The sequence below is a fragment of the Panthera tigris genome, chromosome B3 (genome assembly GCF_018350195.1).
Source record: "Panthera tigris isolate Pti1 chromosome B3, P.tigris_Pti1_mat1.1, whole genome shotgun sequence".
Lineage (NCBI taxonomy): Eukaryota > Metazoa > Chordata > Mammalia > Carnivora > Felidae > Panthera > Panthera tigris.
Genome location: NC_056665.1, coordinates 62,121,231 through 62,226,680, shown reverse-complemented (window position 1 = coordinate 62,226,680; position 105,450 = coordinate 62,121,231). Strand labels below are relative to the sequence as shown.

The 105,450-nt window shown below is 38.6% G+C and overlaps 2 protein-coding genes and 1 non-coding gene across 5 annotated transcripts; 2 read left to right on the top strand and 1 right to left on the bottom strand.

Annotated features, from left to right (window-relative positions):
* The first annotated feature begins 3,518 nt into the window (after positions 1-3,518).
* On the top strand, positions 3,519-8,624 carry RPUSD2 (RNA pseudouridine synthase domain containing 2). Its single transcript, XM_007081660.2, has 3 exons — positions 3,519-4,154; positions 6,413-6,709; positions 7,666-8,624. The coding sequence occupies exons 1-3, from the start codon at positions 3,528-3,530 to the stop codon at positions 8,398-8,400; spliced, it is 1,659 nt and encodes a 552-aa protein (XP_007081722.2). The 5' UTR covers positions 3,519-3,527; the 3' UTR covers positions 8,401-8,624.
* A 16,994-nt stretch (positions 8,625-25,618) lies between these two features.
* Positions 25,619-25,700, bottom strand: TRNAS-GCU. The gene has a single exon. It is a non-coding gene; the product is annotated as a tRNA-Ser (tRNA).
* Positions 25,701-25,968: 268 nt separating this feature from the next.
* On the top strand, positions 25,969-92,954 carry KNL1 (kinetochore scaffold 1). 3 transcript variants are annotated; one of them, XM_042989141.1, is made up of 26 exons: positions 25,969-26,171; positions 32,613-32,667; positions 33,763-33,802; positions 34,705-34,764; positions 39,534-39,595; positions 50,619-50,668; positions 51,375-51,408; positions 52,735-52,772; positions 56,838-56,890; positions 57,648-62,726; positions 64,587-64,725; positions 65,108-65,175; positions 65,721-65,819; positions 73,803-73,918; positions 75,987-76,077; positions 77,061-77,177; positions 78,941-79,028; positions 82,449-82,526; positions 82,686-82,725; positions 83,495-83,596; positions 84,306-84,406; positions 87,580-87,648; positions 88,310-88,419; positions 89,550-89,668; positions 90,351-90,473; positions 91,244-92,954. In XM_042989141.1, the coding sequence occupies exons 2-26, from the start codon at positions 32,633-32,635 to the stop codon at positions 91,356-91,358; spliced, it is 7,026 nt and encodes a 2,341-aa protein (XP_042845075.1). In that variant the 5' UTR covers positions 25,969-26,171; positions 32,613-32,632; the 3' UTR covers positions 91,359-92,954. The 3 variants fall into 3 exon arrangements, with proteins under 3 accessions (XP_042845075.1, XP_015392848.2, XP_042845074.1); XM_015537362.2 differs by having other exon boundaries at positions 26,053-26,167; XM_042989140.1 differs by lacking the exon at positions 25,969-26,171 and adding an exon at positions 26,215-26,506.
* The last annotated feature ends 12,496 nt before the right edge of the window (positions 92,955-105,450 follow it).

Below are 105,450 nucleotides of genomic sequence, written 5' to 3'. Positions count from 1 at the left end.
AATTTATTTGGTATGGGAGTGTTTGAATTAGAACTCTCATAGGCCAAGACCACACAGAACTGCAGCTAGAGCTGTGATTCCCTCTTGAGTTCCTTCTTCCCTGTGCTACCAAGGTGATCTGAAAATGGAGATCAGATCATGTTACACACGCGCGCGTGCGTGCACACGACAGACTCTTTGATGATTTCCCATTGCTCTTAAAGACTTAAATCCTTATCATGGCAAGTTAGTTGGAGTTCTTAGTTCAAACAATAGAATTCATTCAACCAGTATAAGCAGTAAAAAAAAAAAAAAAAAAAAAAAAAAAAAATTAAACCTGCTCTGTCCAATAGAACTCTCTGTGGTGATACAAATTTTCTGTATCTGAGTTGTCCAATAAGGTAGCCACTAGTTTGGGGCACCTGGATGGCTCAGGTGGTGAAGCATCCAACTCTTGATTTCGGCTCAGGTCCTGATCTCATACTTCGTGAGATTGAGCCCTGCACTGGGCTCTGTGCTCACAGTATGGAGCCTGCTTGTGATTCTCTCTCTCTCTCTCTCTCTCTCTCTCTCTCTCTCTGTGTGTGTGTGTGTGTCTATGCCCCTTTCCCGCTTGCATGCATTATGTGCTCTCTTGCTCTCTCTCTCAAAATAAATAAATAAATTTTTTTTTAAGGTAGCCAGTAGTTTCATGTGGCTCTTGAGCACTTGAAATGCAGTTTGTGCAACCGAAGAACTGAATTTTAGATTTTCTTTCTTTTTATTTAATGTAAATTTAAATAGCCACATGTGGCTCTATTGTAGAGTACAGAATTAAAGGATATTAAGTAGTGCACAGAAAATCAAGATGGACAACAGTGTGAGGCGTGGGGTCTATACAGCAAGGAACAGTGTCTAAACTTCACTGAAGGACTGCTCACGGAATACCCCAATGCCTTTGAACATAGACACTGCAGCTGTCATTGCTGACGAGCACTGGACACAATAATCCCCTGCTGTTAGCCCTCCAAAGCAGATGTTTCCAGGGGCGCCTGGGTGGCTCAGTCAGTTAAGTGTCTCACTTCAGCTCAGGTCATGACCTTGCGGTTCACGGGTTCAAGCCCCATGTCAGGCTCTGTGCTGATAGCTCAGAACCTGGAACCTGCTTCGGATTCTGTGTCCACCTCTCTCCCTGCTCCTTCCCTATTCTCTCTCTCTCTCAGAAATAAACATGGAAAAAATTTTTTTAAAAAGAAACAAATCAGATGTTCCCAATGCTATCTTGTCACACATGGGTTCTACACTGTGCCTGCTTCCTTTGCTGTGTGCCTCTGAACCAAAGGCTCCGCCTGATCAGTGGAGCCCAGGTGATGAATGCCCAAGCTGCAAGGGAATTGGGAAGGCCAGTTTCTGGCTTCCACCTCTTGGAGGCTGTACTTTTTTTTTATTTTATTTAAATCTTAGTTAAACATACCATGCAATATTGGTTTCAGGAGTAGAGTTCAGTGATTCATCATTTACATACCATACCCTGTGCTCATCACAAGTGCCCTCCTTAGTACCCATCCTCCATCTAGCCCATCTCCCACCTCCCTCCCTCCATCGACCCATAGTTTATTCTCTATCATTAAGAGTCTGTTGTGGTTTGTTTCCCTCTCATCTCTCCCCCCACCCCTTCCCATATGTTCTTCTGTTTCTTAAATTCCACATGTAAGTGAAATCATATGGTATTTGTCTTTCTCTGATTGACTTATTTAGCTTAGTATTATACATTCTAGCTCCAGCCACATCATTGGAGATAGTACTTATGATGTGGGAAATTCCTCACATAAAAGAAGAGTGTTAAGAAGATGCTGGATATCCAAAGAATATGACAAATGTCTACTCTTCATGGTCTATACCAGTGCTTCTCAAACGTTAATATGCAGAAAAATCATCTGAGAGTCTTGTTAAAATACAGATTTTTGGGGTGCCTGGGTGGCTCAGTCAGTGGTTAAGCATCCAACTCTTCATTTTGGCTCAGGTCATGATCTCACAGTTCGTGAATTTAAGCCCCACATCAGGCTTTGCGCTGACAATGTGGAGCCTGCTTGGGATTCTCTCTGTATCTCTGCCCCTCCTCTGCTTGCACTCTCTTTCTTTCTCTCTCTCTAAAAATAAAAAATAATAATTTAAAAAATTTTAGGGGCATCTGGGTGGCTCAGTCAGTTAAGCGTCCAACTCTTGATTTCAGCTCACGTCATGATCTCATAGTAATGGGATCAAGTCCCACGTCAGGCTCTGTGCTGGGTATGGAACCTGCTTAGGATTCTCTTTCTCGCTCTCCCTCTGCCCCCCTCCTTAAAAAAAAATACAGGTTCTCAGGGCCCCTGGGTGGCTCAGTTGGTTAAGCGACGCACTTCGGCTCAGGTCATGATCTTGCAGTCTGTGACTTCAAGCCCTGCATCAGATTCTGTGCTGACAGCTCAGAGCCTGGAGCCTGGTTCCAATTCTGTGTCTCCCACTCTCTCTCTCTGCCCCTCCCGCTACCCCCCCACTCTCAAAAATAAATAAACATTAAAAATATACAGATTCTCATTCAGTAGGCCAGGGTGGTGGTGGGGGGGGGGGGGAGAAGGAACAAGATTCTGCAGTTCCAACAAGTTGCCAGGTGTTTCCCATGTTGCTCATCCAAACACCACATTTTGAGAAGCAAGGCTTTATACAATCCCACGAGGACTTTCTCTCTATAACATTCTAGTATCTCATTCCTTTTCTGTGCTTCAGACACATTCTGAAAAGTTCTTTAAGAAAAAAAAAAACTACTTTATTGAAATATAGTTCACATTCTATACTATTCACCCTTATGTCGTGTGGCTGGTTTTCAGAGGCCTTGTGTTCTCTTGATTTGGCTCTGTTTCTGAGCCTGTTCTCCAGCTCTCTTATGTACTCTATGAAGTACTAATATCCTTTCACTAATTCCCTCTCTGATGAAGTTAACCAGAGTTGGTTTCATATCTGGCATTTAAGAACTCTGGCAAAGGCGTCTACTGATCCACTTGCCGTTTCAATCTCAGGACAGGAGCATATGGAAGGCAAATGGGAGCTCTTTAATTCTACTGTTGGGGGAAGGATAGATGTGAAGACGTTGCTTCTGGAGCGTGTGTGTGTGCGAGTGTGTGTGTGTGCACGCCCATGTGCGTTTAAATACCTACATAACAGCTTTATTGAGTAATAAGTCACATACTATAACACGCTTTGAAGTATACACCACGGCGCTTCTTTGAGTAAGAGTTTAGCAATCCTCATTCTCATTTGAGTAAAGCTCCTTTCGTTTTTCCAGATCCAAGGGACTTTGAGCATATCTACGTGAATCTACACTTTGGGTGAGTCATTCTCACTGCCTCTCAATTCAATTCACTCTCTTAGTCTCACCCACTGACTCTCAAACTCACATTTTCACTCCTTCAACTCTCTCCCTCTCTCACGCCTTCTCTTCTCAGTCCCCGCCTCGGCACTTGGGCCTCGCTGATTGGCTGATGCCCGGTGACGTCCTCAGACCGCGACGCAGAACGTGGAGGCCGCGGGTCATGTGGCTGAGCAGCCGGCCGTGGCTGCCAGTTCTCGTACAAGGGTGCTTCAACCTCCGGCGTCTCCTTGCTGCCAGTACTTGGGGTGGTTGTAGGGGTCCGATGGCGGAAACATCCTCAACTGGGGCCGAGGCAGCGGCCGGGCTGAAGACTCCGGCTCAACAAAACGGAGACGTTAGTGGCGACGCGAGTGGTGAGCTGCTCTCCGGGAGCCCGGAGCCGGTGGGCCCGGGAGTGGAGCCGGCCCGGGAGGACGGGAAGCCGACCCAAGCGAGCGAGGAGCAGGCCCCAGTTGCAGCTTCAGGCTCAGGCAAGCGTAAGAAGCGACGGGACGCCACCAGAGAGCGCGTCGTGCCACCCCCGAAGAAGCGGCGGGCAGGGGTGAGCTTCGGCGATGAGCACTTTGCAGAGACCAGCTACTACTTCGAGGGCGGCCTGCGCAAAGTGCGGCCCTATTACTTTGACTTCCGGACCTACTGTAAAGGCCGTTGGGTGGGCCACAGCTTGTTGCACGTCTTCAGCACCGAATTCCGAGCTCAGCCCTTGGCCTACTACGAGGCCGCAGTCCGGGCGGGGCGCCTGCACCTCAATGAGGAGCCGGTACAGGACCTCAACATCGTGCTCAAGGTGGAGTCCTGATGGGGCCGGCTGGAAGCGGGCGAGGAAAGGGGGCAGGGGTCTTTTCAGAGTATTTACTTAGGGCTTAGTTACTCAGGGCTTAGTTACTGGAGTAAAATCGAGGTAATTCTGAAGCATCTTCACTTTCACCTGGAACACTCTTTTAAGAGGCCCCTCCTCTCATCCCATCTCCGCAGAAGTAGCCTCTGTGCTTCAAAACTCAGCCCATTTATCCTTTCCATCCAGGCGGCTACCTTGTTTCCAAGGGACAGAAGTTGGAATTTTCAAAGCTCCCTTTGTGCACTGCCTTGTGGCACTGGCACTGATCTCTATCTTGCATTATAGATCTCTGTACAAATAGTAATAACAGAGCCTCTCTTTTATGTGTTCTTACTGTGTGCTGGCACAGAGGTAAGCATTTTATGTACTTAACATTAAATTCTAATGACAGCCTTGTGGGATAGGTATTGCCACCTCATTTTACCTGTGAGGAAACAGAACTAAAGTGAACTTCAAAGAGGTAAGACAACAGTGTCACCTCCAAACCCTGTGTTCTTATAACTACTACTTAAATTATTTATCGTAGAAGGGCGCCTGGCTGGCTCAGTGGTTAAGGCTCTGACTCTTTTTTTTTTTTTTAATTTTTTTTTAACATTTATTTATTGTTGAGAGATGGTGTGATCAGAGGAGATGGAGACAGAGAGGGAGACCCAGAATCTGAAGCAGGCTCCAGGCTCTGAGCTGTCAGCACAGAGCCTGATGCTTGGGCTTGAACCCATGAACTGCAATATTGTGACCTGAGCCGAAGTCAGATGCTTAACCAACTGAGCCACCCAGGCATCCCAAGCCTCTGGCTATTGATTTTGGCTCAGGTCATGATCTCACAGTTCCTGAGTTGGAGCCCCAGTCAGGCTTTGCGCGACAGCGTGGAGCCTGTCTGGGATTCTCTCTCTTTCACTCTTCATCTACCTCTCCCCGCACTTCAAAATAAATAAACTTAAAAAAAATTTTTTTTTAATACTTATCATAGAGCCTGATACGGTACAGTTTTGAAATGTCAGGGATAGAGTCTAGAATTGTCTAGCCCAGTGCTTTGACCATTTAAAAGTCCATCACAGCTAGGAGCTACCAGACACCCCTGTCAGTAACACTGACTCACCAGGTTGTAAGGGGAGACAAGACAATGTAAGCATTTGGAGATCGAGTGGTTTGAATCCCCTCTCCTATTCCTATTTAGAGAAGTACAGGTCTGGCCTAACCCTCACATTTTACAGATCACGAAACTGAGGCCCAGAGAAGTTAAATGACATGCAGTGGGCCTGTGGCAGTTCAAGTCTAAAGGCCAGATGTCTGGACTTAGATCTTGGTGTTGTTTGTTCACGGTCACAGTAAGTGATGATTTTATGGAGGTTTTTCCCCTCCATTTTAGAAAACTTTATCTTTTTTTAAAACTTTATTTTTTAGGGGCGCCTGGGTGGCGCAGTCGGTTAAGCGTCCGACTTCAGCCAGGTCACGATCTCGCGGTCCGTGAGTTCGAGCCCCGCGTCAGGTTCTGGGCTGATGGCTCGGAGCCTGGAGCCTGTTTCCGATTCTGTGTCTCCCTCTCTCTCTGCCCCTCCCCCGTTCATGCTCTGTCTCTCTCTGTCCCAAAAATAAATAAAAAACGTTGAAAAAAAAATTAAAAAAAAAAAAAAAAAAACTTTATTTTTTAAATACAACTTTAATGGGGTGCCTGGGTGGCTCAGTCGGCTAAGCGTCTGACTTCAGCTCAGGTCATGATCTCGCGGTCCGTGAGTTCGAGCCCCGCGTCGGGCTCTGTGCTGACAGCTCAGAGCCTGGAGCCTGTTTCAGATTCTGTGTCTCCCTCTCTCTCTGACCCTCCCCTGTTCATGCTCTGTCTCTGTCTCAAAAATAAACAAACGCTAAAAAAAAAAAAAATTTAAAATAAATAAATAAATAAATAAATACAACTTTATTGTAGAGAAAATACAAATGTGCAAAACCAAAAAAAAAAAAAATCCATAATACCACCACCCAGAAATACCAAAACATTTTTGTGTATATCTTTCTAGTACTTCTTCAGTGCCTACTATCTGCCTGTGTGTCTATCTGTACTTTTGCAAAATAAGAATACACCATGCACACTGCATTTTCTGGTTAAGGATGTGCTGTGTCCATTGTGTGTCAGTAAGGAACAGGAAGCGGTGTGTGAAGTTGATTACAGGTTGCTGGCCTCTGGGCTGATGAGTTGCCTTTGTCATTGGCAGGACAATGACTTCTTGCGGAACAGAGTGCACAGGCATGAGCCACCGGTCACAGCAGAACCTGTCCGCCTGCTGGCTGAGAATGAGGATGTGGTGGTTGTAGACAAGCCTTCTTCCATTCCTGTCCACCCTTGTGGCCGCTTCCGACACAACACTGTCATCTTCATCCTGGGCAAGGAGCACCAACTCAAGGAGCTACATCCACTGCATCGGCTGGACCGCCTTACCTCAGGTGTCCTCATGTTTGCCAAGACGGCGGCTGTCTCAGAGAGAATTCATGAGCAGGTTCGGGATCGGCAGGTGAGCTGGGCTTCTGTCTCCTGCATGCCACTTCCTGGGCTCATGAATGCTTTGTATCAGAATTGTGTCACTGAGTTCTGTTGAAGTGGCCCTTCATGTTATCTGGCCAATCTTCCTGTCTGCAGGAAGGTCAACACTGAAAATGTCAAAGACAGGTTATTTTCTCTTATGTTTCAAAAGATCTTTTGAGATGGCGTATATACTGCCTTTCTTGGTAGCTTGCCATTTTGAAGTTTTAAAGTGCTGACAGGCTGACCAAGGTGTTTTCCGGTTTTGTTTGTTTTTTGATGATTAAGATTTTTAAGGTTGTGGGGAGAGTCTACTTGGTAGAAAAATTCTGGATGAAGTTGGAAGAAACTTGAGAAGAGTTCAATGGTAGTGACTATAGTCTTGAGGCTTGTACTTTTGGATCTGATTGCAATACATTTATTGAGTGTTTACTGTGTACCAGGCTCAGTACCAAGTACATTAGAGTCTAACTCACTGAATCCTTGTTAACAGTCCTGTGAGATAAATGCTTTTTTTAAAAATAACTTATTTTAAGTATATTTATTTATTTTGAGAGAGAGAGAGAGAAAGAGAGGAGGGAGAAGGGGCAGAGAGAGAGGGAGAAAGAGAGAGAATGAGAATCCCAAGCAGGCCCCCTGTCATCATCACGGAGCCTGACACAAGGTTCAAACTCATACCTTGAAATCATGACCTGAGACAATACCAAGAGGCAGACACTTAATTGACTGAGCCACCTACGCACCCCAATAATCATAGGTTTTCTAGACAAGTTAATTGGATTTAAAGAGGTTAAGTAATGTGCCTAGAATCCTGCAACTGGCAAATGGTGGAACTGGGGTTTGAATCCTCTTCTGTCTGACACTGATGCATTTCTTGTCACTGTATTGGGTCTGAACTTCATGAATTTGGGTTTTGTGCTGACTTTCTTCTTCTTCCTTCCTATGTAGCTGGAGAAAGAGTACGTGTGCCGGGTGGAGGGGGAGTTCCCCACTGAGGAAGTGACCTGCAAGGAACCCATCTTGGTGGTATCTTACAAGGTAGGGGTGTGCCGTGTAGATACTCGGGGCAAGCCCTGTGAGACAGTATTCCAGAGACTGAGCTACAATGGTCACTCCAGTGTGGTGCGGTGCCGGCCACTCACAGGCCGCACTCACCAGATCCGAGTCCACCTCCAGTTCCTGGGACACCCCATTCTCAATGACCCCATTTACAACTCAGTTGCCTGGGGTCCATCCCGCGGCCGGGGCGGCCACATTCCCAAAACAGATGAGGAACTGCTTCGGGATCTTGTGGCAGAGCACCAGGCCAAACAGAGCCTGGATGTGCTAGATCTCTGTGAGGGCGACCTGTCCCCAGGACTAATAGACTCTACAGCTCCCTCCTCAGAGTTGGGTAAGGACCACCTAGAAGAGTTGGCTGCATCTGCCCAGAAGATGGATGGAGCGGTTGATGCAGCCCCTCAGGATCTGGACACAATGGCCTTGGCACCGGGGAAGGCAGCCGAAACTGATTTTGTGAATCAAGAGATAGACCCTCTGTGTGCAGAGTGCCGGCTGGTGCGACAGGACCCCTTGCCCCAGGACCTTGTGATGTTCCTGCATGCTCTCCGATATAAAGGGCCTGGGTTTGAGTACTTTTCACCCATGCCTGCCTGGGCACAGGATGACTGGCAAGAAGACTGAAGGCTGTGGTCGAGGGACTGCTTCTTGAACTAGAAGACAAATGGGCCATGGAGTAGGAGCTGATCTCATGGGCTGGTACTCAGGGTTTCTACAGGAGTGAGGTTGGGTTCATAAAGGATCTGCTTATACTTGCTACCTCCTTTCCTCTCCCTCTAGCTGGAGTTTGGGAGCTTGTTGGTTTGTAAATATATCCCTTTTTCTAAAACCTTGTGTGTCTTGGTTTTCTTACCTTTTTTTTATGTAAAAATAACACATTATACAATTAACTATCTTAAGATAGGCAGTTCAGTGACATTTGGTACATTCACAAGGTTGTGCAACCATCACCTCTCACTTAGTTTCCAAACATTTCCCCTACCCAAAAGGAAACCCATGACTATTAAATAGTCACTCCCCATTTCCCATTCCTCCCACAGCTCTGGTAACCATTAATCTCCTTTCTGTCTGTCTGGATTCGCCAATTCTGGACTTTTCATAGAAATTGAATCATACGATATGTGACCTTTTAGGTCTGTGTTCTTTTGCTTAGCATAATGTTTTTAAGATTTGTCCAGTTTATAGCATGTATCAGTACATCATTCCTTTTTTATGACCGAATAATATTTTTCTCTTATATGGTTATACCGCACTTGTGTATCCATTCATCAGTTGATGGACATTTGGGTTGTGTCCACCTTTTGGCTATTGTGAATAGTGCTGTTATGAACGTTCATATTTATTTAAGTAATCACTACACCCAACGTGGGGCTTGAACTCAGAGCCCTGAGATCCAGCCAGGCGCCCTTCTATGTTTAACTTTTTGAGGAATCACCAACTTTTTACCCCAACAGCTGAGCCATTTTACATTCCCACTGGCAGTGCACAAGGGTTTCAGGTTCTCCCCATCTTCACCAATATTTGTTGCTTTCTGTTGTTTTGATTATGGTCTGTTAGTGGGAGTGAAGTGTTCATGTATTGTGGTTTTGATTTTCATTTCCCTATTGAGCATCTCCAAGCATCTTTCCATGTGCTTCCTGGCCATTTATGTATCTTTGGAGAAATGTCTGTTCAAGTATTCTGCCATTTTTGAATTGGGTTGTTTGTCTTTTGTTGTTGAGTTATAAGAGTTATTCATATATTCTGGATACAAGACCCTTATCAGATAAATGATTTGCAAATATTTTCTCCCATTCTGTAGGTTGTCTATACTTAGGCACAATTTATTAAGTCATTGGCCATTGGGTTTGATTTTTTTAATGTTTATTTATTTAGAGAGGGAGTGCATGCACATGAACAAGGGAGGGGCAGAGGGAGGGGGAGAGACAATCCCAAGCAGGCTCTGTGTTGCCAGTGCAGAGCCCAACTCGGGGCTCAATCTCACAAACCGCGAGATCAGGACCTGAGTCGAAGTCAGTCTCTCAGATGATTGAGCCACCCAGATGCCCTTTGTAATAAGTTTTGAAATCAGGAACAGTGAGTCTTCCAACTTTTTCAAGACTGTTTTGGCTCTTCAAGTCTCTTGATTTCTTACGAATTTTAAGATAAACTTTTCCATTCCTGCAAAAAGGCTAGTGGGATTTTAAAAATCAAATTTTGGGGGGCTCCTGGGTGGCTCAGTCTGTTAAGTGTCCAATTTTGGCTCAGGTCATGATCTCATGGTTCATGAGTTCGTGCCCATCATCCAGCTCTGTGCTGTCAGCACTGAGCCTGATTAGGATCCTCTGTCTTCCTTCACTCTCTGCCTCTCCCACACTGATGTCTCTGTCTTTCTCTCTCTCTCAAAAATAAATATTTGAAAAAATTAAATCTTTATTTTGGTAAAAATTACATGACATAAAATTTACCATCCTAGCTATTTTTTAAGTGTACAGTTCAATAATGTTAATTATATTTACATTGTTGTGAAACAGATCTCCAGGACTTTTTCATCTTGCATGACTAAAACTCTATACCCTTTAAACTACAACTCCCCTCTCTTCCCTTCCTTCCAGGCTCTGGCAACCACCATTCTACTTTCTGTTTCTATGAACTTGACTATTTTAGATACCTCATATAAGTGGAATCATGCAGTATTTGTCTTTTTGTGATTGGCTCATTTCATTAGCTTAATGTCCTCAAGGTTCATCCATGTCGTAGCTTGTGACAGGATCTCTTCCTTTTTAAGACTGTACGTATGTACCACATTTTGTTTATCCATTCATCTGCTGATGGACACTTGGGCTGCTTCCACCTGTTAGCCTTCATAAATAATGCTGCTGTGAACAAATATCTCTTTAAGACTCTGCTTCTGGGCGCCTGAGTGTCTCAGTTAAATGTCCGACATTTGATTTCAGCTCAGGTCATGATTTCATGGGTTTTGGGGATCAAGCCCTGCATCAGGTTCTGGGCTGATAGTACAGAGGCTTCTTGGGATTCTCTTTCTCCCTCTCTCTGCCCCTCTCCCCCAAAATAAATAAATAAGCTTTTAAAAAAGAAGACCCTGCATTCAATTCTTTTGAGTATATATCAAGAAATAGGATTGTTAGATTGTATGGTATTTCTATTTTTAATTTTTTGAGGAGCCACCATACTGTTTTCCATACCAGTTTCATCTTTTTTACAATGCTGTTAACAATGTACAAGTGTTCTAATTTCTCCACATCCTTGTCAACCCTTGTTATTTTTTGTTGTTTGGGTTTTCTTTTTATGTGGGTGTGAGGTGTCATTTAATTGTAGTTTTGGTTTGCATTTCCCTGATGATGAGTGACATTGAACATCTTTTCATTTTCTTGTTGGCCTTTTGTACCTCATTTAGAAAAATGTCTGTTCAAATACTTTGTGCATTTTTCAATCAGGTTGTTTGATTTTTTTTTTTTTGTCCCTAAATTGTAGGAGTTTTACGTATTCTGGATATTAACCCCTTATCAGATACATGGCTTATGAATATTTTCTCCCATTCCATAGGCTGCCTTTTATTTTATTGATTATGTCCTTTGATCCACAAAAGTTTCTTAAGTTTGATGTAGTCCCTTTTGTCTGTTTTTCCTTTTGTTGACTGTGAGGCTGATAGGAATTTGATAGGGATTGAATTGAATCTACAAATTATTTTTAATATTTTTATTTGTTTTTGAGAGAGACAGAGCACGAGCAGGGGAGGGACAGAGAGAGACACACAGAATCTGAAGCAGGCTCCAGGCTCCAAGCTGTCAGCACGGTGCCTGACATGGGGCTTGGACTCCTGAACTGCGAGATCATGACCTGAGCCAAAGTCAGATGCTTAACTGACTGAGCCACCCAGGTAATATTTTAGGTAATATTACCATCTTAACATTATTAAGTCTTCCAATCCATGAAAATGGAATATCTTTCCAATTTTTTAGATCTTTAATTTCTTCTGGCAACGTTTTGTCATTTCTAGTATACAAGTCTTATACCTCCTTGGTTAAATTTACTCTCAAGCATCTTATTCTTTTTTTTAAGTTTTATTTATTTAAGTAATCTGTACACTCCATGTGGGACTCGAACTCATGACCCCAAGGTCAAGAGTCACATGCTCCTCTGACTGAACCAGCCAGGCACCTGCACTCTTTTTGATACTATTTAAAATGAACTAAAAATAATGAAATGAATAATTTTCTTAATTTTGTATTTGGATAGTTCATTGCAAGAGTATAGAGTTACAACTGACTTTTGTGTTGGTTTTTTATCCTGCAACGTTGCTGAATTTATTAGCTTAATAGTTTTGTGTGTGTGGATTCTTTTTTTTTTTTTAATTTTTGATGTTTGTTTATTTGACAGAGGGAGAGACAGAGACAGAGTGTGAGAGGGGGAGGGCATAGAGAGAGGGAAACACAGGATCTGAAACAGGCTCCAGGCTCTGAGCTGTCAGCACAGAGCCCAACGCAGGGCTTGAACCCACGAACCGTGAGATCATGACCAGAGTCAAAGTCAGAGCTTAACTGACTGAGCCACCCAGGTGCCCAGCCCACCCCCCGCTTTTTTTTAATGTTTATTTATTTTTGAGAAATAGTACGAGCAGGGGAGGGGCAGAGAGAGAAGGAGACGGAATCTGAAGCAGGCTCCAGGCTCCGAGCTGTCAGCACAGAGCCTAACACGGGGCTTGAATTTAGGGACCACGAGATCATGACCTGAGCCGAAGTCGGACGTTTAACCAACAGAGCCACCCAGGTGCTCCTGTGTGTGGATTCTTAATGTGGGGGGGGGGGGTGTATTTTTTTCATGTCATCTGGGACTAGAGATAATTTTACTTCTTCCTTTTCCAATTGGATGCCTTTTATTTCTTTTTATGTCTAATTGCTCTGGATATCTCATTGTGATTCCAGTACAATAGAAGTAGCAGAGCGAAAGTGGGCATTTTGTCTCCGTGGCTTAGGGGGAAAGTTTTCAGTCTTTCACCATTGTATGATGTTAGCTCTGGGCTTTTCTTAAAGTCCCTTTGCCATATTCAGGATGTTCTTACTGCTTATTTCTTGCCCTGCATTTCTACCTGGTCAGCCTTTTGACTTCTCTTCTGTTCAGGTGCATGTTTTCTGCTTTCTGTTCCTTTTATTATTTCTCTGTCGTGTATTTCCTATTTCTTTGGAGTACCCCTGAATTTTTGTTTTCAGGCTTCTTCAGTGTGAATGAGACAGACTCATTAACTAATCTGTAGACTTTGATCAGCACATACTAAGCAGTCACGGCGTGATGGGGAAAAACAAATGAGTTTATATTCTTTTTGTGATCCATACTGGTTGGCCACCTGTTATATACCAAACATTATTTAATGCTGGGATACAAAATGAATAACTAGCCCTGCCCTGGCAGAGCACACATGATGAGATGTGCAAAATACAAAGGGAACCAGTGGAGATGTGGTATAATTCTGCCTGGAAGTGCCAGCACAGGTTTCCCAGAGAGAGAAAGCATCAAATAATGAGTCAGAATTTGCCCAGTAGAGACATAAGAGAAAGATTGCAGGTGGAGGGCAATCTGAGAGAAGGCAGGCGAATTCCAGAGGGAGAGAAATAGAGGAGACATCCAAGGAGAAGGGCTTTGGGGACTTTTGGCTCTCTGGCCCCAGTGTATGTGTGGTTCACTGTCACTAACTATTGAAGTCTTTCCATGGCTTGTATATCAACAACTCCAAACGATAAGGCACAGGGACAGCCTGGGTGAGACAAGATTTTCATGGATCTGAGTATCTGCTCAATTTTGTGAAAACCCTGTATCTCTCATGAGCCAGCCAATTCGTTTTATCACTAAGACCCTCCTTAACTCAGGAGCTCTGGTTTCCTAAGACTGGCAAGAATCAGATGCCTGGGAAAACTAATTCATTCAGCAGATATTTGAGTGCTAACTGTATGCTAGGTTTATACTGGGCTTTCTGTATATAATGATGAGTAAGATAGATGTTGTCCCTGCTCTTAGGGAGTATATAGTCTGCAGTGTACGGTCCACTGTGGGCAAGACAAACAGTTAACAAACAGTGAGGCAAATGTTCTTTCTGGTGGGAGGAGGAAAGAGGCAGAAACTATCTTCATACCTTGTCTTTTGCCTTCTGGGGTTCTGAATGGTAGCATTTTCCATCTCAGCTCTTTAGTTCTGTACTCTTTCCCTCTCTAGTCCTGTTTATCTTATTCTCATTCTTTTAGTCAGCCTCAAAGGTTTTTGATGACAGGATACATGGATGGTCTCGAAAGGGTCCCTTAATCTCTTGAAATGGTATGCAAAATTTTGTGTATGTGTATATTTTCCTGTTTATTTCAGCCAATCCTTCAAGTCTTCATTGTCTACTCCTAGGCATATGTGCTATTTAATTTAAATTAATTAAAATGAAATAAAATCTAATATGCAGTTATTCCATTGCACTAGCCACATATCTGGGCTTTAAAGCCATTTGGTCTAGTGGCTACCGTATCAGCACAGATATAGAACATTTCCATCATTACACAAGGTTCTATTGAATAGCATTGCTTCAAAGAGCCTTTATTTGCAAACAAGAGTTCCTGACGACAACGGTTCTACTGCAAATGCTTTAAAAACAGAGGTTGGGGCGCCTGGGTGGCTCAGTCGGTTGAGGGTCCGACTTCAGCTCAGGTCATGATCTCGCAGTTTGTGAGTTTGAGCCCCGCATCGGGCTCTGTGCTGACAGCTCGGAGCCTGGAGCCTGCTTCAGATTCTGTGTCTTCCTCTCCCTCTGCCCCTCCCCTGCTCATGCTCTGTCTCTCTCTGTCTCAAAAATAAATAAAACATTAAAAAAAATTTTTTTTTTTTAAAACAGAGGTTGGGGCGCCTGGGTGGCTCAGTCGGTTGAGCGGCCGACTTCGGCTCAGGCCAGGATCTCGCAGTTTGTGAGTTCGAGCCCCGCGTCGGGCTCTGTGCTGACAGCTCGGAGCCTGGAGCCTGTTTCAGATTCCGTGTCTCCCTCTCTCTGACCCTCCCCCGCTCATGCTCTGTCTCTCTCTGTCTCAAAAATAAATAAATGTTAAAAAAAAAAATTAAAAAACAAACAGGTTATGTGTGTGTGTCCATGCACATGCATGTGTTCTGCCATCTTGCACATAGTAGTAATTGGTCTCTTTGTCAAGTCAAATGCTGGGCTAAGTGCTAGAATTGCCTTAAGGAAGCTCAGGTTGAATCCAGTTGATCTTTCCTATAGTTTTTCCCCCTTGTAAAACGATATCCTTTTAGGTGCAGCTCTTCCTGACCATGGCTCCTGTCCCCGTGCTTTAATAAAATCACCTTTTTGCATCAAAAAATATATATCCTTTTAACTTTTTTTAACATTTTTTAAAGTTTATTTATTTTTGAGAGAGAGAGAGAAAGAGCTGCGGAGGGGCAGAGACACTGGAAGATAGAAGATCCAAAGCGGGCTCTGCCCTGACAGCAGAGAGCCCCATGCAGGGCTCAAACTCATGAACCGTGAGATCATGACATAAGCCAACATCGGATGCTTAACCGATTGAGCTATCCAGGTGCCTCCTTTTAATTTTTTAAATTTTTTCATTTATGTTTTTTACTTTAGAGAGAGAGTGTGTGAACTGGGGAGAGGGGCAGAGGGAGAGAGAGGGAATCTGAAGCAGGCTCCATGTTCAGTGCAGAGCCCAATGCAGGGTTCCATCCCACGACCCTGGGATCATGACCTGAACTGAAATCAGGAGTACGAAGTTCAACTGAATAAGCCACGCAGGCGCCCCATAATACCCTTTTTAGAAATTTAATTCTTAGTATAGCCCCCCTCTCTTCACCCCTACTCTCGAGGTTACCACTCTTAATAATTAAGTGGTCTCTTCCTGACTGTTTTCTATTTATAGATGCATAAATGTTTATGTATTTTTTTAATAAAAATAGGATCATGCCATACAAATTGTTCTGCAACATGCTTTTCTGGAACGTCTTTTTTAATAGCTTCATTGCATCACATTGTGTGACTACACTATAATTTCAATCATCCCTATTGGTGGAATTTTAAGTGTTTGCAATTTTTCATTATTATAAACTGTAGTGAACATCCTTACATCTGTTTGTAGTTGTACCAGTGTTTCTGTAGAATACATTTTTAGTGTAATATGAGGTTGATAGCTTTAAATATTCATTGATAGGTAATATCAAACTGCCTCCAAAAAAGATTATACCAGTTTACATTCCTTCCAGTAAGCAGTGTGAGAGGCAGAAGCAGGTGAATGCAGTGACTAAAACAGCTGGTCTGGCAGCTGCATTTTCAAGGTTGGCTTTAGTTCCAACTGTGGATTGGAACCATGGGTTTCCTGGAATGTCTGAATCTCTCAATGAATGACCTAGATTTGCTTGGGTCAGCCTTTTCTCCCAAAGAGAAAATGGGCTCATTTTATAGCCTCTTTGGCCTTTGGATCACTGGTACCCAAGACTGAGGATTTTGTAGAACATAGAATTATTGAAAACCAAAAGCAGAGCAGCCTAAGGAGTATGACCAGGTTTTAAATGGATAAGTTTACAGTCAGAGATATCATCACCAAAGCACTCATTCTGCTTAGAATACTTGCTTTGTGGGACACCTGGGTGGCTCAGTTTGTTGAGGGTCTGACTTTGGCTCAGGTCATGATCTCCCAGTTTGTGAATTTGAGCCCCACATTGGGTTCATTGCTGTCAGTGCAGAGCCCGCTTCAGAGCCTCTTCTGCCCCTCCCCCACTTGTGCGTGCTCTCTCACTCTCTCTCCCAAAAATAAACATTAAAAAAAGAACACTTACACTGAAAAATATAGAAAGCTTATGAAAGAAATTGAAGAAGATACAAAAAAATAGAAAAATATTCCATGTTCATGGATTGAAAGAACAAATATTGTTAAAATGTTGATACTACCCAAAGCAATCTACGTATTCAATGCAATCCCTATCAAAATAACACCAGCATTCTTCACAGAGCTAGAACAAACGATCCTAAAATTTGTATGGAACCAGAAAAGACCCTGAATAGCCAAAGCAATCCTGAAAAAGAAAATCAAAGCTGGAGGCATCACAATTCCAGACTGCAAGATGTATTGCAAAGCTGTAATCATCAAGACACAAAAACAGTGGCATAAAAACAGACTAGTTTTTTGGAACAATGGAACAGAATAGAGAACCCAGAAATGGACCCACAAACATATGGCCAACTAATCTTTGACAGAGCAGGAAAGAATATTCAATGGAATAAAGACAGTCTCTTCAGGAAATGGTGTTGGGAAAACTGGATGGCAACATATGGAAGATTGAACCTGGACCACTTTTTTACACCATACACAAAAATAAACTCAAAATGGATGAAAGACCTAAATGTAAGACAGGAAGGCCTCAAAATCCTAGAGGAGAAAGCAGGCAAAAACCTCTTTGACCTTGCCCGCAGTAACTTCTTCCTCAAAATGTCTCCAGAGGCAAAGGAAACAAAAGCAAAAATGAACACATCAAGAGGAAAAGCTTCTGCATGGCTAAGGAAACAATCAGCAAAACTAAAAGGCAACCAACAGAATGGGAGACGATATTTGCAAATGACATTATCAGATAAAGGTTTAGTATCCAAAATCTATAAAGAACTTCTCAAACTCAACACCCAAGAAAACAAATAATCCAGTGAAGAAATGGGCAAAACACAATAGACACTTTTCCAAACAAGACATCCAGACGGCTAACAGACACATGAAAAATTCTCAACATCACTCATCATCAAGGAAATACAAATGATACCACAATGATACCACCTCACACCAGTCAGAATGGCTAAAATTAACAACTCAGGTGAGAATGTGAAGAAAGAGGAACGCTTTTGCACTTCTGGTGGGAATGCAAACTGGTGCAGCCAATCTGGAAAACAGTATGGAGGTTCCTCAAAATATTAAAAATAGAACTACCCTACAACCCAGCAATTGCACTACTAGGTATTTATCCAAGGGATACAGGTGTGCTGTTTCAAAGGGGCACATGCACTATTGACAATAGTTTATAGTAGCACTATCGACAATAGCCGAAGTATGGAAAGAGCCCAAATACCCATTGACAGATGAATGGGTAAAGAAGATGTGGTATAAATATTCAATGGAGTGTTATTCAGCAATCAAAAAGAGTGAAATCTTGCCATTTGCAACTGTGTGGATGGAACTAGAGGGTATTACATTAAGTGAAATTAGAGAAAGACAAATATCGTTATGACTTCACTCGTGGAATTTAAGATACAAAACAGATGAACATAAGGGAAGGGAAGCAAAAATAAGATAAAAACAAGGAGGAGAACAAAACATAAGAGACTCTTAAATACAGAGAACAAACTGAGGGTTGCTGGAGGGATTGTGGGAGGGGGGATGGGCTAAATGGGTTAGTGGCATTAAGGAAGACCCTTGTTGGGATGAGCCCTCGGTGTTACATGTAGGGGATGAATCACTGGATTCTACTCCTGAAATCATTATTGCACTGTATGCTAACTAACTTGGATGTAAATTTTTAAAAATTAAAAATTAAAAAGAACACTTGCTTTGTACATAGTAAACAATATTCTCTATGCTTATGATTATTGTTTTCTTCCCCTCCCAATCCTCTGGGTACTCTCTTCCTTTCATTTGAAGCTTGTCCAAATTTACAAAACTGCAACATTTTTATCAGCTGTTAACCACACCAAACTGTTAAGAATTGCCTAGTAAAGTTGAACATGCACATAATTAATGATTCCACTTCTAGTTATGTAACCAGAGAAACATTTGCACACGTACCCCAGGAGATATGTGTGGGAATATTCACAGCAGCATTCTTGTAATAGCAAAAAACTGCAGACAACCAAAATGCCTATCCATAAGAGAATGGATATCTAATTGTATATTCAGACAATTGTATATTTAGGAACAGTGAAAGTGAATGAATTATATGGATAAAATAATGTTGAATGGAAGAAGTCATAGATAAATGAATATAATATGATTCCATTTATATAAAATTCAAAAACAAGTAAGACAAATTTTTAGGGATATATACATGTATATTTGCTTAAGAAAAGCAAGAGCGTGATTAACACCAAATTTAGTAGTTATCTCTGGTGGGAGGATTCCAGCAGGGAGGGGCACACAGGAAGCTTCAAAGGCGCTGTTAATGTTCTGTTTCTTAAGCTGGGTCATGTTAACATGGCATTGGTTTTATTATTGTTCCTTTAAATTGAATACACAGTATATTACGTATATATGTATTGTTACATATATATGTAACATATATATATAAATATACATATATATATTACGTATATATGTATAATATCTTTCAAAATAAAAAATATAAAAAATGTTAGTAAAATACTTCTTTTTGTCTCTTTGTTTAACCTTTGGTTATCTCTGAAATAGTGACCCTCCTCTTTTAGTCCCCCACCACTTAACTCCTAAGGTCTATTTGACCTCTGTGTAGCTGGTGGTACCACTCCCACATGCCTAGGCCATTGGGCACTTTCACCAGGGGTAGAAAGCGAACTCTATATGTCTGGTATTTGAGAGAATATGAGAAGGAATATATAATAATTTGTGAAAGTGACCACTTTAATATGCCTTAGCAGATTCAAACACTGCTCTTTATCATAAAAGAACAGGGATCTAAAAGCAGTTTATGGCTTTTGTGTTCTAGATCTGGCATACTTTCAGACATAAAGAGAGCTCTGTGCCTTGTATTTCCTAACACTTCATATCATGGCATCTAGACACAGATTCTTGAAAATACTTCACTAATTCAAGAAAATAATAAATGATACAATTTTTCTGGTTCTTTTTTCCTATAAACTTTCTAACATTCTAAATGTTGAAGTTAAGGTAGGTTGAGAATTTAAAGAGAATAGCTTTGTATCTGATCCTAAGTGCTAAGTTTTCCAGAATCAAAATCAAGGCAAAATTGTAAGGATTAAGAATTTTACAAGCCAAGGAATGCCAAGAATTGCCAGCAAACCACCAGAAGTTAGGAAAATATTGTGGAACAGATTCACCCTCACAGCCCTGTTGGCACCTTAATTTCAGACTTCTAGTCTCCAGAACTACAAGACAATTCTGTTTAGCCCATGATGCTGAAATAACGGCTGCCTCTGTTACTTGTTAGGTTACACGAAAAATGACTGCTGACAGTCATTGAAGGGAGACTTTATTGGCAATGATCCTTTCAGTAAGTACACAGAAACCATTGTCAAGGATCCATTTCAACTTTTTAAAAAAGATTTTCTTATTCATTCATTCATTCATTCATATTGAGAGAGACAGAGAGGGCACAAGTGTGTGAAGGGCAGACAGAGAGAGAGAGAGAGAGAGAGAGAGAGAGAGAAGCAGGGCTCACCTGAAGCAGGGCTCATGCTCACCCAATGCAGGGTTCAAACTCACCAACAGTGAGATCATAACCTGAGCCAAAGTCAGATGCTTAACCAACTGAGCCACCCAGGTGCCAAGATTTTATTTTTAGTCTCTACATACATTGTGGGGCTCAAAAACTCACAGCCCTGAGATCAAGAGTCTCATGCTCCACCAACTGAGCCAGCCAGGCACCCCTCAACTTTTTAAAAGTTAGGAAAAAAAGTTCTTTTTCTTTTTTAAACTTTATTTATTTTTTAGACAAAGAGAGACAGAGCATGAACAGGGGAGGGTCAGAGAGAGGGAAACACAGAATCTGAAACAGGCTCCAGGCTCTGAGCTGTCAGCACAGAGCTCAATGCAGGGCTCGAACTCATGGACCGGGAGATCATGACCTGAGCCAAAGTCGGTTGCTTAACTGACTGACCCAGGTGCCCCAAAAAACTTCTTTTTTCACATTCATATGTAGTTTCTCTGCCATTCAAGAATTAAAAAATCAGAATTCTAAATCCATAGCTATATTAGTTATCAACAGAAAGTTGATAATTGAGATGACTTTGTCTCCTTAATAGTCCATTTTAATCACTCAGTATGCTGTCATAATTCAGAACAAGTGCAGCCTTCATTTGTCCATCAGTAACACTTCTAAATATTTACTAAAGGAATGATAAAGATAAATCAAAACACTTAGATAAGAATTTCAAGAAAATCAGGGCACCTGGGTGTCTTAGTTGGTTGATAGTCTGACTGTTGGTTTCAGCTCAGGTCTTAATCTCAGAGTCGTGAGTTCAAGCCCCACATCAGGCTCTGCGCTGGGCCTGAAGCCTACTGAAAAAAAAACAAAAAAAAAGAATTTCAAGAAAATCAGAATCTTTGGGGCGCCTGGGTGGCTCAGTCGGTTAAGCGTCCAACTTTGGCTCAGGTCCGATCTCACTGTTTGTGAGTTTGAGCCCCGCATCCGGCTCTGTGCTGATAGCTCAGAGCCTGGAGCCTGCTTCATTCAGATTCTGTGTCTCCCTCTCTCTCTCTGTGACCCTCTCTTGCTCACACTCTGTCTGTTTCTCTCTCTCTCTCTCAATAAATTAATAAATAAATTAATTAATTAAAAAATGAAAATAAAAAAAAGAAAATCAGAATCTTTGAAAAAGCCAAAGGGAAAAAAATGCTCAAAATCAATGACCCAAAGAGAAACAAAAAACTTAATGCCCCAGGGGCATGTGCCTGGGTGATTAAGTTGGTTAAGCATCTGACTCTTGATTTTGGCTCAGATCATGATCTCTGCACTGACAGTGTGGAGCCTGCTTGGGATTCTCTCTCTTTCTTTTTCTCTCTCTCTCAAAATAAATAAATAAACTTTTAAAAATCTTAACAAAAAAACCAAAAAGTAACTTACTGCCCTATAGTATCACAATTAAAAAAAAAATGATTGCTCCTGTTGCTAACTCCATGGAGTCATTGGTCACATTCCCAGGTCTTGCTTTCATCCATTAACTTGCACTTTTAGAGTTGGATTTGATCCAGTTTTACTACTTTCTGGAAGATTTCATATGGAAATTTAGAAATTTAGAAATCTGGAGGTGCCTGGGTAGGCCAGTCAATTAGGCTTCCACCTTTGGCTCAGGTCATGATCTCATGGTTCCTGAGTTTGAGATCTCATGGTTCCTGAGGTTGAGCCCCAGGTTGGGCTCTCTGTTGTCAGCACAGAACCCACTTTGGATCCTCTGTCCTCCCTCTGCATCCCCCTCCCCATCCCTCCCCGGCTCACACATGCACACTCTCCCTCTCTCCCTTTCTCTCTCAAAAATAAATAAACATTAAGAAATTTTTTAGAAATCTGGGGCATTGTTCCTCCTCAATGTGATGGGAAGGAAAGGTGTAACTGGTTGTTGTTTGCTAATTATCCATAGCTACCTCAGCAGAAGACACAAAGCAAAGGGATTTAGCAAGTGTTGTTCCCCAGTCTATTGGCATTTATTCATGTTGTCCTTCCTAAGCAAGGTTACTATAAACTGAGTTTTATCATAAGGTTACTAAAAACTTTCAGTTTTTGCTCTATTAATCTTCAATATGAAAATATTATTTAGTTTTCAACTCAGGAGGCATTCCCAGAAGCTGTTATAGCAAGAGGGATGCTTTCACATAATAGCATGCAGCTCAGGGAATTATTTGAGCAAAGAAAAATGTTTCTGGTTGGTGTTGCAGGCACAGAGAATACCTAGATTACTCTCAAACTTCTTCAGGCCTTGTCATGACTGTTTTCCTATAACTGGTTCTCCAGTGAGACCATACTTCCTAATGGTGAGGAACAGACTAAACTCACTTCTGTCATTGCCTGGCTCTCCAAACCAATTTTTGTGAGCCCTGCAGCTCAAGGTCTGGGTTTTCCTTGCAAGAGTTAATAAAGTGGAGGCACACCAAAAAAAATTTGTTTTTCATTTGGTTTCAGTTCTTCCTTCAAAGCTCTGTCCTGTCACCAACTAAACACCAGACAGTTCTTCCCAGAGCACCTCATTCTTGAAGAGAGTGGGTTTTCCTGAAACTGGATTTGGAGAATGAAGACCCACTCCCTGGCACTGAAAAGTAAAAGAGCTGAAATATCTTGGTAGTGCTTTTGACTGTGCAATGATTTTTTCTCTTGTGTTCTTCCAGCGGTTGAGGAGTCCTGCAATAGTTCAGGATAGGCCTTGTGAAGAAGAACCCCGGTGTTGATAGAGAATGGTCTCCCTGACCTGTGGTGTACTGACAAATTTCTGGGAGTGATGGGGGGATCTTTCCAAAGGTAGGAGGCATTCCTGTAGAAGTCCCTTGTTCAAGTCCTGCAGTTGCAGTTGCGCCAGTAGATGGCGCCTCTAACTTTTTTACTGATGTACTACAAATTTATTTTTCCGTTGCTAACCCAAGGTCCACCCGCCCCCCTCCCCGCCCTTCTCAGCGCCCATCGTGGCCCTTTAAATAATCTGGGACGTTTTTGATTCTTTTGATTCTCTTAGAAAAAGTTAAAATAGGCACAGTTCTTACAGGTCAAGAGATTATAGAAAATGCAAAAACTGGGATTGTCATGGCGAGTATCACTGCAATTTCATATGAAAGAAACCACAATGAACTAAGCATGAAAACAGGTAAAGAACTGAAGACTGGAAAAGTGAGCCTTCACTCACATTTTTTTTTTTTTTTTCTCCAGACACTTTCAGTGCCTTGTATTATCAGGATTTCTACAGCTGAAGATTTTCCTTTGGGAAAGCAATCCACTTGCTTTTTATTTGTACAGACTGGACTCATGAATAGACTATCAGTTTTCCATAGGCACTGGTCACTGCCAGAAGCAGGCAAAACTCTGAGAAATGATGCAGGCTTGCCAATCTTTAGAGAGGTTGCAGTCCTAATGGGCAATTGAAAAACTGTCTGGCAAGTCCTGGGGGAAACCCAGGGAGTTACAGTAGCAACTAGAAGGAGTGTAAAGGCCCGACAGCAACAGAGAGAGCACAGGGTCCAGTTGCAGGGAATCCAAGAAGGAGCTGCAGGTTGCAGGGCAAGGGGGAGGCTGGTTGATGTGGATGATGTCTAAGCTGAGATCTGAAGGAGGAGCAGGAGCCAGCCAGGCAGGGGTGAATTGGAAGGAGGTACAGGGGAGTAGGAACATGTTCCAGGGAGAGGAGTGGGAACAGCATCTGTGTAGAGAGAGAAAGGCCTAGTTCAGGTTAAGGTCAGTATCTTCACGGTGCTTTAGAAAAGTCTCCTCAGAGATTCTTACCCGTTTTTGTGACATAAACCCCTTTGGCAGTCTGCTGAAGTCGTTGGGTCCCTTCTCAGAATATTGTTTTTAAATGCATAAAATTAAGTTTGTTGGAATTCAAAGGCAACACTTCTGTTGGAATACAATTATCAAAATATTTTTAAAATCTGTGTTACAATAATATAATAATGTATGTACCTTCAGGAATGTGTAACATTACAAGATGTATTGGCAAGTGTAATAACTATTATTTTGAAATAGTTATGAGCATGTAAGGGGATATAAAAATTTATTAAAATATCTGTGATTTCTCTCGGTAACAAAATCACAGGCAACGTTAATATTACTGTAGTTTGTTGCTTACCTTTACTGAAGGCAGTGCTTTCAATGATAGATTAGTGAAAATAAAGATGCATTTTTTCCTCCAACCAAATAACCAATTGAATTCTATCCATAGACACTTTATGAGTGTGTGGAAATCAGACCGAAAACCTTTCTTAACAGCAGGGTGGTGAATGGATTGAAAGAGCAAGACTGAAGACAGTTGCTGGGGTGAGCCAAAGCCCTCAACTCAGGGAGGCATCAATATTCCCAAGGGATTTGGATTTAAGGAGGGCGGAACCAGTGGTGCCAGCAGAGCAGGGGCTTCTGCCTTCCACTCTCAGTGCTGCAAACCTTGCGGAAGCACCAGCCAGGTGCCAGGTTCTGTGGCACTATGCAGCGTGCTCAGCCTTGTGAGAGAGAGAACATGTAAATCATTTCTGCAAGGGATTAATGAGCACTAAGTACTAATCTCTGTCATGGTATTGGATGCTGATTAAGACCCACCGGAGTTGGACAGACTTGAGTTACACTGCCCTTTCTTACACAGTTTACAGAAGCTGTATAGCCTCCGACAAACTTATCTTTCAGTGTACTCATCTGTAAAAAGGAGTAATAAAAATGTCTATCATGATCATAGGGTTATGATGAGTTAAAGTGATGTAATTCATTGTGGCGCCTGTAGATAATAAATAGAGGATAAACAAAGGCTAAATATGAGTTGAATAAATCTGCCTGATGACCTTTGAAGAGGAGAACCCCTCTCTATTCTTTTTCTCTCCCCTGTGCCTCCCTCTCAGCTCAAATCTGAGAGAGAGTTTAACACTTTCTTCTCTGGGAAGGTAGCCGTGTTTCAGGTCTTCGCTCTCTGGCTTCTAGATACTGCCAAGGTTCCATATGTTGTCAACATCTTTTTAATGTTTCCCAGTGTATACTTTTCTTGAGCACATGCAGCCTGCTGGGATCTGGAAGAGAATCTTCAACACTGTGCCTCCAAGTGGCTTTTGCAGTGAAACCTGGTATTTCATAGCAAGGACAGGTATTAAAAACCTTGGGGTAAGAGTTTATAGCAATTAAACTCCCTCACTCAGAAGCTAGGTTAATTAAGACGGAGCAGACCAGCATTGGAATATGTAGGGATGGCAATAACGGTAGAATTCTATGCACTGTTGCTTGTTTCATATAAAAAGAAACTAAATCAAGCACACATGTGTTCTGGAATGTTTCTTTCCCTGTCTTCTTTATCTGTGAGGTGAGAGTGCTCCAAAAGACAGCTTTTGGCCAAACCTGACATTGGTGACGCCAGAATAAATTGACTAGTAAATCCGTAACTGGAATTGCCAACTATTTTCACTCGCATAATTTACGTCAGTCCGAGGCAAAAAGATGCGTTCGACGAGGATGGGATTCGAACCCACGCGTGCAGAGCACAATGGATTAGCAGTCCATCGCCTTAACCACTCGGCCACCTCGTCCCAGAAGCCTAGTGCTTCCTGGTAGCTATAGGGAGTAATACTAGGGGGATATGACGCAATGTTATGGAAGTCGCCATTTTGTACGGAAACAAAGATCCGATATTGTTATAGCAAGTAATCAAAAGAAGATGGCTGCTCCCGCAATGTGAGGGATCTATAATGGGGAGGGACCAAGGAAAATTCGGTTGAAAACGAGATAACCTTGAAAGAAGTAAAACTGATACACAGACTGGGAAAGAAGTTTGCTTAAAGGAGTCGGGTACTGGGTTGTTCCGGAGCCTAAGGGGCGGAGCCGACGCGTAGAGCAGCTTTGCGCATGTGCAATAGCTAGGCGGTTAGATTTGAATACCTCACTGAGGCAGTCTGGGCGTTGTGAGGTGAAGTTGGTGGGTGGCTGCGGGCTCTTTCTGAGGAGCGCGCGGACCCCAAAAAAGTCTGAGGAGCATTTGTCAAGCATTTGGACTGCGGTGGGTAAAGAGAATGATTCTTTCGTTCCAGGGTTCCGTGGCGGAGGCTTTAGGTTTTTTCTGGGCGCTCTGAAGGCCCGGCGGTCGGAGGTGGGGACGCTCCCTCCCTCTTCCTTGGCGGCCTCCGAAAGCGCTGGGCCGGGAGTAGAAGTTTCTGCCTGCTTGGGGGACCTTTGCTCACCCGGGCTTGCACTTTGTGCGCCTTTCTCCTCCCTAGCACTTCTCCCTCCACACCTGGGCCCGTCGGGCCTGCTTGGATTGCGGGTCCGCGGCGCCCCGCCTTGCCATCTCTTCTGTCAGCGCTCCCGGACTCTTCCTCGCTCCCTGCGACTCCCGGCGGTTTGTATTTCCCACTCTGTCTTTTCGTAGCTATAAATGAAGTGACAGCGATGAGCGGTTTTAAGTGCTCTACTGGTCGTAGTTTATTTGCAGTGTCTGATCCGTGTGCTTAGCAGCACTGAGCAGACATTCGGTTTCATGCAGTAACAAGAACATTAACAAATAAAGCCAGTATCAGTACGCCGCAGGCGAGTTTTGGCAAATCTCCCTGTGTCATTTGTAGCTCGGAGTTAAACCCCCTTTTTCTTGCTGCTTATCTCAGTAATAGAGTTTAAGAAAAAATTTTCTCAAAACAGTATTGCCAATTGGATTTTTAGAGATAAAGTTGTAGAGATACGACAGAGAAAACCAGAGCAGAGCTTTTCACTTCAGTTGAATTGGATCACTCGAATTCCTCAGATATTTATTGGGTTCCTTGTCTTGTGCTAGGGCCGGGAGCAATGATGCAGAGTCCCTAATCTGGAGGAGTTTACACACAGTCCAGAAAGGGAAATGATTAATATACACAAATATTTAGAATACAAGATAATGTAAAGGATGATAGGAAATTGTAAGGTGGTATGGGAGCACGGAAAGGGGAAAGCTTATTGGATGCTTTAGGCACTGGAGACTAAAAGAGGCTTTGTGGAGAAAGGGGCATATGAGGTGGCACTTGTAGAGGAGGATGCTTTGCAGAGTCGAGTCAGCCTAAAATTTTGCTAATTAAAGGGTGAGTTCAAAGCAGTATAATTCTTTTTAACTGCGTGAATGAATGGCTGGAAATGTATAGAAGATGACAGATACAGTGTTTGGAATGGTAGTATCAATGACGTGTTTGATGCTAAATAAGAGCATAGAAGATGCTCTAGATATTGATAATGCTGTCCAATAAAGATTTCAGTGATAATGGTAAGGTTTTAGATTTGTGCTGCCCAACATGGTTACCATTAGTCACAAATGACAACTGAATGCCTGAAATGTGGCCATTGTGAGTGAAGAACCGAATTTTCAATTTTATTTCTTTTAAATTAAATTTAAATAGCTATTGTATTGGACAGCACAAGTCTAGAGCCTATATTAGTGGACACCATGGAATACCTTAATTCTAGGTATTGGTAGTGTAAATGTAGGAGTAGGCAAAGAGCCAGGTAGAAAATATTTCACGTTTTGCAGTCTACGTGGTCACCTGGTCACCAGCATGGTCTCTGTTGCATGTTCTTTGTTTTTCGTTTTGTGTTCTTTTTCTTTTGTCTTCTACAACCCATTGAAAATGTAAGAAAAAACACTCATATAAGGGCTCCTTTGGCCCAGTAGCTGTAGTTTGCACACCTCTGGATTATTTAGACTAGTAATTACCAAACTTTTTTGGCTCAAGGTGCCCGAAGGTCAAAAAACAACAACAACAACAACAAACACACACAAAAAACAAAAAACACATAATAGTTCCATTTATTAAGTCATTAGGTCCGAACAACTTAAAAAATTAAGTTGTAATAAATTTGTGTCCTAACTGCTTAGTAGCCATTTGAAAAAAAAATAATATGCATAAATTGAAGGAAAAGATAATATATTTTCTTCTTAAGTAATCTCAATTATTTACTAATTGGATATGTTTGCCTGTTGAACACTACACAACTTCTCAAATCTTGGAATCATACTGGACACTGCCACCCTCGTCTCCTGTACCATGTTGATAAAAAATATGTGCTTCATATCATAGTGACTGCCAAAAATCCAACTTGGCAATAATATGTTATCAAAACTAATGTAATACAAATGGGTACTGTTTTGAACAAGTAGTATTCATGGTGCCTGACAGATGTCAAGAATTGCTGTTTCTCTCAAAAATTTAAAATCCTAGGACGCTTCTGTGAGTATGCTGTAGCACCCTTGGGTGCCAGGTGCACACTTTTACAACCAATCAATAATTAGTTAATGTGAGAGCAATAAAGAGTTCAACCATAACAGCATTTTATAAATGAAGCTTAACATGATCTGGGGTACCTATTTCTGTTGAAAGTGGAACTTACAGTTATATAACAATTTTTTTTTAAAGGAAGACCTAAATAAGCTTTGAATCTCATTTAATTAAGTGCTGCAGACCAGTAGGTCTGCAGGTTAGATAGGACTATTTCAAACAGTGAAGATGTTTAGGTGATCTTGATTTTATAGTATTTAATATTTTTATCTGTGAATTTTGTTTTTTTTATTTAAACATTTTAAAAAATGTTTATATTTATTCTTGATAGAGTGTGAGTTGGGGAGGGGTAGAGAGAGAGGGAGACACAGAATCTGAAGCAGGCTCCAGGCTCTGAGCTGTCAGCACAGAGCCCCATGTGGGACTTGAATTCATGAACCCATAAGATGATGACCAGAGCCAAAGGCCAACACTTAACCGACTGAGTCACCCAGGCGCCCCTCTGTGAATTTTGAATGTGTCACTGAATTTACAAATATTCTCGAAAGGAGAAAAACTATGGAAGTCAGTGATGGTAGAGGTAACTTAAAAGAATTGTTTCTTAATTACTCATTCAAATATTTATTGAGCTCCTATTATGTACAAAGCATGTGCTAGTTTCTCAGAATATAATAGTGAGGGTAAGAGACACCAGCCTTATTCTCATAGGGTTTATTAATGGGTCATAGGTAGTTTGGGGAAGTAACAGGAATAATTACTTTACGTAACAGACTTTTAAATTGTAGTTGTGGTAATGCTACAAAAGAGACATACACAATGCTACAAAGGGTGCTTTTCGTGGCTTTTTTTTGCCAAAAGAGAATAACAAATATAAATTCAGTGGCTCGGGAAAGAGCTTTGTGTGTGCAGGAATGGAAATTCCAATGTGGCTAGCATAGTGAGGAAGACAGTAGCATCAGGTGAAGTGTGAAGTCTGAGAGGCAGGTGGAGACCAGATCTTGTAGAGCTTTGTAAATCCTGGTGAAGAGTTTATTCTCAGTACTATGGGAAGCCATTGAAGGGTTTTAAGTAGGTGAGTCTCTTAGATGTAACTTATGTTTAAGAAGATAACTGTCAGGGTACTTGGGTGGCTCAGTTGGTTAAGCCACTATCTCTTGGTTTCGGCTCAGGTCATGATCTCACGGTTCATGGGAACAAGCCCTGGGTTGGGCTGCGCACTGCTGCACTGACAGCATGGAGCCTGCTTGGGATATATTCTCTCTCTCTCTCTCTCTCTCTCTCTCTCTCTCTCTCTCTCTCTCTCTCTCTCTCTCTCTCTCTCCACCCCCCCCCCTCACCTCCTCTCCCCCCCCCCCCTTCACACAGTCTCTCTCTCTCTCAAGATAAATAAAGCTTAAAAAAAAAAGATAACTGTCGGGGCGCCTGGGTGGCGCAGTCGGTTAAGCGTCCGACTTCAGCCAGGTCACGATCTCGCGGTCCGTGAGTTTGAGCCCCGCGTCAGGCTCTGGGCTGATGGCTCGGAGCCTGGAGCCTGTTTCCGATTCTGTGTCTCCCTCTCTCTCTGCCCCTCCCCCGTTCATGCTCTGTCTCTCTCTGTCCCAAAAATAAATAAAAAAAAAATTGAAAAAAAAATTAAAGAAAAAAAAGATAACTGTCTATGTAAATAAGGGACTATGGGGGATTGGAATGAAAGTAGGGAGACCATTAGGTGCATTTTGCAATAGTTTACATGAGAGGTAATTGTAGCTTGAACTATGTTGGGGGCACCGAAGATAGAAGTGAATGCATTTGGATATATATAATGCATGTGGGATATAAATTGGAAAAAGAACTACTAAGATTTTGTGAATAACAGAATTGGAAATAGGTGTCCTACTTGTTTAATCCCAGAGGGAGATGTTCAGTTTCACCATTAAGTTGATGTATGCTGTTGGTTTTTTAAATAGATATGGCTTGTTAGATTAAGGAATTTATCCTCTCTTCCTAGTTTGTTAGGCTCTTCTTTTTTTAAACATGAAAGGATGTTAAAGTCAAACTTTTTTCATCTGAGATGATCTTATGATTTTTCCATTTGATCTGTTGGTATGGCAAATTGTAAAGTTGATTTTCTAATGTTGAGCAAGTTTTGCATTACTGGAATAAAACCAATATGACTAAGATGTATTATTCTCTTTACAAATTGTTGGCTTCTTTGTGCTATCTATTTAGGATTTTTATATTTATGGTGCTGAAATTGGCATGTGATATTTCCTTTCTGGTACTGTACTTATTTGGTGTGGGGGTGGGTGTGTATGTGAGATGGAGATGGTTGCAAGTAAGAGCTTTCATTAAATACAAAATAATTACCCTAAAATGGTAAAAGTGGTTGCTTTTAAGGAGAATAGTGAAGTGCAGGGGGCTGCTATTTTTAAAAAATTATCTTGAAAAATCAACTTCTAGAAATATTGTAAGTAGGTATGGGTATTATATGTGAGCAGGAGTAAGTGAAACCAGAAGAATGGATAAACAAATTGAGAAAGTTATGGAGGATGAAAGGAGAGGGTCTGAAATCAAATTCTAATAGATGCCCATCATCTTGCTATATTGACAGCTAATTGAATAAATTGATATTAAAAAAGAAGCAGATTTTTGTTTCAGTTTGAAGTTCAGATTCATTATGAACTATTGTCCCTTAACTTGGCTTTTGTTATATATGATGAAAGCATGTAAAATATCTTTTAAGTATCTGGGTTTTTTTGGCGTTTTCTTTTGTTTTACTTCTAAAATAAGAACTTTGATGGAATAGTTTATGTATATGGAATTAATGATGTGGTAGAAATGCTAATACTGTTGGATAAAATATGTAGCTATTCTGTTCTCTGAAGTCTGCAGTAGAATTTTTTCTTAACACAGAGGTGAGGTTCTAAAGTTAATGCATAGGGTGCCTGACTGGCTCTGTTGGTTGAGCGTCCTACTCATTATTTCGGCTCAGGTCATGATGCTGGCTCAGGTCATGATCCTGGGGTCATGGGATACAGCCCCTTGTTGGTCTCCGTGCTGGGTGTGGAGCGTGGTTAGGATTCTCTCTCTCTCTCTCTCTCTCTCTCTCTCTCTCCCTCTCTCCCTCTCTCCCTCTCTCCCTCTCTCCCTCTCTCCCTCTCCCTCTCCCTCTCTCCCTCTCTCTCTCTCCCTCTCTCCCTCTCTCCCCCCCTCTCTCTCCCTCTCTCCCTCTCTCTCTCTCCCTCTCTCCCTCTCTCCCCCTCTCTCTCTCCCTCTCTCCGTCTCTCCTTCTCTCCCTCTCCCCCTCTCCCTCTCCCTCTCCCTCTCCCTCTCCCTCTCCCTCTCCCTCTCCCTCTCCCTCTCCCTCTCCCCCTCTCCTGTGCATGTACACACACTCTCTCTAAATAATAATAATAATAATAATAATAAAATAAAATAAAGTTAATGCATTTAGTATAGTTATGTGTAGATAGGAACTAAGACCAGTTGAGGAAACTTCAGCTTATGTCTCTTATTTCACATTTGGAAAGAGAAATATTCATTGAGTGGAATTATAAGCATAATCAGCTACACTTTTTATTTTATTTTATTTTTTGCTATTTATATTTTAGAGAGAGAATGTGCAAATGGGGGAGGGGCAGAGAGAGAAGGGGACAGAGGATCTGAAGCGAGCTCTGCACTGACAGCAGTGGCCCCCGTGCAGGGCTCAAACTCATGAACCATTAGATCATGGCCTTAGCCGAAGTCAGTGCACAACCGACTGAGCCACCCAGGCTCCCCTCAGCTACACTTTTTAAATGTTATTTTCATGTCTTAAAGATTTTTTGCTAAGTACTCACAGGTTGAATTTTCATAACATAAATATGTATATTATGTATTTTGATACCTAATTGATTTCATTTGGGGATTGAATTATTATATAATCCACAAATTCTTATAACTAAGGTGAATTTTTATTTGAAATATTAATACCCATCTCATCCCAATCAAAGTTAGTCACTGATTTTATCTTGAATATGAGAATTATCCAGGAGTATTAATTCTAAAGGGGTAGTTTAAACTCAAAATTTCTCTTGTTTTATAGCCTCATTGTATAGCTTTTGCTTCCCTTTTTTTTGGTCTTCCCCCAGAAAGTAATTCTGAAGTCACAACTTTGCTATTAATCTCTTCATAGTTTTTAATTTCTTTTCTTTCTTTCTCACCTTTTCTAATGTTGTATATTTGTTTCAGAAAAAGATTTTCTTCAAAAAATGGATGGGATGTCTTCAGAAGCTAATGAAGAAAAGTAAGTTCATGCAGTGTAACTAAAAATGTTAAATTCTGTCAGAGAAAGATACTTTTCCTATTAGTAAGAACAACTGATAACTTCTGAAATCTTTTTCCATTTTGCTCCAAGGAAAAGAAGTAAATGTTACAAAGTCATAGCTCTCTTTGCCTTATCTTTGTGTTTATATATCTAGCGTCAAAATTAAGAGGGACTTTAGAGACCACCTCCCATCCCTTCAATTTAAGGATGGGAAAATTAAGGCCCAAGGAAATGAAGTGATTGGTCTAAAATTGGCATCACAAATTGGTGGCGTGTTTATAGACTACACACTTCTTTTTTTTTTTCCCTTAAACAATGTTTTTACATTTTTGGATTAGTTGCTAAAATTTTCTCTTGAAAAATTGAGTGTAGCAACACTGGGCTTATATTCTTGTGGCAACCACTAACCTGATCAGAGTCATGACTGTGACCATTAGACTAAGCAGGAGCTCTCCTTTATCATCTCAACACTGCCTGTTTTTCTTGCATTTACTAAATTATCTGTTTGGCCTCCATAGGCATTTTAATTTTCAAAACCACTCTAAAAATCACACAGTAGTAAAACCAGAGCTAGAGTCTCTTGGTTTATGACCCATTTATCTTATAATTGTACCTCTGGGGGGCACCTGGGTGGCTCAGTCGGTTAAGCGTCTGAATTCAGCTCAGGTCATGATCTCACGGTTCGTGGGTTTGAGCCCCACATTGGGCTCTATGCTAACAACTCAGAGCTTCGAGCCTGCTTCGGATTGTGTCTTCCCTCACTGCCCCTCCCCTGTCCGTGCTCTCTCTGTCTCTCAAAAATAAACATTAAAAAAATTTTTAATTGTACCTCTGTACATATGGTACATTATGTTGTACTCATGGTTATTTCAAAAGATATTCTTGTAGTACACGTAAGTATTTTAAAACACTGACTTTCTAAATACTGAATTTAACGTCATATAAATTTTGCTAAGTGAAAGTGATGCCATGTGTTAATTGAAAGTGATGGCCGATTTAAGGATGCTGTGATGATGGCTTTTGAAAATTCAGTCTTTCATCAACATGTCTGTAAATTTTTTTTTCCTTTTTCAGTGACAATATGGAGAGACCTCTTAGAAGAAGACATTCCTCAGTAAGAAACATTTAAGTTAATAATTGTTACCTTTTTTTTGAATGATGACTATATGCCACAGTAATTTTGACTATAGCATCACCATCTGGCTCCACTTTGCTCTCTGGATAAAAGACTGAAATATTTAATTGGTTACACAATTCTGTAAATATACTAAAGTTTGTATTTTATTAATTTCTTAGTAATTTTATCAATTGTATGCTATGTAAATTATACTGCACTAAAGTTAAAAAATGTATTTAAACAGTGTAGTAAGACACAAAAAATCCAACTCAAACTGATTTTAGCACAAAATTTATCCAAACAGAACGATGACTTTTAGCACAACTTAACGGGGGTTCCAATAATATCACCAATACTAGGATTTTTTTCTCACTTTTCTACTGATTGCTTCCTCTGTATAATCTCCAATGTCAGACAGGCTCTCTCCCAATGATTACTACATATAGCTCTCCCAACTTCCAGTTTCAGGTCCTAAATGAAAAAGTGTCTGTTTCCTCAAGATAAAACAAAAACAAGACTCAGGATCGAATCATATTGGCTCAATTATCTTGTTATAGGTCAAGTCCTCATTCCTGAACCGCTCACTAATGATGAGAGAATATCATGTGCACATTGTTATAGACCAGGGCTACATGTTGTACCCTAGGGTTGGGGTGGGGCTTACCCAGAGCACATGAGATGAAGGTAGGCAAAATAATTGAGGTGGGTGGGCAGGGAGAAGGGAGTAGATACCGAGTATTTAAACCAGCCACAGAGTATAGCACTGCACAGTATGAATTTGAGGAGTTTTAGAGGCTTTCACAGAAATTTTAACATCTCTACCTTTCTCCTTATGATATAACTTGAACTGATTATTAATGGATATGCCAGATTTTATTGAATAATTCTAATTCTTCTAGATTTTGAAACCCCCAAGGAGTCCTCTTCAGGATCTCAGAGGTGGGAATGAAACAGTTCCGGTAAGTCTCTAGTGCAAATGCTTTATATAGATGACTATTTTCAGTGATAATTTTAACAGTCAGGAATTTATTAGCTATATGAAGACAGACATCATAAATGATTTTTAGTTGAATGTGTACAAATAAGCATTCCATGACCCTCAGGTTAAAATCCAAACTCTTGAGTAAGCTGACACTCTTGATTTTTAACCCCCATTTACTTTTCCAACCTTCTTACTTGCCACTCTCACACATGTATCTCACCATTCAGGATTGCTTACTATTCTGCAAACATGACACAGACTGTCAAGCCTGTAAGAATTTACATATGATATTTCCTTCATTTAGGTGGTTAGTCCTTCATTCTTCTTTGTCTTCCCAACATTCTATTAAAAACTTTTTTCAAACATTTTGAGAAGTAGCAGGAATTTTAGAGTGAATGCTCATATAGTCATCCCTTAGATTCTACAATTAATATTTTATCAAACTTTATCGTAAATCTGTAGCCCTCTTTATTTGGTAATTCCTGTTTACCCTTTAAGACTCAATTTTGGTATCACTTCTCTCAAAAAATCATCCCTCAATATCTTCTAATTGTCTGCTGATGTCTATTCTAAATGGAGAACTCTTTAAGGGTGGGTACTTTATCATGTGTTTTTTCAATTTATTTTTCCTGGTATAGTTGACTTTCAGTACATTTTGTTGACTGATGAAATGCATATAGTTTTGGAGACCATATAATTTTGAATGTTCACTCTATTTCGGCCTCTCTAATCTTTCTCAAATACATAAAGCTTTTTCCTGCCTCAGGGCCTCTGCATACATTCTACCTACAAGGCTTTCTCTCTACCCAGTGCTTTATCTGACTAATTTTAACTGATCCTTCAGGTTTCAAATATACTTCCTCAAAGTAATCTTTCCTGATTCTTAGGCTAGATTAGTTTTTTTTTTTAATACAATTTTCCTTCATAACACTCATCACACTTTGAATTTTATATTTGTGTAGATTTTTTGTTTCAGTATCTTTGTCACCATAATTCCCAGTATAGAGTAGGGGCTATATTTGTTTCCTTTACCATTATTTTTTCATCACTCAGTACAGGAGCTGGTGTGTGTGTGTGTGTGTGTGTGTGTGTGTGTGTGTGTGTGTGTGTTAAAAACTTAGTGAACATTGAATAAGTAAATAACAGATTCATAGACTCCTAAAGCTTTAAAACCAATAGGACCTCAACAGTAATCTTAAATCCAATTGCTTATTTTTTTAAAAATGTTTATTTTTTATAGATGAGAAATATAAGGTCCAAAGAGGTTAAATTTTTGTCCAAGTACACGTAGTTAGTGGCAGACTTCAAATTTGAGCTCTAATCTACTAATTTCTAGCTCAGTGCTCTTTCCAGTATACCACACAAATTTCAGTTTTTCTTTTTCCTTTTATTATTTTTTATTATTTTTTTAAAGCTTATTTATTTTGAGAGAGAAAGAGTGAGAGAGCATGGGCTGGGGAGGGGCAGAGAGAGGGGCAGAGAAAGAGAATCCCAAGTAGGTTCCATGCTGCCAGCGCAGAGCCTGACACAGGTTTTGATCTCATGAACTGTGAGATCATGACCTGAGCCGAAATCAAGAGTTGGAGGTTTAATGGACTGAGCCACTCAGGTACCCCTTCTTTTTTTTTTTTTTTTTTTAAAGTAAGAAGTATACTAGTATCTGTTAGTTTCAGTATTTACTATGTCATTATTATTGTCCTAGTAAGCTCAAGGCCAGTTGTAGTGTTTGCTAGGCTATTAACAGAGAGGATGAACATTCCTGATTGTTTGTTATAATAAGACACACTCAAATATTAAGAATTAACATAATAAAAGTCTCTGTGGATTTTGTTTGTTTCTGTCTTTTGCTTTTTGTGTTTGGTATCTATGTGAGTAAAAATGTTTGCTCTTGTTAAGGAAAATGAGAGAAAAAAATAGTGTTTTATAATGAAAAAATGCTCAGCATCACTAATAGAGAAGTGCAAGTCAAAACCACAGTGAGATATCAGCTCATATCCATTACTATGGCTACTGTAAAAAACAACAGAAGGGGTACCTGGCTGGCTCAGTTGGTAGAGCTTGTGACTTGATCTTGGAGTTGTGAGTTCAACTCCTATGTTGGGTGTAGAGATTACTTAAAATAAAATCTTTGGGATGCCTGCATGGCTAAGTCCGTTCAACTCTTGATTTGATTTGATTTGATTTGATTTCGCATGATCTCATGATCATGAGACTGAGCCTCACATCGGACTCCATGATGGATGTGGAGCCTGCTTAAGATTAACTTTGCCTGGGGTGCCTGGGTGGCTCAGTTGGTTAAGCGTCCGACTTTGGCTCAAGTCATGATCTTGCGGTCTGTTAATTTGAGCCCTGCTTCTGGCTCTGTGCTGAGCCTGGAGCCTCCTTCAGATTCTGTGTCCCCCTCTTTCTCTGACCTTCCCCCACTCATACTCTGTCTCAAAAATAAATAAATATTAAAAAAATTTTCAAAAATTTAAAAAGATTAACTTTGCCTGTCTCCCCTAATTGCTCTCGCAATCTCTTTCTCAAAAAAAAAGAAAGAAAGAAAGAAAGAAAGAAAGAAAGAAAGAAAGAAAGAAAGAAAGAAAAGATGGAGTGCCTGAGTAGGGTAATTGGTTAAGCGTGGAACTCTTGATCTCGGCTCAGGTCATGATCTGACAGTTAGTGAGTTCAAGCCCCTGCACTGTACGTGCAGAGCCTGCTTGGGATTCTCTCTCTCTGCCCCTCCCCCACTTGTGCTCTCTCTGTCTCAAAATAAATAAATAAACTTTAAAAAAATTTAAAAAATAAAACAACAGGTGCTGGCTAGGATGTGGAATAATTGGAAACCTTGTATACTGTTGGTGGAAATGTAAAATGTTGTAGCCACTATGGAAAACAGTATGGTGGTTCCTCAAAAAATCAAAATAGAATTACCATATGATAGTAATTCCACTTCTGGGCATATACCCAAAAGAAATGAAAGCAGGGTCTTGAAGTGAGATATACCTCTGTCATAGCAGCATTATTCACAGTAGCCAAAAGTTAGAAGCAACTGACACTGTCCACTGACAGATGAATGGATAAACAAATGTGGTATCAGTCGAATATTAGCCTTTAAAAAGAAGGAAGTTCTGATACACATTGCAATAAAGAGGACATTATGCTAGGTGAAATAAATCAATCACAAAAAGACAAATGCTTTATGATTCTACTTAGGAATTACCTACAGTAATCAAATTCATAGAGACAGTAAGTGAAATGATGTTTTCTAGGAGACTGAGCAAGAGAAAAGGGAGTTGTTTAATGGATATGGAGTTGCAGTTTTGCAGGATGAAAAGCATTCTGGAGATTGGTTTCACAAAGTGTATACATAACATTACTGAACTGTACACTTAAAAATGGTTAAGATGTAGTTCACAGGTTCGAGCCCTGCATCAGGCTCTGTGCTGACAGCTCAGAGCCTGGAGCCTGCTTTAGATTCTGTGTCTCCCTCTCCCTCTCTCTGCCTCTCCTCTGCTCATTCTCTCTCTCTCTCTCTCCCCCTCTCAAAAACAAATAAAAACATTTTTAAAAAATTGGTTAAGATGTATTATGCTAAGTGAAATTAACTAGTCCCTTGACAAATACTGTGTGATTCCACTTATATAAGGTATCTAAAATAAACTCATAGCAGCAGAAAGCAGTGGTTGTCAAGACCACAGAGGAGGGTAAAATGGAGAGTTGCTGACTACAGGTATGAAGTTCCAGTAAAACAAGGTAAGTTCTAGAAATCTGCTGTACAATGTTGTGCCTATAGTTAACAATATTGTATTATACACTTAAAAGTTTATTGAGGGGCGCCTGGGTGGCTCAGTCGGTTGAGCGGCCGACTTCGGCTCGGGTCATGATCTCGCGGTCCGTGAGTTCGAGCCCCGCGTCGGGCTCTGTGCTGACAGCTCAGAGCCTGGAGCCTGTTTCAGATTCTGTGTCTCCCTCTCTCTGCCCCTCCCCCGTTCATGCTTTGTCTCTCTCTGTCTCAAAAATAAATAAAAACGTTAAAAAAAAATTTGAGAGGGTAGATCTAAAGCTAAGGGTTCTTACCACTTTTAAAATTAAAAAATTTTTTTAATTAAAAAAAAAAGTTTTTTAATGTTTATTTATTTCTGAGACAGAGACGGAGCATGAGTGGGGGAGGGACAGAGAGAGAGGGAGACACAGAATCAGAAACAGGCTCCAGGTTCTGAGCTGTCAGCACAGAGCCCGATGTGGGGCTTGAACTCACAAACCACGAGATCATGACCCGAGCTGAAGTTGGTCACTCAACCAAATGAGCCACCCAGGCGCCCCTAAATTAAATTTTTAAATGAAGTTAAGATGGTAAATTTTATTATGTGTATTTTACCACAGTTAAAATTTTTTCTTAAATCCTGAAAATAGGATAGTAAGCTTACTATAACAGACCACATATCACTTGCTTTGTCCCCAAGTGTGTCTTCTTCTAAATGGCAAAATAATCATTCATTTAGAAGGAATGAGAAAAAGGAAAGAGAGCATAATCACCTTCCTTAAATATGTTGTTTGTGTCGGTATGCTTATTACCACTCACATGGAAAATCATACTCCTGTTTGTTAAGTGCATTAAGATATTTCAGAGAAGTAAATAATTACCACAATTGATAATATCACATTAACTCAGAATAAGACTTAGTCTCTGTCTATAGTACTGTGGAGACCTAATTCACAGTAGTTTCATTATGAATTATACCATATATTCTCTGCCCTTAGGACTCTAATGCTTTGAGAAATAAGAAAAGCTCCCGTCGAGTCAGCTTTGCAGATACTATAAAGTAAGTTGGAAAGAGAAATAATTAAAATGTTACAGGTAATAATTTTTTGTCATCAAATCAAATATGTTGGTACTAAATGACTTGATAGTCTGGGTTTTAATTACATAAGCATGTTTTTGTTATTGTTGTTATTCAGCATTATACTTGAGAAACATTGAAAGGATCACCTCTAGAGTCGGAAACAAAACAACTATTTCTTACCACTGTTAATTTAACATTGTATTGAAGGTGCTAACCAAATATAAAGAAAGTGCAGTTATAAAAATTGGAAAGATGCGGGTAAATCTATTACCTTTTGCTGATTAAATGCTTGTATATTAGGAAAATCTAAGAATATCAATTGAAATACCTCTACAAACAATAAGCAGGATACAAAATTAATATATGAAAATTAATATATTTCTTATATATAAAAGATAACTAGATAGAAGATAAATGTCTTTTTTCCCATTGTATTATATTTTGTGGCTATGTGTTTAATAATAAAAGCATATAAAGGATAAACCATTATTGAAGGATACTAAAGAATTGTGCAAATGAAAATATAACAAGTTCCTGAATAAAAAGATTCAACATCATAAAGATGTTACTTCTCCCCAAAATAATTTATTAATTTAATGTAATGCTTAGATGTAATGTTTTCATGATTATTTTCGTGATGTTCAGTAGTATATTTGTATTTCTTCATTGATTCAAAAGTTAATAGAGGGGCGCCTGGGTGGCGCAGTCGGTTAAGCGTCCGACTTCAGCCAGGTCACGATCTCGCGGTCCGTGAGTTCGAGCCCCGCGTCAGGCTCTGGGCTGATGGCTCGGAGCCTGGAGCCTGTTTCCGATTCTGTGTCTCCCTCTCTCTCTGCCCCTCCCCCGTTCATGCTCTGTCTCTCTCTGTCCCAAAAATAAATTAAAAAAACGTTGAAAAAAAAATTAAAAAAAAAAAAAAAAAAGTTAATAGAGAATTTAAAAATAGCCAGGTGGTAAGAGCATTTTGTCATTACTTTTTAGTTATATTGCAAAAATGTTGATCTGTATTATTTTGATTTTTATTGAAAAATTTCTGTGACTTTATATATGATTAATTTTTATAGATGAACCATAAGTACTTAAAAAGAAGATAGATGTATTTTGTACTTTAGAGTGTAGAGTTTAATATATATCAACCATATCCACCTTCTACCTTATGTTATTTGGAACTTGTATAATCCTGTTTTAATCACTTTAATCTGTCATCAATTATAAGAGAGAGGTAAATTAGTCTCTTGTTGATAGTGTGTCTTACTCTAGCTCTCTTTATATTTCTAATAGTTTTCCATTATGAATGTTGATTCTATATGTTCTTTGATACATAGTCATCATTGTTATATCTTCATTCAGAATTGTACTTTCCAGCATTAATGAAATCATCTTTGCTTCGTTTATTATTTTTTGACCCAAATTCTACCTGGACTGATTAATAAGATTTTTGACTCTGCTATATTTTATTTTCATTTACCTGGTTTACTTTTGTGTATAGTTTCATCATGTATGAGCAATGAATGGTATTCTGTATGTGACATCTTTTGGTTGCTGGGTAGTTCCAAATAGATACTGTCTTTTTTGTTGTTGATTGATAGTAATTTTAATTGTTTCATAACTTTTTTCTATTACTCTATTATCCATTTATCAGTTAACATCTTCTTGGATATACATGAGTTGTCAGTATTTCATATGTGTTGACTTTTGCAAAAAAGAAAAAATATAGTAAGATTTGGTATAAGCAGAGAAGACTAACTGTTGGCTGGCAGTAGACTTCCCTGAGAAGTATATTCCTTGGTGAAGTTGCCACTGTCTTCCTGGATCTTGCCCATGGCTTTGCAGATTCCATGTTGTTTTTGTCTCTACCAAAAAATAGGTTGATCTTTTAGAGTTGGGCTTACTAAACAGATTCACTAGAAATTTGTGTTTAAATAGAATGCTGCTACTAAAAATAATCATGAGAAACAGATGAATCAGAACAATCCTTGAGTAGTAAGTACTTTCCTTATAGGCATTCTACCTAAAAAAATAAATTATAATTTAAATATGGCTTGCTGATTATGGAATTTGAGGTATTAGTTATTTAAATGATTCTGAATGTTTAATGGCTCCAGGCTCTGAAATGTAATTAATCCATCTCCACAGTAGACACATACACATCCATTGCAAAGTGTTGGAGGCTTCTGTCTGTATACTCCTTGAATAGATATGGCCAAGGTTTTCTCCCATTTATTTCACACTGACTTTGCTTTTACATGTTTTCTTTAGGTGTTTTCTTATTAATGTCAAAATAAACAGGTTCAACTTTCTGCTGGACATTTGATTGTTCCTTGTGCTTGTTAAATTATTTCGTGTAAATTACCTTTTTGCTTTCGAATTTCTTCCCTGGGATTATATTTCCCGCAGTAGAATTGCTGGCCTTAAAGTAAGAAGCAGTTGTGTACCCTTTGTTACATTTTTGTTATTGGTTTTAATACTGCCAGGAAGTACATTTTTTTCATAATACATTGTAAACATTAGATTTTAGCACTTATTTCCAGCTGACTTGATTGGTTATAATGTTATCTCCTAGTTATTTTAATTTGTAGTTTGTTTGCTATTATTTTTTCTATATTGTCTTCATTTTTTTCTCATTTTGAAATGTTTCTTTTTTTTCCCTTGTCTACTTAGGCAATATTGAAGAAAATATTTTTTTTTTTAAGAAAATATTTTAAAGTTTTTGTGTGATTGAACACTTTAAATTTTGTGTTTACTGAAGTATGTGTCTTTCCTACTTCATAAGTAATTTTTTCAACCTATCTTCAGAAGCTTTCCTTATAGATATTACATAGGTTAAAAAGAGAAAGGTCAAGGAACAACCATAATTAAGAAAAATTTACAGAAAAATAGAAGAAGAAAGAATTATTTTGCTATTTCATATCACATTTTGCCATTATGCCACTTGCATATCTCCATATGTTTACTAAATATGCTTTATTAAGTATATTTCGTTGGTTTACAACTTACACTTTGTCTACCTAATATGTGAGAGTCTAACATTTGGATTTCAAGATGTCTAAATATATTTTTGCATTTTCTTCTTTGTGTTTCTTTGATTTTTTGCTTCTGGTATTTTTTTTCCTTTACGTATAATTTGGATTATTCGTTGTTAGTTTTTATTATTAATTTTCCTTTTATTATGTGATAGTAACCTTATTTAGTACTAATACTTTTTTGCTGTGAAACAATGTAATGGATAACTTCAAAATTTTCTTCTTTTCCTTTTATTTGTCCATAGATAATTTCCTAAATTGGATATTTTTCAATTTATATCTTCAGGTTGTAGATTGAATTAAAGAAAAAAAACTTTTTTTAAGTAGGCTCCATGCCCAGCGTGGAGCCCATTGTGGTACTTGAACTCATGATTCTGAGATGAAGATGCTGAGATCAAGGGTGTCTGGGTGGCTTAGTCGGTTAAGCGTCCAACTCTTGATTTTGGCTCATATCAAGAGTTGGACACTTAACCACCTGAGCCACCCAGAACCCCCAAAATCATTGATTTTTAAAAAATATATAGATTTAAAGTTATACATGATATTTGCATAATTGTTTAAAAATAGTCTCTGTATCTATAAGCTACTTTCTTATTCCAAATGTTTTTCATCATTTGCTATCTATTTTAGTTTTCTAAACTAAAATAGTTAGGTTCTTCAGCTAATTTTGTTCATTTTTTTTAATCAAAAAAATTTTTTAATTTAATTTTTTTTTCAAAGTTTATTTGTGAGGGGGAGAGAGGCAGGGAGAGAGGAAGACAGAGGATCTGAAGCAGGCTCTGCACTGACAGAGAGCTTGATGCGGGGCTCAAACTCACCAACCATGAGATCCTGACCTGAGCCATAGTCAGACACTTAACTGACTGAGTCACTCAGGAGTGCCAATTTTGTTCATTTTTATTTTCCTAGACAATCACTGAGTTTTTTTCAAATGTGTAGGTTTAAAGTTATACATGGTATTCTCATAATTTTTAAAATAGTCTCTGCATATACTACTTTCTTATTCCTAATGTTTATTTCCATCCTCATCTCTAAAGCATTGAATAAAGCCTTTTATTCCATAATTAGAAACAATAATTAAAATATGCAGAGACCTTTGAGAGATAGTACAAATGTCTGGGTTACATAGACATGTATAAAGTAAGTGGAGGTATAAAAAATAAGTCATTGGGAAGTTTAAAAAAAAAAAGCTTCCAAGTTTTTTCCTTTTTTTCCTCCATTTTAATGATTGAAAATTTATAGCATACACAAAAGTAGAAAAAAATGGTATGAAAGCATAGATGTCCATTTAGCAGTTACAACAGTTGTCAACTATGGCCACTTTTCTTTTACTATACCCATACTTTCCCTTTCCCCTCCCACTGAATTATTCTCATGTGAATCCTAGATATTTCATTAGTTATATAACTTCAAAAGGTACAGAATATTTTAAAAATATATTTGTAATACTATTATGAATAGTTCATAATACTATTATCACATCTTTTATTTTCATTTATTTATAATTTTTTAAAAATGTTTATTTATTTTTGAGAGAGAAACAGAGTGCAAGCAGGGAAGGGTCAGAGAGAGACAGAGACACAGAATCCGAAGCAGGCTCCAGACTCTGAGCTGTCAGCACAGAGCCCTATGCGGGGCTCAAACTCATAAACCATGAGATCATGACCTGAGCTGAAGTCAGATGCTTATCCAATGGAGCCACCCAGGCACCCAAACATCTTTTTTTTTTTTTTTTCCTGATGCTTATTTATTTACTTTTGAGAGTGTGAGCAAGCAGGAAAGGGGCAGAGAGAGAATCCCAAGCAGGCTCCATGCTTTCAGTGGTGGAGTCCAATGAGGGGCTCGGTCTCACAACTGAGAGCATGACCTGAGCCAGTATCAAGAGTCAGATGCTTAACTGACTGAGCCACCCAGGCACCCCTATTATCACATCTTTTAAAAGCTGTGATATCACAGCTATGATATCAGCAAACATCTGGCCAGTGTTCACACTTCTTTGTCTCTGTTTTCTTCTCCTTAGATAATGGGCATGATTCATTATCCATACACACTTAACATATTTCATTTGGTTGATATCTGTCTTAAATCTTGTCATCTGTAGGTTCCCTCTTCCTTTTTTTCCTTATAATTTATTTAAAACATTTTTTTAATGTTTATTTTTGAGAGAGAGAGAGAGACAGAGTGCGAGTGGGGGAGGGACAGAGAGAGAGAGGGAGTCAGAGAATCCAAGGCAGGCTCCAGACTCTGAGCTGTCAGCACAGAGCCCGATGGGCGGCGGGGGAGGGGGGGCCTCGAACCCATGAACTGTGAGATCATGACCTAAGCCCAAGTCGGATGCTTAACTGACTGAGCCACCCAGGCACCTCTCTTATAATTTATTTTTTAAATAGTGTGTCCCATTTGGGGCGCCTGGGTGGCCCAGTCTGACTCTTGATTTTGTCTCAGGTTGTAATGTCACTGTTGGTGAGTTCGAGCCTCATGTAAAGCTCCATGCTGGAGCCAGCTTGGGATTCTCTTTCCCTCTGTCCCTCTGCTCTACTCTCTCTCTCTCTCAAAGATGAAGGAGGGAACGAACGAACAAAGTATCCTACATTCTGGATTTTGCTGATTATATCTACATGGGATAATATTGTATAATACATTTCTCCAGAATTCTTACCAATTGGTTACTCTATCTAGAAAGTTTTAACTTAAATTTGATGTTTTGGACAAGAATTCTTGTGCTTTCATCAGACAGCACTTAACATTCAGTTATCTCTCTTTTTTATGATGTTAACAGCTGTTGATGATCATTACCTAGATCCATTATTTCCTTAAAGTTTAACCGATAATCTCATTCTGTCTCTGAGTTATGGTTCATATAGGAAAGGCAGATTAAATTCTTGGAGCAGTGGTCTGTTTACTAGTTTCAGTATAATGAGTTGGTTTCCTAGTATCCTTCAAAGTTTATAATAAGAATTTTTTCCCTGATATCTTTACTTAAATAAGTTATCTAAATCATGAACTTAAAAGCATATTTAATGTGTTTTATTAATACGACAATTGGGGCGCCTGGGTGGCTCAGTCGGTTAAGTGTCCGACTTCAGCTCAGGTCACGATCTCACGGTCCGTGAGTTCGAGCCCCGTGTCGGGCACTGGGCTGATGGCCCAGAGCCTGGAGCCTGCTTCCGATTCTGTGTCTCCCTCTCTCTCTGCTCCTCCCCCGTTCATGCTCTGTCTCTTTCTGTCTCAAATATAAATAAACGTTAAAAAAAAAAAAATTTTTTTTTTTTAAAAATACTCCAATTATTCTGCCTTTGACAAGTGGAAATCTCTTCAGATTGGTTTCTGACCTTTTGACATAACCCCAATAATCTTTGATAGCTTCTTTGCTTTATAATACACCAAACTGTTGATGTTCATTTCATGTATTACCTGACTTAGACCTGGAATCAGCCATTTCTTCAAGGAGTGAGCCCAACTGCTTTTGGTAGGAATAGCATTTGAAGAACACAATCTGGATGCTATAAGTTCTCCTCACTATTGAATTGGTCATTGTTTCTAGGCCATTCTATTACCAAACAATCTATCACAGTTGCTAACTGAGGAAACAAATGAATGAGCCCTGGTGCACTGGTCTCCATCCCAGGTGATCCCAAGGGGACTAGACAGGTTGAAAGCATAGCTCCTGGCTAAGTTTGCCAATGGTGTTGCCCAACAAACTTGGATAAACTCATCACAAGAGAAGCCAGTAACTCAAGAGACAAGGGTTTGGAAAAGAGAAAGGGAGAAATTTATTTCAAGTGCTGGCAGTCAGGGAAAGTGGCAAGCTCAAGCCTTAACAACTGACCTCTCCACCCACAGGATACACACCAAGAGTTTTATAGGGAGGGATTCAGCGGTACATGAAAGAAGGCAAACAGCACATGATCATGGGTGGGGATTGGTGTGTGTTCAACCTATGATCATGGGCAGAAAAGGGGACACTGGGGTGTCGTCTTCTAGGCATTCCCTTGCTATCAGGGCTTTTTTTGTTTGGTATCTTGGAAAGTTCCAGATCATTGCAAAGCACCTTCGTCAGTGTCTTAAAAAAGTGCAATAATAAATAAGCACAATGGGTTTTAGTTAGAGCCTGAGTTAAGCAGTCTTGTCTATTTCTGTTGTTTTTTTTCAAGTTTATTTATTTTGAGGGAGAGAGAGTGCATGCGCGCATGAGCAGAGGAGGGGCAGAGAGAGGGAGAGAGAGAATCCTAAGCAGGCTGCACATTCAGACGCAGGACTCAGTCCCATGAACCATGAGGTCATGATCTGAGCCGAAATCAAGAGTTTGTCACCCATCCAACTGAGCCTCAGTATTACTCATTGAATCCTAACAATTATCTCATTTTATGAATAAGGAAACTGAGGCTTAGCTTGAGTAACTTGCTCAAGTTTCCATACCTATTATGAGGTAGGGCTCATACTCTGGAACATACTGTGGAGGTTTCTCAAAAAGTTAAAAATAGAACTACCCTATGATCCAGCAGTTGCAGGTTATTTACCCAAGGATACAAAAATACAGATTCGAAGGGCTACATGCACCTTGATGTTTATAGCAGCTTTATCAACAATAGCCAAACTATGGAAAGAGCCTAAGTGTCCTTTGACTGATGAATGGATAAAGAAGATGTGGCACATATGTACAATGGAATATCCATTAGCCATCAAAAAGAATGAAATCTTGCCATTTGCAATGATCTGGGTGGAGCTAGAGTGTATTATGCTAAGTAAAATAAGTCCGTGAAAGACAAATACCATATATGTGGAATTTAGGAAACAAAACATGAACATATGGGAAGGGAAAAACTGGGGCGGGGAGCAGACCTTAACTGACTCTTAACAGTAGAGAAAAAACTAAGGGTTGATGGAGGGAGTTGGGTTGGGGATGGACTAAACAGGTAGTGGGTATTAAGGAGGGTACTTGTTACAATGAGTACTGGGTGTTAATATGTAAGTGATGAATCACTAAATTCTACTGAAACCAATAGTACACTATAGGTTAACGAATTCAAGTCAAAATTTGAAAAAAAAAATGTATATATATAATAGAAAAGATATATGGAAGCATCCCAAGTGTATATCAATAGATGAATGGATAAAGAAAGTACACACATACATACACACACATACAAAGAGGTAGGGCTCAGACTCTTGACTATTTTTCATCAGACCGTTCTTAATCATATTATTATGTCTTCTTACATTTTTCACATTGCTGGTATTTTCTTTTTCCTCTAGTTACCCTTATTATTTGTGGGATTAGACTATATTTTTTAGGTCTATCTGATTGTTATAATGGTTCTCTTCCTGTTTTCCTTGTTTTTTAGATTTGCTGCTTATTCTGTTTATTTGTTTTATAGTGAGTTTGGCTAATAAAAAACATGTTCCTAGAATTAACAGGGAACTTTGGAAACAGGGGTAACTGAGATAGGATTCTTTTACTATCTGTCCAGGAGAAAATAACAGCATTTTTTACTTAAATATGTGTTAAGGATGATAGAATGTTAAAGTTAGAAGTAATCTGGGGCTCTTGACTGGCTTAGTTGGTAGGGTATGCGACTCTTAATCTTGGGGTTGTGAATTCAAACCCCACACTGGGGGAAAGTTTACTTTAAAAAAAAAAAAAAGTGAAATTAGAAGTAATTTTAGAGAGACAGTAATAGTCCAAACTCTACACATTTTAGTGAGAAGATTAAAGCCAGAGAAGTGATATAACTTTCCTAAGGTAACATAGGTAGTGACAGAGCCAACAGCTATAATATAGGTCTCCTGATTCCTAGTCTCCTGCTTTTTCCACTGCTTCTGATTACCTTTCCCTGTTACTGTTAAACCTAGCCCACCCTTTCCTTTCCTTGGTTATAATCTACTCATTATACATACTTTCCTGCAATGGCTCTGGGATGTTAAAAGGAATTTGAGGTTCTAAACCAAAAAACCTGGAACAAGTTCTTGCTTATTACTACATAGTCCCTAGCAAGTCTCTTAAAGAACATCAGTTTCTTACTTTTTTAGGATGGAAATAATAGTCCTCACATATCTGTTAGTGTTACTGCATGGCCAAAATAAGGTAATGTATGTTAGCACAGTGTCAATTTAAATACTATTAAACAATGTATAAATAGTGTTTCAAGAAAGTATTCTTTGTTAAAAGATTAATTGAAAAAGAATTACAAGATTTTAGATGTAGAAACAAGCATAGTAAAAACTCTCTTAATAACTCCCACCTCACTAAATTATTAGAATAACCTATATTCTCCATCCCCCTTGTAAAATATACTGATACCTACAGTATAGATATCACTGACCTTTCCTGTCCATAAACTTCAGTTCCTGAGAGTTGATTGGTAGGCTTTCCAAGAAGTATTTGTCTTGTTCATCTGCTTGAAGTTGTTGTAATTGCATAACTTAATTTAATATTAGATAAACTGATGAAAATGAATTCAAAGACAAAGATCGTTATTTCTGTGAAAGTTGTAATGAACAGCTAGGGAAAACTTTGATAAAGGTGAATTTATTTTTAAAAGTACTTTCAAATTTGGTATGGCTGAGACAACCATAGGGAAATCTTTCATGAAAATTTAGAAGGATTCTGTGTTCATATTACTTGAAAGTTTCTTTGTTTATTCCTCTTGTTAAAAACACTAAAATTGAACCTATAGATCCACTCAAAGTAAAGTCCTCAGATTGACATTCAGAGATTTGCAAATTAAAATCCACTTATGTTTAAAATTTTTTAATGTGTAAGGTGTGTATGGATCAGTTATGATTCCTTATTTTAAAAGGCTTTTTTTTTTTTTAATTAATTGGTCAACTACTGATCCTGGTCATATTGAATAAAAAGGCTTCTATTCTATTGTAAATCATTTGAAGAAAAATTGTTTCTAGGATAGCTTGGTAATTATAAGCTCAGGTTTTGAAGTCAGATTTGGGTTTGCATTTTGGCTCTGCCACTTATTAGTTCTATGACTTTGGGGGTTACTTAACTTTTATGACCTTTAGTATCTACATCTATAAAACAACATGGTAATTGTTATAATCATTAAAATGCATATAAACAACAGAGCAGAGGGCTTGTCACACTGTATGCATGCAGATGTTCACTGCTTTTTGTAATTTAAACTTTTGAAATTTTAAAGAAGAGGTTCTTTGGGTACACACGCTCTCTGTCTCTCCAACAACAACAAAAAGAGCTTATCAGTAATGAATGATACCTCATATTAAAATAAAAATGAACTAGCCAGATTATTCAAGGCAGATATCAATGCTGCTTCTTCAGAAGCTTAATCCTCCCAATGAAAAGAGGTCCCTTCCTCTGGAGTCCATGCTATCTTATCGGAACTGTTAATAAAAAAAGTTTAGTAGGGGCACCTGGGTGACTCAGTCGGTTAAGCGTCTGACTTCAGCTCAGGTCATGATCTCGCAGTTTGTGAGTTCGAGCCACGCGTCGGGCTTTGTGCTGACAGCTCGGAGCCTGGAGCCTGCTTCGGATTCTGTCTCCTTCTCTCTCTGCCCCTCCCCCACTTGTGCTCTGTCTCTCTCTATCAAAAATAAATAAATGTAAAAACTATAAAATAAAATTAAAAGTTCAGTAAAGTAATGTTGATAATCACTGTTCCAGCTCTCTACTTACAGTGAAAACTCCTTGAGGTCAAGGATCATCTATCAGACTCTAGTATATAGCATCAAGTATATAGTGAGTGCTTAATAAATGCTCTGTTGAATAAAATGAATATTTTAGGTTATTAAAAGGGATAAAATAATGATTTTTGTCAGAGTTCATTAAAAAACCATAACAGATTTTAATGTAAGTGAATTTTGACATTTGAAAAATTAATAGTATATAATATAGCAAAGAGGAAGCTGAAATCAGTTATCTTTACCTATGTCAAGACTATAAGTTAGCACCATAGGGTTCTAATTAAAAATTACAGATTTTCACTAATCTTTATTTTCTTTTCTAGAGTATTCCAGACAGAGTCTCATATGAAAATAGTAAAGTCAGAAATTGCAGGTAAATATGTTATTGCAATCTCTGCTAAATCTGTTTTCTATAAAATTTTCCTGTGGCTGGGGCACGTGGGTGGCTCAGTTTTTTGAGTGTCCAACTCTTGGTTTCAGTTCAGGTCATGATCTCACAGTCATGGTATCGAGCCCCAAGTTGGGCTCTGTGCTGAACATGGAGCCTGCTTAGGATTCTCTCTCTCCCTCTCTCTGCCTCTCTCCTGCTTGTTTGCACCTGTGCCTGTACATGCTCTCTCTCAAAATAAATGAACTTTAAAATTTCACTGTTGCCATTTAACCAGGCAATTGATAAAACTTAATAAGCTTACTGTCTATCTCACTGTTTAAAAGGTATAACTTGCGGGGCACCTGGGTGGCCCAGTCGGTTAAGCATCCGACTTCAGCTCAGGTCATGAACTCACAGTGAGTTTGAGCCCCGCATCGGGCTCTGTGCTGACCGCTCAGAGCCTGGAACTTGCTTTGGATTCTGTGTCTCCCTCTCTCACTGCTCCTCCCCTGCTCATGTTCTGTCTCTCTCTCAAAAATGAATAAAAATATATATTTTTTAAATTTATTTTAAAATAAGTGTAACTTGAGCCATGAGAGGCAGAAAGTAAGGTGGGTATTTAGTAATTTCTTTCTTTTAATTGCTATTAATTTTTCTAATGTTTTATCAGTGTATCCTTGAACAACTTTAATTTTTATTTTATTTTTAGAAACAGATGCAGGAGAAAATGTTCTATTTATACAGTAAGTAAAGAAAATGTGATTCACATTGTATTTTAAAAGCTTTTTATCCCTGTTAAATGCAGTGTTTGTTAAATTAAATTTTTTTTGTTTTTATTTTTGTATCCCTTTTGTGGAATACTTAGGGTTAATTCAGAAAACAGATTCTTTGCAGAATTTAATATACTGCTTTCTCTCATAAGTGTGTGCATTGTCCAGCTTATCTTTTTAACAGAGTGATGAAACACTCTGCTTTCACATATAAATTTTTAAATACAACAGCTAATACAAGACAATACCAAGTTTTCAGATTTTTTCATTAAATTAGTCTTTCTTATAATATAGAGAAAAATAAATACCAATAGCTCTTGCACAAATGAAAAGATGTTTATTTTCATTCATCATAAGAGAAATACAAAGACTTAATGAGATATAATTTTTCATCTGATCATCTGAGAATATAGGTAAAAAGTCACTCATTGTTAGTGGATGTAAATTGAAGAAGGCAGCTGGCAGTATCATTCAAAATTTTAAATATACATGTCCTTTGACTCAGTAATTTCATGCCTGGGAATTTATTTCATCAAGATACTTGTAAATGTTTGAAATGATAAACATGTAAGATTATTCACTGCAGCATTTATGTAATAGCAAAAGACGTGAAAGATCCTCAAGATCCATCAGTAAGGGACTGGTTAAATAAATCACAAATTTTCCGTGTAATTGACTACTGTTGAGCTGGAAAAAAAGATTCTTTTTATATACTGATGCAGAAAATACTCTAAGCTTGGGCTTTTCACAGTTAACCACTGTTGATAATTTTGGATGTCCTTGCAGAAATTTAAATGTATTTCCAAGTGATGTTTATCTTTAGTTTTTTTTTTTAAGACAAAAATGAGAACATTTAATAGTATGTCTTGTAACACTTTCCATGTTGTTATATATAGATATACCTCAATCTTTTATAGTTTGTTGTATGTCTGCATCAGCATTTATTTAGCTGCCTATTGATGGACATTTGGGTTGTTTTACCTTTTTTTTGTTTGTTTTTCAGGATGAATTTCTAGAAAATGAGTCGCTTTATAGGTTGTTTTTTAAAAAAAACAGTGGCATATATTAAGCATATTTTTATAGTATCCTTGAAATTAACAAGGCCTTAAGACCAATCTGAAAAGGGTCCTTTAATTGCCTTGTAATTTTTTCCGACAGAGGAGTCTTTTTAAATGCTGTCTTTGTATTTTTCTGCCAGTCACCCTATGAAATCCTTAGACCTTCCCTACCCTTTCTAACTGTTGTGATACTTGGTAATTGTTTGGGGTATAGATTTTGAAAATACTTTTTAATTTTTAGGAACAAGAATCCAGAAGATAACTACTGTGAAATTACTGGTGAGTATGACCACAATACTTTTCTTACCACATACCTTTCTCTTTATCCAAATTTCTTACAAAATAATGTGTAAAAGAACTGTGGGAAAAAATGTAAAGAGAACTCTGTTCTTTACACAAAATCTTCACTTTGATATTTTGCAAACTTGCTGATATTTCTGCCAGACTTGCTGTTCCTCTTGTTTTCTCTATTTTTGGATTCACACTCAGTCATTCACTCCAGTCAGGAGTTGAGTCATTTTTGAACTTTTCCTCATTCCTCATATCCACTTGGTTTCACTCTATTCTTTATCCTAAATGTCCTGCAAATCTGTTACCTGCAAATCATTATTCTTTTGTGGGGTACTATTGTACTTAGTTTCTTATCCTTATGAACCATTTTATATATTTCTAAATCTGATATTACCCACTGACTTAAAATTGTTCAATGACACTTTTTTTGCTTATAGGATAAAACCCACCTCTTTGACATAGGCTTAGCCCTTTGTAATTTGGCTGGTCTTCTCCAATCTTTTTTTTTTTTTTTTTTTAAGTTTTTTTTTGTTTGTTTTTAATTCTTGAGAGAGAGAGAGAGAAAGAGAGAAAGTGTGAGTTGGGAGGGGCAGAGAGAGAGAAGGAGAGAGAATTCCAAGCAGGTTCCACACTGTCAGCATGGAGCCTGACATGGGGCTCGACATGAGGCTCAAACTCATAAACCATGAGATTATGGCATGAGCTGAAGTCAAGACACTTAACCAACTGAGCCACCCAGGTGCCCCAGCTTCTCCAATCTTATCTCCTGCCCTTTATAGACATACTTTGCTCTAGCCCATGAAAAAGTATTTATAGTTCTCCATGTTGACTTTTTTTTCTGCCTGTATCCATTTATAAATGCTGTTTCTTTTATCTGAAGTGACCTTCCTATTCCAAATTGCCTATTGGTCTTCTCATTTTTCACTTAACTTAGTTTTTCACTTAGCTTAATTTCAGTCCTATTCAAAATAGCCAGTCCAGTGTGCCTGGCTGGGTCAGTCAGTGGAGTATGCAACTCTTGATCTCAGGATTGTGAGTTTGATCCCCACAGTGGGTTTAGGGATTACTTAAAAATAAAATCTTAAAAAAAAAAAAAATAGCCAGTCCACAAAGTGTTATAGTCCATGACAGAAAAGGAACTTGCACTATAATGTAAATCAACTCTGGCAGTAAGCTACTGTTGAGTTAGGTGACATTTTTTTTTCTTAGTAAAACTTTCTTGATGAAGGAAATATCACATGATTTACATTGGTTGCAAGCTCCTTATTTCATCATGAATTGGTAACAGGCAGTTCACAGATTGGCACCACACACTAAGTAGTACTGGGTTAAATGGAGCCTTCTCTGACAAAACCAAGGAATCACTCTGTCTTGTCCTATCATACCATACCTTTTATGGCTCAGTCTTTTGTAGAATTTACACATTGTATTTCAGGTATTTACTTCTGGCTGTCTTATTAAACTAGGAACTCTGAGTCCAGAAATTTTGTTTATTCTTTGTGCCTTGGTAGGTAGTTGAGTTTTGAGGCATATAATGGGTTCTGAGTAAATATTTGTTGGATAAATGAATGAAAGCTTGATATGTAAGTAAGACTTTGAACAAAAAACCTATAATGGGGCACCTGGGTGGCTCAGTCAGTTGAGCATTCAACTTCACCTCAGGTCATGAACTCGCAGTCTGTGAGTTTGAGCCCCACATCGGGCTCTGTGTGATAGCTCAGAGTCTGGAGCCTGCTTCAGATTCTGTGTCTGTCTCTCTCTGTGCCCCGACCCCAATCACACTCTTTCAAAAATGAATAAAATGTTAAAAAAAATTTTTTTTAAATAAAAAAGCCTATAATTACTTCATCATATTCAATCAGGGTTGCCATAAACACTTTAAAACTTTTTTTAATTTTATTTATTTTTGAGAGACAGAGAATGAACAGGGGAAGGGCAGAGAGAGAGGGAGACAAAGAATCTGAAGCAGGCTCCAGGCTCTGAGGTGTTATGTTATTACAGAGCCCGATGTGGGACTTGAACTCACAAACTGTGAAATCATGACCTGAGTTGAAGTTGGATGCTTAATGTCTGATAGAACCATCCAGGTGTCCTGCTATAAACACTTTAAAATGTTCTAGAGATTTTTGTGATGTGTACCAGTGTTGTATGGAAGTGTTGAATCACTATATTGTACACCCGAAACTAATATTACACTGTATGTTAACCACCTAACTGGAATTTAAATAAAAACTTTAAAAAATGGTCTAAAGATTTGCCTTTAAATTTAAGTATTATAAAATGTATTTCCTGTTTTACATAGCGTCTTCAATCCCTTCCTATTTCGAAAGTCCATTTGTGACCTAAATCTTTATATTTCAATTCAAAAAGTCTTGAGTCTAATCTCTTATTTTCATTCTCATTTTCTCTTACCCAAACATAACTTTTCATCCTCTTTATATCTGCAATATTGTAGCAGCTCCTCATGGTTCATCTTCTCTTAAATCTACTTTCTTCTCCTTCTCTGGAGTTATTTTTTATAAAACGCACATCTCATCACAGAAGCATCTAGATCCTTTAACATAGAGGCACCTGGGTGGCTCAGTCGGTTAAGTGTCTGACTTCAGCTCAGGTCATGATCTCGGGGTTTGTGAGTTCGAGCCCTGCGTTGGGCTGTGCTGACAGCTCAGAGCCTGGAGCCTGCTTTGGATTCTGTGTCTCTCTCTGTGCCTCTCCCCTGATCATGTTCTGTCTCTCAAAAATAAATAAACATTAAAAAAATTTTTTTAGATTCTTTAACATAAAATAAAAGATGCTTCAAAATCTTTATCTAACATTTCATTTATTTTATTTTATTTTTTTATGAGAGAGAATGCGCGTGAGTCAGGGAGAGGGACAGAGAGAAAGAGAGAATCTCAAGCAGGCTCCCTGCAGAGCTTGATATGGGGCTGAATCCCATGATCCTGGGACCGTGACCTGAGCTGAAACCAAGAGTCTGACATTCAACCAACTGAGCCACCCAGTTACTCCTTACTCTAACATATCTATCTCATCAGTTGGGTATTCTTTCCCATGTAACCTTCACTATCCAGAGAATAAAAATAAAATGGAGGGAAAAGAAAAGTACTCCAAACTTTCCAACTTTACAGTTCCCCCTTTAAAATCACTACATCCGCGGGGCGCTTGGGTGGCTTAGTCAGTTGGGTGTCTGACTTCAGCTCAGGTCATGATCTCCTGGTTTGTGGGTTCAAGCCCTGCGTCTGGCTCTGTGCTGACAGCTCAGAGCCTGCAGCCTGCTTCAGATTCTGTCTCTGGCCCTCTCTGCCCCTCCCTTGCTTGTGCTCTCTCTGTCTCTAAAATAAATAAACATTAAAAAAATTTTTTTTTTTAAATCACTACATCCTAGGAATGCCTGAGTGGCTCAGTTGGTTAAGTGTCTAACTCTTTTTTTTTTTTTAATGTTTATTTATTTCTGAGACAGAGACCGAGCATGAGTGGGGGAGGGGCAGAGAGAGAGGGAGACACAGAATCAAGCAGGCTCCAGGCTCTGAGCTGTCAGCACAGAGCCCAACACGGGGCTCGAACTCACAAACCATGAGATCATGACCTGAGCTGAAGTCGGTCACTCAACCGACTGAGCCACCCAGGCACCCCAAAGCGTCTAACTCTTGATATTGGCTCAGGTCATAATCTCACAGCTGTGAGATTGGGCCCAGCATTGGGCTCCATGCTGGGCGTGGAGCCTGCTTGGGATTCTCTCCCTCTCTCTGCCTCTCCTTCACTTGCTCTCTTTCTCTCAAAATAAATAAATAAACTTTGATAAAACAAATTTACCACATTCTAAAAATATTTCAGTCACATAGAGAATATAATAATTGCTGATCTCTCTGTCCCTAAAATGGGACAGTTGGAAGTTTTAATGAAATTTAATACCTAAGTTCTTATGAAGGGCTTAGTAACTGATAATACTAAGTAAATACTCATAAATGATAAAGAACCTAAGGAAAGAAAAATCAGGCTCTTGATAATATATTTTTTTCTTATTGACTATAGTTTTTTCTTCTTTTTCAATAGGAATGAACACATTGCTTTGTGCTCCCATTCAGTCTCAGATGCAACAGAGAGAGGTATGAGTTCATGCATGTGCCTTTATATTTTAGTCTCCCTTTATAGTTAACACACAAAAACATTAATGGTAATGGCATGATTTAGGGGTTAATTACCAAAGTGGACCAGCATAGACTGGAAAACTTCTTACCTTTTCAGTTAACTAAGGACAGTTCAGTCACAACCAGTATAAATAACAGGGAAATATATTAATTATATCAGGACTTCTCAAACTGTAATGAGCATATGAACTCAGGATTTTGTTGAAATATAGATACTTTTCCAGTACATCTGGTGCAGGCCCTGTGATTCTTTACTTCTAATCTCCTGATGATACTAGTGCACGGACCATACTTTGAGTAGCAAGAAGTTAGGCTGTATCCTTACAAATAAAACTGCTGCTTTAAGATTCAAAAAGAACCCAACTTCTAAGAGTAGAGCATACTATAAATTAGCTGTCATGCACTTATCCCTTTCTCAGTCTTTTTTATTTAGCATGAGAATGACCTATCTAATTAGTAATTAGAATTTTTATTATAATTGACATTGTCAGTCTTTTTCATATTTTAGTCGTTCTAGTAGGTGTATAATTAACCTTGAACTTTCAGTTTGTGCAAAAATATGCTACATACCATGTCACTGATTCAGACAAACAGTATATCATGAAACCATCGTTGAGGATTGTTTATATAGTACTCTGTATATAGTACATGTTATAAAATACCTTTCTAAAAGTTTGCATTTGATCTAATCTCCTACATTTTGCTTTCATTATAGATTTCAGTTGCAGAACACAGCCATGAAAAGAAACATGCACATGACCAGACAGTCGTCTTTTCAGATGAAAACCAGATGGATCTAACAACAAGTCACACTGTGATGATTACCAAAGGCCTTTTAGATTGTACCAAAAGTGAAAAATCCACTAAGATAGATACCACATCATTTCTGGCTAACTTAAAGCTCCATACTAAGGATTTAGGAATGAAAAAGGAATTAAATTTTTCCATGGATCAAAGCACTTCTTTAGAAAAGAAAATAAATTTTAATGACTTCATAAAAAGATTGAAAACAGGAAAATCTAATGCTTTAACAGGACCGGATAAAGAAAATTTTGAGATATCTGTTCATCCCAAAGAATCAAATAGGGCCTCTTCTGTACATCAAATGCATGTATCTCTTAGGGTAGATGAAAATAGCAATAATATGACTAGAATCTTTAGAGAACAAGATGATGAGATGAATTTCACCCAGTGTCATACAGCCAATATTCAGACTTTGGTTCCCACATCCAGTGAGACCAGCTTAAGGGAATTTAAAGGTGATGATATTACAATTTATGGCAATGACTTTATGGACTTGACAGTTAATCACACTATCCAGAATTTGCCCTCAGCAGATAATTTATCTAATACAGAAAATCAAACTCAGAATGTCATGATGGATATTCCAACAGCTTATGGAACTAAAGCTCCAGGAAAGAAGACATTCTTAAAGAATAAACTGAATGCTGCTTTTCAAGACCCTTCTTTCAACCCTAAGGGTGAAATACATACTATCAGAAGTCCTATTACAGAGACAGAAACTCACATAGTCACACAGACTTCTAACCAAGATGCCAGAACATTGGCCATGATCCCAGAATCTATATGTGTGAGCCCAGCTACTCAAGATCATAAAACATTTTTCTATTCTAGCAGTAATGATGCTATGGAACTAACCAAGTGTCTCTCAGGTATGAGAGAAGAGAAAAATTTACTGAAGAATGAGAGTAATTATTCTAAAATATATCCCAATCCAGATACCATGTCTATTGTCACAGAGAAAACTGTTTATTTAGGAGAGGATAGCATGGACATTACCAGGAGTCATACAGTTGCAATAGATAATCAGATTTTTAAACAAGATCAGACAAACATACAGAGAGCAGACACACCAGTATCTGAAAAAGAAATGATGCTCCAAAATCTCAAAACCATGTCAGAGGATGAGGAAATAAATATAAATTGTAGCTCAGTTCCTCATGAATTTAAGGGAAGATTACAGCAGAGCCTGGCAAATTCTTCATCCTTTTCATTGACTGACAAAAAGACTGAAATATTCACAGATGAAGATATGGATTTGACTAGAAGCCACACAACTAACCTAGGAAGTCAAGTTCCTCTTGCATCTTACACTCTAACATCTGAGAATACCAGTAAATTTCACTCTCAAAGCAAAAGCTCTTCAAATGAATGGGAAGAAATGACCGAAAGTCCTATGGAACCATCCCAACAGCCAGACAAAATATCTAAAAACATCCCAGCTGACACCTGGGGCAAAGACAAAGATCAAGTTTTCAAGATTGAACCCTATCTTGACAAAGATTCTCCTCACTCAGCTAATGCTAATCAAGACATAGCAACAAGCCATAATATGGTATACTCTGGTGGAAATCTTGAGAAACAAGTAACACTGGGAAATAATGGAAATACAGTTTTATGTCAGCAACCTTTATTTCCTACCACAGAGTCATTTTCTGTATTAGAAGGACAGTCTACCATGAAAAATCATAATATTGCTGTTAACAGTTACACAGTGAAATCTGCACCAGGCCAGAATTCTAAACTGCCTGAGCCACTAAGGAAAAGTTTAGGCAATCCCACACTTGACTGTTCTCATGACAAGATAATTATTTGTTCAGAGGAAGAACAAAATATGGATCTAACCAAGAGTCATACTGTTGTCATTGGATTTGGTCCTTCTGAGGTACAAGAATTGGGTAAGACTGATTTAGAAAATACTAACAGCCAGCTGACAACAGTAAACAAACAGATAGCTGTAAAAGTCGAAAAATGTAGTAAAACTCCTGCAGAGAAAATTGGAGTATTTGTTTCTAATGATAACATAGATGTGTTGGAGGACAAAAGTATACAGAAACTTGGATTTCTGAATGAAAAGCAAGATGTCAAAATTTGTGGAAGGAAAAGTGTTGGCAGACTAAAAGTTGATAAGACTATTGTATTTTCTGAGGGTGATGAGAATGATATGGATATCACCAAGAGTTTTACAGTGGAAATAAATCATAAACCTTTATTAAATGAACAAGATTTTCATTTGGTGCCTTTGGCAGGAACTTCTAAAACTGTTTTGTATACGTGTGGGCAAGATGACATGGAGGTCACTAGAAGTCACACAACTGCTATAGAATGTAAAACTGCCTCACTGGACGAAATCACTAGGCCTGTTGACAAAACCGTAATGTTTGTAGATAATTACAATGAACTGGAAATGACAAAGTCCCACACTGTTTTCATTGACTACCAAGCAAAGGATAGGACTGTGCTTACAGACAGACCTGACTTTGAACTATGCAAAAGAAAAAGCCCAGAAAAGCCAAGAGTGACATTTCCTTCTGCAGAGGACAGTGTTTTCTTTCCAGAGAATGGTGAAAGTGACCATTCAGCAGCAAAAGTCAACAAGCTAACACCACTGACAGAATGGCCTAACATTGGTCCTATAGAGAAAGCTGTAGGATTTATAGCTGGTGATAACATGGAAGTGCCTAAATCAACCATTTGGAAAAATGACAAAGATGTACCAAAGCCTGAACTTCTGAATGATACTATATCATGCAAAAGTCAGAGAAGGAAAAGCCTTAGTCTCAAAAATGACAAAACTGCATTTTTCAAAAATGATAAAAATGGTATGGATATCACCCAGAGTTGTACAGTGAAAATAAGTAACAAAAGTGTCCTGGAAGATAGAGAGGATTCCCGCTTGGTGCCTTTGGCAGGAACTTCTAAAACTGTTTTGTATACATGTGGGCAGGATGACATGGAGATGACTAGAAGTCACACAACTGCCTTAGAATGTGAAACTGTCTCACCAGATAAAATAACTACTAGGCCTATGGACAAAACTGTAATGTTTGTAGATAATCACTGTGATCTGGAAGTTACCAAATCCCATACTGTTTTCATTGATTGTCAAGCCACAGAGGAAATTCTTCAAGAGTGCCCTAAATTTGGAATAGCTAAAGGAAAAACCTTGGGTATTTCTTTTCATAATGATGGTCACTCTATTCAAGAACTCACTAAAAAACAAGCACTGGCTGTAGAAAACAAAATTGTTTACTCTGAGCAAAAGCATCATGTGATACCCTCTGTTCCTATTAATACATTGTCTGGGGGTCAAAGTCAGTTAGAAATGATCAAATTCAATAGCACTGTGGATGAACAGGTCATGGGGAAAGTTGTAGACCAGGCCTATACATTGGAAAAAGCCAAAACTGAAAGCTGTCAGTTAAATAGTACAGATAGAAGAAACACGGATTTTACAAACAGTCATGCAACTGCTATGTGTGGATCCAGTGATAATTATTCCTGTTTACCAAATGCTATTTCCTATTTTGACAATTTGGAGGGGAATGTCATGTCCTCAGATGATAAAGATGAGAAAGCCAGTAATTGCCCAATGCAAAACAATCTTGTTTATGCAAACAATTTAGCCAATGAATATTACCTGAAATCTGAGGGACTGCCTCTCTCTGCTTCTTGTTCTTTGTTAGAGGAAGAAGTTACTCAAACTATTACCAAAGGACACTTAGACTGTGCTATAACAGTGCTCAAAGATCAAGATCTGATTAAGGAGCCCCAAAATGTGATAGCTAATCAAACTTTAATATATAGTCAAGATCTGGGGGAGGTAACTAAACCTAATTCAAAGCGAGTATCTTTTAAGCTCCCAAAGGATCAAATGGAGGGCTTTGTTGATAAGGCAGAACATAATTTAAAGATGACCTTTGTTGATGATGTCTGTGTGACTTCTAAGCCTCATCTCTCAACCCAGCTACCTCCATTATCTCAACAAGGACAAATAATTGTGAATAAAGATGAAACAGTATTGTCTAACACTGGAAATAAGGATTTAAATATTGTTATGGGAAATTCTTCTGTACCCACATGTGCAAATGAGTCCAAAATGCTCAATAATGCCCAACAGTATACTATAGCCTGTAAAAAAGAGCTGAGGAAAAATATTCAGGCAACTAAATACAATACAGATTTCCACAGTAACTCTGACTTGACTAAGCAAGTTATTCACACTCATGCTAATTCTAGAGAAGCATCATCTCCTGAAATTGCATCTAATACTGCAAGTTTTAGTAGTGTCAAATCAGATCTGAATAATTTGAATGGAAAAACTGAAGAATTTTTAGATTTCCAAACTGCTCATATACCACCTTCTCCAGAACAATTACTTGCATTGGTAAATAAGGCACACAATCATATGAGTATAGAGCAAGCTACAGAAATACATAATATTAACACAGTTTCCAGCAATGTTGAAGATGATAGAGATAAAGAAAATAAAATTTCTCATAATGGAACTGAAACTGTCTCTGTACCACTCACAGTTGTAAAAGATAAAGTAAGGAGACGTTCTTTGGGAATATTTTTGCCCAGATTGCCAAATAAGAAAAATTGTAGTGTCACTGGTATTGATGACCTGAAGCAGATTCAAGGAGATACAGCTGATTTAAGTCACTTAGAAACTCAACCAGTCTTCAGTAAGGAATCAAGCATTGAGTTTGTTGCAACTAAGCTGAACTTAAGTCCATCTCAATATATAAATGAGGAAAACCTTCCTATATACCCTGGTGAGATTAATTCCTCAGACTCTATTATCGTAGAAACTGAGGAAAAGGCTTTGATTGAGACATATCAAAGAGAGATTTCACCATCTGAAAATAAAATAAGAGAAACTAGTAATAGCCAAAAAAGAACCTGGACACAAGAAGAAGATGATATTCAGAATGAGACAAAAATCAGAAAAAGTGAGATTAGGTTTAGTGATACTCCACAAGATCAGGAGGTAAGCTCTGTCTTGAACTAAGGAATGTTATTTATTTTTTTAAATATGTGTTCATTTATTTTGAGAGAGAGAGAGAACACGTGCACGAGCAGGGGAGGGGCAAAGAGAGAATCCCAAGCAGCCTCCACACCAATTCAGGGCTCTAACTCATGACCCTGAGATCATGACCTAAGCAGAAATCATTAGTCAGTAACTGACTGAGCCACACAGGCGGCCCTTGAATTTTAATTTTAAGGCAGAAGTTGATGAGCAGGAATTGATTATTTCCAACTATAGGGCTGGGGAAATAATCGTGTGTGGCATGTTAAGAAATTATTTGACTAACAATTTGAAGTGACAAATCACAAAAAAATGAAATGGGAAGTAGTATAAAAATTAATGCTGAAATTGTGCAATTTGTTATTGTGTGTTTGCATATGAGAATCTCCAGGCAGGGTGTATGTAGTTTGAAAAGTTATCTTTAGTGTTCTAAATATCTAGAGGGTAAAAAACAAAACAACTTTTTGTTATGCAAACTGCATAAAGAAAAGCCTGCTTGAATTTTCTTGGCTAATGAAGATATGTGAAAGCTGAGAGTCCATTTCTTTAGTGAATGAGAGAATGCCTAAGTCAAGCCCAGTATCTCAAGGTGAAGTAAGTGAGATTCTGAATTTATGAAAGAGGTCATAGATTTTTTTTTTTTTAAGTTGAAGGAATACTCATTTAGATAACTTGGAGAGAATGAAACCTATCACTCAAATTGAGTTGTATAGGTGGAGAAATAAAGATTAGAAAGTATCAGAGATTGATAGAAAACAGAGTTTAAATACTATTAAGAAATATGTGCGTGAGCTTAGAAAATTATTTTAGTACTTCTATAATATGAGGTCCTGAGGAAATGAAGCTTTGAAGTAGTATCAGTGATAGAAAATTTAAAACTAAAAAGATTCCATAAAAATTATTAATATTTTTTTACTGTTTATTTATTTTTGAAAGAGAGACAGAATGCAATTGGGTTAGGGACAGAGAGAGAGGGAGACACAGAGTCCAAAGCAGGCTCCAGGCTCCGAGCTGTCAGCACAGAGCCTGATACGGGGCTCGAACCCACGAGCTGTGAGATCATGACCTGAGCTGAAGTCAGACTCTCAACCAACTGAGCCACCCAGGCGCCCCAAAAATTAGTGTTATTTTGTTCAGTAGATAGTGAATATCTGCTGTGTCCTGGGTATTGTTTAGGAGCTGGGAATGAATCAATGAGAATTTACAGAAAAAAAAAATCAGTTCTCATGGAGATTACATTCTAACATTTAGACCAAGAACATGTTGTCTTCAAAACTTATGTAAGTAGTAGGTGAAAATGGCGTTTAAGGCTGTAAAGTCAAATGGCTAAAATGGTAAAAGCAAGACCACATCCCTTATTTGACATCAGCCAAAGGAATGTTGGTCACCTGGGGAAAGAAGTACTAAAGCCTGGAAGTAAGTTTCTTTGTGCTCTAGCCAGAGCCACTATGTATAGCCAATTTTCTATGCTGGTTTATTTCAGCGTGGTAGCCCTGACCCTGGTGGCTAGTAGTTAAATAATTGGATAGGTCAACATTTGTCAGCTCATTGGATCTGTCTTTAACTTAGACACATCTGAGAAACCATTTGCTTATGCGGTATAATGTACAAGGTGATTTCTATATATTCTTAAATAAATTACTATAAAGGTTTAATAAGTTGCTTATTATTCTAATTTGTTACTGAGGTATTTCATATAAATTATAGATAAGTTTTATGTTAAGAAGTAGTATTTGTTAGCATTTAACAAACATTTAGTTATTTATAAGTATGCAAAGTCCTAACTTCATGCTGATGATGTTCCTTACTTGATAATTTCAGATTTTTGATCACCATGCTGAAGGGGATATAGATAAAAATGCTAACAGTGTATTAATAAAGAGCCTAAGCAGGACACCATGTAGTTGCAGCAGTTCTCTGGATTCGATCAAGGCCGATGGGACTTCTCTGGACTTCAGCAGTAAGATCTTCATGAAGGCTAAATAATAGAAGTCATCTGCTTACTTGACTAATAATAAATGTATTTCAGTTTAGGAGATATTTAAAATTTATTTAAGCTTTTTGGGAGTTATAGCTAATTGATAACTAAAATATTTAGTCTCTTTTTAATTCTTAATAATTTTAATAAATTGAGAAGTGATAGACTATAAACTGTAAGAGAAACATCGAATGGGGCCTTAAAATTGTGATATACTTTGCACTATAAATGACTCTCTTCCCCAAAAGATCCTAGTGGATATCTTCAATAGAATGAACCACACATATAAACCTGAATGATGGTTAAAATTAAGTTTACAATTCAGTTTTGACATGTTCATCTCCTGAATTTGCTTTACCTCTAGCACACCACAATAGTCAAATGGAATCACAGTTCCTCAGAGACACTATTTGTGAAGAGAGCTTGAAGGAGGTATGTTAAAATACTTATGTTTCTGTTGCAACTGTTTTCCTCTTTTTGTTTTTAAATTTTTTCAGGGGAGCTTGGGTGGCTCAATCGGTTAAGTGTCCAAGTCTTTGATTTCGGCTCAGGTCATGATCTCACAGTTCAAAAGATCAAGCCCCAGGCTGATCAGCTCTCTCCCTCTCTCTCTCTCTGCCCCTCCCCTGCTCACTCTTTCTCTCTCAAAAAAAAGAAACTTAAAAAAATGTTTTTTTAATTATGAAATATTTCAACTATACAGAAAACAGGTGTTTTTTATTAAGGACCCAGCATGTTCATTAGTCATATGAAGTAGAAATCACAATTAGAAGACCTATGTTTTATAATTTGTTCTTAATTCTATTGTTACTGAATAACATTAAGAAATACTATTAGATAAAATCTTTTCATGTATAGCTTTACAGATATTTAGATATTTCCACAATATACTGTAAGCTATTTAGAAACAAAGTAGGGTGTTATAGTCAAAAAGAACTCACTTTGAATAGTTGTGCAAACTTTTTTTCTTTCCTCAGAAACTCAAAGATGGGAAAATTACAATAAAGGAGTTCTTTATACTTCTTCAGGTCCACATTTTGATACAGAAACCCCGACAGAGCAATCTCCCAACCAGAGTAAGTGCAATTTCTTGACAAAATAGTTATCTCAGTCAAAATGTATTGTACTTGTTTATTAGACTGCATCAAAACGTGTGTTTATACAAAAACAGAAAAAGAATCTAAGGAAGCATATTTTCCTGCAGAAAGTTTTTCTATAGTAGGTATATTGTGCTTAGCATAAAAATTGATTTTTTGTAGTGTCATAGATTTTGATAAGGCAAAATTTTATTTTTTCTCATTCCTTGCTATGTATTTTGTCTTTGATCCTTTTTCTTGAACATATACTTTTTCACACTATTATAAAAATCCAAGTATAAAAAATTTTTAATAAACATTTTTCAAAATCAAAATTATGTAAGATTATACAATGTTTGAGTTATGTAATCAACAAACTCAATTTAAAAGATTAATAGAAAAATTTAAGGGGCGCCTGGGTGGCTCAGTCGGTTAAGCCTCCGACTTCAGCTCAGGTCACGATCTCACGGTCCGTGAGTTCGAGCCCCGCGTCGGGCTCTGAGCTGATGGCTCAGAGCCTGGAGCCTGCTTCCGATTCTGTGTCTCCCTCTCTCTCTCTGCCCCTCCCCCGTTCATGCTCTGTCTCTCTCTGTCTCAAAAATAAATAAACGTTAAAAAAAAAAAAAAAAGAAAAAAGAAAAATTTAATAGGAATATTTTTTTCTCTTAAGTCTGTCGAACATTTATAAAAATTAGTTATGCCCTTGACCACAAAGAAAGTATTAACAGACTGAAAAAAAAATGTAGATTTTACGGACAATATCACCTGATCTTAATCCAATAAAATTAGAACTAATAAAAGGACTAAAACATTCTTAACCTTCTTGGAAATTGAGAAATACACTTGTAGATAACTGTGAGATCAGAGAGGGAATCAAGACCATTAAGAAAGCACAGTAAAGGAGAATATTTAATACAAATCTATGTGAAATACAGCAAAAATTATACTTAACAGAAAATTAAAAGTATTAGATATCTTGTTATTATAGAAGAGAACCTAAAAATAAAGGAATTTTTAATGCTCACTTTAAGAAATTGGAAAATGAGGGGCGTCTGGGTGGCCCATTTGGTTAAGCATCTGACTCTTGATTTCAGCTCAGGTCATGATCTCATGGTTCATGAGTTCAAGCCCCGCATCGGGATCTGTGCTGTCAGCATGGAGCCTGCTTTGGATCCTCTGTCCTCCTCTCTGCCTCTGCCCTACTCATGCATGCGTATACACCATGCACTCACAAACTCTCTCAAAAATAAATATTGAAAAAAAAAAAAGAGGGGCGCCTGGGTGGCTCAGTCGGTTAAGCGTCCAACTTCAGCTCAGGTCGTGATCTCGCGGTCTGTGAGTTCGAGCCCCGCGTCGGGCTCTGTGCTGACAGCTCAGAGCCTGGAGCCTGCTTCAGATTCTGTGTCTCTCTCTCTCTCTCTCTCTCTCTCTCTCTCTGACCCTCCCCTGTTCATGCTCTGTATCTCTCTGTCTCAAAAATAAATAAACATTAAAAAAATTTAAAAAGAAAAAAAAAAATCGGAAAATGAACCATAAAATAATATCCATAAAAAAGACATGAAGACAGAATTAATGCAGATAAATGGTAAAGCTAATGAGACAGGAAACAAAAATTAGTAGAAAGAATAGCAAATCCAAAAACTGGTACTTTGAAAAAACAATAAAATAAGAAAACCCTTGAAGAGCCTAATTAAGAAAAAAAGACAGGGGCGCCTGGGTGGCTCAGTCGGTTAAGCGGCCGACTTCAGCTCAGGTCATGATCTCGCGGTCCGTGAGTTCGAGCCCCACGTCGGGCTCTGGGCTGACAGCTCAGAGCCTGGAGCCTGTTTTAGATTCTGTGTCTCCCTCTCTCTGACCCTCCCCTGTTCATGCTCTGTCTCTCTCTGTCTCAAAAATAAATAAATGTTAAAAAAAAAATTTTTTTTTTTAAAAAAAGAAAAAAAGACATGAGCACCTGGGTGGCTTGGTCAGTTAAGCATCCAACTCTTGATTTCAGCTCAGGTCATCAGGTCATGATCTCACAGTTCATGCGATAGAGTCCCACAATTGGGCTCTGTGCTGACAGCCAAAGTCCGCTTGGGATTCTCTCCCTCTCTCTCTCTCTCTCTCTCTCTCTCTCTCTCTCTCTCTCTGACCCTCCCCTGCTTGTGCGTGCATGAGAGCATGCACTCTCTCAAAATAAGTAAATAAACATTTAAAAAAAAGAAAGAAAGAAAAAGAGAAAACTAAAATATAGCTGGTTGAGAAAGAAGACCTGTCCAGAGATTAAAATAATTTTTTTAAATCCATCAACTCTGACAACAAATTTTAAGACCCAGATGATTTTTTTTAATGTTTATTTATTTTTGAGAGACAGAGATAGACAGAGCGTGAGTTGGGGAGGGGCGGAGAGAGAGGGAGACACAGAATCCAAAGCAGGCTCCAGGCCCTGAGCTGTCAGCACAGAGCCTGATGCAGGGCTCAAACTCACAAGTGGTGACATCATGACCTGAGCTGAAGTTGGACGCTCAACCGACTGAGCCACCCAGGTGCCCCCAGATGATTTTTTAGCAAGATATAAATTACCGAAATTAACCTAAGACATGGAAAACTTTTATTCTCATCGAAAATTTTATTTTATAACTTACCACTAAAATTGTCACTAGAACCAGATGAGTTCTATCTAGCTTTTAAAGAATGAACCTACACAGGGGCACCTGGCTGATTTAGTCAGTAAAGGATATGACTCTTGAAGCCCCACACTGGGCATAGAGCTTTTAAAAAAGTTTTTGTTGGGGCACCTAGGTGGCTCAGTCGGTTAAACATCTGACTTGATTTCAGCTAAAGTCATGATCTCATGGTTCGTGAGTTTGAGCCCCTCATCGGGCTGTATGCTGACAGCATGGAGCCTGCTTGGGATTCCCTCTCTCTGCCCCTCCCCTGCTCATGCTCTGTCTCTCTCTCAAAATAAATAAACTTTTAAATAAATAAAAATAAATAAAGTTTTTGTTTTAAATAATGAAGGGAGAGAGGGAAGGAAGAAGAAAGGAGGGACGGAAGGATGAATGAACCTACACATCTATGGACACTTGGTTTATGAGAAAGATGCCAAAATCAAGTCTAAAAGGTGCCTGGGTGGCTCAGTCGGGTAAGAGACTGACTCTTGGTTTTGGCTTGTGTCATGATCTCGCGGCTTTGTGAGTTCCAGCCACATATCAGGCTCTGCGCTGGCAGCACAAAGCCTGCTTGGGATTCTCTCTCCCTCTCTGCCCCTCCCCCACTTGCACTATCTCTGTCTCTCTCAAAATAAGTAAACTTAAAAAAAAAAAGAACGTTTGTGCCACAAGTGATACCATCAAGAAAGTGAAAAGACAACCCACAGAAAGGGAGAAAACATTGGCAAATCCTACATTTATAAAGGACTTGTATCTAGAATATATAAAGAACTTTTTCAACTCAATAATAAAAAGACAACCTAATTAAAAAACAGTCAAGAGAATCTAGGGGTGCCTGGGTGGCTCAGTCGGTTGAGCGTCTGACTCTTGATGCTGGCTCAGGTCATGACTTCATGGTTCCTGAGTTCAAGCCCTGTGTTGGGTTCTGTGCTGACAGCACAGAGCCTGCTTGGGATTTTGTCTCTTCTTCTCTCCGCCCCTTTCCTGCTTGCACTTTCACTGTCTCAAAAATAAACAAATAAGTAAAAACTTAAAAAAAAGAAAGTAGTCAAAGGGATCTGAATAAACATTTGTCTGAAGAACATATACAAAAGGCCTACGAGTAGAAGAAAACATGTTCAGCATCATTAGTCATTAAGGAAATGCAAGTTAAAACAAAAATGAGTTACCACTTCACAACTACTATGATGGCTGTAATCAAAAAGATAGAAAATAAAGTATTGGCAAGGATGTAGAGAAATTAGAATTTTCTTTCATACATTGCTGGTGGGAATGTAAAATGGTACAGCCACTTTGGAAAACAGTTTGGCATTTTCTCAAAAAGTTAAACATAGAACTATTATAAGATTCAGGAATTCCACTTCTAAGTATATTCCCAAGAGAACTGGATATATACATCCACACAAAACTTGTACATGAGCACTATTCATAATAGCCAAAATGTGAACTTAGTGGTTTTTTGGGGCTGGAATGGGGGTGGAAGAGAATGCAGAGTGACACCTAATGGGTACAGGGTTTCTTACAGGGGGATGAAAATGCTCTAAATTAGATTGTGGTTGATGATTGCACAATCCTGTGAATATACATTAAAAAATTATTTAATTGTATACTTAAATGTATGAATTATATGGTATGTGAATTAAACTTCAATAAAGTTGTTTAGAAAGAAATCAATTCCAGGAGAATTGTATATCTAAATGTGAAGTGTGAATCAAAGATGGAAAGTGAGAAAATGGGCACACATCTTTTGTGTCCCCAACCTCATTATTCTTATCATTATAGCTATGCACTAGATTCCCACTAGAATCCTCTTGTTTCACCTGTAGATGTGGAGTAGAAAGCTGCCTAGATGTGGATCCAGAGTCTACAACTTCTTAGGAAAAGCAGAAAGAGTACCAGGGGACTAGGAGAAAGCAGAGGGGAACTATACGAGCAGAGACACTGCTGGCAGAAGAGGTGAAGAAGAGGACACTTAAGGAGCTAACCCTTAGGTTAGCTACCCTTAGGGTCTGAATCTTCCCCTTTCCTCTCAGGCCTTGCAGAGGTCAGGAGGATCGGTGTTAGGGAAATAGATCTGGTAACAAACCCATAGAGATGGAAAGAGAGTTTATGCTATCCAGGAAAGAAATTTAAAATTCCAAAGTAGGGACAAGCCAAAGAGGTACATATGGACCATTGAAAATGAAGTTCACAGCTATGGGCATCTGATCCAGGACTTGGATAACTATGAGTCTATTTTAGGGTGGAACCGGGGAAAGTGGTTTTTTTTTTTCCTTCCTTTTTCTTTTCTTTCTCTTTTTTTGTTTTTTAAAGTAAGCTCTACACCCAACATGGGGCTTGAACTCACAGTCCCAAGATCAAGAGTCACATGCTCAGGATTCCTGGCTGGCTCGGTCAGAGCATCCAACTCTTGATCTTGGGGCCATGAGTTCAAGCCTAACGTTGGGTGTAGAGATTACATTTTAAAAAGTCACATGATCTACCAACTGAGCCAGCCAGGCACCCCTGAGGAGAATGTTCTTGAGGCAAGTGAGGAAGTGTGTGCTACCCCTTATAGACACATATACAGCTCCCATATGTGTTTGCAGTTACAGGAGCTCAGAAGGCATCACCAGCAAATGGTGCTTTGGTAGTGTCCCATGATGCTCATTATGTGCAGGGAGTGCCTCCGGCAGAAGTACTATAATTTACACCCTCCTCAGGGATATCAAGGAACTATTGCAGGTACCCCTGCCAGGCCTGAAATAGCCAAGAGCTGATTGTGCATAAATTGGGTACTTAATCAAAATAGATAAGTCAGGGGAGGAGGGTCACTGGTGTACATAGTCCTGGGTTCATGGTGCAGCAAATTAACCCAACTGTGCATATGGCATGGGCATTTGCAGCCCATATGTACCCACAGTGCATGAGCCTGGTACCCATTGACACTTGTACTCCTGATGAATCTCTAGGAACATGGCCCTGTGTTTCATTGGTGGTTATGAAGGTTCAGGAGGAACCCTACCCTTTGTAAAGAGACTTTTATTATTATAGGAAATGTCAAACATAGACAAAAATAGAGAATAGTTCAATGACCTCCCCATGTATACATCACCAAACTTCAAAATTTATCAACTCTTGTTTTGTCTCTGCATTTCCCTGCCTCCTCTCTGTTATTTTGAAGCAAATCCCAGGCATCATCAATTTATCTGGTTTTCAATACGTATCCCTAAAAAGATGAAGACTCATATTTTAAAAACATATCCAAATATAATAATCATACCTTAAAATGATTATTCAATCAGTATTTTTCTTTTCCGCATTGTCTTCAGCATTATCTTCCTTCCAGTTTACTAAATTGAGACCCAAATGAGGTCAAAATATTGTAATTGGTTGATTACAATCAATTTAGTCATCTCCTAAACTGTAAGGTCCCATTCCATCTCTGTCTCCTTTTTTTTTTTTTCTTTTTAGTGAAGAAACCAGGTTTGTTTGGGGTTTTTTTGTAGAGTTTACCACTAAATGGATTTTGCCAGTTGTGCACACCCAACTTTTATCTATCCTTTGTATTTTTTGTAAAGTGGCAGAAGCTTTATCAGATTCCGAGTTTTTTTCAAGTTCACTTTATAGTCCTACTTCCATCAGGAAATAATGTGTGATGGTGATGAATAGGAAGCCATTAATGATCATTATCTAGATCTAGTAATTAGGAGGTGTAAAGTAGTAGTTGTAAACTAATTCTATCATTTATTTTTCATTTATTGTCCAAATACTTCTATAAAAAGAAATATTCTTTTACCCAAGCATTTGACTCCTATATGAAGGCATTTAGCCATTTTCCCAAGGAGGCCTGATTTCTTTGAGTGAAAAATCCTTGCTTTAAAACCACAGTCTGGGTGTGCCTCAGTTGCTTAAGCATCTGACTCTTGATTTCAGCTCAGGTCATGATCTCACAGTTTTGTGAGGTGGAGCCCCTCATTGGGCTCTGCACTTGCAGCTCAGAACCTGCTTGGGATTCTTTCTGTCTCCTCTCATTCTTCCCCTCCCCTACTCATGCTCTCTCTGTCACTCTCAAAACAAAAATGTAAATTAAAAAAAGCACAATCTGGGGGGCACCTGGGTGGTTCAGTCAGTTGAGCATATGACTCTTAATTTCAGTTCAGGTCAAGATCCTGGGGCTGTGGGGTGAAGCTCTGTGTCCATCAAGCTCTGTGCTGAGCATGGAGCCTGCTTGGGATTCTCTTTCTCTCCCTCTGCCCCCTCCCCCTACCTCTCTCTCTCTCTTCCAAATTATAAAAAAAAGACAAAAAAAACCCCATAATCTGTGTTCTAGTGTTGCCATTTCTTTTTGAGCCAGTGCATGGAGCTTTGATTTTTATTTATAAATCTAGCCTTAAATATACCTTTAAGAAAGAGAATCAACTTCAGTTATAATTGATCTTAGCATTTTTTATACTTTATAAGTACTTTACTTAGTACTTTTATATTTTATTTTATACTTTCTAGTAGATACTTCTAGTATCTGCTAGAAGATGTGTTAGAGACAGAGAAGGGAGATTAAAACCTCATTCAGTTCTTTTTAATTTATCAAATAAAAGTAGAAAGTGAGAAGAAGCTAACATTTTGTTAGATCACTTTATCAGGCTCTGGACTTGAGTAACCTTTAAAAAAAAAAAACCTTTTACCATAATCTTGAGAGGCTGGTCAATATTGTGCCCATTTTATAGATGAGGAGACCAACTCTTAGAGTGGTAAAATGACTTATTCTGTGCCATACTGCCTATGAATAATGGGCAGTTGTGGGATTTTGTTTGGTTTGGTTTTTATATGTAATGTGATGTAAGGAGCTGACTTGGTTTTTCCATTACTGCATCAAGGACATCAAAAAGTCATTGGATTTGGGATGCCTGGCTGGCTCTGTTGGAAGGTCAAATGACTCTTGATATCAGGGTTCTGAGACACAAGTATGGATTAGAGCTAGAGAATGGGAGTTGAAAAGAAAAATCTGGGAAACTGGCATCTTTTTTCTTTCTTTTAATGAAAGAGTTCCTGATAAGTTTGAACTTTTAGGTATTGATTTTCTTAAAACAACACATAACCATTTTCAAACCACTTTGACTCGCATGTGAATGGAACATCCACTAAACAAATGTAGGAAATGGACTTTGACGTCAGAGACTTGAATTCAAATTCCAACTACTAGATTATTAGGTATATCAATTTCATAGGGTAATCAAATTTTTCTTTTATGACTTTTTAAAATAAGCACTCTGAAATGTGAAACAGTTTTTAAACATGGTTTTGTCTTCAAACTACCAGTTTTGAGGGACTGATTTTCTTTTTTTTCCAGTTTACTGTAAACACACCACCTACTCCAGAAGACGTGATGTTAAGTCAATATGTTTACCGACCCAAGATACAGATTTATAGAGAAGATTGTGAGGCTCTTCGCCAAAAGATTGAAGAGTATGAAAGTTTGCGTTTTTGTGTGTGTTTCATTGGATGGGTGAATAATCTGTGTGATAGGTTTTGATTAGAATAACACTGGGCACAGGAAAAAGTTCATGGCATTAACTGGCAGTGTGATATGGTATATAGGAAAGAGTCAGCTTTGTAGTCAGACAGATTAAAGCTCAATCCTGGCTACAGCACTAGCTGTGTAACTTTATGTGTCATTTAACCATCATTTCCACATCCATAAATTAGGGATAACGATACATACGCAGCAGGCAGAAATGAGCAGAGGAAATAATGTATATAAAATGTCTTGATGCCATTCTTAGCAAAAAGTACATCCTCAATAAACATTAATTATTAGATTATATCATAAATTGATTGCAAAAGAACATCTTCAAAAAAGAAGATAGATAATACCCTTTAGAGATTTATATATAGTGCCTGAAATCAAGATTGCCTTTGGGTTTATAATTTTATCTCATTTGCCCTTGATTTGCATTATGAAAGAACATGGTATTAGACTGTAGCTCAGTGCTTTGGTGTATGTAGATGCAGCACAATAATTTATAAATTAGGTATATCTAGATTCCCTCAGGTAAATTAGGACTTACAATCCAAAATATATTTATATCCTAGTTATCTAGAACTATCCAATTAAATTTGAACCAATCTGGGGCGCCTGGGTGGCTCAGTCAGTTGGGCAACCGACTTCGGCTCAGGTCATGATCTCATGGTTCGTGGGTTCAAGCCCTGCGTCGGGCTCTGTGCTGACAGCTCGGAGTCTGGAGCCTGCTTCAGATTCTGTGTCTCCCCTCTCTCTACCCCTCCCCTGCTCATGCTCTGTGTCTGTCTCTCAACAATGAATAAACGTTTAAAAAAAATTTTTTTTTTTAATTTTTGAACCAATTTAACAAGCAGAAAAGAAAATAATTTTTAGGGGCACCTGGGTGGCTCATTCGGTTAAGCGTCCAACTTGTCCAGCTTCAGCTCAGATGATGACCTCGCAGTTCGTGAGTTCAAGCCCCACACTGGGCCATCCGGCTCTGCTGACAGCTTGGAGCCTGGAGCCTGCTTCAGATTCTGTGTCTCCCTCTCTCTCTGCCCCTCCCCCATTCGTGCTCTGTCTCTCTCAAAAATAAATATTTATTTAAAAAAAATTTTTAATCATTTTAAAAAAATTATGTAGTTTTAAAACTAGAAACTTAAGATGCTATTGAATTATAACACCACAGATTTGCCTGATCCTGTTTCTTCATTCAACTATATATTGAACACCTACTATCTGCCAGGCACTATACTAAGTACTAAGGTTTGGGGCACTTGTGTAGCTCAGTCAGGTAGTATCCGATCAACTCTTGGTCTCAGCTCAGGTCTTGATCTCAGGGTGATGAGTTCAAGCCCCACATTGGGCTCCACACTAGGTGTGAAACCTCCTTAAAATTTAAAAAAAGAAAAAGTATTGGTGTTCATCACTGAACAAGACAGAAAAGTTTCTTATCTTCATGTTTTTTAAAAGAGTTGAGTGCCTCAGATTTGTCTGAGAATGTTTTATTTTGAATAAAATAAGATCTTGTACACAATGTGCAGTAGATGTGCTCTACTATCTGATTTTACACCTATACTCCTGTATATAATATCTTCTAACTCTGATAGAAATGTATTCTACTTACTAACAAGAGACTAATATGTAACTTTGCTACTTTTACAAATGCTGTACTATAAAGGTGGATAAGACTGAGCTGAATGGGAACTTTTACTTAAAATAATAACTACAACTTGACAATAATTACGCATTGATAGGCCTTAAAGATTCTTTAAAAGCAACATGTTTTCATGTTAGACCAAGTTGCTTGAGAATAATGTTTGTGAGAAGTTTTTATGATTCATAGCATTCTTGAACTGTTCTACAAGTGTTGAAATAATGAAGCTGACCACTGGTCTTGAGTAAATGCCCCCTTTTTTTTAAGGTAGAAAAGAATTAGGAAGAGTCAAATTAATTATGCCTGTAAATCTGTGTTGATTCATTCTAGCTGACTTCTGAACCCTGAGCTAATTAATTAACTTTTCTATATTTTAGGTTAAAGCTATCTGCACTGAACCAGGATAAACTGTTGACTGATATAAATAGGAACCTGTGGGAAAAAATGAGACACTGCTCTGATGAGGAGGTATTTTTATTTTTGTCTCATTTTCTGAATGGGAATCAGTATACACATTTTGAACACAGTTTATTGTGAAATAAGTAACTGTTACATGGTAATTAGTGATGAGTTCTTTAACTTCTCAGGTATAATATGTTATCAAGGTTTTAATTTAATTATATATGAGTAATTGTTAATATATAATTTTTCAAACCTGAAATAACTAATTTAAAATAGGAAATATATTTGAAGTTTATTTAGAATTTCCTCCTACTTGTTTTCCTTTCACTTAGATTTAGATGAGGAAAAGATTTACTTTAATTGGTTAAATAATAAGCAACACATTTTATATGTGCTCTAATATATTAAAAGAATTTTTTAAATTAACTAAGAACCTGTTATTTTCTAACTTGTAATATGAATAAATGAATGAAAAACAGGAATTAGGGGTGCCTGGGTGGCTCAGTCAGTTGAGCATCCGACTCCGGCTCAGGTCATGATCTCACTACTTGTGAGTTCAAGACCCGTGTCAGCCTCTGTGCTGACTGCTCGCATCTCAGAGCCTGGAGCCTGTTTCAGATTCTGTCTCTGTCTCCCTGCCCCTCCCCCACTTGTGCTCTGTCTCTCTCTCTCTCTCAAATATAAATAAACATTAAAAAAATTTTTTTAAGCAGGAATTAAAACTGAAATTCTTAAACTATTAAATATGATTAAATTTGCAAATGAGGGGACATCTGGCTGGCTCTCAACTCTTGGAGCATATGACTCTTGATCTTGGGGTCAGGAGTTTGAGTCCCACATTAGGTACAGAGATTACTTAATTTAAATGAATGAATGAGTTTTTGTTTTTTGTTTTTTTTAAGATTTGCAAATGAGAAATGCCCTGCCTTAGGAATCAGTGTAGGATGGGCAAAGCTTAGCACATAGCAGCTGATCCAGCCTTTCCAGACCATTTGCCTTTTCTAACTCACTTGTTTTAGGGCATTATAACCTTTGACTTTCTCTTACAGCTGAAGGCCTTTGGAATTTACCTGAACAAAATAAAGTCACGTTTTACCAAGATGACTAAAGTCTTCACTCACCAAGGAAAAGTGGCTCTCTACAGCAAGCTGGTACAGTCAGCTCAGGTAATTTGACACAGCTAACAGCATAGAAAGAAAGGTCTATTAAAGTTACTTTATAGTGGTTGTAGGATATGAAGAATGTTTCTTCGGAGAGACATGTGAATGAGACTTGGGCATAAATTTACAATGGTTCATAAGAGGTGGAGTTCAATTTATCAAAAGTGGGAAATCCAGAGGCACCTGGTTGGCTCAGTCAGTGGAACATGCAACTCTCAATCTCAGAGTCATGAGTTCAAGCCCCACGTTAGGCATGGAGCCTACTTAAAAAAAAAAAAAAAAAAAAAAAAAAGGGGGGCGCCTGGGTGGCTCATTCGGTTAAGCGTCTGACTTCGGCTCAGGTCATGATCTCACGGTCTGTGAGTTCGAGCCCCGCGTAGGGCTCTGTGCTGACAGCTCAGAGCCTGGAGCCCGTTTCAGATTCTGTGTCTCCCTCTCTCTCTGACCCTCCCCCATTCATGCTCTGTCTCTCTCTGTCTCAAAAATAAATAAACGTTAAAAAAAAAATTTTTTTTTTAATTAAAAAAAAAAAAAAGGAAATCTGAGTAATTCTAGAATATATTTACTAATATGGGCCTATATCTCATCTCAAATGTTGAGGTAAAACAACGTAGGATTCTGATCTTCTATTGCTAAGGACTGTACTGTAGTATTATCTTCCTCATAGTCCATACCCATCTATGAATGTATGTGCATGTTTATTTTTAGGTATGTACGTATGTAAGTAAGCAAGCAAGCTCTATGACCAATGTGGGGCTTGAACTCACGACCCCTAGATCAAGAGTTGCATACTCTACTGACTTAGCCAACCAGTGCTCCTGTGTGTGCATGTTTAAAGTAGCATTTCCCAAAATGATGATACTTTAAGAAAGGCTCTTCATAAAAAAATTTTCATTTGGCAAATAACTCTGAGAAATGTCACATGCCATATCCTTCCTTTGGAGAAAAAATAGCATATTAAAGTCTAAACTCAGAATTTTTTTTTTAAGTCTAAAAAGAACAAAAAATGCTTTAATTCTATTCAATGTTTTCCATATTTATTTGACCATAGGACATTTTTTTAAGAATTCTTTTTTTGGGGGGGCGCCTGGGTGGCTCAGTCAGTTGAGCTTCCGACTTCGGCTCAGGTCATGATCTCACGGTCTGTGAGTTCGAGCCCCGTGTCAGGCTCTGTGCTGACAGCTCAGAGCCTGGAGCCTGCCTGGGATTCTGTGTCTTTCTCTCTCTCTGACCCTCCCCCATTCATGCTTGTCTCTCTCTGTCTCAAATAAACATTAAAAAAAATTTTTTTTTAATTTCAAAAAGAATTCCTTTTTTTTTTTTTTTTAAGTAATATATATTAACATGGAAATGCTGGGATAAAGGAAAGTACAAAAAATGGGTTTATATGAATCTGTTATGTATGTCTTTTTTTTTTTAATGTTTATTATTTTTGAGAGAGTGCATGTGAGAGCAGGGGAGGGGCCGAGAGAGAGGGTGACAGAAGATCTAAGGTGGGCTCTGTGCTGACAGCAGAGAGCCCGATGTGGGGCTCAGACTCATGAACCATGAGATCATTGAGCCAAAGTTGAATGCTTAACCGACCAAGTCACCTTGTTATGTATGCTTTTTAAAAACATCTTAAGTCCAGACTTGAAGCTTTGACCTTCGTTTCAAGATTTGCCTGTTCATGGTATAGACAAAGCAGTAGGTCAGTAAGTTTAACCATTTATAATGTTAAAGTGTTTTGTTTAGAGGTTTAACTTAACAGTGTAATATTGTATTTTTAGAATGAGAGGGAGAAACTTCAGACAAGGATAGATGAAATGAACAACATACTTAAGAAGATTGAGAACTGTCTCACTGAGGTGGAAATAGGTAAAGTATTTTGAACACTTTCCCAAAGGTAGTTTAATTTTACCTAACAGCTTCCCTATGGTACAGATTGCTGGTATCACTATGCTGAAGCCTTGTATTAGCAATTTGAGACATTAGAGCAAAATAAAGCTCTTTACCTGTGGTCATCCATAACACAATCAACAAGAGATGCCCAAGATAATAAACCTCTTTAGAAAGTTCTTCATAACCTAGACTGTAATCTTATTTTTTTAATAGATGAACTTATTATCTCCATTTGGAAAATAGCTGTCCTTTTAGTTTGACCTCTCATATTCCCAATTTGTTAGTATTGTTGTCCTGCAGTGCTTTCTCATAAATCACAAAATTCCACATAATCATCAAATTTAGAAGCTCTTAGTCCTTAGCTATCTTGACCTCCTTCAGCATTTGACACTGATGATTATTCTCTTCCTTCTGAATCTTTCATCTCCCTAAACCTCTATGATATTGTACTACCCTGACTCTTTTTTTTTCTGACTATTCCTTTTAGCTTCTCTGTTGCTGTCTCTCTAACTTCTTTTGTAGGCCTTTAGATTTTATCATCTACTCATTTCTATATTCTCTCCTTCATGCTTTCATCTGCCTTAACATTTGTGTTTGTATGATTTCCAAATTTAGTTAAATTCATCATTTGTTGAACACCTGCTGCATGCCCAATACTATGCTTAGCCTCAGAAAAAAAAGATATTATAAACACAGATTTTTGCCCTTAAATAGCTTATAATTATTCTGAGTGAGGTCATCTTTAGCATCTCTCTTGAGTTCCAAACTTAACATTTCTAGTTTCTTGCTGAACCTTTATGCAAATATGTCTTTAAGCACCTTAAGGACATTGTTATTTCCAAAATAAAATCTGAAAATCTGCTCTCCCTATGATGTTTCTCATCTCTGTTAATGGCATCACTATTGTTACATACTGTAAACAGCTAAAAACTTTCATTGTCTTTGAGTCTCTCTAATCAGGTCCTGTCATATCTGCTTCTTCAGCATCTCATATTCTTTCCCATTCCCATTAAGGCTATCATCAATTCTGACATGCTATTCCAAGTCTTCTAACTAATCTTTCTATACTCTTTTTTTTTTTTAAGTTTATTTACTTATTTTTTTGAGAGAGATGGTGAGCAGGGGAAGGGCAGAGAGAGAGAGAGGGAGATAGAGAATCCCAAGCAGGCTCCACACTGTTAGCACAGAGCCCCTCACAGGACTCGAACTCACAAACCATGAGATCATGACCCGAGATGAAACCAAGAGTCAGACACTTAACCAACCAAGCCACCTAGGCACCCTGCAATTTTTCTACACTCTTAATTTCATCCTACCTCCTTCTAGTCCAACCTGCGCATTGCTGCCAGATTAAATAATTATGAAGAACAGTTTTCATTATGTTACTCCCTTCACAAACTTCTTTCCATTTATAACAATAAAGTCCAAACACCTAAGCTTGACATTTACATTCTCCACAATAATTTTTAGGTCTTCCTTTCTTAGATGATTTACTATTATTCTTCTATTATGCATCCCAGATTCCAACCAAATCTTGTCATCTCTATGCAGTCCTGCTATTTTGTCTTTGCTAATGCATTTTCCTTCTGTTTTCTACCAAAGGAAGCAGTCCTTATCTCCCTTGAGCTCCTGTAGCTGTTTTATTAGTCCTTCTTGTAGTATACATCTACTTGTAATTATAGTTATTTTTATATAGCTATCTCCCTAATGTGTAAGCTCCATGGAAGCAAAGATCAACTTTTATTTTTCTCCATATCCTTCAGAGTTCTTAGTACTATGCTTTGCATTGAGCAAGTGCCTAGTACATGTTTTCTACATTGCATTGATAGTGAGTGTATGAATTCCATAATCTTAGACTCCTACTACTCATGCCCTACTCCTTTGTACATTACCTTTCTTTCTACTTCACATATGAAAAACAAGCTATTAGGTCAGAACTTTTGAACTTCCTACTTCCAAACAAATCAAACTTTTATATATCTATATCCATTCTTTCATCATTCCTTTCTTTTCCCTAAGACCAATCTTTCCACCTAAACTTCAGTTCCCTCCCCTCTTCTCAGGAATTTCATATCACTGATTTTCCCTTATCTCTTACATATTCAACCTTTCTGCCTCCTCTCTAAAGGATATATTCACCTCTCTCTTATCTTTAAAATACCAAAAACCACACTTCTTTCTCTAGATACCACTGACAAATAGCTATTTCTTTCTCATTCCTTAATTATGCCTTGAGCAAATATACTGAGTACCTATGTTGTGCCATGTACAGTGCTCAATGCTTAGAATACTATGGTGATTAAACACAAAAACTTTATGGCCCTGTGGAGCTTCTCATCTAGAAAAGAATATAAGAATTAAATAATTTAGGGCACCTGGATGGCTCAGTCAGTTAAGCATCTGACTCTTGGTTTCAGCTCAGCTCTTGATCTCACGGCTTTGAACCTTGTGGTTTCAAACCCCCTGCTGGGCTCTGAGCTGCCTGTGTGGAGCCTGCTTGGGATTCTCTCTCTCTCCCTCTCACTGTCTCTCTCTGCCTCTCCCCAATTTGCTCTGTCTCTCCCAAAATAAATAAGTAAGCTTAAAAATAATAATTTTATGTTAAGTGCTGTGAGAGAGGTTACACGGTGCTGTAAGGTCCTGAAACAAATCTAACCTAGTCAGGTCCGGAGGAGCTTCTCTCTGTGGAAATGGCTTTTAAGTTAAGGTCTGAAAATGAGGAGGATTTAAAGTGAGGAAGGGAAAGCAGACTATTTAATATGAATAACACACACAGAAGTTCTTCTATGGGAAAGAATGTAACAAGTATAAGGATCTGAAATAAGGCCAATGTTGGCTAGAATAGAGAAAGCGCAAGAGAGAACATGATTCAGATAAAGCTGGAGATGTCAGCTTTGTGGGCCTGGGCAAGGAGGGCCCCTTAAGGAGGTTTGACTTTTTCTGAGAACAGTGAGCAACCTTGAAGAGTATTAAGCATTGGCTGCAATGTAGAGATGGAATTTGAATAGATGAAGAGTAAATGTAAGAAGTTAAGTACTTATTGGAAATGTGCACACATGCTTTTGTGTATGTGTATCTGTTCCTGTTTCTTGTCCATGGGGTTGCCTAACAATAACTTCAACATATGCAATTATATGTAAACAATTTCTACCTCAGAGTGGCCTATGAGAAGCTGCTGTTGGAGATCATTGTCTGTGGCTCAAAGTTCACTTGTCTGCCGCTAGAAGCAAGTCTTTGTATGAAATTATAAGTATAGCTCAGTGCTTTATTGGCAAGGAAAGGTGGGGAATGATGACTATTTGTGAAATACTGTTAACACTTCATTTTGGGACCATCTTTTTTTCTCATCTCTGGTTATTTTTGACTGAGTTATTCTAATGCACATTGCCTACTTAGAAACTAAGAATTTGGAGGATGAAGAGAAAGACAATCCTATGGAAGAATGGAATTCAGAAATGAGAGCTGCAGAGAAAGGTAACTGAATTAATTAAGAAGATAAATGGGGAAAAAAAACAAGTTATTTTCTGTTTATTTAGGTGAGATAAAGTGATACAGAATTTTCAATAGAACAGATGATTTTTTGTAGCAACACTTTAATGTGCCATTCTGACAGATTTTTTTTTTTCCCTAAAGAACTGGAACAGTTGAAAACTGAAGAAGAAGAGCTCCAAAGGTCAGCTTCAACTGGAGTGTTAGAAAATAGGCTAAACTTTGCAAGGCTAAATGGCTTCCTACCTCTAAAAACTGACAAGATTAGGCACATGAATATTGAATTAAGACTGACTCAGGGCTTCTGTTCCACCTTGAACTTGACCTGTTTTCGTTGGCAGTGTTTTCTAAGCACTTATGGGGCATTAATCCAAGGTAGTATTTCTCAAGCTTGAATAATATCGGGATCCTTTTAAAGAAAATAAACCTAGCATTAAACTGTTTTTATATTGTACTTTTTTTTTTTTTTTTTTAAGTTTATTTACTTACTTTGAGAGAAAGAAGACAGAGAATCCCAAGTAGGCTCCATACTGTCACTGCAGAGCCCAACACGGGGCTCACTCCCACAAACCATGAGATCAAGACCTGAGTGGAAATCAAGAGTCGGATCCTTAACTGACTGAGCCACCCAGGCACCCCAAAATGAAAAGTAAATTTTAATAATAATATTAAAGAATATGCAAACCGTCAAAGATGCAAACCTTCATGGATCCTAATTTTGAGAACCATTGGTTTAAGCTTTTCCTAATTAGACCCTCACTTCTAGATTAATGCTTATTAAAAAAAAAAAAAACACACAAGAAAAAAAAAACTAAGAAAACAAAAATGGATGCCATTCACTTCACTGGGGAGCCATCTAGCATGTGACTTCTTCTCATAAACCTTTTATTTTTATGGAGTCCAAATTCTCTGACAACAGCCTTATCTCTCTGATTACCTGCTATGATTTGCAGAAATCTCTTAGAACTGGAAGTACAGAAAGAGCAGACCCTTGCTCAAATAGACTTCGTGCAAAAACAAACAAATAGAACTGAAGAGCTACTGGATCAGTTGAGGTAAGGAAAAGCAGGTGTCATTAGTTTGTGTTTTACCCTGTGCCTTTGTAGTTGGCTAACCTATTACAGCAGTTGACATGTGTTTTTAACATGTATCACTGTTGTTGTTTTTTTTAAGTTTATTTATTGATTTTGAGAGAGAGCCCACATACAGTGGGAGAGGGGCAGAGAGAGAGGGAGAGAGAGAGAGAGATTCCCAAGCAGGCTCTGCAGTGCCAGCACGGAGCCTGACATGGGGCTTGAAACCACAAACCAGGACTTAAACCCGGGGCTTGAACCCTTGAACCTTGAAATCATGACCCGAGCCAAAATCAAGAGTTGGACACTTACCTGACTGAGCCACCCAGATGCCCCTGTGTATCACTATCTTTAACCCGTAATACAATACAACCTCAAAAAGAGTCAATGTACTCAACACCAAGCTGAAAGTATACAAGGTGGGAAAGCTATGAAATTATCATTTTAAAATATTTAACACTTTATATTGCCTAAACTTGGGTTTTCTCTGATGCAGAACTCAAAATTGGGTCAATTCTTTCAAAAGCATATTTGTACATTCACGGTATTTGAATCAAAATATTTGATTATCTCCCAAGCCAGCAAAAAACTTCAGCAAATATTGCTGGCACTCTTTGTGTGGAATCAAAAGTTAACTCTCCTCTTCTTTTACTTCAGAAAAAAATTTTTGTCTTTGTTTATTTCTCTCCAGCGTGTCTGAGTGGGAAGTCATCGAGTGGAGTGATGATCAAGCTGTGTTCACCTTTCTTTATGACACAATAGAACTTACCATCACCTTTGGAGAGCCAGCAGGTGAGTAGCAAAAGTAATTCCTCTGCAGAAAAATGTATGGATAAACTCACTAAGGAGTCCAATCTTTATTTTACTACAATAATAACTATTAACATAATGAAATGAAAGCACACTAGAAGAAGCAATTATTTTAATTTACAATAATAGGATTTCATTTTATTAGATAGAGAATAAAATAAAAATTCAACTAATGAAAGTTGACCTTTGTTGAATGACATTAGATGAAAGAAATTTTACATATCCAAATAATGAATCAATATGCTATTTGCATCTATTTATTCTGGCTTCCTTTTTTCCATCTGTCTTTTTTGATAGACTTACTCTAATGGCTGGTGACACTTGTTTTGTTTTGTTTTGTTTTGTTTTGTTTTGTTTTGTTTTGAGAGAGAACATGAGCAGGGGAGGGGCAGAGAGAGAGGAGGACAGAAGGTCCAAAGCAGGCTGTCTGCTGACAGTAGCCAGCCTATTGTGGGGCTTGAACTCACGAACCGAAGCTTGAGTTCATGACTTGAGCTGAAGTTGGATGTTCAGCCAACTGAGCCACCCAGGTACCCCTTGATATTTTTTTTTTTTTTTTGTACTTAAATTAACCTAAAAAGTTCATTGGAAGTTCTGTATATATTGGTAGGCTTAACAGAGTCTTTGGAATCAGTATATGGTAACTGGACAGAGTTCTAGCTATTTTGTTAAGAGGCTCCTGTCGGTGTCTTTAGGTCTTTTCTCTGAAACAATTTCAGCATAGCAAACCAAACTTCACATTTTTCCAGCCTCCACACATGATTCTCCTTAAAATTTCCTTTTCTCAAAGAATATCAACAACTTCAGTCCAGGTCCAAAATTAAATGTTTATTTGTTTGTTTGTTTGTTTGTTTGTTTATTTTGAGAGAGAGAGAGGGTGGGGGAGGAGTGGGTAGAGTGAGAGGGAGAGAGAGAATGCCAAACAGACTCTGCACTCAAGCCACCCACATGCTCTAGTCCAGGTCCAAAATTAAAACAGGAATCACTCTTTACCTCTTTATTTTATCCCTTGCCAGGCATATCTAATCATCAATAAGACTTACTGATTTTAATTTCTTAATACTGATCCACTTTTCTTCATTTCCTATCAATAGTCATTTCTAACCAAATGACTACAATAACATTCAAACTGGCCTTTCTGGATCTTCTCCTTTTCCCCTCCAATTCATCTTCCTTCCTGCAGCTATGGGGATTGTTAAAAATCTGATTATGCACCAAATACTCTTAGACTAATGATCAAAATATTTGCTATGAACTGTAACATCTTGCAAGAATTTAATTTTTCCTCCTTTTCCTGCCTCATCTTAAACTATTCTCTGCACTTTCGCACATGGATTTCTTTCATTTCCCTTTTTTTTTTTTTTTTTTTAAAGTAGGCTCCACACACAATGTGGGCCATGAACTCACAACCCTGAGAATCAAGGGTCTCATGCTCTGATGACTGGCCAGCCAGGCACCCCTCTTTCATTTCTTTATAAAAGATCATGGTCGGGGCACCTGCGTGGCTCGGTCGGTTAAGCATCCGACTTCGGCTCAGGTCATGATCTCACGGTCCGTGAGTTCGAGCCCCGTGTCGGGCTCTGTGCTGACCGCTCAGAGCCTGGAGCCTGTTTCAGATTCTGTGTCTCCCTCTCTCTCTGCCCCTCCCCTGTTCATGCTCTGTCTCTCTGTGTCTCAAAAATAAATAAACGTTAAAATTAAAAAAAAAAACAAAAAACAAAAGATCATGGTCTTTTTATGGTCAGTCATATTCCATCCTTCTCCAGGACCTTCATAATGATCTTTTTTATGCCTGGAAACCCTTTCCCTTGCCTTTGTCCATTTGGACTACTATAACAAAAATGCCATAAACTGGGTAGCTTATGAACAACCAAAATTTATTTTCTACATTTCTGGAAGCTGGAGATCCAAGACTGGGATGCCAGCATGCTCAGGTAAGAGCCCTCTTCCAGGGCACATACTTTTTATTGTATCCTTATATGCTGAAAGTCCAAGCTAGCTCTTTAGGGTCTCTTCTGAGACCCTAATTAATCTCGTTCATAAGGGGTCTACCCTCATGTCTGAAATACCTCCCCAAAAATCTGTCACCTAATACCATCACCTTGGGCATTAAGATTTCAACATACAAATTTGAGGGGAGGACACAATCATTCATACCATAGTACTCCCTCTCCACTAAATAAATTTCTGCCAGTAATTCTTAAGAGCTCAGCTCAATTATCACTTTCTCAGGAAAGTTTTCCCTGACTCTCCTTTTACCCATTCCTTCTACTAGTTACCTTCCTCTTATATATTTTCTCATTGCTTCCCGCAGTTTTACTTAATAGTGCCTATTCCCAGTTGTAGTTTTTGGTGTGTTTATTTGTGCAATTATCTGTGTATCCCCCTGAGCTATTAGCTTTTTGAGAATATAATTTGATCGTGTCTTTTTGTCTCATTATTGTATCCCCAGTGCCTAACACATAGAAAATATTCAATAACATGAAAAGAATCAGAATTCGAGAAACATGAGAGAACTCTAGAGTTTGGAGGAGGAAGCAGCTCTCCTGGCTACCTAAAACTCATTACTGTAATGCTAAGAGCATAAATCATTTGCACTGTATTTATAAAAAGAAAGTAGGTGTGAAGAGATCATAGTCATTTTTTTGTATGGTGTCTGAAAATAGTATCTTTGCACAAAATTTAGGAGTTAAAGGAGGAGGCCTTGATAAATTTAAAATAAAGGTACTACACCTTAAATTTCCTTCAAAGGCCTGTCAGTAAGTGTAGTTCGGCAGTCTCGGGGAGCCTTTACCATTCACAAAAAATAATATGATTCAAGGATATACCTTTAGCTGCTTATATTAAAAAAACACTCTGTTTGGGCACCTGGGTGGCTCAGTCACTTGAGCATCTGACCCTTGATTTCAGCTCATGTCATGATCCCAAAGTGGTGGGATCGAGCCCCATGTCAAACTCTGCACTGAGTGTGGACCCTTCTTAAGATTCTCTTTCTTCTCTCTCTCTCTCTTCACATGCTCTCTCTCTCTCTAAAGAAAAAACAAAAACAAAAAACCCTGCTACCCAGAAAGAGTAGGCTTGTAAAGTACTGAGTTGTATGTGGCTTAAAATCAGATAATAAAAAGAAATACTACTCTTACTCTGGTTCTTCCTAGTTGGTCTCCCTTTCCTGGACAAGGCTTTCAGGAAGATTGTTGACCTGAATTTTCAGTCTCTATTAGATGGTAAGTCCAGTTATCCACAAAAAACTTGTTGAATATTTACAAGTGTAAATTGCTCCTTGAGAGCTCTTTCACATACAAAGTTAAATATAAACAATAATAATAATAATAATTTGTCCTTAGAAATGTTTATTAGACATAAAATTGCTTGGATAATGTTCCAAATATTAGGTAGGATTTAATTTTTTTAATTATTACTAGATTTTAAGCAATGATTGATGATTAATAATAGCTGTTTCCATAATTGAAAAATTACCATTATGAGTACTTAATCTGTATCAGGCATTAATGTTACTTACGTTAACACTTGGAGGTAAGGTTCCTCATTTTACAAATTAGAGAACTGCAGCTCAAAAGAAGTAAGTGTTGTGCTTAGGATCACTCAGGTTGTAAGGAAAGGCAGGATTTAAACTTAGGTTTATGTTACATTTAAGCCCATGTTTTTAACCAGCTTCTATTCTGTACATGATAAAGGCTTGAGTTTTTATAAGAATGTCTGTGTTTACTATATATGTTGATTTATGTGTTTGAAAATAAAACGGAGAGGATACTTAGATACCTAGTAGTTTGAAGGTATTTCTAGTTTATATAATATTTCTAACTTATGTGTAGAAGATAAATGAAAGTAAGTAATACCCTGTTGTTGTTGTTTTTCCTTCCTCAGAGGATAAAGCTCCTCCTTCCTCCCTTTTAGTTCATAAGCTTATCTTCCAGTACATTGAGAAACAAGAATCCTGGAAGAAGAAATGTAAAACACAGCATGAGGTTCCCAAGGTAAATCTGATTAAAGCATTTTGAAAGAAAATTTTGTTTTCTGTCACAAAAAGAAGAGCTCTGAGGGGCTCCTGGGTGGCTCATTTGGTTAGATGTCCAACTCTTGGTTTCGGCTCAGGTCATGATCTCACAGTTTCATGAGTTGGATCCCTGCATCAGGCTCTCCTGGTGGCATGAAGCCTGCTTGGGACACTCTGTCTCTTCCTCTCTCTCTGCCCCTATCTCACTCACACTGTCTCTGTCTCTCTCAAAAATAAGTAAACTTAAAAAAAAAATTTTTTTTTTAATAATAAATTAAAGGGGCGCCTGGGTGGCTCAGTCGGTTGAGCATCCAACCTTGGCTTAGGTCATGATCTCACATTTTGTGCATTCGAGCCCCACATCGGGCTCTGTGCTGACAGCTCAGCATCTGGAGCCTGCTTTGGATTCTGTGTCTCATTCTCTCTCTGCCCCTACCCGACTTGTGCTCTTTCTCTGTCTCTCAAAAAAAATAAATGTAAAAAGAATTTTTTTTTAAAATAATAAATTTTAAAAAAAGAAGAGCTGCAATTTTATATATGTAATAGTGGATCCTGAAATTATAAAAATATTGGGGTGCCTGGGTGGCTCAGTTGGTTAAGCATCCGACTTCAGCTCAGGTCATAATCTCACAGTTCATGAATTCAAGTCCCATGTCAGGCTCTGTGCTGACAGCTCAGAGCCTGGAGCCTGCTTTGGATTCTGTGTCTCCCTCTCTCTCTGCCCCTCCCCCATTCATGTGCTCTCTCTCGAAAATAAACATTTTTTAAAAAATGAAAGTATAGGGGCGTTTGTGTGGCTCAGTCTTTTGGGCGTCTGACTTCGACTCAGGTCATGATCTCACGGCTCATGGGTTCAAGCCCCACATCAGACTCTGTGCTGACAACTCAGAGCCTGGAGCCTGCTTTGGATTCTGTGTCTTCCTCTCTCTCTGCCCCTCCTCAGCTCAAACTCTGTCTCTGTCTCTCTCTCAAAAATAAACATTACAAAAAAAATTTTATATGAAAGTTTAAATATATAAATTATTTAACTTTGGGGATTTCTTTATAACAGAGCCACTAAAAACTGAAATGTTTTCATAATTTCTTTTTTTTTCCCCCTATTTTTCCCAGATGCTTCAAGAAATTTCACTTGTAGTGAGCCATTGTAGACTCCTTGGAGAAGAAATTGAGTTTTTAAAGAGATGGGGACCAAATTATAACCTAATGAACATAGATGTGACTAATACCGAGTAAGTGTATTACTTTCCCAGGGCTGCCTTAACAAAGTGCTACAAACTCAGTGGCTTTAAACAACAGCAATTGTTTCACAGTTCTGGAGGCTAGAAGTCATCAAGATGTTAGCAGGGTTTGTTCTTTCGGAGGGGCTAAGAGAATCTGTTTCATGCCTCTCTCTTAAATTCTAGTGATTTGCTGGCAATCATTGACATACCTTGGCTTATAAATATATAACTCCAGTATCTGCTTTCATCTTCACATCATGTTCTTCCTGTATGCATGTTTGTGTCCAAATGCCCCCTTTTTATAAGGACACCAATCATTTTGGATTAGGAGACCATCCCACTCCAGTAGGACTCCATCTTAACTAATTAAATCTGCAATGATCTTACATTCTGAGATACTGGGGGCTAGGGCTTCAAGATATGAATGGCAGTAGGGACATAGTTCAATCTGTAACAGTAAGTAAGTAATCAAAAACTTACTAAAATGATTTCTTTCAGTGAATTTTATGACTAACAATGGAAATGAACAACCATAATAATACTTTGTTCCAGATGTTTTACCCTCTGTCCATTTGATAAGGACAAGAAATAATGTACCACCTAAGTTTCACCTACCAGTGTAAAAAGAAAATATATTTGTTTCATTCTATGTTTGTTTTTTATTTTTAATTGAGGATTTTGTCTTTTACAGATTGAGGCTTTTATTCTCCAGCTCTGCAGCATTTGCAAAGTTTGAGATAACTTTACCTCTCTCAGTTCATTTTCCAACTGTCCGCTTACCTTTTTCCATTCAAAATCACATTGGAAACATTGGGTAAGTAAAGGGCCAGCAGGATAGGGCTCCTAATGACTTTTCTACCTCTCCTCTATTATTTGAAAAATCTCTCAAAGTGGCCAGAAATAATGGATATATACCATTATTGGATATGCCAATAATGGATAATCCATACTGAGTGCCAAATGTTACTCCTGACTTCCTTTTGAAGGATTTGTTCTTATAATTTAGTGACCTTCATTGCTAGCACCTTGGATACTGGAGACCACTGGTATATTCTTTTATACTTGCTCCACTTTTTGAATAATCTTACCTAAAACAGGAGCCCAAAAAGGAAAAAAATGGGTATAAGCTTAGCCCAGATCATATATAAACAACCTTTATGCCCTTAAAAACAGAATATCACTTAATCACTTAGTAATCATTTAAAAAAGCTGTGCAGTCATAATGCTTTTCTCAGTTAGCCTTTGTAACCAGACATAACAATATTTCATTCCTATTTGTGACTTTTTAGACATACAGTTGACAGTTTGTAAGATGGTAGAGTTTAGAATGCACCCACCTCAAATCCATCAGCAAACACCAGCAGTTTAGATTTTTAGCTAAGTCAAGATACCCCCCAGTTCATACAGAATTGCTCTTAGGCCTTGTTTTTGGAATCCCAGTTCAAACTGGACAGTCTGTTTTTAGAAATGTCTATTTATGCTTCCTAAAAGACTCAGAGACCATACCCAAAAACATGAATTCCACTGAAATGCTATCGATAAGTACGTTTCCAGAAAAATTAATGAACCTTTTGTTCTTTCTAGCCAAGATGAAATCACTGCAATTCTATCTAAAGTGCCACTGGAGGACAACTACCTAAAGAATGTAGTCAAGCAAATTTACCAAGATCTACTTCAGGACTGCCATTTCTACCACTAGACCTATGGACTACAGCTATAATAACCAAGCATAGCGCACATCATAATGATACTACGTCGGAGTATCCATTGCTATTTAATCTTTGTCTTTAGGTGATAGAAAGAAGCCTCATAAAACTCCTCCTGATGATGTTATAGTTAATTTGTTATAGTTAATATGGCTAGTGTTTAAATCTCTACAGTCAGGAATGATGAAAGTCCTCAAATAGCCTTTTATCAACTTGCTCATCTTTTTATGAAAGGTTCAAATAGAACACTTAGGGAAAATTTCTTCTAATTAAAGTTGTGCTCTTTGCTTTAGTACAGGCCCTACAGAGTAACTTTAAGTGGAGCTGTCACCGCTGACAAAAACATTAGCCATTTCCTCATATGTACAGCTCTAATTTTTTGGTTGCCGGCCTCCTGTCTAGTAGGTATTTTTCTGGGATAGAGATTTATCTGTCTACAAACTACTCTTTCTCCTTTTTCTTCATTTTAAAAATTTTATTAAGAAAAAGCAATAGCACTCAGCTATTCAAATGGTTGCCATCTTTTCTAGAGGGCCTTGACTTTTATTATGTAATATGTGTTAATATTTTCTCAGTATAATTTTATAGAGAAAGTTAATTCATTTTGGGCCAGTACATATATGTAAATATATTGATATTTTTTTGTTTTTGTGATGTAGTAAGGAGATATATATATATATATACATATGGAAATACATAGTCGTGTATAGAGAGATACTCTTCTTCCTAGGCAATTTCCATCTTTCTGAAGGATGCTTTACAGCAAGATTCTCAGTCTCTTTCTATCAAATAATTGTACTTCAAACAATATCAAATTTAAAACCACCAGTTCTGTCCAGTTCTGGCAGTAGTAATTAATTTAATGTGAGAATTGGTTTCTGAAGCCACACCCTTCTCATAAACAAAAATAAGCCATATCCATTGATATTGAATGACCAGTATTATCTGTGAGATAAATATGAGAAAATTTTTACCCAAACTTTAATTGAATCCTAATCATGATAATTTTTTCATTTCCTTTGTATTTAATTATAAACTAAAGTATATTTGCATTTCAAACTAATTCATATTAAAATTTTGCTTTATACTTTATGATCAGGTTAAAGTCCTCTGGGTCCCATGAATGTTATCTTCGCTCTTAAATTGGCTTTTACTTCTGAGCTATTGGTCAGAAAGATCACATGGTCTTTTAAACCTCAAATTCAACATAAAATTTATTTTCCATAAAAATCAAGATGTAAATATTCTTGAAAAACTTTTAAAGTCACCAATTTGGCCTGTTTTCCATGAAACTTAAATTAGTTTCTTATTGGAGTTGTTTTATTTATATTCTGTAAACCTAAAAAGTAGAAATTTTCTTCTATTCATTTTGGTAAACTGGAATGACCAGCTTCAAGAATGATTTGGCTTGTAATTATGGACTCTGCTTTCTTGGGTTTAGTTACAAAATTGTAATATATACCTAGTTATTTGCATTTGTATTTGTTCAAAGGATTGGCTATTTCTATAAACATTTTTTGGAAATTGTTCCTTCACTAATTAGAAGCAGACTGGTTTTTGCACTATTAAAATAAGTTTATTATATGAAATCTTTTTTTTTTATGTTTGTTTATTTTTGAGAGAGACAGAGCATAAGCAGAGGAAGGGCAAAGAGAGAGGAAGACACATAATCAGAAGCAGGCTCCAGGCTCCATGATGTTAGCACAGAGCCTGATGTGGGGCTCAAACTGACGAACGCTGAGATCATGACCCTAGCCAAAGTTGTATGTCTCGCCAACTGAGCCACCCAGGCGCCCCTATTATATGAAATCTTTTTAAGCAGTGTCTGTTTATGAAGTGAAGAGGTTTGTTGTTGTTTTTTACCATGTATTCAATAGACCTGTGAAGATAGAAAAAGGAAGCTCTCTCTAGAAATACACACTCGAAAATTCAGATAAGATTATGTCAGGACCTGAGTGTAAGAACGAGATACAAACTATAGTTATCCCTATGTCTCTGAAAGACAGTAAAAGAAAACTATTTGAAGTTCCTTAGGAAACTATGATTTCTAAGGGCTAATGGAGTGGTTCTCCAAGTATAGTCCCTAGACTAGTAGCATCAGTTTCTCCCCAAACCTGCTGTATCAGAAACGCTAGGGGTGGGGACCAGTACTCTGTGTGTGTTTATTTTTTTTTACTTTCTTTTTCTTTTTCGTTTATTTATTTATTTTGAGAGAGATTGAGAGCAAGGGAGGGCAGAGAGAGACGAGAGAGAATTCCAAGCCAGGCTCTCGATGTCAGCACAGGGCCCCATAGGGCCCCTTGCAGGGCTTAAACTCATATGACTTGAGCTGGAATTAAGAGCCAGATATTTAACCACTCAGCCACCCAGGCACCCCTTAACTTTTTTTTTTTCAATAACTTCACTAAAATATAATTGACATCATACAATTCACCTTTTATTTTTTAATTTAAAAAATTTTTTTTCAAAGTTTATTTATGTTTGAGAGACAGAGTGTGAGCAGGGGAGGGACAGAGAGAGAGAGAGGGAGACACAGAAACCAAAACAGGCCCCAGGCTCCAAGCTGTCAGCATAGAGCCTGACGCAGGGCTCGAACCCACGAACCATGAGATCATGACCTGAGTCAAAATCAGCACTCAACCTACTGAGCCACCCAGACACCCCACACCTTTAGAGAGAGTGCACACATGGGAGTGCAGGAAGAGCAGAGAGAGAGGGGGAGAGAGAGAATCCCATGCAAGATCTGTTGTGTCAGCGCAGAGCCCAACAAGGATCTGAGTCCCATGAACTGCAAGAACATGACCTGAGTCAAGATCAAGTCGCACACTCAACTGACTGAGCCACCCAGGTGCCCCTGGACCCTTAGCTTATATCACATACAAAAATTAACTCAAAATGGATCAAAGAACTAAATGTTAAGAGCTAAAACTATGAAGTATAAAGCTCTTAGAAAAAAAGCATAGGGGAAAAGCTTGGCAATGTTGGATTTGGTGATAAATTTTTAGATATGATGCCAAAAGTACAGGCAACAGAAGTAAAAATAGATAAATTAGACTATATCAAAATTTGAAATTTGTGCAATAGGACATAAACTGGGGCACAGTGCTGGAAGAAATTAAAAGCCTAAATAAATGGAAGACATTCCATATGCATGGGTTGAAAGGCAAGCTGTTAAGATGGCAATACTACCTAAAGTAATGTGCAGATTGAAAGCAGCCCCTATCAAAATCCCATCAACCTTTTTAGGATGGAAAATGGAAAAGTTGATCCTAAAGATTTCTATGGAATTGCAAAGGACACTCATGGTATATCTGATAAGGGTCTAGTATCCAGAACATATAAAGAATTCTTGAAACTTAACAAGTAGACAATCAAATTTTTTAAATGGACAAAGGACTTGAATAGACGTTTTTCCAAAGAAGATATACAAATGGCATATACAACAAATATATGAAAAAAAATACTTGACATCATTAGTCATTAGGAAAATGCAAATTCAAACCATGATGAGATACCACCTTAAACCTATTAGAATGAGTAAATTTTTAAATTTTTTTTTAGATGTTTATTTTTGAGACCGAGTGAACAGGGAAGAGGCAGAGAGGGAGACAGAGTATTTGAAGCAGTCACCGCACTGATAGCAGCAAGCCCAGTGCAGGGCTCGAACTCACAAACTGCGAGATCATGACCTGAGTAAAGTCAGTGACTCAACCAACTAAGCCACCCAGGCACTCCTAGAATGGATAATTTTTAAAATGAAAAATGAGGCACCTGGGCATCTCAGTCCATTGAGCATCCAACTTTGGCTCAGGTCAAAGTTTGGCTCGTGAACTCACTTTGGCTCCTGAGCTCTATGCCAACAGTTCAGAGCTTGGAGCTTGCTTCAGATTCTCTCTCTCTCTCTCTCTCTCTCTCTCTCTCTCTCTCTCTCTCTCTTTGCCCCTTTCCCTCCCCCCAAGAAAAAAAGACTTAAAAAATGGAAAATACGGGGCCCCTGGCTGGCTCAGTCAGTGGAGCATGCAATTCTTGATCTCAAGGTTGTGAGTTTGAGCCCCATGTTGGGCATAGAGATTACTCAATAAATAAATAAATAGGGTCGCCTGGTAGCTCAGCATCCCAACTCTTGATTTCGGCTCAGGTCATGATCTCACAGATTTGTGAGATGGAGCCCCAGGTCAGGCTCTGTGATGACAGCACAGAGCCTGCTTGGGGTTCTTTCCATCTCTCTCTGCCCCTCCCCTGCTTGCACTCATGCATGCACCCTCTCTCTCTCTCAAAATAAGTAAGGAAATAAACTGGAAAGTAAGTGTTGGAGGAGATATGGAGAAATCAAAACCTTGTGATTTCTGGTGAGAATGTAAAATTAAGAAGCACGTACAATTCTTTAAACACTTTTATATCCAAACTTTAAGTCCAAAAGGCTGTCATTCTAGTTTTTCTTTATTTTTAAAGTAGGCTTCAGGCCCAGCACAGAGCCCAACATGGGGCTTGAACTCATGACCCTGAGATCAAGACCTGAGCTGAGCTTGTATCAGATGCTTAACCAACTGAACCATCCAGGTGCCCCAAAATGCTGTCATTTTAAACATTACTTGTAGAAATTCTAAAAATAATGTCACATTTAATAAGGAAACTCTAAAGCACAAATTCTCAGAAGCAGTCACTGTCAACCTGTCAATTGTCAATATCAGTATTTATAATTAACTAGTATGGTTTTCATGTCACCTGAGGATGCTGGTAGAGTGATCATGAGATAACCTCATCCAACTGAATGTGCAAGGAAACACTCATCAATATTTTATGTATTTTGGGTTTTCACTCTTTTTTTATGACAAATATTCTGCATCTGTGATTCTCTCCAGTTAACAGTTCTTTGAAATGTGGCATCGGCCAGTCGGAGAATGGAGTCATCTGACTCACCCTTCCTGTGAATGGGCTCATCGATAGTGAAGGTTTTAAACTGGCTGTTGAACCTGTCTGTCACCTTGTCAACTTCAGCCTCATTCATCTAGAGGGATCCGTGGTCCTTGGCACTGATGACACGGTTGCTGGCTGAGCATTTCTGCGGCACATATAGGTCCATGAACTGGCTGGAGTCATTCTGTATGTGGAGGGCGCACCTGGTTCTGCCAGGAGGGAGCCCTGGCAGAACCTGTGCCTGGCCACAGGACCTACCTGGTGCCAGCCACCACAACCAGTGGGAGCAAGGAAAGTCATCAGTATTTTATATAAAGAGAAGACTGCCTGCTAGGGGCTTGGGTTCTAACATTCCCATTCCTATACTCCACAAATGAGCGGAATGACTGAAAAGCTCCCAGTTTCCTAGAGGTAGGGCAAGTCTTTCTAACCCAAGATGTTTAGTTGGGGACTTTCATTGTTTGGGACGATTGGAGTGTCCAGTTGCTCCCAGTAATAATATGTCCAGGGTGGTCAGCTTCTAGATAGTCTGAGCTGATTGTATGCCAGGCTGTTTCATATGGTTTGTTTATTGAATCCAATCAAGTTTTTCAGCTGTTCCTCTGAATTTCTCCTGTATTGGATAAAAATTGTTTTGGGAGTGTGTCTAAGGCTAGCTCTTGCTGAGATAGGGGTGAAGATTTTCACCATCTTCTGATAGAACCTAGATTCCATTGCCTCTGCAATGTCTCTGCCCTGATGAGGGTGGAGAGCAGGCTCTAACCCCCTTTCCTTCTTTCCTCTGGAGGCCTTTTCTGAGTTAAGACTGATATGAAGCAGTGCAGCTAAGTCTGACCCAAGTTTCTGCTATAAACATACTGGATTAGCATCTTTTCTGTGGCAACAGCTGGCAGCAGTTAACCTCTCTGAGTTTCATTTTCCTCACTTGTAAAACAATAGTAGTACTTTCTCACATATTAGTTTCTTTTTTTATGTTTATTTTTGAGAGAGAGAGAGACACAGAGCGTGAGTGGGGAAGGGGTGGAGAGAGGGAGATACAGAAACTGAAACAGGCTCCAGGCTCTTTCTCACAGTGTTAGTATTAAATGAGTTCATGTATATAAAGTGTTGCACAAAGTAAGTACTCAAAAAATGGTAAACATATAGCATATTTTTAATACATACAGAGTACTCGGAAAATTTAATTACTAAAAAGCAGATTGGGGGCACCTGGGTGGCTCAGTCGGTTAAGCGTCCGACTTCAGCTTAGGTCATGATCTCGTGGTTTGTGAGTTCGAGCCCCGCGTCGGGCTCTGTGCTGACAGCTTAGAGCCTGGAGCCTGCTTTGGATTCTGTGTCTCAGTTTCTCTCTGCCCCTCCCCTGCTCATGCTCTGTCTCTCTCTGTCTCAAAATTAAATAAAACATTAAAAACATTTTTTAAATAAAAATTTTAAAAAGCAGATTTGATTGTTTGATACACAGAACCTATGTAATATTATTATTTTAAAACATGTTTACCCTAAATCTAATCATTAGAAGTAAGTAGCCAAATCCAGATTACTGGACATTTTCTAGACAACTGGCTTGGCATCTTCAAAAATGTCAATGTCATGAAATCAAAACAAAACAAAAAGACAGGGGATCTCTCCTAGATTACAAGAGACTAAAGATACTTTTGAAAGGCAATGCTTGATCCTTGATTAAATCCTTTATTAAAAAACACAAGGGGTGCCAGTTGGTTAAGCGTCTGACTTCAGCTCAGTTCACGATCTCCTGGTTTGTGAGTCTGAGCCCCACATTGGGCTCTGTGCTGACAGCTCAGAGCCTGGAGCCTGTTTCAAAATCTGTGTCTCACTCTCTTTGCCCCTCTCCCACTCGCTCGCATGCTCTCTCTCTTTCTCTCTCTCTCTCAAAAATAAACATTAAAGGGGTGCCTGGTGGCTCAGTCTGTTGAACGTCCGACTTCAGCTCTGGTCATGATCTCTCAGTTCGTGAGTTTGAGCCCCATGTCGGGGCTCTGTGCTGCCAGCTCAGAGCCTGGAGCCTGCTTCAGATTGTGTGTCCCCCTCTGTCTCCGCCCCACCCCTGATTGTGCTCTGTCTCAGTCTTTCAAAAATGAATAAACATAAAAAAAATTTTAATAAATAAAAATACACATTAATAAATAAATACATAATAAATAAATAAAAACCCCACAACCCAGGGGCACCTGGCTGGCTCAGTCAGAGGAGCTTGTGACAACTCTTGAGCCTGAGGTCATGAGTTCAAGCCCCACATTGGGTGTAAAGATTACTTAAATAAATAAAACTTTAAAAAAATTAACAAAAATTGAATTTTAAAATTTAAATTTACACTTAAAATAATTTATTCAACAATTCATGAATCAAGCAGCATCCTATCTAGCAATAGAAAGGAACTCGGAAGGACTGTACAAAGTGGAAGGTTTTTGAAATGCCAAAATGGGGCAGGAAAAAGAAATTATTAGTAAAGAATGCATTGTTTCATGCAAGGTTGCCCTTCTGAAGGGAAGGAAAGGGATCTGTGGATTATCTCACTAGTGCTGAGTAGGTAATTCCATGTCGACCAGTTAAAGGTTACATTCCAGAAAAGCTAAAACTGAAATTAGGTTAGGTATTAAGTTTTGGTTTGCTGACATGTAGCTTAGCACAAATGACTCCATTTTTGGTCTGTTGCTCCTTTTTTAACACCTATTAAGGATATTTTGAGAACACTTGGAAATCTGAATATAAACCATATATTAGATAATATTCTCGTATCAGTGTTACATTTCTCAGGTGTGATAACAGGTAGTTATATAGGAGAATGTCCTTATTAGAAAATACATGTCTGCAACTTACTTTCAAATGGCTTTTTAAAAGTGTCTGTTTATACATGTATGTGTGTGAGAGAAACAAGAACATTACTGTAGGCTTGTTTTTTTCAAAATAAAAAATTGGAAATAAAAAGAGTTTTGCTTGATGACTAAGTAACTAAAGGCAGTATAGTTCTGAGACTGATTTCATCCAGGTTGTAGCGAAGTTTGATTAATCTGTTTTGTTCCATAAGGTAGATATATCTTCCTTCAACTTTTTAAAAAATAACTCTAGGGGGGCGCCTGGGTGGCTCAGTCGGTTAAGCGTCCGACTTCAACTCAGGTCACAATCTCGTGGCCCGTGAGTTCGAGCCCCGCGTCGGGCTCTGGGCTGATGGTTCAGAGCCTGGAGCCTGCTTCCGATTCTGTGTCTCCCTCTCTCTCTGCCCCTCCCCTGTTCATGCTCTGTCTCTCTCTGTCTCAAAAATAAATAAACGTTAAACAAAAATTTAAAAAATAACTTTAGGACTAACATGGGGCTCAAACTCACAACCCCGAGATCAAGAATGGCATGCTCTACCAACTGAGCCAGACACACACCCCTTCTTTCAACTATTTTTTTTATGTTTATTTATTTTTGAAAGAGAGAGAGAGACAGAGTGTGAGCAGGGGAGAGGCAGAGAGAGAGAGAGGGAGACACACAATCTGAAGCAGGGTCCAGGCTCTGCCCTGGCAGCACAGAGCCCCAGGAGGTCCAAACCCACAAACCCAGAGAGAGAGAGATCAGGACCTGAACTGAAGTCGGAAGCTTAGCCAACTGAGCCACGCAGGCACCACTTCAACTATTTTTTTTATGCCAAATTTGATTTCTTCCTTCCCTAGACTATGGCGAATTCTTGCTTTTTTTTTTTTTTTTTTTTTTAAGACTAGGAGCAAGGCAGAGATAGAGAATGAGAATCCCAAGCAGGCTCTGCCCTGGCAGCACAGAGCCAGGCAGGGATGGATCCCAACCCTGGGATCATGACCCAAGCCAAATCACGAGTTAGTAGTTCAACTAACTGAGCCACCCAGGCATCCTGCAAATTCTTGCTCTCCTTTTCTTTTTTCCTTCTTTCTTTCTTTCTTTCTTTCTTTTTTTTTTTTAAGAAACATCAACTGGTTAATTCCAGGCCCAACCTTTCTACCTCCATACACACATGGCCCCTGGATGGGCACTTCAGAGGCCTTGTGCTGTGCTGTGGCCTGACCTGGTACCAGTCCCTCTCTGGTGATGGCCCAGTTGTAGCTCTTCCGGGAGTCGAACACTTCTACCCACGCCTCCAGATTCTCTCAGGTGATGAAATGTTTTGCCTCCTCCTGCAGCTGCCGCACCTTCCTGATCCTTTGGCTGCTCCCAGGCCTGCGCCTCTCGGCCGACGGGGCCTTCTCTACTTGCCACTGCTCCTGCTCCCGCACCTCCGCCTCCTGCCGCAGTCCCCCTAACCAAAGCTTGTGCAGTTGCTGGTTCTCCGCCCGGTTCCAAGCCAGCAGGTTACTGTAGTCAGCTGCATCCTGCAGCACCTTACCCTCTGCCAGGTTCCCTGCCCAGGCCTCCTGCACCTTCTTCCATACCTTGGACACGAACTCCAGCCTGAGGGCGCGCATCGACTGGCGGTACTGCCGGTAATGCTCGGTCTGCATGAACTCTACAGAACCCACCTCAGGCGGGGGTCGCCACGCCCCCGACCTTGGACTTGGCCGGGTGGGGCGGGGGGCGGGGGGTGGGGGGAATGGGGGGCAGTATCCTGGCAGGTCTTGCAGCCACGAATGGGCAGCAGCAGTAGAGCCCTCAAATTCTTGCTCTTAATGTTCCCCAATCCTTTAAAATTTTTCCAAAAAGGCAAGTTTTATCAAGTGTTCTTTTTAAAAAATCGGATCTAAGTCTGCATTATTTTTTAGTTTTTGTGTGGGTATACATTTGCATGGTCCTAAATTCATAAAGTACAAAAAGGAAAGGAAAAAGTTTCCCTTTTATTCTGTCCTCAGACACACAGCTTCCCTTCTTGGAGACAACCAATGTTACCAGTTTCTTGTCCACCTTACCAAAGCTTTCCTGTGTACAAAAGCGAACATGTGTGCAAGTAGATATGAGGGTGTAAATATATATTTCTTCTCTCCCTTTTTTACACAGATAATAGCTCCTCAATACACACTGTCCTTCATTTTGTCTTTTTCACTTAACTAAATATCTTGATAGGTTCAGAGCAGTACGTAAAGAACTTCCAACAGATATTTTTTTCCTTTTAATTAAACAGTCCACAGGATGAATGTATCATACCGCTATTGATAAACATGTAGGTTGCTTACCACCTACGGCAATGCTGAAATGTTGCACAATTCTAAGTTTATCTAGGACAGCTTCCTAGAAAGGGAGCTATTGAGTCAAAGCATAGTTACATTTGTAATTTTAATAGATACCACCAAACTGTCCTCTAAAATACTATATAGTTGTATTAATCCTACTAGCAATAAACACCTGGTTCCCTAAATTTACTAATCCAGTACATTCCAAACTTTTTGATGGTGTCTCAGGTTTTAATTTGCATTTTCGCAGTATGTGTGAGGTTGAGTTTCTTTGTATATACTTTAGAGCAATTTTTATCTCCTTTTCTGTGTATTAGGTATTGATAAACTTTGCCCATTTTTTTGAGTTATTTCTCTTTCTCATTGACTTGCAAGACATCTTTAAGTATAAGAGAAAAGAAACTCTTTGTGATAGTGGTGTGCTAAATTTCCCCCTAGTTTGTGGTTTTATTTGACTTTATTTATGATGGGTTTTGCCATTTAGAATTTTAAAGGTATGTAGTCACATGTATTAATATTTTCTTTTATAGCTTTTGAGTTTGTGTTATACTTAGATTTTCACCACTATAAGATCTATGGTTTCTCTTAGACTTTCATGACTTAATAGTTTATATCTTTGAGCCAACTGGAAATTTATCCTGACAAAAAGTATGAGATAAGGATACAAATTAATTTTTTTCCAGATGTCTATGGGGTTATTCCGGCACCATTTAATAAACAGGTTGTTTCCCCCACTGATTTGGAATGCCTTTTTTATCATATACTAGATTTCTCTATGTATTCCTGAGTGTGGTAGGCAGAATAATAGCCACCACGACCACCACCCCTCCCACAACCAAGATGTCCACATCCTAAAACAGGTGAATGTTGCCTTAAATGGCCATAGGGACTTTGCAGAGGTTTTGAAGGATCTTGACATGGGGAGACTATTCTGGATCAGCTGGGTAGGCCCAATGTCATCACAAGGATTTTCTGTAAGAGGAAAGCAGAATGTCAAGAGTCAAAGAAGGAGATGCGATCATGGAAGTAGAGATCAGAATGATTGGTGACTTTAGTGCACACACTGTCTGACAGTACTGCTGGTAAGGTGACTCAAAATGCAGATGCCCCATGTGGTCCCTGGGTGGCTCAGTCAGTTAAGCCCCTGACTTTGGCTCAGGTCATGATCTTACGGCTTGTCAGTTCAAACCCTGCATTGGACCTTGTGCTGACAGCTTAGTGCCTGGAGCTGCTTTGGATGCTGTGCCTCCCTCTTTCTCTATCCCTCCCCTGCTAATGCTCTGTCTCTCAAAATTAAATGTTGAAAAAAAAAAGAATGCAGATGCCTCTAGAACCTGGAGAAGGTAAGGTTTTGTCCTAGGACCTCCAGAAGAGACATAATTCTGCCAAGACCTCAATTTTAGCCTGGTGAAACCCATTTAGGAATTCTGACCTCCATAACTGTAAGATAATACATTTTCATTATTTTAAGCCACTAAATTTGTGGTAATTTGTTACAGCAGCAATAGGAAACTAAGGCACTGATAAAACTATTCTATTCCATTCCATTGACCCATCTTATTGTACAAGTACTTTGTAATTATTGTAGTTTTATAGTATGTTTTAATATCTGGTCAATTCAGGATTTATTATTTCAGGGTTTTCCTGGCTCTTAATGGTTTTTAATTTTATCATATAAACATAAGAACTAGCTTGTTCCGTTCCCCAAAAAATCTTGCTGTCATTTTTACTGAGATCATGTTATATTAAAGATCAACTAATGGAAAAGCAACATCTTTAAGATTTTGAGTCTTCCAATAGTATGCTTTTCTGTTTTGCATCCTTCTTTGATGTCTTAAAGTTTCCTTTATATAGGATTTGCACTTTTCTTGTTAAACTGATTCCAAGGCATTTTATATTTTAGTTACAATTTTTAAATTACCATCATAAAGTCAAAATAAATTCAAACCAAAAGTTCAAATAATATACAAAAGAATACAGAGGAAGGCGAAGTCATCCAAAATCTTAGTATTGGGCATCCTTCCACATACTAGGTACTCTTAGCCATAAAGAAGAGCAATGGCTATTGGTAAGGCAACCAAAGGTGACTGTCACGAATCTCATTGGGATTTCTATTGAGAATTTGTTGATGTTGGACAATTTTCAACTTTATAATTTTGAGACCTCTCCTCTGAGAAGATCGTTTTAGAGATTTCTCCACATAAGTCCTGAACATTTCTAAAAGTTTATTCGTAGACATTTATGGGTTTTGTTGCTACTGTGAATGGGATCTTTTTCTTCTATTACATTGTCTAATTAGTTATTAAGACTTATTAAAGGGCTGATCTTTTTACATTTTGTCATTGGTTACACTAATGTACTTTCTTTTGTTTTTTAATATTTAAAAATTTATTTATTTATTTTGAGCAGGGGCGGGGAGGGGCGGGGGAGGGGGAGAGGGGAGAGAGAATCCCAAGCAGGCTCCACATGGTGAGCACAGAGCCCAAAGGGAGCTCAAATTCACAAGCTGTGAGATCCTGACATGAGCCGAAATCAAGAGTCAATTAACCGACTAAGCCGCCCAGGTGCCCCTATTATCTTTAATTATTACACCCAGTGACACTTCCTGAACAGTAGTAAATAATCGTAGCAATACACAATCTTGTTCTTGATTGATTGATTGATTGATTGATCGATTTTTTTTTTTTTTTTTTTGAGACCTAGAGACCGAGAGCACACCAGCAGGGGAGGGGCAGATGGAGAGGGAGAGAAGAAATCCCAAGCAGGTTCTACGCCCGGCATGGAGCATAATGAGGGGCTCAATCTCACGATGGTGAGATCATGATCTGAGCCAAAATCAAGAGTTGGACACTTTAACCAACTGAGCCACCCAGGTGCCCCAGATTGATATTTAAGTAATCTTTACACCCAAAGTGGGGCTTGAACTCACAAGATCAAGAGTCACATCCTCCTCCTACTGAGCCAGCAAAGGTGTCCCTGTTCTTGATTTTAACCAAAGTATTTCTAACAGTTTACCAGTAAGCAGACAATGGTAGCTTGTTTGGGATATCCGTGTTTTTTTCCTGATCATGCTAAGAAAACATTTAATTCCTTTTTATTCATTTTTTTAAATGTTTTGTTTTTGAGAGACAGTGGAAGTGGGGGAGGGCAGAAACAGAGGGAGACACAGAATCCAAAGCAGGTTTCAGCCTCTGAGCTGTCAGCACAGAACCTGACGCAGGGCTGGAACCCAAATCCACGAACTGTGAGATCATGACCTGAGCTGAAGTCAGTCGCTTAAATGAGTCACCCCAGTGCCCCTCTAATTCCTTTTTACGTTTTCCTCCTCTTAATCAGGAATTTATGTTGAATTTTATGGAATGCTTTTTCAAAATGATGAAATTAACAAAATAAGTTTTCTCCTTGACCTATTAATAAGGTCAATTATGATAGATTTCCTAATATTGGATCATCCTTGTACTACTCAATTGGATCACTTGGACATGACAGTGGATTTCCCTTTCTATGCTCCAGGCTGCCTATGCCATGAGATTATTTTCCTTGAGACAAAAGATTATGCTTCTGATGATTAAATTTTGGTTTTACTAGAAGTTACTTCCTTGAGATTTCAGATAGGTCATTCAGATTGTAATTTAGGATATATCCAATATTTTTCTTTTCTTTAATTTTTTTTAAAGTTTATTCATTATTGACAGACAGAGGGAGACAGAGCATGAGCATGGGAGGGACAGAGAGAGGGGGAGACAGAATCTGAAGCAGGCTCCAGGCTCTGAACTGTCAGTACAGAGAATGACGTGGGGCTTGAACTCATGAACTGTGAGATCATGACCTGAGCCGAAGTTGGACACTTAACCGACCAAGCCACCCAGGCACCCCTATATCCAAAACTTTTTTTTTTTAATGTTTATTTATTTCTGAGACAGAGAGAGACAGAGCATGAGTGGGGGAGGGGCAGAGAGAGAGGAAGAATCAGAAGCAGGCTCCAGGCTCTGAGCGGTCAGCACAGACCCCAACGCAGGACTCGAACTTACAA

Coding starts and splice junctions, on each gene's coding strand:
- RPUSD2 (XM_007081660.2), top strand. CDS start 3,528: ATGTGGCTGAGCAGCCGGCCGTGGCTGCCAGTTCTCGTACAAGGGTGC. Junction 4,155..6,412: donor ACCTCAACATCGTGCTCAAG/GTGGAGTCCTGA, acceptor TGTCATTGGCAG/GACAATGACTTCTTGCGGAA. Junction 6,710..7,665: donor AGCAGGTTCGGGATCGGCAG/GTGAGCTGGGCT, acceptor CTTCCTATGTAG/CTGGAGAAAGAGTACGTGTG.
- KNL1 (XM_042989141.1), top strand. CDS start 32,633: ATGGATGGGATGTCTTCAGAAGCTAATGAAGAAAA. Junction 33,803..34,704: donor TTAGAAGAAGACATTCCTCA/GTAAGAAACATT, acceptor TAATTCTTCTAG/ATTTTGAAACCCCCAAGGAG. Junction 39,596..50,618: donor AGCTTTGCAGATACTATAAA/GTAAGTTGGAAA, acceptor TTTCTTTTCTAG/AGTATTCCAGACAGAGTCTC.